General features: G+C 57.9%; 12 protein-coding genes, 2 long non-coding RNA genes and 1 other non-coding gene across 24 annotated transcripts; 3 read left to right on the top strand and 12 right to left on the bottom strand.

The window, feature by feature from the left end:
* Positions 1-8,957: 8,957 nt before the first annotated feature.
* LOC128850003 (uncharacterized) lies at positions 8,958-10,394 on the bottom strand. Of its 2 annotated transcripts, XR_008447523.1 has the most exons (4): positions 10,201-10,394; positions 9,893-10,090; positions 9,635-9,808; positions 8,958-9,528 (listed from the first exon to the last, which is right to left on the bottom strand). It is a non-coding gene; the product is annotated as an uncharacterized LOC128850003 (long non-coding RNA). The 2 variants fall into 2 exon arrangements; XR_008447522.1 differs by having other exon boundaries at positions 9,635-10,090.
* Positions 10,395-11,262: 868 nt separating this feature from the next.
* LOC128850002 (uncharacterized) lies at positions 11,263-12,863 on the bottom strand. 2 transcript variants are annotated; one of them, XR_008447521.1, is made up of 5 exons: positions 12,358-12,863; positions 11,999-12,081; positions 11,799-11,899; positions 11,523-11,645; positions 11,263-11,364 (listed from the first exon to the last, which is right to left on the bottom strand). It is a non-coding gene; the product is annotated as an uncharacterized LOC128850002 (long non-coding RNA). The 2 variants fall into 2 exon arrangements; XR_008447520.1 differs by having other exon boundaries at positions 11,999-12,863.
* Positions 12,864-20,595: 7,732 nt separating this feature from the next.
* Positions 20,596-26,400, bottom strand: LOC104063827 (2-acylglycerol O-acyltransferase 2-A-like). 5 transcript variants are annotated; one of them, XM_054052725.1, is made up of 6 exons: positions 26,251-26,400; positions 25,282-25,460; positions 23,621-23,825; positions 22,454-22,628; positions 21,406-21,571; positions 20,596-20,832 (listed from the first exon to the last, which is right to left on the bottom strand). In XM_054052725.1, the coding sequence occupies exons 1-6, from the start codon at positions 26,342-26,344 to the stop codon at positions 20,719-20,721; spliced, it is 933 nt and encodes a 310-aa protein (XP_053908700.1). In that variant the 5' UTR covers positions 26,345-26,400; the 3' UTR covers positions 20,596-20,718. The 5 variants fall into 5 exon arrangements, with proteins under 5 accessions (XP_053908700.1, XP_053908701.1, XP_053908698.1 ...); XM_054052726.1 differs by having other exon boundaries at positions 21,492-21,571; XM_054052723.1 differs by having other exon boundaries at positions 21,406-21,605; positions 26,251-26,399.
* Positions 26,401-26,787: 387 nt separating this feature from the next.
* On the bottom strand, positions 26,788-35,379 carry TAF6 (TATA-box binding protein associated factor 6). Its single transcript, XM_054052713.1, has 15 exons — positions 35,189-35,379; positions 34,555-34,641; positions 34,290-34,443; positions 34,148-34,204; positions 33,515-33,634; positions 33,109-33,251; positions 32,245-32,322; positions 31,555-31,656; positions 30,850-31,032; positions 30,445-30,519; positions 29,877-30,002; positions 29,043-29,216; positions 28,121-28,321; positions 27,637-27,860; positions 26,788-26,818 (listed from the first exon to the last, which is right to left on the bottom strand). Exons 1-15 carry the CDS (start codon positions 35,342-35,344, stop codon positions 26,788-26,790), a joined length of 1,911 nt encoding a protein of 636 aa, XP_053908688.1. The 5' UTR covers positions 35,345-35,379.
* Positions 35,380-38,071: 2,692 nt separating this feature from the next.
* On the top strand, positions 38,072-39,634 carry MBLAC1 (metallo-beta-lactamase domain containing 1). The gene has a single exon (XM_009566094.2). The coding sequence runs from the start codon at positions 38,102-38,104 to the stop codon at positions 38,900-38,902; it is 801 nt and encodes a 266-aa protein (XP_009564389.2). The 5' UTR covers positions 38,072-38,101; the 3' UTR covers positions 38,903-39,634.
* A 589-nt stretch (positions 39,635-40,223) lies between these two features.
* Positions 40,224-43,638, bottom strand: TRAPPC1 (trafficking protein particle complex subunit 1). Its single transcript, XM_054052719.1, has 5 exons — positions 43,581-43,638; positions 42,446-42,544; positions 42,279-42,349; positions 41,331-41,469; positions 40,224-40,478 (listed from the first exon to the last, which is right to left on the bottom strand). The coding sequence occupies exons 2-5, from the start codon at positions 42,542-42,544 to the stop codon at positions 40,350-40,352; spliced, it is 438 nt and encodes a 145-aa protein (XP_053908694.1). The 5' UTR covers positions 43,581-43,638; the 3' UTR covers positions 40,224-40,349.
* Positions 43,639-44,359: 721 nt separating this feature from the next.
* Positions 44,360-59,135, top strand: LOC104063831 (retinal guanylyl cyclase 1). 3 transcript variants are annotated; one of them, XM_054052714.1, is made up of 21 exons: positions 44,360-44,431; positions 45,857-47,789; positions 48,462-48,763; positions 49,181-49,535; positions 50,138-50,222; positions 50,311-50,407; positions 50,713-50,808; positions 51,521-51,604; positions 52,012-52,092; positions 52,394-52,570; positions 52,736-52,892; positions 53,244-53,393; positions 53,959-54,107; positions 54,910-55,073; positions 55,546-55,738; positions 56,244-56,418; positions 56,681-56,779; positions 57,181-57,275; positions 57,967-58,052; positions 58,321-58,418; positions 59,025-59,135. In XM_054052714.1, the coding sequence occupies exons 2-20, from the start codon at positions 45,992-45,994 to the stop codon at positions 58,409-58,411; spliced, it is 4,434 nt and encodes a 1,477-aa protein (XP_053908689.1). In that variant the 5' UTR covers positions 44,360-44,431; positions 45,857-45,991; the 3' UTR covers positions 58,412-58,418; positions 59,025-59,135. The 3 variants fall into 3 exon arrangements, with proteins under 3 accessions (XP_053908689.1, XP_053908690.1, XP_053908691.1); XM_054052715.1 differs by lacking the exon at positions 59,025-59,135 and adding an exon at positions 58,792-58,998; XM_054052716.1 differs by lacking the exon at positions 51,521-51,604.
* Positions 59,136-59,269: 134 nt separating this feature from the next.
* Positions 59,270-62,406, bottom strand: ZNHIT1 (zinc finger HIT-type containing 1). Its single transcript, XM_054052718.1, has 5 exons — positions 61,887-62,406; positions 61,645-61,815; positions 60,546-60,625; positions 59,686-59,855; positions 59,270-59,417 (listed from the first exon to the last, which is right to left on the bottom strand). Exons 1-5 carry the CDS (start codon positions 62,230-62,232, stop codon positions 59,396-59,398), a joined length of 789 nt encoding a protein of 262 aa, XP_053908693.1. The 5' UTR covers positions 62,233-62,406; the 3' UTR covers positions 59,270-59,395.
* A 135-nt stretch (positions 62,407-62,541) lies between these two features.
* On the top strand, positions 62,542-75,440 carry LOC128849970 (multifunctional procollagen lysine hydroxylase and glycosyltransferase LH3-like). Its single transcript, XM_054052717.1, has 19 exons — positions 62,542-62,657; positions 63,183-63,274; positions 63,765-63,901; positions 64,317-64,483; positions 65,109-65,221; positions 65,647-65,710; positions 66,117-66,214; positions 66,960-67,058; positions 67,620-67,751; positions 68,184-68,305; positions 69,022-69,126; positions 69,872-69,997; positions 70,581-70,722; positions 71,456-71,569; positions 71,836-71,901; positions 72,429-72,533; positions 72,920-73,036; positions 73,553-73,675; positions 74,279-75,440. The coding sequence occupies exons 1-19, from the start codon at positions 62,585-62,587 to the stop codon at positions 74,432-74,434; spliced, it is 2,151 nt and encodes a 716-aa protein (XP_053908692.1). The 5' UTR covers positions 62,542-62,584; the 3' UTR covers positions 74,435-75,440.
* A 1,923-nt stretch (positions 75,441-77,363) lies between these two features.
* VAMP2 (vesicle associated membrane protein 2) lies at positions 77,364-81,417 on the bottom strand. Its single transcript, XM_054052773.1, has 5 exons — positions 81,403-81,417; positions 79,532-79,646; positions 78,649-78,807; positions 77,790-77,841; positions 77,364-77,452 (listed from the first exon to the last, which is right to left on the bottom strand). Coding segments are annotated over exons 1-5 (345 nt in total). The 5' UTR covers positions 81,405-81,417; the 3' UTR covers positions 77,364-77,435.
* Positions 81,418-81,941: 524 nt separating this feature from the next.
* LOC128849974 (aurora kinase C-like) lies at positions 81,942-88,215 on the bottom strand. The gene is made up of 9 exons (XM_054052732.1): positions 88,193-88,215; positions 87,629-87,659; positions 87,336-87,420; positions 86,951-87,005; positions 86,070-86,261; positions 84,935-85,073; positions 84,197-84,345; positions 83,252-83,426; positions 81,942-82,262 (listed from the first exon to the last, which is right to left on the bottom strand). Exons 2-9 carry the CDS (start codon positions 87,656-87,658, stop codon positions 82,089-82,091), a joined length of 999 nt encoding a protein of 332 aa, XP_053908707.1. The 5' UTR covers position 87,659; positions 88,193-88,215; the 3' UTR covers positions 81,942-82,088.
* Positions 88,216-94,476: 6,261 nt separating this feature from the next.
* LOC128850007 (uncharacterized) lies at positions 94,477-98,200 on the bottom strand. The gene is made up of 2 exons (XM_054052797.1): positions 97,931-98,200; positions 94,477-95,935 (listed from the first exon to the last, which is right to left on the bottom strand). The coding sequence occupies exon 2, from the start codon at positions 95,925-95,927 to the stop codon at positions 95,010-95,012; it is 918 nt and encodes a 305-aa protein (XP_053908772.1). The 5' UTR covers positions 95,928-95,935; positions 97,931-98,200; the 3' UTR covers positions 94,477-95,009.
* A 105-nt stretch (positions 98,201-98,305) lies between these two features.
* Positions 98,306-98,442, bottom strand: LOC128850011 (U8 small nucleolar RNA). The gene has a single exon (XR_008447526.1). It is a non-coding gene; the product is annotated as a U8 small nucleolar RNA (small nucleolar RNA).
* Positions 98,443-98,726: 284 nt separating this feature from the next.
* On the bottom strand, positions 98,727-101,922 carry TMEM107 (transmembrane protein 107). Of its 2 annotated transcripts, XM_054052780.1 has the most exons (6): positions 101,824-101,922; positions 101,047-101,133; positions 100,858-100,925; positions 100,155-100,255; positions 99,516-99,612; positions 98,727-98,927 (listed from the first exon to the last, which is right to left on the bottom strand). In XM_054052780.1, the coding sequence occupies exons 2-6, from the start codon at positions 101,128-101,130 to the stop codon at positions 98,858-98,860; spliced, it is 420 nt and encodes a 139-aa protein (XP_053908755.1). In that variant the 5' UTR covers positions 101,131-101,133; positions 101,824-101,922; the 3' UTR covers positions 98,727-98,857. The 2 variants fall into 2 exon arrangements, with proteins under 2 accessions (XP_053908755.1, XP_053908754.1); XM_054052779.1 differs by lacking the exon at positions 101,824-101,922 and having other exon boundaries at positions 101,047-101,736.
* Positions 101,923-106,552: 4,630 nt separating this feature from the next.
* On the bottom strand, positions 106,553-113,125 carry MUC17 (mucin 17, cell surface associated). The gene is made up of 11 exons (XM_054052728.1): positions 108,968-113,125; positions 108,754-108,861; positions 108,537-108,664; positions 108,342-108,400; positions 108,102-108,250; positions 107,916-107,984; positions 107,514-107,676; positions 107,255-107,410; positions 107,021-107,127; positions 106,879-106,937; positions 106,553-106,785 (listed from the first exon to the last, which is right to left on the bottom strand). The coding sequence occupies exons 1-11, from the start codon at positions 113,022-113,024 to the stop codon at positions 106,747-106,749; spliced, it is 5,094 nt and encodes a 1,697-aa protein (XP_053908703.1). The 5' UTR covers positions 113,025-113,125; the 3' UTR covers positions 106,553-106,746.
* Between the last annotated feature and the right edge of the window lie 7,902 nt (positions 113,126-121,027).

Genomic DNA, 121,027 nt, shown 5'->3' with positions numbered 1-121,027 from the left:
GGGCGGGCGCGCGGCCAGGGGGCGGCGTGGGGGGGCTGTGCGCGCTGCGAGCGTCAGGGGTGCGGGGATGGTGTGCGTGGCAGGGGGAAGTGTGCGCGCGGGGGGGGGGGGGGGGGGGGGGGGGGGTGTCTCGGTTGTGGCCGCAGGTGTGCGCGCGCGACTGGGTGTTAATGTGTGGGGGAGGGGCTATAGTTATTAGAATGGTATAATAAAAAAGAAGAAAAATAATAAGAAAATATACTGGTGCAGCAGTAGAAAATGGCTCGGTCCTTGGGAGTAATTTTATTTATTTTTAAAATGATTTTAAAAATGAAAAATTTTTTTACTCCCAAGGAGTGAGCCATTTTCTACTGCTGCTCTGATTCAAAACAATGAATCAGAAAAATCTAAATAAATCTAAGAAAATTATAGACAACCATTGCTACAATAAAAATGACTGACACAAGACAACAAAGAGGCACCTATTAAAGTTTTCTGTCATGGAGGTGTGTGTGGGGTTTTTTTTTTCCTTTATTACTGAGTGTGGTGCTCTATTTTTTTTATTTACAAGACTGGAAAACAATACTACAAAGTTAGACACAAAAATTACAGCAGAATGCAAGAGAGTCTAAGGCACAAGGCACACTGTTACAGTTTAAGGCACAAGGCAACGCGTTACAGAGTTTAAGATGCAAGGCAAACTGTTACAGAGTCTAAGGTGCAAGGCAAACTGTTACAGAGTTTAAGGCGCAAGGCAACGCGTTACAGAGTCTAAGGCGCAAGGCAACGCGTTACAGAGTCTAAGGCGCAAGGCAACACGTTACAGAGCCTAAGGCGCAAGGCAACACGTTACAGAGTCTAAGACGCAAGGCAACATTACAGAGTCTAAGGCACAAGGCAACACATTACAGAGTCTAAGGCACAAGGCAACGCGTTACAGAGTCTAAGGCACAAGGCAACGCGTTACAAAGTCTAAGACGCAAGGCAATACATTACAGAGTCTAAGACGCAAGGCAACCTGTTACAGAGTCTAAGACGCAAGGCAACCTGTTACAGAGTCTAAGACGCAAGGCAACCTGTTACAGAGTTTAAGGCACAAGGCAACACATTACAGAGTCTAAGACGCAAGGCAACCTGTTACAGAGTTTAAGGCGCAAGGCAACACATTACAGAGTCTAAGGCACAAGGCAACCTGTTACGGAGTCTAAGGTGCAAGGCAACACATTACAGAGCCTAAGACGCAAGGCAACACGTTACAGAGCCTAAGACGCAAGGCAACACATTACAGAGTCTAAGGCACAAGGCAACACATTACAGAGTCTAAGGCACAAGGCAACACATTACAGAGTCTAAGGCACAAGGCAACCTGTTACAGAGTCTAATACGCAAGGCAACCTGTTACAGAGTTTAAGACGCAAGGCAACACGTTACAGAGTCTAAGGCGCAAGGCAACGCGTTACAGAGTTTAAGACGCAAGGCAAACTGTTACAGAGTTTAAGACGCAAGGCAACACGTTACAGAGTCTAAGGCGCAAGGCAACGCGTTACAGAGTCCAAGACACAAGGCAACGCGTTACAGAGTCTAAGACGCAAGGCAAACTGTTACAGGATCTAAGACGCAAGGCAACCTGTTACAGAGTCTAAGACGCAAGGCAACCTGTTACAGAGTCTAAGACACAAGGCAACCTGTTACAGAGTCTAAGACGCAAGGCAACGCGTTACAGAGTCTGAGGCGCAAGGCAACGCGTTACAGAGTCCAAGACGCAAGGCAACATATTACAGAGTCTAAGGCACAAGGCAACCTGTTACAGAGTCTAAGACGCAAGGCAACGTATTACAGAGTCTAAGGCGCAAGGCAACGTATTACAGAGTCTAAGGCGCAAGGCAACGCGTTACAGAGTCTAAGACGCAAGGCAACGCGTTACAGAGTCTAAGACGCAAGGCAACCTGTTACAGAGTCTAAGACGCAAGGCAACGCGTTACAGAGTCTAAGACGCAAGGCAACGCGTTACAGAGTCTAAGGCGCAAAGCAACGCGTTACAGAGTCCAAGGCGCAAGGCAATGGATTACAGAGTCTAAGACGCAAGGCAACATATTACAGAGTCTAAGGCACAAGGCAACCTGTTACAGAGTCTAAGACGCAAGGCAACGTATTACAGAGTCTAAGGCGCAAGGCAACCTGTTACAGAGTCTAAGGCGCAAGGCAACGCGTTACAGAGTCTAAGACGCAAGGCAACGCGTTACAAAGTCTAAGGCGCAAGGCAACCTGTTACAGAGCCTAAGGCGCAAGGTAACACGTTACAGAGTCTAAGACGCAAGGCAACCTGTTACAGAGTCTAAGACACAAGGCAACCTGTTACAGAGTCTAAGACGCAAGGCAACCTGTTACAGAGTCTAAGACGCAAGGCAACACATTACAGAGTCTAAGACGCAAGGCAACGCGTTACAGAGTCTAAGACGCAAGGCAACGCGTTACAAAGTCTAAGGCGCAAGGCAACGCGTTACAAAGTCTAAGGCACAAGGCAACGCATTACAAAGTCTAAGGCGCAAGGCAACCTGTTACAGAGCCTAAGGCGCAAGGCAACCTGTTACAGAGTCTAAGACACAAGGCAACGCGTTACAAAAGTCTAAGACGCAAGGCAATACATTACAGAGTCTAAGACGCAAGGCAAACTGTTACAGAGTTTAAGACGCAAGGCAAACTGTTACAGAGTCTAAGGCGCAAGGCAACGCGTTACAGAGTCTAAGGCGCAAGGCAAACCGTTACAGAGTTTAAGATACAAGGCAACCTGTTATAGAGTCTAAGGCACAAGGCAACGCGTTACAAAGTCTAAGACGCAAGGCAACGCGTTACAAAGCCTAAGGCGCAAGGCAACGCGTTACAGAGTCTAAGGCGCAAGGCAAACCGTTACAGAGTTTAAGATACAAGGCAACCTGTTATAGAGTCTAAGGCACAAGGCAACGCGTTACAAAGTCTAAGACGCAAGGCAACGCGTTACAGAGAATAAGGCGCAAGGCAACGCGTTACAGAGAATAAGGCGCAAGGCAACGCGTTACAGAGAATAAGGCGCAAGGCAACGCGTTACAGAGAATAAGGCGCAAGGCAACGCGTTACAGAGTCTAAGGCGCAAGGCAACGCGTTACAGAGTCCAAGATGCAAGGCAACGCGTTACAGAGCCCAAGGCGCAAGGCAACCTGTTACAGAGTCCAAGACGCAAGGCAACGCATTACAGAGTCCAAGACGCAAGGCAACCTGTTACAGAGTCAGGACGCAAGGCAACCGCTAACAGAGTCTAAAGGCACAAGGCAACGCGTTACAGAGTCCAAGACACAACAGTAGTCATATCCAGCACAACATTACAGAGTTAGAGGTGACACAACATTAGAGACAACACTACATCACAGAGATAGATACAATGCAACGTTAGAGTTGGATGCCACACAGAGCTAGACACAATGCAACAGTACAGTCAGACCAACACAGTGCAATATTACAGCGTTAGATGCAATGTTAGACACAACACAATGTTGCGGAGTTAGACACAATGCAACCTTAGGGTTGGATGACACGTGACAGAGTTAGACACGACGCAACCTTACAGAGTTAGACGCAACTGTAGAGTTAGACACAATACAACATTAGAGTTGGATGCCACACAACAGTTAGATGCAACCTTACAGAGTGAGATGGAACGGTACAGCCAGACCCGACGCAACATTCTTTAGATGCAATGTTAGTTGGACGCAACACTCCATTACAGACTTAGATACAATGCAACATCAGTGGGATGCCACACAGACACAACGCAGCCTTACAGAGTTAAACACAACAGTACAGTCAGACCCAACGCAACATTAGAGTTACATGTGATGCAATATTACAGTCCAATGCAAGACAACATTAGAGTTGGGCACAAAAGTTATAATTAGATGCAACAATAGTTAGATGTGATCCAATATTACATAGTTAAACATGATACAACATTAGTTAGACACAACACATTGCAACATTACTAAGTCAGACACAACATTAGACACAATACATCAGAGTTAGACCCAACACAAAATGACAGAGTTAGATGCCAAAGACTATACAGCAGAGTCAGACAGCTAGAGACTACAAAACACTACACACTAGTTTGCAGAGTGAGATACAACGCAAGAGAGTAAGACACAACTAAACACTATGCAAGACAGTACCGTTATTCAATACGACATAACACAATAGAGGTAGCCTCAACACAGACTGATTACAATAGCTAAATTCAAAATTGTACGCTCAATACAAATTCCACTCAAAACTGTGGAATACTATAAAATCACACACGGTACAAGTTAGACTCAATAGAGCTACTGTCCATACAAGTTATACTCAAAACACTTCTGTACAACTGTTACACTGAAAACTAGACACGGAATTTCAACTTCAACATTACTAGCTTTTTTACCAGGTAGGTACCTGGGAACCTCACAGGAAAGTACAGTGACTTAAAGTTGCACCAGCACTCTTAACTATACCTCTGAACAATGTTTGCTTTTAGGAAGTCCTCCGGCCGTCCCGAGGCGCGGCTCCACGGCGACTCCTCTGGCCGTCCCGAGGCGCGGCTCCACGGCGACTCCTCTGGCCGTCCCGAGGCGCGGCTCCACGGCGACTCCTCCGGCCGTCCCGAGGCGCGGCTCCACGGCGACGCCTCTGGCCGTCCCGAGGCGCAACTGCAAAGGAGTGAAAAAACCCAAAACCCCCTAGATGTACCTACTTTTCCTGTCCCAGCATTCTCAACACAGTAACTACAGCTTATTCCACATCTCTCACCCCAGCAGTACACATGATCAAGCTTCCATCATTGAGGCAACATCTTAGCCAGAACTGGTCTCTCAAGCCAGAAAGAGAGAAAGATATAGAGACCTCAGTGGGCCCTCAAAAGTCAGATCTGCTTTTTAAAAAAATATTATTTCATATAATTATACTATCAACTACAACCCCTCTCAAAGACATCAAATTTATATTTAACTTATTATAATCTAGTTGTCCTCAACAGTAGCCAGCAGGACAGACTCGCCTAACCCTTCAACTGCAACATACCACACAAACTCCATATCACCATGCACAAAACATACCTGCCCACCATAAACTATTACCACATTCCAGGGGAGCACACCCCGGGAACAGTGTTCCCAGGTGCTTCAAAAGTTGGCCCTGCCTCAAAAAAAAAAAAAACCCAGTCCCAGCTCGGCCTGCGCCCAAACCTTGGCAATGATCATCACCTTGCAGACCGGCCGGGACCAGGGAAAAAAAACCCAGCTGGGGGGAAAAAAAAAATCCCCCAGCTGGGTTTTTTTTATTCTTTTTTTTTTTTTTAAAAAAAACCCCAACTCAGTACCTGCAAAGCAAAACACTATACAAACAACCTCAGAAGCAACCCCACCTCCCCAACCACACAGGGAATCCCTGCCACATAAACCGCTCCTCCCTCCCAGCCCATGCATGCCACCCCCTGCCAGCCACAACAAGCCATCACCCCTGGGCTGCACGGCTCCCTAGGAACTGTGTTCCCAGGTGCCTCAAAATTTGGCCCTGCCTCAAGAAAACCCAGTCCCAGCTCAGCCTGCGCCCAAACCTTGGCGATGATCATCGCCTCGCAGACCGGCCGGGACCAGGGAAAAAAAACCCAGCTGGGGGAAAAAAAAAAATCCCCCAGCTGGGGTTTTTTTATTCTAATTTTTTTTTTTTTTTTTTTTAAAGCTAAGTACCTGCAAAGCAAAACACTACACAAACAACCTCAGAAGCAACCCCACCACCCCCCAACCACATAGGGAATCCCTGCCACATAAACTCCTCCTCCCTCCCAGCCCATGCATGCCACCACCTGCCAGCCCCAACATGCCATCACCCCTAGGCTGCATGGCTCCCTGGGAACTGTGTTCCCAGGCGCCTCAAAATTTGGCCCTGCCTCAAAAAAAACCCAGTCCCAGCTCGGCCTGCGCCCAAACCTTGGCGATGATCATCGCCTCGCAGACCGGCCGGGACCAGGGAAAAAAAAACCCAGCTGGGGGAAAAAAAAAAAATCCCCCAGCTGGGGTTTTTTTATTCTATTTTTTTTTTTTTAAAGCTAAGTACCTGCAAAGCAAAACAATACACAGACAACCTCAGAAGCAACCCCACCACCCCCCAACCACACAGGCAATCCCTGCCACATAAACCGCTCCTCCCTCCCAGCCCATGCGTGCCACTACCTGCCAGCCACAACAAGCCACCACCCCTAGGCTGCACGGCTCCCTGGGAACTGTGTTCCCAGGCGCCTCAAAATTTGGCCCTGCCTCAAAAAAAACCCAGTCCCAGCTCGGCCTGCGCCCAAACCTTGGCGATGATCATCGCCTCGCAGACCGGCCGGGACCAGGGAAAAAAAACCCAGCTGGGGGAAAAAAAAAAAATCCCCCAGCTGGGGTTTTTTTATTCTATTTTTTTTTTCTTAAAGTTAAGTACCTGCAAAGCAAAACACTACACAGACAACCTCCGAAACTACCCCACCACCCACCAACCACACAGGCAGTCCCTGCCACATAAACTCCTCCTCCCTCCCAGCCCATGCGTGCCATCACCCCTAGGCTTCATGGCTCCCTAGGAACTGTGTTCCCAGGTGCCTCAAAATTTGTCCCTGCCTCGAGAAAACCCAGTCCCAGCTCAGCCTGCGCCCAAACCTTGGCGACAATTATCGCCTCGCAGACTGGCCAGGACCCGGGGAAAAAAAAAGTTTAATTCTATGTTCAATTTCTTTGTGCCAACTGCCTGCATAGCAAGACATTCTACTTCACATACAACCTCAAAGAGCACAATAATAAACGACTCCCACCTCTACAGCCTCAGACACTGATCCACCTACACACACGCTCACATTCCCCCCTAGACGCATTCAGACACATCAAATGCTTGCACAGATGCAAAGTGCTTCCTTTGAGGCACCAAGGGCATTCTTGTTTCAAGTCACCAAGGGCATTCTTGCTTCAAGTCTTCACTTCCACCTGGAGCTGGCTTGCATGCATGCATCGAGGCTGTGCTTCAAGTCCTTGCTGGCACCTTGAGCTTGCATCAAGTTCTTCCATCACTATCTTGCTTGCATAAACACATCAAGGTCTTGCCTGCACAAGTGAAATAATTGATTGCATCCATGCTGGCAGGTATCAAGGCCATTCCTGCTTGCATGCATGCACTAAGGCCAGGCTTGCATCAAGTCCTTGCTTGCACCAACTTCTTCCATCACATCCTTGCCCACAGGTGAACACTGACTTGTTTGCATACATACAATTCATACATCACAGGCCAGGAGCCAAGTCCTCACTGCTTCAGGGGCATGCACCAAGGACAAGCTGGCAGGCGCGCAGGCATCAAGTGCATGCACCAAGTCCTCGCTGGCAGGTGGTCAGGCATCAAGTGCACGACCCAAGTCCTCGCTGGCAGGCGGTCAGGCGGGCAGGCATCAAGTGCACGACCCAAGTCCTCGCTGGCAGGCGGGCAGGCGGTCAGGCATCAAGTGCACGACCCAAGTCCTCGCTGGCAGGCGGTCAGGCGGTCAGGCACCAAGTGCACGCACCAAGTCCTCGCTGGCAGGCAGGCGTGCACCAAGGACTTGCACCAAGGGCTGTCTGGCATCCAGTCTTGGCAGCAACTGGTTGCTTGTCTGCACACACCAAGGGCTAGCTGACATCAAGTGCACCCACTGAAGGCTGGGTGGCTGCCCTGTTTACATGCCTGCATCAGCTTCTGGCTGGCAAGAGCTGGCATTGAGCTATTACATGGCTGCACTAAGCCCTTGCATCAAATCCTTGCTTTAAGCGTACGCACCAAGGGTTGGCTTGCTTGCACCAAATCCTTGTTTCAAGTGCATGCACCAAGGCCTAGCTTGCACACAAATGCTGGGTTCCTTGCACCGAGGGCTGGCTTGCCTGGACATATCAAGGGCTTGCATGCACCGAGGTCTGGCTTGCTTGCATACATTTGATGCTTGCATTCTCCTTGCCTAGCAATCACCATTCGGCACAGGTTGTCCTCCTGCGTCTGCAAAACAATACTGAATAAGTCATCTCAATACTCAGCAGTAGCTTAACAATTCCAGACATCTTGTTTCCATTAGAGATTAATAATCCTCTTTCACACTACAAGCGGGCAGAGAAAAAATAAGCAAAAAAAACCCCAACCAAACCCAAACGTTAAGTCCCACACATACCATAAATAACACCCTTGATTACGAACTGCTTTGCTACCGCTTCAATGGCTTATCGCACACAGCCTTGTTCATCCCCCCTGTAGCTGCAGAGCCAGGCAGAAACTACTTTCCTCAGTAGTTGCATCTATGGCTACTTGATGGGCAGTATACTGTATGACCCTAGGCTACAAGCACGGACCGTATCAGCACATTAACCATAGAACCTTACTAATACACTTCTGTTGACAATTATCACTTCCATGCCTCGGGCAGAGCGCCTCCAACCAGACAAACATATGGAACAACACTGCACATTAAAAAAAACAATGACACAAGAAGAGACAAAAGAAAACTCTGAGGAGAATGACCCCCAGACCAGAGATGCCACAGGGCAAGAATACCTAGGGGCTGCGAGGAAGTCTCAGTGGCAGCCCCAGAAAAGTGGAAGACCGTGGCCCCTTACTAAGGGATATGGACACAAGTGGGAGGATGAACGTGCAAGAAGTGGTGCCTAAAGACCTTAGAATATAGAGAATGCATAGAAGAAGCCCCAGAAGAGGGGACAGATGCAACGAAGTGCAAGCAAGCACTCGATCAGAAAAGTTGACATGGCCTGCAATGCCGCTGCAATAGACAACTGACCAGAAACTTCTTTGAAGAGTAGAATACTGGGGCCCTGTAAAGGCATATGGCTGCAACTGCAAGGATGCAAGTGCAAGAAGCCCTGCTTAAAGGCCTAAAAACAGAGGATGCGTGGAAGAAGTCCCAAAATGGGGATTTAAGAAAACGGACCAATAATCATTGAGGATGCTGACATGTCCTGCAATGTCTATGCAATAGACAACCGACCAGAAATTTCCAAAACAAAAGACCAATCCAAGCTTTAAGATGGCAATGCAAGAAGAGCCATGCCCACTTGGCACCTTACGACGAACAGACATTCAAGACCCTAGAGATGATGCCCGAGGCACATACCACGTGCCTTAAGCACCAAGATGGCATCAAGGCCTGTGGAAAACTTCATACATGGCAGACAGGCTACATAGACTAAACAACAACACAGATACAGGCTAGAACTACCCTCTCTGGTGCATGCTAGCTCTGAGCTGAGAATTGAACCCCTCCCTATACCTGCACAAAGGTTACTCTTCCAGCACAGCCCTCTACCATATGCTAAATCCCCTCCCTGCCGCTCTCAACATTCTGCCTTCTTCCCAACCCCAAACTGCAGCCCCCTCAACTTAACTTTCAGAGGGCCAAAGACCTGAAGCCATCCCTGGCAGAAAAATCTCAAACCGCATCAGCTAAGTGGGACAACCACACACGGCTAGGTTCCTCTTGATTATCATCTGCAAGAAAACCAAACAGAAAACAGCACTGATAGTCAGCATCGCACTGCTCAGTGCTAATACTTGTACTACACCCACAGCTATATTGCCAAGACATTCTGCTCACCTGTTCTGTCCCGATTCAAACATCCAACGCTGCAGCCATCATCACGTGGGGCACCTAAGATAGGCAGACAAAAATTACTGTTGTGCTTCTGAGAGATCAGTCCCATGCTCCTTCTCCCCACTACCCGGCTCGCCTCAACTGCTCTTCCCATTGAAAAGGCAGCCTGCACAGCACCTGCAAAATCAAAGATAAATGCTCAATGGAGTTACTGTGTGCTACATTGATCTTAGACACCAATTTGGACAGCCACCCCCTCACCTCTCAAACCATTTTTCAGCATGAAGCTCAACCCCTCTGAGGCTGTATGTGGCACCTGCAAAAGAAGAGAGGTACTTAAGATACTAACACAAAGCAAAGGCTGCCCCCAGCAATACCCATCTCCTGGTATGTTTCCTTGACCGCTCTCCTGCGCGGCATCCATCATCTCGGGCTGCCATGGTGAGGCTTGGTCTCCACCTGTAATATGCAGACAGCAAGGGATGCTTTTAAGATCAAACTGAAAATGTAGATTAGCTATTTATATTGCCACCAGCCACAACTTCCCAATGACACCACAGCTGACTCACCTCCCTATGGCACTCCACCTGCAACTCCATCAGCAGCTTTTGGTACACCAGTTGTCTCTCTGCATCTGAAAAACACAATATCAAAGTAGTCACTCAGACATTCAGTGACACCTTAACGGTTCCAGACCTCTCACTTCCATTTAGCAATACCGTGCCTACTGCACACTACAGCCAAGCACAAGTCAACAACCAAACCCAAACATTACGTCCCAATCCCTTTGAATTGAAACTGTTCCGTTACCACTCCACTGCATTCTCCCGCACACTTTTGGTCATCCTCTCTGTGGCTGCAGAGCCAAGCCGAAACTGCTCCCAAAACAAGACCGATCCACGCTTTAGGGTTGCGATGCAAGAGTAGCAGTGCCCAATCAAGACCGCATCGATGAGTACAAGCATTCGGGATCCTAGACAAGGTGCCCAAGGCATGTCCGGCATGCCTTGAGGGCAAAGAAGACATCAAGACCTGCAGAAAACTTAAGACATGCCACACAGACTACAGAACCTAGATGACAGACACGGGCAAGAAGCCTCGTTGAAAGACCTAGAGGTGCAGAGGATGCACGGAACAAGTCCCAGAACAGGGATCCAAGAAAACAGATGACTAATGAATGCGGATGCCGACACAGGCTGCAAGGCTGCAGCACAAGAGACATCTGACTGCAAACTTCCAAAACGCAAGACCGATCCATGCTTTAGGATTGCAATGCAAGAAGAGCAGTGCCCGATCGACACTGCATTGATGAGTACAAGCATTCAGAACCCTAGACATGGTGCCCAAGGCACATCTGGAGTGCCTTGAGTGCAAAGAGGACATCAAGACCTGCAGAAAACTTAAGATGTGGCACACAGACTGCAGAAACTAGACGACAACAGACACAGGCTAGAACTGCCCTGCCCGTGCTAGTTTTGGGCTGAGAAGCAGGCCCCTCTGCCTTTGCCTGCCCAAATGGGACTCTCTCTGCACAGCCCTCTCCCCTATGTTACCTTTAAAACCCCTCCCTGCCATCCCCAAACTTCTCCCCTCTTCCCAGATCCACCCCTGCCTTGGTCCCTCAACTTAACCTTCAGAAGGCCAAGAGTTATCCTCAGTAGGAAAAAAAAAACCCCTCCAACAGCATCAGCTATGTGGGATGATCCTGCAGTCACCAGGTTCCTCTTCGCCATCTGCAAAAAAATGAAATGGAAGACAAACAGTGCCAACAGTGGGTATTGCACTGTTCAAAGTCAGTGTCCTGCACGACAGCTTGCTCTGCCTAACTGCCACATTGTTCACTCATTTGCTATTTGCCATTTCTAGTGTCAGATGCTGTGGCCGTTATTACCTGGGACAAGTAACTCCAGAGAATTACTGTCGTTCTTGTGAGAAGTCTGTCTTGTGCTTCTTCTCTGTACTACTCCGCTGATCTGAAATGCTCTTCCCGTTCCCAAGGTGGCCCACACAGCACCTGCAAAACCAAGGGTAAATACTTAACCAAGTTGCCAAATAATACTTCGCTCTTCGAGACATATCTAAATTCCTCCTAACCGTCAGCCCCACAATGATGGCAATAAGCCTGACTACCTCACCGGTGCCACAGAATTCCATGCAGTCTGCTTACCTCTCCTCTTCACCACTCCCATTGTAGGAATGCAGTAGTGGCAATACCCAGGACGACAGAAAGATGAGCCACAGGGATCCAGATGTTTGCAGATTACCTAGCTATAGTCACAGGAATGAACAAAAAAACTTGCAAAAATATTCTAGTTGAAAACCAGTAAAGATGACAGACACATAAGACAAAAAACACAGGACACTCACCATGCAGCAATGGAGACAGGAATTACAGAGACCATCAGCCAATGGAAAAAACTCACAATGGTGGGATTCGACTACTCAAAGACCTAAATTGGAAACTCAATGACCATAAAAACCACAACTGATAACAAGGATGAGGTAACAACTACTGCAAATGATACTAGAGCAAGCCTCACTGGTAAGTTAAGGAAAAATCCAAGACTCTGGTAGTAAGGGAGGCTTGCGTGCCCACAGACTAGATGAAAAAGAGTTGCTCTGCTTCTAACTGTCACAAGCCAAGATAACATCCATCCTCTTCCCTGACAAACACAAAGGAAAGTAGGGACAGAATTCTGCATTGCAGAAAAGCACTGAGTCCATACCTTTAAGTAGTGAGGTCTCTGACATTCAGATGGATGGAGACATGACGCATCCAAAGAAGTCAGTGGGGGAACAAGGGAAGTAGAAGGCACAAGGAAGGAGAGATCTCAGAGCCCTAGAGATTACGTTTTGAGTGTAGTTGATGCTTTTCAAGATCAAACTCATCTGATGTTCAAACCAGATGATTGCTGCACAAAGGTCAAGATGATCCATACCTTGTGTCTCAACTTCATCATACCTCCCATCAGCTGCAGAGAGGGCAAACGTGGATGGCCCTCACATATGACTGCCAAACTAAACTGAGAAAGATCGATGAACCCATCTCACTTCCCTTAACCATCCCCCAAACCATTAAAGTACTTCTCCACTCCTGAATGGCCAAAGAAAGAACTCTGCTCCTTCCTAACAGCACCTACCCTCTTTTTGAGCCCTCTGACTCTTCACTGTTGCTGTTCCTTGGGAGCTGTGCTTCTGAGCCCTTCCCTGTGTTCTGCTGGCCACTCCTATCTTCTGCCAGCCCACGGATTCAAACTCTCACTCTAGCCTTGCAAACTGAATTCCAGATTATTATCACCTACAAGGTGCCCATTACAAACTGCAAAAGCTCTAGAGCCAAAGCACCATCCCACATGGAAAGAAGGACAGCAACAAGGTGTCCCATAACCAGAAATTCTAGGCAAATGCAAAGCCCACAGAATGAAATAAAAAGAAAGCAAACTATTGAAACATCTTGCCCCCTCCAACACACAATAAAAAATTACAGACGTTAAAAGAAAAGCACTCACCTCTATAAACAAAACAAATGTACTTACAGCTGTGTATGGTGCTTAGCCTACACTGGTCCCAAACTCTTATCTCAAACAGCAGCCTCTGCTTCTCTAAAAGAGACACAAAAAAAAAAAAAAACCACAAAAAAAACCACAAAAAACAACCAACCAAAAAACCTTACCAAAAAAGCTTAACCTACCCCAAAGCTGCAATGAGTTGAAAGAGTAGGAGAGCACTAATCTTAAGGAAGACCAGAAGCTGAATGACTCCCTAGTGGAAGGCCTGTGCCTTATATACCCCTGGGGCCTCCACACCCACCACCTGGGAATAGGGTGTGGCAAACCCCTCAAAGGCATAAATAGAGCCTGGGGAGCAGCTGTGTTTTATTAACTTAGCTTTACATTCACAACAAGAAAAGCACTGAATGCAAAAAAGGAACTTTACTGGAAATAAGAGTATTTGCTCTTTTACTTACTCTTTCACGTTTCCCCTCCCCCAGCTTCCCTGTACCTCTCTTCTTTTAATTCTCTCTTCTGTTTTCTCTCCCTTTTCAGCTTTCTGTCTCTGCCCTGTGGCCATAGTTCTTTTTTCTTTTTCCATCTTTGTCCCAATGTATAGCCTTCTCTTTTTCCCCACAATTTCACTGGCCTTATCCCTGGAGTACTTTCTTTTTCTGTGCCTGCAAGTGCCTTCCTTTCTCTCTTTCCATCCTTCTCTTTTTCTCCCTATCCCTTTGTATTCCTCAATATTGCTAATGTAGTTTTTTATTTCAATCTGTGTCTTGACAGTCCCTTTTCCTGCTCCTCTTTCTATTTCTGATGTCTTTTTGCTAATCACTGTGCTTTTTTATAATACTTTGTCTGCAGGGCTCCTAATTTCTCTCTTTTTCTTTAATACATTCCCTTGTGGTTCTCAAACAAGTCAGCTCTACTTTACGTATCCATGTGGCTTAATAAGATTCTTTTGCTGAAATTTTCTTCTAAGCTTCTACTCAGAAAAATATTGGTGAAAAAATCTGCTTTAGGGGATTCTGGAAGGCTCCTGGGGCTCTCTACAGGGCTCCCGGGATCACGGAGAGGCTCCTGGGTCTCTCTACAGGGCTCTTGGGATTACTGAGAAGCACCTGGTTCTCTCTACAGGACTCCATTGGATTCTGGGAGGCTCCTAGGTCTCTCTACAGGTATTCCGGGGATTCAGGGAGGCTCCTGGGGCTCTCCACAGGGCTCCCGGGGATTCTGGGAGGCTCATGGGGTCTCGAGAGGGCTCCCAGAATTACTGAGAATCTCCTGGGTCTCTCTACAGGGCTCCAAGAGATTCTGCGAGGCTCCTGGGTCTCTCTACAGGGCTCCCAGGGATTCTGAGAGGCTCCCGGGGCTTTCTACAGGGCTCCCGGGGGATTCTGAGAGGCTCCTGAGGCTCTCTACAGGGCTCCAAAAGATACTGAGAAGCTTATAGGGCTCTCTACAGTGCTCCCGGGGATTCTGGAAGGCTTCTGGGTCTCTCTACAGGGCTCCAGGGGATTCTGGGAGGCTCCTGGGGCTCTCTACAGGGCTCCCAGGATCACTGAGAGGCTCCTGGGGCTCTCTACAGGGCTCCCAGGATCACTGAGAGGCTCCTGGGGCTCTCTACAGGGCTCCAGGAGATTCTGCTGATCTCTACAGGGTTCCAGGGGATTATAGGAGGCTCCTGGGGCTCTCTACAGGGCTCCCGGAGATTCTGAGACGTTCTTGTGGCTCTCTACAGGGCTCCAGGGGATTCTGGGAGGCTCCTGGGGCTCTCTACAGGGATCCAGAGGATTCTGGGAGGCTCCTGGGGCTCTCTACAGGGCTCCTGGAGATTCTGAGACGTTCTTGTGGCTCTCTACAGGGCTCCCGGGGATACTGGGAGGCTCCTGGAGCTCTCTACAGAGCTCCCGGGGATTCTGGGAGGCTCCTAGAGCTCGATACAGTGCTCTAGGGAATTCTGGGAGGTTCCTGGGGCTCTCTACAGGGTTTCCGGAGATTCTGGGAGCCTTCTGGAGCTCTCTAGAGTGTTCTAGGGAATTCTGGGAGGTTTCTGGGGCTCTCTACAGGGATCCTGGGGATTCTGGGAGGCTCCTGGGTCTCTCTACAGGGTTCCAGAGGGTTGTGGGAGGCTCCTGGGGCTCTCTGCAGGGCTCCCGTGGATTCTGGAAGGCTCCTGGGGCTCTCTACTAGGTTCCCAGGCATTCTAGGAGGGCCCTGAGGCACTCTAGAGGGCTCCCGGGGATTCTGGGATACTCCTGGGGCTCTCTACAGGGCTCCCGGGGATTCTGGGAGGCTCCTGAGGCTGCCTACAGGGCCCCAGGGGATTCTGGGAGGCTCCTGGGGCTCTCTACAGTGCCCCAGGGGATTCTGGGAGGCTCCTGGGGCTCTCTACAGGGCTCCATCGGATTCTGGGAGGCTCCTGGGGCTCTCTACAGGGATCCAGGAGATTCTGGGAGCCTCCTCGTGCTCGCTACAGTGCCCCAGGGTATTCTGGGAGGCTCCTGGGGCTCTCTACAGTGCTGCAGGGGACTCTGTGAGGCTCCTGGGACTCTCTACAGGGCCCCAGGGGATTCTGGGAGGCTACTGGGGCTCTCCACAGAGCTCCATCGGATTCTGGGAGGCTCCTGGGTCTCTCTACAGGGCTCCCGGGGATTCTGGGAGGCTCCTGGGGCTCTCTACAGGGATCCAGGAGATTCTGGGAGCCTCCTCGTGCTCGCTACAGTGCCCCAGGGTATTCTGGGAGGCTCCTGGGGCTCTCTACAGGGAACCATCGGATTCTGGAAGGCTCCTGGGTCTCTCTACAGGGCTCCCGGAGATTCTGGGAGGCTCCTGGGGCTCTCTACAGGGACCCAGGGGATTCTGGGAGCCTCCTTGGGCTTTCTACAGGGATCCAGGGGATTGTGGGAGCCTCCTGGGGCTCTCTACAGTGCCCCAGGTGATTCAGGGAGGCTCCTGGGGCTCTCCACAGGGCTCCCAGGGATTCTGGGTGGCTCATGGGGTCTCGAGAGGGCTCCCAGAATTACTGAGAATCTCCTGGGTCTCTCTACAGGGCTCCCAGGGATTCTGGGAGGCTCCTGGGGCTTTCTACAGGGCTCCCGGGGGATTCTGAGAGGCTCCTGAGGCTCTCTACAGGGCTCCAAAAGATACTGAGAAGCTTATAGGGCTCTCTACAGTGCTCCCGGGGATTCTGGAAGGCTTCTGGGTCTCTCTACAGGGCTCCAGGGGATTCTGGGAGGCTCCTGGGGCTCTCTACAGGGCTCCCAGGATCACTGAGAGGCTCCTGGGGCTCTCTACAGGGCTCCAGGAGATTCTGCTGATCTCTACAGGGTTCCAGGGGATTATAGGAGGCTCCTGGGGCTCTCTACAGGGCTCCCGGAGATTCTGAGACATTCTTGTGGCTCTCTACAGGGCTCCAGGGGATTCTGGGAGGCTCCTGGGGCTCTCTACAGGGCTCCAGGAGATTCTGGTGATCTCTACAGGGTTCCAGGGGATTATAGGAGGCTCCTGGGGCTCTCTACAGGGCTCCCGGAGATTCTGAGACGTTCTTGTGGCTCTCTACAGGGCTTCAGGGGATTCTGCGAGGCTCCTGGGGCTCTCTACAGGGATCCAGAGGATTCTGGGAGGCTCCTGGGGCTCTCTACAGGGCTCCTGGAGATTCTGAGACGTTCTTGTGGCTCTCTACAGGGCTCCCGGGGATACTGGGAGGCTCCTGGAGCTCTCTACAGAGCTCCCGGGGATTCTGGGAGGCTCCTAGAGCTCGATACAGTGCTCTAGGGAATTCTGGGAGGTTCCTGGGGCTCTCTACAGGGTTTCCGGAGATTCTGGGAGCCTTCTGGAGCTCTCTAGAGTGTTCTAGGGAATTCTGGGAGGTTTCTGGGGCTCTCTACAGGGATCCTGGGGATTCTGGGAGGCTCCTGGGTCTCTCTACAGGGTTCCAGAGGGTTGTGGGAGGCTCCTGGGGCTCTCTGCAGGGCTCCCGCGGATTCTGGAAGGCTCCTGGGGCTCTCTACTAGGTTCCCAGGCATTCTAGGAGGGCCCTGAGGCACTCTAGAGGGCTCCCGGGGATTCTGGGATACTCCTGGGGCTCTCTACAGGGCTCCCGGGGATTCTGGGAGGCTCCTGAGGCTGCCTACAGGGCCCCAGGGGATTCTGGGAGGCTCCTGGGGCTCTCTACAGTGCCCCAGGGGATTCTGGGAGGCTCCTGGGGCTCTCTACAGTGCCCCAGGGGATTCTGGGAGGCTCCTGGGGCTCTCTACAGGGCTCCATCGGATTCTGGGAGGCTCCTGGGTCTCTCTACAGGGCACCATCGGATTCTGGGAGGCTCCTGGGGCTCTCTACAGGCATCCCGGGGATTCTGGAAGGCTCCTGGGGCCTTCTACAGGGCTCCAGGGGATTCTGGGAAGCTCCTGGGCCTCTCTACAGGGCCCCAGAGGACTCTGGGCGGCTCCTGGGGCTCTCTACAGGGCCCCAGGGGATTCTGGGAAGCTCCTGGGCCTCTCTACAGGGCCCCAGGGGATTCTGGGAGGCTCCTGGGGCCTTCTACAGGGCTCCAGGGGATTCTGGGAAGTTCCTGGGGCTCTCTACAGGGCCCCAGGGGATTCTGGGAAGCTCCTGGGGCTCTCTACAGGGCCCCATTGGATTCTGGGGGTCTCCTCGGGCTCTCTAAAGGGCCCTAGGGGATTCTGGGAGGCTCCAGGGTCTCTCTACAGGGCCCCAGGGGATTCTGGGAAATTCCTGGGGCTCTCTACAGGGCCCCAGGGAATTCTGGGAGGCTCCTGGGGCTCTCTACAGTGACCCAGGGGATTCTGGGAGGCTCCTGGGGCTCTCTACAGGGGTCCCGTGAATTCTGGGAGGTTCCTGGGGCTCTCTACAGGGCCCCAGGGGTTTCTGGGAGGCTCTTGGGGCTCTCTACAGGACTTCAGGGGATTCTGGGAGGCTCCTGGGGCTCTCTAAAGGGATCCAGGGGATTCTGGGAGGCTCCTGGGGCTCTCTACAGGGCTCCAGGGGATTCCGGGAGGCTCTTGGGGCTCTCTACAGGGCCCCAGGGGATTCTGGGAGGCTCCTGAGGCTCTCTGCAGGGCCCCAGGGGATTCTGGGAGGCTCCTGGGGCTCTCTACAGGGCCCCAGGGGATTCTGGGACGCTCCTGGGGCTCTCTACAGGGCCCCAGGGGTTTCTGGGAGGCTCTTCAGGCTCTCTACAGGGCCCCAGGGGATTCTGGGAGGCTCCTGGGGCTCTCTTCAGGGCTCCAGGGGATTCTGGGAGGCTCTTCGGGCTCTCTACAGGGCCCCAGGGGATTATGGGAGGCTCCTGGGGCTCTCTACAGGGTTCCCGGTGTTTCTGAGAGGCTCCTGGTTTTAGCGTAGAGGCAAACATATAACCATTCCAGGTAGGTTATATATGATTCTTTTTTTTCGAGGCGCCCGGAGCCAGGGGTATTTTAACCCAAATCAGGTTCCCAGAGCATCTCGGCGCGTCCGCATTTTAACCCTTAAGTTTTTTGCAATGCAGTGTATATTCAACAGATTACCTCATTTCTTCATACCTATGTATGCGAGGATTGTCTCATCATTTGTGTGGACACCTGCATTTCTTTATCTTCAGTTGACTGTCCTCGGTGTGCTTCTGGCCTTCACCAATGTAGACTGTGTTCAGATAAGGTTGTTAGTAAAAGCGTCGGCTCCGCTCGGATAAGGTTGTCAGTACATTCTTTCTAAGCACTCCGTAATATCATATATTTGTGGAGGTTATGTGTGGTCTGTGAGAGAACCATCACTGTCTACAGACACAAAATCTGCACAAACTCAACTATAAAGATCCACAAAATTAAATGCTAAACACAATAGATATCAAATTCTGAATACAATATACTTAACCTACAATTCTAATCTTATTGAATTGAGCCCTAATTCTTCAGGTAAATTAACATTTTTTTCCCAACACCTGCAGTGGGAGCCGAGTAATGATGTCGCAGCGGTGATCAAACAGGACGGAGCGATGGGCTGAGACCAATGGTATGAGGTTTAACGAGGCCAAACGCCGGGTCCTGCGCTTGGGGTGCAACAACCCTATGCAGCGCTACAGATCAGGAGAAGTCTGGCTGGAAAAGCTGCCTGGAAGAGAAGGACCTGGGGGTGCTGGTTGGCAGCCGACTGAACATGAGCCAGCAGTGTGCCCAGGTGGCCAAGAAGGCCAACGGCATCTTGGCTTGGATCAGAGACGGCGTGACCAGCAGGTCCAGGGAGGTTATTCTCCCTCTGTACTCAGCACTGGTGAGACCGCACCTTGAATACTGTGTTCAGTTCTGGGCCCCTCACCACAAGAAGGATGTTGAGGCTCTGGAGAGTGTCCAGAGAAGAGCAACGAATCTGGTGATGGGGGCTGGAGAACGAGTCTAATGAGGAGCGGCTGAGAGAGCTGGGGTTGTTTAGCCTGGAGAAGAGGAGGCTGAGGGGAGACCTTATTGCTCTCTACAACTGCCTGAAAGGAGGTTGTGGAGAGGAGGGAGCTGGCCTCTTCTCCCAAGTGACAGGGGACAGGACAAGGGGGAATGGCCTGAAGCTCCGTCAGGGGAGGGTCGGGATGGACATCAGAAAAAAATTCTTCACAGTAAGAGTCATTGGGCACTGGAACAGCTGCCCAGGGAGGGGGTGGAGTCCCCTTCCCTGGAGGTGTCTAAGGGATGGGTGGATGAAGTGCTGAGGGATACGGTTTAGGGAGTGTTGGGAATGGTTGGATTCGATGATCCCGTGGGTCCCTTCCAACCTATGACTCTGATTCTACAGAGCTCCTGGTGGTATCCACAGGAACCCCCCCGATCCTCAACGCCCCCCCCCTTTTCACCCTAAAACCTGCCCAAAGACCTTTCAGAACCCCAACGCCCCTCATTTCACCCCAAAACCTGCCCAAGGACCCCCCCCCCAACACCCCCCCCTTTGCACCCCAAAACCTGCGCAGAGACCCACCAGACCCCCAAAACTCCCCCTTTGCACCCCACAACCTGCACAGGGACCCCCCCAGAACCTCCAACCCCCCCTTTGCACCCCAAAGCCTGCCCAGAGACTCTCCCCACACCCCAATCCCCCCCCTTTGCACCCACAAACCTGCCCAGGAACCCCCCCCCCCAGAACCCCAAAACTCCCCCTTTGCACCCCAAAACCCACGCAGAGATCCCTCAGAACCCCAATCCCCCCCCTTTGCACCCACAAACCTGCCCAGGGACCCCCCCCCAGAACCCCAAAACTCCCCCTTTGCACTCCAAAACCCACCTAGGGATGCCCCAGAACCCCAACCCCCGCTTTGTACCCCAAAAACTGCCCAGAGACACACCCTCCCAGAACCTCTAAACCCAGGCTCCAAAGTGCCCCCCCCAAGACCTTGAGCCCCTCCCTTACACCCCAAAACCTTGTGGCACCCCAACCCCCCCCCCAGCACCTCAAAACCTGCCCCCCAAGACTCAGACTCTCCATCCAAGCTGCTTTATTGAAGTGGATTTGGGCCTCCTCCCCCAGATTTTGGGGGTGCAGGAGGTGGATTTTGGGGTGCCCCCACTCAGACGAAGCTGAGGTGTCGATTTGGGGGGACCCCGTACCTCAATTTATGCTCCTCGAAGAGATCAACCAGACTTTTGAGGTAACGGCGATGCCAAAGATCCACAGCCTCGGGTGGTGGATTTGGGGTGTGCGGCAGCTCCAGGGGGGATCCCACTTTTTGGGGGGGAGTCAAAAGAGGGGGTCAGGCACTCAGGGACCCCCCAAAAGTCAAATAAGGGGGGGCACAAGCCCCTCAAAAGCAGCCCCCCCCCTTCCTTTTGGTCCCTACCCCACTGCACCCCAAGATTTGAGCCCATACGGTGCCCCTCCATGTGGGATTTTTGAGGGGGCCATAATTTTGGGGGTGCCCTAAACCATTTTGGGGTCCCCTCATGCTTTTGGGGTGTCTGTCCTTCCCATGAGCCCCCCACCCCACATGATGGATTTGGGGTTCAGGACCCCCCAATTCCCACTTTGCCCCCTAAAACTTGAGCCCCCCCCATCCCTTATCTCTTCTTTCTGATGTGCTCCTCCCCTTAAGGATTTTGGGGCACCCCCCTCGATTTTTGGGGTTCCCCCCACCCCAAGCCACCCAGGAGCCCCCCCCGATGATGGATTTGGGGTTCAGGGGTTCCCCAATTCCCACTTTGCCCCCCAAAACCTGAGCCCCCCCATCCCTTCTTTTATGGGGTGCTCCCCTCCTCCCTTAAGGATTTAGGGGTACCCCCCTCGATTTTTGGGGCTCACCCACGGTGTGGATGGGGCGTCGGAAAGGTAAAAGCCCGAAACTGTACTGAAAAACCCCCCGAGCATGAAAAAGGGGGAGCGCGAACCCCAAAATCCGCTGGAGCCAAAGCTGGAGGCGTCGAAGCCCTGAACCGGGGGGGTTCGGAACTTGCTGGAATAATTCGTTCTCCCCAAAAGAAAAGACTGGAACTAGGGGGGCCCTGAAGGGGTGGGAAAGATTTTGGGGGGCCCCCAGGGTCACCCCAATATCTTTACCCCCCGCCTTAAAGCTCCCCGACATCCCAAAATGGGAAAGGATGGAGAGGAGAGGGTGGATTTGGAGGATCTGATTGGGTATCTAAAGGATTTGGGGGTCCCCTCCCTTGGATTTAGGGGTCCTCCCTCAATTTGGGGGAACCCCCCCAGACATCCCAAAATGTGAAGGGTTAGGTGGGACGCATCGGAGATTTGGGGGACCCGCTTTGGGTTTGGGGGCCTCCATGGGATTTGGGGGACAGCCCGCACCCCAAATCCCCCCCAGCCCCCCATATCTCCCCTTAGGCACCCCCAAATTCCCCCCAGCCCCCCATATCTCCCATTGGGGACCCTCAAATCCCCTCCGGTCCCTCAAATCTCCCCTTTGCCCCTCCCAGCACCCCAAATTTCCCCCCATCACCCCCAAATCTCCCCTTGAGGACCCCTAAATTCCCCCCAGCCCTCCAAATCTCCCATTGGGGACCCTCAAATCCCACCCCCAGCCCCCCAAATCCTTCCTTGGGGACCCTCAAATCCCCTCCAGTCCCCCAAATCTCCCCTTTGCCCCTCCCAGCACCCCAAATTTCCCCCCAGCCCCCCCAAATCTCCCCTTTGTGACCTCTAAACACCCCAAATTCCCACTCCCAACCTCCCAATTTCCCCCCCCAGCCCCCTAAATCTCCCCTTTGCCCCTCCCAGCACCCCAAATCTCACCCCTTGGGGACCCCCAACCCCCCCCCAGCCCCACAAATCTTTGCATAGCAACCACTAAGCACTCTCAAATCCAACCTCCAGCCCCCCCAAAATCCCTCACCCGTACTCCAGGGCGATGCGGACGAAGCCTTTGCGCCCCAAAAGTTGGAGGGTGAGGGCCCCAGGGTGCGCATCCAAGGATTCGGGGGGCCCCCCCAAAGCGATGATGGCTGCCTGCCCCCCACTTTCACGGCTCAGCAGATACTCCAGGCTCGACTTCTCCGAGGACACCAGCCCTAAAAAGCGGGGGACACCCCCGTACCCCCAAAATTAGGCTCCCCCAGCACCTAAATCTGGGTGCAGGAGAAGTTGGAAAAGGGCTGAACTCCTATATTTTGGGGGTTGGGGGGGTAAAAGGGGCTGGAACCCCCTATTTTGGAGGCTGTACCCCCATATTTTGGGGTGCAGGAGAGTTGATAGGGGCTGCAACACCTATTTTGAGGGGCTGAACCTCATATTTTGGGGGCTGGAGGGTTATTGGGGACTGTACTCCCATATTTGGGGGTGCAGGGAGGGTAATAGGGGCTGTACCCCCAAATTTTGGGGTGCAAGAGCAGTGATGGGGTCTGTACCTCCATATTTTGCGGGGCTGAACCCCAAATTGAGGGGTCCGGAAGGATTCTGGCGGTGCAATCCCAATATTTAGGGTGCTGGGGACCCCACATTTGACAGGCTGGAAGTGTGATTCAGATGCACCCCAATATTTAGGGGGGTCTTCAGCATCCTAAACATTTGGGTCCATCCCCAGGAGCTCCCAAATTTGGGGTGCACCCCCAAATAAAGGGGTCCCCTGCACCCTAAATATAGAGGTGCAATTTAGGGGACAACCTCCAAAATATGGGGGTACAGCCCCCCATTACATCTTCTGCACCCCAAAATATGGGGGTACAGCCCCCATAATCCCTCCTGCACCCCAAAACATGGCGGTAGAGCCCCCCATTATCCCTCCTGCACCCCAAAATATGGGGGTACAGCCCCCCATTACCCCTTCTGCACCCCAAAATACGGGAGTACAGCCCCCATTATGCACTCCAGTCCCCCAAGATATGGGGGTACAGTACCCATTCCCCCTCCTACAACTCAAAATAGGGGGGTACAGCCTCTATCACCCCTCCTGCCCCCCAAAATATGGGGTTCTGGTGGGTGCCCCCAAATTTAGGTGGCTTGGGGGTACTATGCGTGGCCCAACCCCTCCTCATTTTTGGGGTTCACCCTCCCCCAAACTCACCCCCAGCCAGCATGTAGTCACGGAAAAGGGGGAGTCGGAACCAGCAGGGGAGGGTGAGGAGATGGGGGTGAAGCCCCGGGAAGAGCTCCCCAAAACCGGTGGCTTCGGTGCAGAAGTTGGCAAAGGCGCCGGCAGCCAAAACGCCGTGAGGGTGGAACCCCAAAATGTAATTGCGATGGGGGTTCAGCTCCGCCGTGCGCACCAGCTGAGGTTTGGGGGGACCCCAAAGTTGGGGGGGGACACCCCAAAATGGGAAGAAGTGTGAATGGAAGAAGGGGATCCCCCCAAAATAAACAAGTTTGGTGGATAAAATCCACCCAAGAAGCCACCAAATCCAACCAAGAACCCCCAAAATCCACCTGAGAACCTCCAAAATCCACCCAAGTACCCCCAAAATCCACCTGAGAACCTCCAAAATCCACCCAAGTACCCCCAAAATCCACCTGAGAACCTCCAAAATCCACCCAAGTACCCCCAAAATTGACCCAGGAACCTCCAAAATCCACCCGAGAACCTCTAATATCTATCCAGGAACCTCCAAAATTGAACTAGGAACCCTCAAAATCCATCCAGGAACCCCCAAAAAGGACCCCCCCAGTCCCCCACAGATGCCCCCTCAGCCCCACAGCTCCCACTCAGCCCCCCAAAATCCATCGAAAAGCCCCCCAAGAGCCCCCTCAGAGCCCCTCAAAATCCCCCTTCAAGCCCCTCTAAACCCTTTAGGACTCCCCCCAAACCCCCCAGAACCCCCAAAACCCCTCAAAGAGCCCCATAAATGCCCTCCAGGGACCCTCAAGCCCTTTGAGACCCCTCAAAGGCCCCCAGAACCCCCCCCCTCTAAACCCTTTAGGATCCCACCAAGCCCCCCAAAATCCCCCCTCAAGCCCCCCCAAACCCTTTAGGACTCCCCCAAAACCACCCCAAACTATCTAGAACCCCCAAAACTCCTAAAAGAGTCCCATAAATGCCCTCTAAGGACCCCCAAACCCATTGGGACCCCTCACAGCCCCCCAAATATCCCCCGCAAACCCCCCCCCCAAGCCCTTTAGGGCCCCTCAAGCCCCCCTAAACCCTTTCGGACTCCCCCAATCCCCTCCCCTCAACCCACCTAGAACCCCCAAAACCCCTCAAAGAGCCCCATAAATACCCCCCAGGGACCCACAAATTCTTTGGAACCCTTCACAGCCTCCCAAAAATCCCCCCTCAAGGCCCTCTAAACCCTTTAGGACCCCTCAAATCCCCCTTCAAACCCCCCCTAAACCCTTTGGGAACCCCCAAATCCACCCCCCCAATCCCCCCCCCAAATTTCCCCCCCCACCATCTAGACTCCCGAAAACTACTCAAAGAGCCCCATAAATGCCTTCCCGGGACCCCCAAAACCTTTGGGACTCCTCACAGCCCCCCAGAATCCACCCTCAAGCCCCCCTAAACCCTTTGGGAACCCCCAAATTCTCTCCCCTCCCAAATCCCCCCCCCCCAATTCCCCCCCAACCATCTAGAGACCCCAAAGCCCATCAAAGAACCCCATAAATACCCTCCAGGGACCCTCCAAGGGACCCCTAAACCCTTTGGGACCCCCCAAGCCCCCTCTTCCCCCCCTTAAAACCCCTCCATCCCTCCCAAACCCCTCCCTTCTCCAGCCCCTCCCCTCCCCGGATCACCGAGATGGGAAAGTAATCCCGGAAGTGGTGCCAGAGCGTCCACCCTCGCACCCAGGCGCTCGAGCGCCCCCCACGGCGCGGCGTGTCCCGGTCCGCCAGCAGCCACAGCCCATAGAGCAGCGCCGGCAGCCAGAGCGAACCGCGCAGCGCCAGCGCGAACATCAGCGTGCACAGCTGGCCTGGGGGGGGGTTCAGACTTTTTTTTGGGGGGGGGGGTCTATAAATAGCCCCCCCTTAAAGCTCCCCACCCCCCCAGGAACCGTCTTTCTAGGTTTCTCCGTTTTGCAGCGGGAGCTCAAAAACCCTTGGAAGGGGGAGGGGGAGGTTGCGCGGGGAGAGAGGGGGTTCAGGAGGGGGAGGAAGGGGGGATGGAGACCCCCCCTCGGGGTCAGCCCCCCCCCAAAAAAACCCTCGTTTTTCGGGGTCTCCGTTCGCCCTCAGCACCCCAAAATTCAGCCCCGTGGAGCGGGGTCTGCAAGTACCGTTGCAAAGGGAAGGAGGCAGGAGTTTTGGGGGAGTGTCAGGGACCCTCCCCTTAGCGACCCCCCCTCTTAGGGACCCTCCCCTTTTAGGGTCAGCTCCCCCGGACACCCCATTTTTGGGGTTCTTATTTGCCCCCCCCCCCCCCCCCCAGCACCCAAAAACCCAGTGCGGGGGGAGCAGCATTACCTTAAGGGGACTGGGAAGGATGGGGGTACTGGGAGGACTGGGAGGGGTTGGGGGCTTTTGGGGACCCCCCCTTAGGGCCATCCCCCCACCCCATTTGCCCCCCCACCCCAGCACCCCAAAACCACTCTGGGGGGGGCAGCAGGGTCAGCATTGCCTTAAGGGACCCAGGGGACTGGGAAGGATAGTGAGGTACTGGGAGGGATTGGGAGGGAACTGGGAGGACTGGGGGGATACTGGGAGGACTGGGGGGGGGGGTTTGGGGACACCTCACCCCCCCCCCAGGGCCCCCCCTTTTCTCACCGAGGGCCAAGAAGGAGAAGACCCATTGCAGCACAGCCAAAGTTTGGAGGCGGCGGCGAAGGGGGAGGCGAAGGGGGGCAAATCGAAGGGGCATTATTGGAGGGGGGCAAACTGGGAGGTACTGGGAGCTGGGAAAGGGGCACTGGAAGCTACTGGTTTAAATGGGAATGGCCTCAGCCCCACCCCTGCCCCCTGTCCTACAGTGGGAGGGAGATTGGGTAATAGGGGGGGGGGGTACTGGGAGGTGCGAAAAGGGCACTGGGAGGTGGGGGGTGTACTGGGAGCTGGGGAAGGGGGGCACTGGGAGCTACTGGTTTAAATGGGAGCAGCCCCGGCCCCGCCCCTGCCCTCCACTGGGAGGGAGATTCGGCAATGGGGGGGTACTGGGAGCACTGGGGGCAGCACTGGGAGCTGGGAGGGGGGAACTGGAGGGGGTACTGGGAGCTGGAAGGGGGAACTGGGAGCTGGCGGGGGTTACTGGGAGCTATGGGGGTTACTGGGAGCTGGGAGGAGGGTACTGGGAGATGTGTGGGGGAGTTACTGGGAGCACTGGAGGGGGTACTGGGAGCTGCAAGGGGGGAACTGCAAGGGGCTACTGGGAGCTGTGGGGGGTTACTGGGAGCTGGGAGGGGGGTATTGGGAGATGTGGGGGGGGAGTTACTGGGAGCACTGGGAGGGTACTGGGAGCACTGGATGTGCAAGGGTGAGGGCTTGAGCAATGCCGGGGCTCGAGGGATGCTTGTGCAAGGGTTGGCACTGGGGCAACTGGGATGAACTGGGAGGTACTGGGGGGGGCACTAGGGAGGCACTGGGATGAACTGGGAGGTACTGGGATGAATTGGGAGACACTGGGATGAACTGGGAGGGCACTGGGATGAATTGAGGGGTGCAGGGAGGTACCGGGATGAACTGCGGAAAGCGCTAGGGAGTAATTAGGATGAACTGGGAGGCACTGGGATGAACTGGGCGGGCACTAGGGAGGCACTAGGATGAATTGGGAGGTGCTGGGATGAACTGGGAGGTACTGGGGGCGCTAGGGAGTCACTGGAATGAACTGGGAGGCACTGGGATGAACTGGGGGGCACCAGGGAAGCACTGAGACGGCTCTGCGGCTGCTGCCATAATGAACTGGGAGGCACTGGTTTGAACTGGGAGGTTGTTTATTTACAACGTGCGGGTCCAGGTACTTACAGGGGGGTCCACGGCACCCCGACCCCGGGGGGGGGACACGGGGACCCCTTTACTGGGCAGACTGGGGGGACTGGGGAACGGTGGCCCCGTTGGCTTTGGCCGGGGGGGGTTGGGGACTGTCCCCCCCCTCGGGTTTGGGGGTGCCGGGGAGGGGGGCGCTGGGGGGGGGGCGGTGCAGGGGACGCAGAAGGGGACAGTTGGGGGGCTGGGGGGGGCGGGGGGGTGGCACCGGGGCCACTTTTGTCCCCCGCAGAGGGCGGAAGGGACACTACGATGTACTTCTGGACACTGCCGGTGACAGTGGCACTGGGGACAGTGGGAGCCGCCGACACCAGTTTGACCACGGGTTGGACACTGGGAACACTGGTGGTGACTGGAGAGGTGGCGGTGGGGGCGGGGCTGGTGCTGAAGGTGAGAACCTAAAGGGGGGGGAACAGGAGAGTGAGGGGACACGGGGGGACACGGCACCCCCATATCCCCCCCTGCCCGTGTCCCCCCCCATGTCCCCCTGTGTCCCCCCATATCCCCTCATTTCCCCCTCATATCCCCCCTATATTCCCCCCATCTCCCCACAACCCCCATATCCCCATGTCCCCCCATATCCCCCATGTCCCCCCATATCCCCCCCATGTCCCCCCATATCCCCCCCCATATCCCCCCCCATGTCCCCCCCCCGTACCTGCTGAGTGGCTCCGGTGGCGGTCGCTGAGTTCATGACGATGAACTTTGGGGGGGGCGAGGGCTGCGTTGGGGTCCCGGGGCGCCCCCCCCCCCCCACCCCCGGCACCGGGAGGGCGATGGCACCGGGGACCTTAATGATGCTGGGGGGGCGCGGGGGGGGGCCCTGGGGCGCCTGCGACAGCGTCAGCGTGGGGCGCGGCTGGGGGACACCGGCGTCACGGGGGGGGTATGGGGTCATGGGGACCCCGCCATGGCCCCAGGACAGCCCCGGTGCCCCCCATCTCCTAATGACACCCCCCCATGTCCCCAAGACCCCCCCATCTCCTAATGACCCCCCCCTCATGTCCCCAAGATCCCCCCATCTCCTAATGACCCCCCCATGTCCCCATGAGGCATGGCTGGGGGACACCAGCTTCACCGGGGGGAACACACGGGGACCCCCCATGTTCTAATGATCCCCCCATGACCCCTCTCACGTCCCCCATGTACCCCCCCATGTCCTAATGACACCTCGATGTCCCCATCACCCCCCTCCAGTGTCCCCAGGTCACCCCACCTCCCCCAATCCCCTCCCAGTGCCCCTCAGTCCATCGAAGTCTCTCCCACTGCCTCCCAGTCTGTCTCAGTCCCCTCCCAGTGCCTCTCAGTGCCTCCCAGTCCCCTCCGATCCCCTCCCAGTGCCTCTCAGTCCCCTCCGATCCCCTCCCAGTTCCCCCAAATCCCCTCCCAGTGCCTCCCAGTCCCCTCCAATCCCCTCCCAGTTCCCCCAAATCCCCTCCCAGTGCCTCCCAGTCCCCTCCAATCCCCTCCCAGTTCCCCCAAATCCCCTCCCAGTGCCTCCCAGTCCCCTCCGATCCCCTCCCAGTCCCCTCCGATCCCCTCCCAGTTCCCCCCAATCCCCTCCCAGTGCCTCCCAGTACCTGGGTGATGGTGAGGGTTGTCCTGTTGACCTGCTGGGCCTGGAGGGCAGCCTGCGCTCGGGCTTTGCCAACGTGGGAGCAGAGGGCGGCGCCCACGAACCCAAACTCGGCCCGAAAGGCGTCCGCCTGGTCTGGGGGCGCCCGGAGCTTGGCCACCACGGGGGCACAGTGCTTCTGCGGGGACAGCGGGGACATTGAGGGGACGTGGGGGGCATTGGGGGGACATGGGGGGCATATGGGACATGGGGGGCATTGGGGGATATGGGAGACATTGGGGGATATGGGGGACATGGGGGACACTGAGGATATGGGGGTACGGGGATATGGCGGGATATGGGGGGACATTATGGGGGACATTGGGGGATATGGGGATATTGGGGGACATGGGGGGCAATGGGGATATGGGGGTACATTATGGGGGACATTGGGGGATATGGGGAGATATGGGGATATTGGGGGACATGGGAGGCATTGAGGATATGGAGACATCAGGGCAGAGGGGGACACGGGGAGATATGGGGGGCAATGGGGATATGGGGGACATTGGGGATATGGCGGGATATGGGGGGACATTATGGGGGACACTCGGGGATATGGGGAGATATGGGGATATTGGGGGGCAACGGGGATATGGGGGACATGGGGGGCAATGGGGATATGGGGACATCAGGGCAGGAGGGAACGTGGGGGGGATATGGGGGGACACACGTGACCCTAAAAAGGATGAGCTGGTGGCGCTTGGGGCCACCAGGAGGGGACACGGGGAACACATTTGGGGACACCAGGGGGACACAGAGGGGACATTGGGGACAGTTGTCCCCTGGGTATCCCCACCAGGAGTAGCGTCTGGACGTGGTCGGCGCCGATCTTGTCGATGTTGCTGACCACGGGGCCTTCCAAGATGGCTCGAATCCTCTCGCCCTCCAGCGGCAATCGGGGCAGGATCAACGTTTTGATGACCTGAAGACACCGAGGGGACATTAGGGACACCGAGGGGATATTGGGGACACCAAGGGGACATCACGGAGGGGCCGTCGGGGGAAGGTTTGGGGAGCTGGGAGTGACCTGGAGAGGGAGGAACGTCATGGAGACACCGTGAGGACATCATGAGAACATCATGAGGACTTCGCCGTGGGGCAGATGTGGAGCTGGGGTGGGGACAGGTGTGTCCCCAGGGGGTTGGGGACATGGTGGGGGGATCTTAGGGAGGTGACACGCGTGTCCCCAAGGGAGGGAGACATGAAAAGGGGAGGAGACATCATGAGGACACCATGAGGACATTGCTGTGGGGCAGCGTGTGGGGCAGATGTGGGGCTGGGGTGGGGACAGATGCGTCCCCAGGGGGTGGGGACACAGGAGGGGGACATTTGGGGGACACTTGAGGACATTTGGGGACACTCACATCATGGCCGAGCTCAGCAAGTCCTGCGATGGAGCCGTAGCGGGTGGTCCAGGGTGTCTTCTCGTCCACCCAGCTCTAGGGCAGAGGGAGCCTGACCCCCGGCTGCCCCATAGATTGACCCCCGGCTGCCCCATAGATTAGCCGGACCCACAGCCGGACCCACGGCCCCACCCCAGCCCAGCCTCACGGCTCCTGCCTGACCCATAGATTGACCCATAGATTGACCTATGGCCTCAAATCCCAGCCCCACAGCCTCATCCACATCCCCATCCCAAATCCCAGCCCCACATCTCCATCCAAGCCCCACATCTCAGTCCACCTCCCCACGTCTCCATCCCCACCCCACATCCAGCCCCACATCTCTCCATCCCAGCCCCACATCCTGCCCCACATCTCCATCCTCACCTTAGTGAAGGTCTTGGTGATGCGGGACTGGATGTTGTTGGTGGTGGTGCTGAAGTTCTTGCAGATTTGGGCCACCAAACGGGCAGCGAAGTCCCTCAGCGCCCAATGATTGTCCACGTCCGGGCGGAGGCAGAGCTGACGGCTCACAATGCACGTCATGACGGCCGGAATGAGCTCGTGGAGCTGCGGACAGGGAGGGGACACGCTGGGGACACCTTGGGGACACACTGGGGACATGGAGGACACAAGGGGGGATGGCCAAGATCAGCTCGTGGAAGTGGGGACAACGTGGGGACAATGAGACGTCATCGTGGGGACATGGAGGACACAAGGGGTGATGGACGGGATCAACTGGTGGAGATGGGGACAATGAGGGGACAACGAGGGGACAACGAGAGGACATGGAGGACACAAGGGGTGATGGACAGGATGAACTTGTGGAGGTGGGGACACCACAGGGACAACGAGGAGACAGATGGACATGTCAGGGATAGGGGGACATGTTAGAGACAAAGGAAGGACATGGGGACATGTTGGGGACGTGCTGGGGACATGGGAGGACGCGGGTGTCCGTAAGAGGGATCAGATGGTGGTGTTTGGGGCCACCAGGAGGGGACACAGGAGCCACATTGGAGACATCGGGGACATAGAGAGGACCTTGGGGACAACGAGGGGACATGGGGAGGTGACAGAGGGGACACTCACGTATTTCTCCAGGTAGAGCGTGGGGTTGTCCATCAGAGCCTTCACCATCCGCATGAGGTAGATGAGAAGAGCCAAATTGTTCTGCACGACGTTCACCCGCACCTGTGCCACCACGGCGGGAGGTGACACCGGGGCCACCGGACCTCGGGGACACTCCTGTCCCCACCCACGGTCCCAGAAGGGATGAAGGAAACACCTGCCTCACCCCCCCCCCCAAAAACAAGTGTCCCCCAACAACAACCAGGGACGACCCCCCCTTGTCACCAACGGGGATGTGGGGACACGGGGACCCCCCCTTCACTCCCTCAGGGACACCCTTGTCACCCTCTTGGGGACATCCCTGTCACCCCCTCAAGGACACATGGACCCCTCGTCACCCGTCAAGGGGGATGTGGAGACGCGGGGACCCCTGTCACCCCCTCAGGGACACAGGGACACCCTTGTCACCCTCTTGGGGACCCCCTGTCACCCCCTCAGGGACACAGGGACCCCCCCTGCCACCCCCCGAGAGGTTTGGGGACCCCCGTGTCACCCCCTCAAGGACACAGGGACCCTCTTGTAACCCTCTTGGGGACCTGGGGACCCCCGTCACCCCCCAAGGACACAGGGACCTCCTTGCCACCCCCCTGGGGACTCCCCTGTCACCCCTGAGGGGTTTGGGGACACTTTGGGGACACCGGTGTCACTCACCCCTTCGGAGATGAAGGTGCTGAACCGCGGCAGCATCTGATAGAGACCCGGATCAGTGGCGATGCTCTGGAGAGCCTCCTGGGGACATCGGGGACATCAGGGACACGGGGGACATTGGGGACCCCAAAGGGATGTTTGTGACCCCAAAAGGACGTTGATGTCCACCAAAAGGACACTGATGACCCCAAAAGGCCGTTGGTGTGCACCAAAAGGACGTTGGTGACACCAAAGAGACATTGATGTCCACCAAAAGGACGCTGCAGACACCAAAAGGACGTTGGTGTCCACCAAAAGGACGTTGGTGGCCCCAAAAGGACGTTGATGTCCACCAAAAAGGACATTGGTGACCCCAAAAGCAGGTTAATGTCCACCAAAAGGACACTGGTGGTCCCACAAGGACATTGGTGAGCACCAAGAGCACGTTGGTGACACCAAAAGGACATTGATGTCCACCAAAAAGACACTGGTGACCCCAAAAGGACATTGCTGGCCCCAAAAAGATGTTGATGACATTAAAAAGGACGGCGGCGGCCCCAAAAGAATGTTGGTGACCACCAAAAGGACGTTGGTGACCCCAAAAGGATATCCATGTCCACTAAAAGGACATTGGTGACCCTGAAAGGCTGTTGATGTCCACCAAAAGGATGTTGGTGACCCCAAAAGGCCGTTGGTGACCCCGCGGATGTCCCCGTCCCCCTGCCACGTCCCCGGTCCCCGCTGGGGTGACTCACAGAATCACAGAATCACAAGGTTGGAAAGGACCCATTGGATCATCGAGTCCAACCATTCCTAACACTCCCTAAACCATGTCCCTAAGCACTTCATCCACCCGTTCCTTAAACACCTCCAGGGAAGGTGACTCACGGCACGTTTGGCCTCACAGGAGCCCACACACGCCTCAGTGATCTCCTTGTAGTAGAGCTGCTGCTCCACCGAGAGCTCGTGGACACTGCGGGGCTTCAGCCGGAGAGGGGCCACCTCCAGCACCGGGCCCTTCTTCTCCTTCCCTGTGGAGATGCCACCACCAAGCAGATCAGGAGCCATCAAGGGACAACCTGGAGCTGCCCCAAACCCAACATGAGCCATTATGGAGCCACCAAGGAGCTCCAAAGCCCCTGGAGATGCCTCAAAGCCCGTCATGGAGCCACCAAGGAGCTCCAAACCCCCTGGAGATGCCTCAAAGCCCTTCATGGAGCCACCAAGGAGCTCCAAACCCCCTGGAGACACCCCCCCAAGCCATGGTGACCCCTCATCACCCCACGTGACCAACCTTTGGCATCGGCCGAGGTGACGCTCTGTCCTTTGCCCTTCAAGGTCCCATCATCCTCTTGGCCGGGTTTGGTGGACTTGAGGGGCTCTGTGGCCTCGGCCTTCTGCTGCTCCTTCGGGGCTGCGGGAAAGGGAGGGGTCAGAGCACCGGGACGAGGAGGAGGAGGAGGACGAAGAGAGAACAAGGAGGAGAATGAAGAGGATGAGGATGAAGAAGACAAGGACAAAAAGAGAAGGAGGAGGACGATGAAGAGGATGAGGACGACGACGAAGAGGAGGATGAAGAGAGAACAAGGAGGAGGACGAAGAGGACACAGAGGAGGAGGATGAAGAGGATGAGGAAGATGAAGAGAAGGACAAAGATGAAGAGAAGGACGAGGAGGATGAAAAGAAGGACGAGGAGGACGAAAAGAAGGACGAGGAGGATGAGGAAGACAAAGAGAAGGATGAAGAGCACGAAGAGAAGGACGAGGAGGACAAATAGAAGGACAAGGAGGACAAAGAGAAGGACGAGGAGGACAAAGAGAAGGACGAGGAGGACAAAGAGAAGTTCGAGGAGGATGAGAAGGACAAGGAGGATGAGGAGAAGGACGAGGAGGACGAAGAGAAGGACGAGGAGGACGAGGAGCCTGACCTGGCGGCGGGTTCTCCGGGATGGCCGGCTGCACCCCCTCAATGCTGAGCCAATGCGCTGCGAGGAGGAAAAGACCCATCAGAACCCCCCGAAAACCCCAAAATGGCCAGAATTGCCCCCAAAAGCGGCGCCCCCCCCCCACCCTTGAGGCAGACGTCGAGGGGCACTCGGGGCAGAGGTGTGTTGATGATGTCGCTGAGATCCACCTCCTTCTCCTCATAGAAGTAGAGTTCGCGGCCGCCACCGCTGGCGTAGCGGAAAGGGATGAATTCCTGCGCGTGGAAACCATAGAGGGGCTGCGGGGGGCAAAAAAAAAGGGAGGTGGGGGTTAAACGGGTTCGGGGGGTAAAAGCCCCCCCGAAAGAGTCCGGGGGGGGTCTCTGAAGCAGCAAAGGGGTTGGAGGTACCTCCACGTTTTTGAGCTTGAGGGCAAAGTCAACGTCGCCCGTGGTCAGTTTGCGGCGTTTGCCCATGTGCATAAACTTCAGTGCGTCCTGGGGGGGGGGAAAGGGGGGGAAAAAGAGGGGGAAAAAGGGGGGAAAGGGGGAAAAGGGGAGAAAAGGGGGGAAAAGGGGGGAGAGGAAAAAGGGGGGGGAAAAGGGGGAAAAAGGGGGGGAAAAAGGGGGGGGAAAAGGAGGAAAAAGGGGGGGAAAGGGGGGGAAAAGGGGGGAGAAGGGGGGGAAAAGAGGGAAAAAGGGGGAAAAGGGGGGTAAAAAAGGGAGGAAAAGGGGGAAAAAAGGGGGGGGAAAAGGGGTTTGGTGGGAAAAATTGGAGGAAAGAGGGGGGAGAAGGGGTTTAGGGCTTCCAGTCTCTCCCAGTGCTCCCAGTCCCTCCCAGTGCTCCCAGTCCCACCTGGGCCACCTCCTTGAGGCAGTAACTGGGCTTCCCAGTCCCTCCCAGTGCTCCCAGTCCCACCTGGGCCACCTCCTTGAGGCGGTAACTGGGCTTCCCAGTCCCTCCCAGTGCTCCCAGTCCCACCTGGGCCACCTCCTTGAGGCGGTAACTGGGCTTCCCAGTCCCTCCCAGTGCTCCCAGTCCCACCTGGGCCACCTCCTTGAGGCGGTAACTGGCTTCCTCGGACAGCAGCTGACACGTCTCCTCTCCCGCCTGCGCCACTCCCAGCGCTTCCGCCATCACCTTCAGCGACTCCGGCGGGAGCAGCGTTTGGCTCAGCTTCAGCTTCTTCTCCTCTGACATCCTCTTCCTCACTTGGGAGGGGACCCCAAAATATAGGGGGGTTTTGAGGTCCCTCCCCGAAATATGGGGGAGGGACCCTGAAATAGGGCTCGAAACCAAGACGGGAAAGCACCAAAAGAAGGGGAAAAGGGGAAAAGAAGGGGGGAAAAGAGGAAAAGAAGGGGAAAAGAGGAAAAGAAGGGGGAAAGAGGAAAAGAAGGGGGAAAAGAGGAAAAGAAGGGGGAAAAGAGGAAAAGAAGGGGGAAAGAGGAAAAGAAGAGGGAAAGAGGAAATGAAGGGGGAAAAGAGGAAAAGAAGGGGGAAAAGAGGAAAAGAAGGGGGAAAAGAGGAAAAGAAGGGGGAAAAGAGGAAAAGAAGGGGGAAAAGACAGGAATGGGAGGGGAAGATGGAAGGTGGGGGGGGAAGATGGAAACTGGGGGGAAAAGATCCAAATTGGGGGGAAAGACTCAAATTGGGGAGGGGAAGATACAAATTGGGGCAGAAAGATCAAAACTGGGGGGGGAAGACTCAAATTAGGGGGAAAGACGCAAACTGGGGGGAAAATGACCCAAATTGGGGAGGGGGGAAGATTCTAATTAGGGGGGGGAAAGACTCAAAATAAGGGGGGAAAAGACTCAAATTTGGGGAAAAATGACTCAAATTGGGAGGGAAAGACTTAAATTGGGGGGGGGGGAAGGCTTAAATTGGGGGGGAAAAGACTCAAATGAGGAGGGGTCTCAAATAAGGGGGGAAAAGACCCAAACTGGGGTGGGGGAAGACTTAAAATAAGGGGGGAAAAGACCTTAACTGAGAGGGAAAAGACTCAAATTAGGGGAAAATGACCCAAATTCGGGGGGAAAATGACCCAAATAAGAGGAAAAAAAAAAAGGGGGGGGGGAAGACACAAATAAGGGGGAAAGGACCCAAATAATGGGGGGAAAAATCCCTAAAGAAAGGGGAAAAGCCTCAAAATGAGGGGCAAAAAAAAAACAGTAAGGGGGGAAAAGACCTAAAACCACAAAAAAATGGGGGGAAAGCCCCAAAACAAAGGGGGAAAAGCCCCAAAACCAAGGCGTTGCCTAAAGAACGGGGGGAGCCCAAAATAAGGGATGAACCCCTAAAGTAAGGGGGAAACCTCAAAATATAGGGGGAACCCCCAAACCAAGGAGGAGACTCTAAGTAAGGGGGAGCCCCAAAACAAGGGGGGAGCCCCAAAAACAAGGGGGGAGCCCAAAATAGGAGGGGGAATCCTCAAAGCAAGGGGAGAACCCTAAAAGCAAAGAGGCGAGCCCCTAAATCAAAGTCAGAGCCCTCAAAAGAGGGGGGGGACGACTCCTAAGAGCAAGGAGGGAGCCCCAAAACCAAGGGGAGAACCTCAAAATAAGGGGGAACCCCAAAATAAGGGGGGAAACCCGAAACGAGAGGGTCCCCCTAAAGTAAGAGGGGACCCCAAAACCCGGGGGGAGCCCTCAAAGCAAGGGGGGAGCTTCTAAATCAAAGGGAGAGCCCTCAAAAGAAGGGGAGACCCCTAAAAGCAAAGGGCGAACCCCCAAACCCAACTCCCCCACCACCACCCCGCTTCCCGCCGCCATCTCTCCCCTCGCCTTCCCCTCCCCTTCCCCTCCCCGCGCCAGGTCCTGGCAGTGTGGAAATGGGGTTAAAGGAGCTCTATCGCGACAGTCCCGCGACGGAGGAAGATGGAGAGTTAGGGGTATTATGCTATCGCGATAGAAAAGGGCGATAGAAGCGGGGGTGTGGAGGGGATAAAGGAGTGGGGAGCGAGGGGAGATCACTATGGACCTGACAGGACCTGGCGGCCAGGAGTGGGCGTGGCCAGCGGATAATGGCGGTCACTGGGGAGGGGGCGTGGCCAGAGGCGAGCGGCGCTGACAGGAAGGGGCGTGGCCGGGGGGCGGAGCAATGGTAGATAGGGTCAAGGCGGGGGGAGTGGTCACGGCCAGCGGTGAATGAATGCCTATGGGGGCGTGGCCAGCTCCGTAGCGCCAAGGCGGAGGGGCGTGGCCAAGGCGGAGGGACGGGCGCGTGCGCGAGGCGGCGAGGAGCGGGGTACGGGGTGGGAGAGACCATTGGGGGGCAGCGGGGGGGGGGAAATGGAGGTTTAGGGGGAGTTAAAGGGGTTGGGGGAGACCATTGTGGGGGGGGTCAAAGGGGAGTTTAGGGGGGAAAAAGGGGGTTTGGGAGTAAAAAGGGGGGTTGAGGGTAAAAAAGGGGGTGAGAGAGACCATTGTGGGGATGGGGGGTATTGGAGGGTACCATTGTGGGGATGGGGAGTTCAGGGAGCCTTGGGGTCACCTTTGCCCTCTACCTTTTCCCCCCAAACAGGTGACCCCGAGCTGCACCCCCCCAGCGCCCCCTAAACCCCCTTTGTCCCCCCAAATCCCCCTTTTTGCCCTCAAACTCCCTCATTTCTCCCTCCCAACCCCATTTTTACCCCCTTCTGTTACCCCCACAGGATCCCCCAAACCCCTTTTTTACCCTCCAAACCCCCTTTGTTCCCCTTTTCACCTCCCAAATCCCGCTTCTTCCCCCCAAAATCCCCTTTGTCCCCCTCTTTACCCCAAACCCCCCTTTTTTACCCCCAACCCCCCCTTTTTACCCCCAAACCCCCCTCTTTACCCCCAAACCCCCCCTTTTTTACCCCCAAACCCACCTTTTTTCCCCCATAATCCCCCTTTGTCCCCCTTTTTTACCCCCAAACCCCCCTTTTTTACCCCCAAACCCCCCTTTTTTACCCCCCAAACCCCCTTTCCCCCCCATATGCGCCGTGGGGTGCGGACGTCCCCTCTTGGGGGGCAGGAGGTTGGGGGCCCCCTTTACAGCCTCCGGGTCCTCCAAGAAGGTTTCAACCACCCTCGAGCCGACGGTTCCTTCCACGCCGACGGCTCCATCACCTTAATCCGGGGGGGCCCCATCACCGCCGTAGTGGACACCGGGGGCCCTTGGGCCCGCAGCCACCTTCTCCGACTCTTGGCCCGTCAAGGCTTGTCCCCTGACCAGGTCACCCACGTCATTTGCACCCACGGTCACTCCGACCACGTGGGCAACGTCAACCTCTTCCCTGGCGCCGATTTGTTGGTGGGCTTCGATTTGAGTCGTGGTTATGGGTTCTACCAACCCAACCCGTTGGTGAATGGGGTTCCGTACGTTCTTCACCCCGGTCACCTCGAGGTGGTGCCCACGCCGGGTCACACCATGAACCACGTGAGTTTGGTGGTGAGAGAAACCACCGTAGGGACCGTGGTGGTGGCCGGAGATTTGTTTGAGAAAGAAGAAGACGAGGAAGAGTGGAGAGCGTTGAGCGAAGACCCAACGCGGCAAGAGAAGAGCCGTCGATGGGCCTTGGAGGTGGCCGATGTCATCGTGCCGGGCCATGGACCTCCTTTCCGGGTCTTCAGGGAGTGGGGACGCGGTGAAGCTCCTTGGGGTGATGGTGGTGATGATGATGATGAAGGTGGAGAAGGTCCCAAAGGACCTGGGGGTGTCCTTGGAGGAGGTGGAAGACCTGAACGGGGCCCCAAAGAGGAGCTGGAGGTGACACCGAGTGGGGACAGAGGATGAGATGGGACAACCTGGAGGAGGGAGGTGGAACATCTGGAGGTGGAGGAGGAGGAGGAGGGGGCTGGAGGCAACCCTGAGGTCTTGGAGACACCAGGAGGTGGTCCCGAGGGACAGAAAAACCCTCGAGGTGGCCCCAAAGCCCTTGAGGTGGCCCCAAAGCCCAGGAGGCAACTCCGGGGGACAGAAGAACCTCAAGGTGACGCCAAAGCCCTCGAGGTGACCCCGAGGGACAGAAGAACTCCAAGGTAGCCCCAAAGCCCTTGAGGTGGCCCTGGGGACAGAAGAACCTCAAAGTGGCCCTGCGGGACAGAAGAACCTCGAGGTGACCCCAAGGGATAGAAGAACCTCGAGGTGAATCCTGAGGGACAGGAGGTGGCTCTCAGGGACAGAACCTTGAGGTGACCCCGAGGCACAGAAGAACCTTGAGGTAACCCTGAGGGACAAAGAACCTCAAGATGACCCCAAAGCCCTCGAGGTGACCTTGAGAGACAGAAGAACCCCGAGGTGACCCCAAAGCCCTTGAGGTGACCTTGAGGGACAGAAGAACCTCGAGGTGACCCCAAAGCCCTCAAGATGACCTTGAGGGACAGCAGAACCACCCCCAGGTCTTTTAGACCCTTCCAGAAGTCTCAAAACCAAAGGATTTTGGGAAAAACCTTTCGGATCCCCTTATTTTTTGGGGGGGCAGCACTTTTGCGGGGGCTCTGGGACCCCCTTTTTTGGAAGGGGGAACTTTTGGGGGGGCTCCAGGACCCCTTTTTTGGAGGGGGGGCACTTTTGGGGGGCTCTGGGACCCCTTTTTTGGGGGGGAGTGCTTTTGGAGGGCTCTGGGACCCCCACTTTTGGCAGTGGAGACCCTTTCGAGGGGCTCCAGGACCCCTTTTTTGGGGGGCTCTCCCCCCCAAAACCATCTGAGAAACATTAGAAACTTTAATTCCATTCAGGGAAGGGGGTATGGGAACCCCAAAATGGGGGTTTGGGGGGACCCTGGGGGGGCGGGGGTGAAGGTGTTGGAGTAGGGGGGGAACCTGGTTTGGGGGGTATCCCTTCAATTTGGGGGTGTCGGGGTGGGTTTGGGAGAGGTTTTGGCAGGGGGTTGGGGTACAGGTTCTTTTGGGGGGGGGGGATTTTGGGTGCAGGGGGGATTTGGGGGTGCCCGGTGGGGGGAATTTGGGGGTACCCTCCCAAATTGGGGGAGAATGGGGGGGGTTGGGAGAGGTTTTGGGGGGGGAGTTGGGGTACAGGTTCTTTTAGGGTGGGATTTGGGGATTGGGGGGGTATTCTGGGGCGCAGGGGAGATTTTGGGGTGCAGGAGGGATTTTGGGGTGCCTGGTGGGGAGAATTTGGGGGTACCCTCCCAATTTGGGGGAGAATGGGGGGTTTGGGAGAGGTTTTGGGGGGGAGTTGGGGTACAGGTTCTTTTTTTGGGGGGGCAGTATTTGGGGGTTCAGGCGGGGCGGGGCCCGAAAAAGGGGAGCCCCCGGACGAAGGCGTCGAGGCGGGAGCGGAAGAGCTCACTCTGCACCGGCTGCCGGGGGGGGCACAGGGGGTTCTTCACCACGAGTTCCACGAACAACTGAGGAAAGGGGGGACACAAAAGGTCAGGGGACCCCCCCCGTACCCCAAAAATGACCCCGGTACCCCAAAACCCCAAATTTAGCCCCTCAGATTCCCAAAAGTGACCCCCCCCAATTCATCAGCCCCCCCCAGCACCCTGAACCCCGAAACTGACCCCCAGCACCCCAAAATTGGCTCCCTGCACCCCAAAAGTGACCCCCCCCAGCACCCCAATCCCGGCTCCTCAGAACCCCAAAAGTGAGCCAAAGCACCCCAAAAATAACCCCCAGCACCCCAAAAGTGACCCCCAATTCATCAGGACCTCCCCCAGCACCTTGAACCCCCCAAACTGATCCCTCAGCACCCCAAAAGTGACCCCCCCAGCACCCCAAAACTGACCCAAAGTACCCCAAAAATGACCCCCAACACCCTGAACCCCCAAATTGGCCCCCCAGTACCCCAAAAGTGACCCCCTCATTCATCAAGACCCCCTCCAGCATCCTGAACCCCCAAACTGACCCCCCAGCATCCCAAAAGTGACTCCCCCCCCAGCACCCCAAACTCCCCCAGGTAGCCACATACAGGGCATATTTTGGGGTGCAGGGTCAGGTTTAGGCGGTTTAGGGCAGGTTTTGGGGTCCAGGGTGGGTTTTTTAGGGTGCAGGGGGGTTGGGGTGCACCTTTTTGGGGTGCAGGTTTTTGGGGTATAGAAGGGTTTTTGGGGGGGCCCCGATGCCTGTAGCTGCTCCGCAGCGGCACTGGGTTAAATTTAAGGGGTTTGGGGTGAGTTTAAAGCAGGTTTTCGGGTGCAAAGTAGGGCTTTTGGGGTGCACGTTTTTGGGGTGCAGGGGGAGTTTGGGGGGGCCCTCACGTGGCTGTAGATGTGCTGAAGGGCTTCGCGGGCGCTGGTGACGCCGGGATCCGTGTTGAGCGCCAACCGCAGCCCCGTTGGCGTCTCATAGTAGTGGAGCCGATATTTGGAGGTGTGGAAGGAGATGAAGCCGTCCCGCCTGAGTGCTAAGGACCCCCCAACAATCCAAAGGGCCCCCCCAAAATCCCAGGCCCCCCCCCCAAAAATCCTTTGGATCCCCTCCTATCTCCCTGAACCCCCCAAGAGCCCCATCTGCCCCTCTTTGCTCTTCTTGGGGTCCCCCCACTAAATTCTGGGCTCCTCCCAAAATCAAGGGGAACCCCCCAAGCCCTCAAGGCACCCCCCAATACCTAAGGACCCCCCAAAATCCATGGGGACCCCCCAAAACCAAAAGGACTCCCCCAAATCCTTTGGATCCCCTCCTATCTCCCTCCATCCCCAGAGCCCCATCTGCCCCTCTCGCTCTTCTTGGGGTCCCCCCACTAAATTCTGGGCTCCTCCCAAAATCAAGGCACCCCTAATACCTAAGGGCCCCCCAAAATTCATGGGGAACCCCCCAAAACCAAAAGCCCCCCCCCCCCCAATCCTTTGGATCCTCTTCTATCTCTCTCCATCCCCAGAGCCCCATCTGCCCCTCTTTGCTCTTCTTGGGGTCCCCCCACTAAATTCTGGGCTCCCCCCAAAATCAAGGCACCCCCCAATACCTAAGGAACCCCCCAAAATCCATGGGGACCCCCCCCCAAAATCCCACACACCCCCAAATCCTTTGGATCCCCTCCTATCTCCCTCCATCCCCAGAACCCCATCTGCCCCTCTTGCTCTTCTTGGGGTGTCCCCTCGAATTCTGAGCCCCCCCCCCCCCAAAATCAAGGGGGGACCCCCCCCTCCCAAGCCCTCAGGGCACCCCCAAAATCCATGGCGACCCCCCGCCCAAGGTTTGGGGGATACATATCAGTGGGGCTCATTTTGGTGACGAAGGAGCGGAGGGAGAAGAGCATTCCGAACATCAGCTTAAACTCCTGGGGAGGGACATTGGGGGTCACATTGGCAGCGCCCCCCAAAACCCACCCCCCCCTCCAACTGTCCCCCCAAATCCCCCCCCCAGTGCCCCCCACCTCCTCGCGGGGGATCCCCGCCCCGCGGCGCCGGTGCCATTCGCTGTAGTGCAGACACGTCCCCCCCCGGTCGAAGATGTACAGGTTGTGCACCGTCATCTGGGAAGGAAACCAGTGCTCCCAGTAACCTCCCAGTAACCTTCCAGTAACCTCCCAGTCACCCCCCAGTCACCCCCCCCAGTAACCTCCCAGTCACCCCCCCAGTACCTCCCAGTGCTCCCCAGTACCTTCCAGTGCCCTTCAACATCTCCCAGTATCCCCCAATGCCTCCTAGAATTTCCCAGTACTTCCCAGTATCCCCCCCCATACCTCCCAGTATCCCCCAGTCCCTCCCAGTATCCCCCAGTGCCCAGCAGCCCTGCCAGTCTCTCTTGCCCCCAGTCTTTCCCAGTTGCTCCCAGTAGTCCCCAATCCCTCCCAGTACCTCCCAGTGCTCCAGTGCCCTTCAGCATCTCCCAGTATCCCCCCAACGCCTCCTAGAATTTCCCAGTACTTCCCAGTCACCCCCAGTACCACCCAGTATCCCCCAGTATCCCCCCCATACCTCCCAGTACCTCCCAGTGCCTGACAGCCCTGCCAGTCCTGATTGCCCCCAGTCCCTCCCAGTTGCTCCCAGTTGCCCCTCAGCCTCTCCCAGTCTTGCCCAGTTGCTCCGAGTAGCTCCCAATCCCTCCCAGTAGCCCCCAACCCCTCCCAGTAGCTCCCAACCCCTCCCAGTAGCTCCCAACCCCTCCCAGTAGCCCCCAATCCCTCCCAGTTGCTCCCAGTCCCTCCCAGTAGCTCCCAACCCCTCCCAGTAGCCCCCAACCCCTCCCAGTAGCCCCCAACCCCTCCCAGTAGCTCCCAATCCCTCCCAGTAGCCCCCAATCCCTCCCAGTTGCTCCCAGTCCCTCCCACTTGCTCCCAGCAGCCCCCCAATCCCCCCCAGTCCCTCCCAGTATCCCCAGTACTTCCCAGTGCCCGACAACCCCGCCAGTCCTGGTTGCTCCCAGTCACTCCCAGTCGCCTCCAATCCCTCCCAGTATCCCCAGTTTCTCCCCGTGCCCTCCAGCCCTGGTTGCCCCTAGCCCGTCCCAATCGCTCCCAGCTGCTCCCCAGTATCTCCCAGTACCCCCCTAGTCCCCACACCCCTCACCTCCTCCCCTCCGCCCGCACTTCCGCCCTTCCCCGGCGCCACCGCGGCTTCCGCTTCCGCCCGCACCCAAAATGGCGGCAGCGCGGAGGGGGGGAAGGGGGAGGAGGGGGTGTGGCCACAGTAGTGATGGACGTGAGGGGGCGTGGCCAACACTATACTGGAAACAACAGAAACCCCCCAGAGCCCTCCCCGAACCCCCAGAGCCCCCCCGAACCCCCAGAGCCCCCCCAGAGCCCCCCCAGCCCCATTTAACCCTCCCAGAGCCCCCCCAGAGCCCCCCCAGCCCCATTTAACCCTCCCAGAACACCCCCCGAGCCCCCCCAGAGCCCCCCCAGAACCCCCCCAGAGCCCCCTCAGCCCCATTTAACCCCCCAGAGCCCCCCCAGCGCCCTCCCAGCCCCATTTACCCCCCCAGAGCCCCCCCAGCCCCATTTAACCCCCCCCGAACCCTCCCAGAGCCACCCCAGCCCCATTTAACCCCCCCAGAACCCCCCCAGAGCCCCCCCAGAGCCACCCCAGCCCCATTTAACCCTCCCAGAACCCCCCCAGAGCCACCCCAGCCCCATTTAACCCCCCCAGAACCCTCCCAGAACCCCCCCAGAGCCACCCCAGCCCCATTTAACCCCCCCAGAACCCCCCCAGAGCCCCCCCAGCCCCATTTAACCCCCCCAGAGCCCCCCCTCCTGGCCCCCCCAGCCCCCCCCTAATTAAGCCGATTATGCCCGGGGGGGGGGGGGGGGTGGTGTCCGGGGGGGATTATTTTGCCCCCCCCCTCCCATTCCACTCTCAGCTCTCCCAGTTCGGGGGTTCCCGCTGCGAACCGCCCCCCCCCCTCCGGGCTTGGGGGGCAGGTAAGGACCCCCCTCCTCATAAATTACCCCCCCCCTTGATTTTGGGGTCCCCTCCCCCTTCCTAACCCCCCCCTTAGGATTTTCCACCCCCTCTTTAGCCTATTGACCCCCCCCAGGGGTATTAAGGTCGCCCCCCCAAAAAGAAGCCCTCTGCATTATATTGCCCCCCCAAATCTCTTGTGCCCCCCCTTATAAGGTGCCCCCCCAAACCCTTGTGACCCCCCCTTATATTACACCCCCCTTATATTGTGCCCCCCCAAACCCTTGTGACCCCCCCTTATATTACATCCCCCTTATATTGGCCCCCCCATTGTATTGGTGCCCCCCCATTCTACTGCCCCCCCAAACCCTTTGTGCCCCCATTATATTCTGCCCCCCCCAAAACCCCTGAGCTCCCCCATTATATTCCGCCCCCATTATATTCTGCCCCCCCTTTCTATTGGTGCCCCCCATTATATTGACACTCAAACCCCCCAGTGCCCCCCCATTCTACTGTGCCCCCCCAAAACCCTTTTGCCCCCCCCATATTGGTGCCCCCCAAGTCCCCTGTGCCCCTCCATTATAGTGTGCCCCCCCAAAACGCCCAAGCGCCCCCCGATTATATAGAGGCCACCATTATATAGACCCCCCCATTCTATTGCGCCCCCCCCATTCTATTGGGGCCCCCCATTATATAGGACCCCCCATTATATAGACCCCCCCATTCTATTGGGGCCCCCCCATTATATAGGACCCCCCATTATATAAACCCCCCATTATATAGACCCCCCCATTCTATTGCACCCCCCCATTCTATTGGGGACCCCCATTATATAGGACCCCCATTATATAGACCCCCATTATATAGACCCCCATTATATAGGACCCCCCATTCTATTGGGCCCCCCCCATTCTATTGGGCCCCCCCCATTATATAGGACCCCCCATTATATGGGGCCCCCCATTATATAGACCCCCCCATTCTATTCGTGCCCCCCATTATATTGCCCAGGTATTTGCCCCCCCCCCCCGCCGGTATTTGCCCCCTCCCCTCGGGTTTTTGCCCCCCCCAGGTGTGTGTGGGGGGGTGACTCCAGGTGCCCCCCCCGCCCCGCACGTGGCCTCGAGGGGGGTTTGGGGGGGGGGGCGGATAATCCGCTTTGGGGGAGGATTAAAGGAGCCGCGGGGGATGACGGGAAAAGGGGGGGGGGAAGCTCCCAGTAGCCCCCAGTCCCTCCCAGTAGCCCCCAATCCCTCCCAGTAGCCCCCAGTACCTCCCAGTATCCCCAGTACCTCCCACTGCCTGACAGCCCAGCTGGTCCTGGCAGTCTCTCCCAGTTGCTCCCAGTAGCCCCCAATCCCTCCCAGTACCTCCCAGTCCCTCCCAGTATCCCCCAGTCCCTCCCAGTTCTCCCAGTACCCGCCCCGCTCTCTGCTCTTCCCCAGGTGGTGGTCCTCCCCATCTCCACGTCCTCCCCACCATGGTGGCATTCGGATGCCCTTCGTGTCCCCCCCAGTGGGGACCCCCCCAACCCCCCCGGGCGTGAAGAGACACCCAACAACCACCCCCCCCCCCGGACCATGAGGCCCCACGGGGACCTCGCCCGTGGTGGCATCTCCCATGGCTTCAGCTGCAATGGTTTCATCTCCTCTGGTGGCATCTCCCATGGCTTCATCTCCAATGGCTTCATGTCCCATGGTGGCATCTTCTCCCATGGTGGCATCTCCTACACCTTCATCTCCCATCATGGCATCTCTGATGGGGACAACTCCCATGGTGGCATCTCCAATGGCTTCATCTCCAATGGCTTCATCTCCTCTGGTGACATCTCCCATTGTGGCATCTCCCATGGGGACAACTCCCGTGATGGCATCTCCGATGGCTTCATCTCCAATAGCTTCATCTCTCCTGGTGACATCTCCCATGGGGACATCTCCCATGGTGGCATCTCCAATGGCTTCATCTCCTGTGGTGACGTCTCCCTCCATGACAACTCATGTGGTGACATCTCCTATTGTGACATCTCCCCTGGTGGTGGCATCTCCGATGGTCACGTCGTCTCTGGTGGCATCTCCTCCCATGGTGACACCTCCCAGGACGGTGACATCTCCCCTGGTGGTGGCATCTCCTCCAGCGATGACATCTCCTATGGTGGTGGCATCTCCCATGACCTCATCTCCCACCATGGCGGCACCTCCCAAGGTGGTGGCACCTCCCATGATAGTGACTCCCATGGTGGTGGCATCTCCCACGGTGACATCGCCCATGATGGCACCTTCCATGGTGACATCGCCCATGATGATGTCCCATTCCATCATGACCCCTCCCAAGGTGGTGACACCTTCCATAGTGGCATCTCTCAAGGTGGTGGCACCTCTTTAGATGGTGGCACCTTCCACGATGGCACCTTCCACGGTGGCACCTCTGAAGGTGGTGATGCCCCCCATGACAGTGTCCCTCTCCACGATGACCCCTCCCAAGATGGTGACACCTTCCATGGGGACGTCCCTCAAGGTGGTGGCACCTCCCGAGGTCATGACGTCCGCCATGACGGTGTCGCCTTCCACGATGACCCCTCCCAAGGCGGTGGCACCTCTGAAGGTGGCGACGTCCCCCACGATGGTGCCCCCTTCCATGATGGTGCCCCCCGAGGTGGTGTCCCCTTCCCCTCTGTCCCCTCCCGCCCCCTCCGTCCCCTGCGTGGTGCCATCTCCGCCACCTTCCTCCTCCGCTTGTCCCACCACCCGCGGTGGCCTCCTCACCTCCTCGTTCTCCTCCTCGTCCTCCTCCACCCTTGTCCCACCCTGGAGGCCACCTTCAAGGTGGGCGTTTTGGGCCCTTGGACCTGCGATCCCATCTTGGCTTGGGCTCTCCCGGAGGTGGCCTCAAGGTTGGCCGTCGCCCGCCTCAACCGTGACCCGACCTTCAACCAAGGTTACTGGTGGGACGCCGTGGTCTTGACCGAAGCTTGTCAGAGCCCTCAAGCGGTGACGGGACTCCTCAACGTTGACCGTTACGCCACCGCTTTGGTGGGACCTCTCAACCCAGCGACTTGTAGAGCCGCCGGACTTCTGGCGGTGGTTTGGAACAAACCGTTGACCTCTTGGAGCTGTTTGGGTGATGGAGAAGCGTTGGAGACGTTGGTCAATCCGATGCCGGAAGCCGTTGGGGTCCTTCACGCCGTTCTTCGGTATTTCCGATGGGCTCACGTGGCCGTGGTGGCTGCCCCGCAGGACCTCTGGAGGGAGGTGGGACAGGGTTTGGCCCAAGAGCTGAGGGCCAAGGGGTTGCCCGTCACCGTGGTCACCACCGCCGGAGCAGACGAGGATCAGGCCCACGAAGCTCTGAAGAGGGTACAGAGGGCCGATGGCGTCCGAGGTACGGATGGGGGGAGGGGGACACGGGGGGGGAGGAGGGGTGGAGATGGTGGAGGTGGGAGAGGAAGGAGGGATGGAGAAGGTGGAGATGGAGATGGTGGAGGTGGGAGAGGAAGGAGGGATGGAGAAGGTGGAGATGGAGATGGTGGAGATTGGAGAGGAAGGAGGGATGGAGATGGTGGGGATGGAGATGGAGACGGTGGAGGTGGATGGAGATGGTGGAGATGGAAGGATGAAGGATAGATGGAGAAGGTGGAGATGGAGGGAAGGAGGAGGGATGGAGATGGTGGAGGTGGGAGAGGAAGGATGGAGATGGTGGGGATGGAGATGGAGATGGTGGAGGTGGATGGAGATGGTGGAGATGGGAGAGGAAGGAGGGATGGAGAAGGTGGAGATCAGAGAGGAAGGATGAAAGATGGATGGAGAAGATGGACATGGATGGAGATGGTGGGCACAGAGGGATGGAGGTGGGAAGGGCCAATGGTGGGAGAGATGGAGACGAGGGAGGACAGTCAGACGGAGGTGGAGAAGGAGCCGAGGTGCTGGGCTGGAAGATGGAGCAGCCGGGCCTGGCCGAGAACCTCCTGCCTTCCTGTTGAGGAGCTCCGGAGGTGGGTTTGGGGGTGGCCGAGATGTCCCCCCCCTCTTCGCTGACCCCTGGTTGTCCCCACAGTGGTGGTGATGTGTATGCACTCGGTTCTTCTGGGCGGTGAGGAGCAACGGGTCCTCCTGGAGAAGGCCGAGGACTTGGGTATGACCGACGGCACCTACGTCTTCATCCCCTACGACGCCCTCACCTTCCCGTTGCCGTACCGCCGGCGGCCATACCCCATCCTGGGCAACAACACCAAACTACGCTTGGCCTACGACGCCGTCCTCACCATCACCATCGACTCGCCCGAGGTGGCCTTCCACGAGGCCTTGGACCAGGCCAAGGAAGCCTATGAGATCCCCAACCACATTGACCCCATGCAGGTAGGCTTGGAGGCATCTCCGGGGGCGTTGAGGGCTTCTAAAGGGGGTTGGAGAGCATCTAAAGGGGTTGAGAGCATCTAAAGGGGGTTGGAGGGCATCTAAAGGGGGTTTGAGGGCATCTGAAGGGGTTGAGAGCATCTAAAGGGGGTTGGAGGGCATCTAAAGGGGGTTGAAGGCATCTAAAGAGGGTTGGAGGGCATCTAAAGGGGGTTGGAGGGCATCTAAAGGGGGTTGAAGGCATCTAAAGGGGGGTTCAGGGTATATAAAGGGGGTTGGAGGGCATCTAATGGAGGTTGAGGGCAAGCATTGGGTCAAGACAACCCCACCCAACCACCTCAGCTGGAGATCACCATGACCAACGTCCCCCTTTGAGTCCCCCCCTGGTGACCCTTCCACCTCTTCTCCTCCCTCTCGCAGGTCCACCCTCTCTTTGCCACCATCTACAACTCCATCTTCTTCTTGGCCAAAGCGGTGGAGAGCACCCGGCAGAGCGGCCGATGGGTGATGGGCACCACCGTGGCCGAGAACGTCCGTGATTTCCACCTGGATGGTTTCTGCCAGAGCTTCTCGGTCAACGAAGATGGAGATGTCAACGTCCCTTACGTGGTCTTGGACACCGATGGGAAGGGCAACCACTTGTGGCCGGTTTATGGCCTCGAACCGGGGACACGAGGTCTCGGCTACCGAGGTCACAGCGTCCATTGGCCCCACAGCTCCAGCCCGGCCACCGACGCCGGTTGTTGGTTTGACTCAGGCTCCATCTGCAACGGAGGTGAGGAGCTCTGTGGTGGGAATCCATCACCACGTCCATCCGGGGCCATAAAGAGGCAAAGAGGGCCATGGAGAGGTCCAGGAGTGGCCAAGGTTGGGCGTGGTGGGTGTCCACGGGCACATATATATATGGCCGTCATCAACCATGGTGGACCTCCATGACCATGAGTAGTCATTGGTGGCCATGATTGACCCTAAGTGGCCACCATTGACCGTGGTGGACCTCCATGACCATGAGCAGCCATTGGTGGCCATCACTGCCCATCGGTGGCCATGATTGACCCTAAGTGGCCGTCATTGACCATGGTGGACCTCCATGACCATGAGCAGCCATTGGTGGCCATCACTGCCCATCGGTGGCCATGATTGACCCTAAGTGGTCACCATTGACCATGGTGGACCTCCATGACCATGAGCAGTCATTGGTGGCCATCACTGCCCATCGGTGGCCATGACTGACCACGATGAACCTCCATTGCCACCATCGGTGGCATTGCAGCCATCGGTGGCCACAGCTTCCCAGATGCCCACGTGGTCCTTAGGTGGTCCTTAGGTGGTCCCTCCAGGCCACAGCCCTTCCTCCACCTCCTCTCCTTCCTCCAGGGGTGGACGCCACCTTCGTCCTCTTGATCTTCCTCCTCATCTCCGCGCTGGTGGCCGCCGGCGCCGCTCTGGCCTGTTTCATCCGGTGGGTGTCACCATGGCCCTGTGGGCGCCGTGGGGCTCAGGTGGGACCTCAAGGTCACCTCAAGGCCTTCTGTGTCTCCTGCCACCAGGCGGCGTCTCCAGGAGGCTCAGATGATGAAGGGTCCCAACAAGATCATCCTCACCATGGAGGACCTCACCTTCATCAACACCCAGAGCAGCAAAAAGGTGAAGGACGAAGGACCTTCTGGGGCGGCCACAGGGCGGGGCTGGGGGACCAGAGAAGACCTGGAGGCTTCAAGCCCACCCTGTGGGCAGCGGTGGCCTTGGAAGGAGAACCATGGGTTGGTGGGACCTCGTGGGCTGGTGGGACCTCATGGGCTGGTGGGACCCCATGGGTGACATCCCCCACTGGCAACTGGATCTCCATGACCTAAGGTCTCTCTCAGGGTCAGGTTTGACCCTGGGAGAAGATCCCTGGGCTGGTGGGACCCCATAAGTGACATCCCCTCCTGGCTGTCCTGCCCCCCCAGGTGGACGGCAGCCGGACCAGCTTGGCCGGTCGCAGCGGTGGTGACACCAAGAGCGTGACAGCAGGTCCCGACAACACCAACGTGGCCATCGTCGAGGTCAGAAACGCTCCCGAGGTGTCCTCCAACATGTCCCCAACCCACCTTCTCCTCCTTCCAGCCCCACCACCCCCTGTTCCCTCAACCTTCGGGGGCGACAAGGCCAAGGGCCACCTCAGGCAGGATCTCCAAGGGGTTCCGGTTGGTCTCCAAGCTCCAATTGAGGCTCCAAAACTGGGCTGAAGGATCTCCAAGGGGTTCCGGTTGGTCTCCAAGGGGTTCTAGTTGGTCTCCAAGGTCCAATTGGGGCTCCAAAACTGGGTTGAAGGATCTCCAAGGGGTTCCGGTTGGTCTCCGAGCTCCAATTTGTGCTCCAAAGATGGGCTGAAGGATCTTCAAGGGGTTCTTCTTGGTCTCCAAGGGGTTCTGGTTGGTCTCCAAGGTCCAATTGGGGCTCCAAAACTGGGTTGAAGGATCTCCAAGAGGTTCTGGTTGGTCTCCAAGGGATTCTCCTTGGTCTCCAAGCTCCAATTGGGGCTCCAAAGATGGGCTGAAGGATCTCCATGGGGTTCTGGTTGGTCTCCAAGCTCCAATTTGGGCTCCAAAACTGGGTTGAAGGATCTCCAAGGGGTTCTGTCGACCTCGTGATCTCCAAGCTCCATCTGGAGCTTCAAAGCTGGGTTGAAGGCTCTCCATCCTTGTCCCTCAGCCCCACCCCTGGGGGGAAGGAGAGGACCTGGTCACCTCCCGCCCCTCGTGCCCTTCCTCGCAGGGCGCCGATAACGCCAAGGGCGATGGGCAGCTGCCCCTCCTGCTCCTCTTGTTTAACCAGCAGGGCCTTGTCGCCTCCGTGCAGGTAAGTGGAGACACCAAAGCCCCATCTGTCCACCCCAAACCTTTGGTCCTCCAACCTCCTCCCATCTCCAACCACCACCTGATGGGCCCCGAGCTCCAAAAAGCTGTGCGGAAGGATCTCCGAGGGGTTCTGGTTGGTCTCCGAGCTCCAATTTGGGGCTTCAAAGATGGGCTGAAAGATCTCCAAGGGGTTCTCCTTGGTCTTCAAGATCTAATTTGGGCTCCAAAGATGGGTTGAAGGATCTCCGAGGGGTTCTGGTTGGTCTCCAAGGTCTGATTTGGGCTCCAAAGCTGAATTGAAGGATCTCCGAGGGGTTCTGGTTGGGTTGAGGAGGGCCGTTGGGTGGGATTAAGGAGGTGGAGGTCGGGGTAAAGGTGCTGAGATGCCTTCTGCTTGGGGTCCTCCAGGGGGACTGGGTCTGGTTGAAGAAGTTCCCAGGAGATCAGCACAGTGAGGTGAAACCGGCCACCAAGTTGGCCTTCTGCAAGGTGAGGGGACAACACCGGGCAGGGGGAGAGGGTTGGGCCATGGAGAAGGTTGGGCCATGGAGAAGGTTGGGCCATGGAGGAGAAGGTTGGGCCATGGAGGAGAAGGTTGGGCCATGGAGAAGGTTGGGTCATGGAGAAGGTTGGGCCATGGAGGAGAAGATTGAGCCATAGAGGACATGGTTGGGTCAGGAGGAGAGGGTGGGGCCATGGAGAAGGTTGGGTCAGGAGGACACAGTTGGGCCATAGAGGAGAAGATTGGACCATGGAGGTCTGAGGAGGTCCCCCTGTGCCTCTGGGGCAGCTCCGGGACCTTCGTCACGAGAATGTCAACCTCTTCCTGGGCTTCTTCCACGACTGCGGGATCTTCGCGGTGGTGTCGGAGCACGGAGCCCGCGGCAGTCTGGAGGACCTCCTGCGCAACCAGGACATGAAGCTTGACTGGATGTTCAAGTCCTCCCTCCTCATCGACCTCATCAAGGTCAGCCATGGACCTTCTGGGGGTTCTGGTGGTCATGGGGTGGTAGATAAGGACATTCTGGAGGTTCTGGTGGCTGTGGGGTGGTGGATATGGACCTTCTGGGGGTTCTGGTGGATGTTGGTGGCCATGTTGGTGGCCCTGGTGATGAGTGGGTGTCCCCCTCAGGGCGTTCGGTACCTCCACCACCGCGGTGTTGTCCACGGGCGCCTCAAGTCCCGCAACTGCGTGGTGGACGGACGCTTTGTGCTGAAGGTCACCGACCACGGCTACAACGAACTCCTGGAGGCCCAACGGCTGCCGGCGCCACCACCACAGCCCCACGGTGAGCACCGGAGGGTCCTGGGACAACCGGGGCTTCTCCATGGGGTTGGTTGGTGTTCTCCATGGTTGGTTGGACGTTCTCCATGGTTTTTTGGTCCTTCTCCATGGTCGGTTGGTGTTCTCCATGGTTGGTTGATGTTCTCCATGGTTGATGTTCCCCATGGTCGGTTGATGTTCTCCATGGTTGGTCGATGTTCTCCATGGTTGGCTGATGTTCCCCATGGTTGATGTTCTCCATGGTCGGTTGGTGTTCCCCATGGTTGATGTTCCCCATGGTCGGTTGATGTTCTCCATGGTTGGTCGATGTTCCCCATGGTTCCCCACACCCCTGACGGGCGGTGGTGTCTCTCAGAGCGCCTCTGGACGGCTCCGGAGCTGCTGCGCGACGCGGGGTTGGAGCGACGCGGCTCCCAACGCGGAGACGTCTTCGGCATTGGGATCATCATGCAGGAGGTCGTGTGCCGCAGCGCCCCCTACTGCATGCTCGGCCTCCCGCCCCACGGTAACCAACGCCCCCCAGGAGCACCGGGGACCTCCCGGGAACCTCCCAGTGACCTCCCAGTGACCTCAACACCCCCTCAATTGCCCCCAAACCCCTCTAATTGCCCCCAAACCCCCTCAGTTGCCCCCAAACCCCCTCTAATTGCCCCCAAACCCCCTCAATTGCCCCCCAAACACCTGTAATTGCCCCCAAACACCCTCAGTTGTCCCCAAACCCCCTCTAATTGCCCCCAAACCCCTCTAATTGCCCCCAAACCCCCTCAGTTGCCCCCAAACCCCCTCTAATTGCCCCCCAAACCCCCTCAATTGCCGCCAAACCCCTCTAATTGCCCCCAAACCCCTCAGTTGCCCCCAAACCCCCTCAATTGCCCCCCAAACCCCTCTAATTGCCCCCAACCCCTCTAATTGCCCCCAAACCCCCTCTAATTGCCCCCAAACCCCCTCAATTGCCCCCCAAACCCCTCTAATTGCCCCCCAAACCCCCTCAGTTGCCCCCAAACCCCCTCAATTGCCCCCCAAACCCCTCTAATTGCCCCCCAAGACCCCATTAACCCCTTCCCCCCCAGAGATCATCGAGAAGGTGGCGCGCCCCCCCCCGCTGTGCCGCCCGGCGGTGTCGGCGGATCAGGCGCCGCTCGAGTGTATCCATCTCATGAAGCAGTGTTGGGCTGAACAGCCCGAGAAGCGCCCCACCATCGACCAAGTGTTCGATCAGGTCAGTCCGGGGCCACTACGGGGGCCGTACGGACCAGTATGGGGCCAATAGGGGGGTGTATGGACCAGTAGGAGGGGATACAGGACCATTAAGGGGGGAAAACATGGGAGGCAGAGGAGGGTATATGGACTGGTAGGGGGTGATCCAGGATGGAGATGGGACTGGTATGGGTGGATATGGACCAGTATGGGGACATATGGGACCGGTATGGGGTGATTCAGGGCGGAGATAGGACCAGTATGGGTGTATATGGACCAGTACAGGGGTGTATGGGACCAGCATGGGGGTATACGGACTAGTATGGGGAGGTATGAGACCAGTATGGGAGATTACAAGACCAGTATAAGGGCATATGGAGCCAGTATGGGGGCATATGGACCAGTATGGGGTGATAAGGGAAGAGTATGAGGTGATACAGGACCAGTATGGGGCCTTATGGACCAGTATGGAGTGATACAGGGTGGACATGGGACCAGTATGGAGTCACAAGGACCAGTATGGGCTGATACAGGATAGACATGGGACCAGTATGAAGTGATATGGACCAGCATGAGGTGATCCAGGATGGAGATAGGACCAGTATGGGGTGATATGGGACCAGTATGGGGGCATATGGACCAGTACCGGGCTATGGGTCTGAGCCTCATCTATGGGGCTGCCCCTGTCCGCGGTGCTGCCCCTGTCCGTGGTGCTGAAGCTCCAGCCCTGGCTCTGACCTCTGGGAGTGTGGTAGGACGCCATCTCCACCTCTAACTCCCCCATCTATGGGTCTGAGCCTCCCATCTATGGGTCTGCCCCACAGTTCAAGGGCATCAACAAAGGCCGGAAGACCAACATCATCGACTCGATGCTGCGGATGTTGGAGCAATATTCCAGTAATTTGGAGGACCTCATCCGTGAGAGAACTGAAGAGTTGGAGATCGAGAAGCAGAAAACCGACCGCCTCCTCACCCAGATGCTGCCGCCGTGGGTCGATGTGGGGCAGGGAGGGGCAGGATGTGGGGCAGAGGAGGCCACGGCCCCATAGGATCCACTTGGAGTCAAGGGAAAAGGGTTCCTCAGGGTTGGGGTTGGCCAAGATCCATTGGTCCCACCAGGATCTGTGGGGCTGGAGGGGTCAATGTGGGGCTGGAGAAGACTATGACGAAGAGGTTGAGGTTGGCCACGACCCATTGATCCCCCATGAATCTATGGGGCTAGACTTATAGGGCAAGAAATCCTTGACCCATACTCCCCCCCCCCCATGGGTCGATGTGGGGCAGAACCAGGTCCCCCTTTGCCCCACACCCCCTTTGAGGACCTCACGGTTTCTCTTGGTGGTGGTCACTATCCTTCCTCGAGGAAGACTCGGAGGTCCCGATGACAACCCCCAACCTCTCCGAGTGCCGTGGGGCGGCCTCTGCCAGCGGTGCCCCACGGCGTCTCTGCCCCACGGCAGGTCGGTGGCCAAGGCCTTGAAGATGGGGACACCGGTGGAGCCCGAGTACTTCGAGGAGGTCACCCTCTACTTCAGCGACATCGTGGGCTTCACCACCATCTCGGCCATGAGTGAACCCATCGAGGTGGTCGATCTCCTCAACGACCTCTACACTCTCTTCGATGCCATCATCGGCTCCCACGACGTCTACAAGGTGAATGTGGGGGACGACGGAGGCCACCGGGGGCCAAAAGGGGCCACCAGGAGCCATCAGGAATCACCAAGGGCCAAAAGGACCATCAGGGGCCCAAAGGGGCTGGAGATGACCATGGCGAATGGGTTGGGTTTGGTCTTGACCCATGGATCCCACCTGGATTCTATGGGGCAGGAGAAGGTGGAGATGACCATGGCGAAGAGCTTGGGTTGACCTTAACCCATGGACCTCGACCAATATCCTCGGCCACCAACGGGGGAGTCACGGCCCCCAACTTAGGGGGGCGGTTGTGGCCACCAACTGGGAGGTCGTGGCCATCAGCCCAAGGGTCCCTGAGATCCTCGGTGAGGCCTCGAGGTGGCGGTGACCTCCTTGGCCCAACCTCCAGGTGGTCAACGTAAGGAAGGTGGCTTAGAAGCGGCCACCACGTCACCGCGGCGGAGGTCAGGAGGGGGTTCCTCAGTCGGTGGCCACTGGGCTGAGGGGTTTGGTGGCCACTCTGCAGGTGGAGACCATCGGGGACGCCTACATGGTGGCCTCGGGGCTGCCCAAACGCAACGGGAACCGTCACGCCGGAGAGATCGCCAATATGTCCCTCGACATCCTCAGCTCCGTCGGCACCTTCAAGATGCGCCACATGCCCGAAGTGCCCGTCCGCATCCGCATCGGCCTCCACTCCGGTGAGGACCACCCCACCACGGCCCCACATTGACCCCCCTGCCCCACATTTTTCCCCCCTCGTGACCCCAAGTGCCCCCCCCAACCTCTTGACTCTCGGCCAACTCAACATATCCATCGCCGTTGGCCAAGACCCAATGGCTTCCTCTTCCCGCCGTGATGTCAGAGCAAGGCCACGCCCCCTCGTGTGACACCCCCCCCCCCCAATCCCACGTGACCCAAGTGCCCCCCAAGTGCCCCCCAGGTGACCCTCGTGCCCCACAGGGCCCTGCGTGGCAGGAGTTGTGGGGCTGACGATGCCGCGTTATTGCCTCTTCGGGGACACAGTGAACACGGCCTCCAGGATGGAATCCACGGGGCTGCGTGAGTGACCCACGAGTGACCCACAAGTGACCCACAAGTGACCCCATAGCGACCCCCAGCGACCCACAGATGGGACCCGTAGCACGACCTATAGCACGAGATCCACACACTGACCCATAGCATGACCCATAGTGGGACCCACACATCCCACCACGGCACCAGAGGGTTCGATGTGGGGTGATGTGGGGCGGGGGGGGGACAAGGGAGATGGGGTGAGGATGTGGGGAGATGTGGGGCCCATGGGGGGGGCAGAGGGTTGGGGGCAATGTGGGCGCAGGTGGACAATGGGAGGGTGGGAAAGGAATGTGGGGTGATGTGGGGCGCTATGGGGCAGTGGGGGGGCGGTTCTCTGGGTCCCTATGGGGCGCTGTGGGTCAGGCTGCCCCACGGCTGCCCCATAGCATACCGGATCCACGTCAACGCGCGCACGGTGGCCATTTTGCTGGCGCTGCAGGAGGGCTTCAAGCTCGACATCAGGGGCAAAACCGAGCTCAAGGTGACCCACAGCGCCCCATAGCGCGCCCCATAGCACCCCATAGCGATCCCGAGTGCCCTGAAGTCAGTTAGAATGACCTATAGCCACCTACAATGAGCCATAGCGACCCCCATAGCGCCCTATGGTGCCCCATATTGAGCCATAATGACCTAGAGTGACCCATAGCACCCCATAGTGCCCTAGAGTGACCCATAGTGTGACCCATAGCGCCCTAGAGTGACCCATAGCGCCCTAGAGTGACCCATATTGAGCCATAATGACCTAGAGTGACCCATAGCGCCCCATAGTGACCCCTAACGACCTAAAGTGACCCGTAGAGACCCATAGCGTGCCCCATAGCGAGCTATAGTGGCCCATAGCACGACCCATAGTGACCCACAGAGACCCCCATAGCAGCCCCTAATGACCTAAAATGACTCAGAGACCCACAGTGTGCCCCATAGCGACCCCCAATGACATAGTGACTCACAGAGCCCCATAGCGTGACCCATAGTGACCCCACAGTGACCTATAGTGCCCCATTGTGACCTCTAATGACCCACAGCGCCCCATAGATCCCTCTAGCAACCCACGGCAACTCCTATAACTCCCTCACCCCATAGCAAGGCCCCCAGTGCCCTCCCAGTGCTCCCACTTCCTCCCAGTGCCCTCCAGTGTCTTCCCAGTGCTCCCAGTATGCCCCATTCTGCAGGGCAAAGGCGTGGAGGACACGTACTGGTTGGTGGGACGCGAGGGCTTCACCAAACCCATCCCCACCCCCCCCGACCTCCTGCCGGGGTGAGTAACTGGGAGCACTGGGCAAACTGGGAGGGAGGCGGAACTGGGAGGGTTAAACGGGGGAAACTGAGGCAGCAACTGGGAGGGTCAAAGATGGGGAAACTGAAGCAACTGGAGCAATGTGGGGGAACTGGGTGGAGGAATGGGGCTACTGGGGGGCAACTGGGGGAACTGGAGGGGCGGAATGAGGTGGTGGTGGGGGAACTGGGAGGGTTACTGGGGCAACTGGAAGGCAGAACTGGGGCAACTGGGGCCACTGGTCGCCCAGGGCGAGCAACCACGGGATAAGCCTGGATGAGATCCCGCTGGAGCGGAGGAAGAAATTGGAAAAGGCGCGGCCGGGGATGGTCCTCAAGTAGCCTCAGGGTGAGCCCCGCCCTCATTTGCATCTCATTTGCAGCCAGCAGCGCCTACAGGGGCGCCTGGAGGACCCCGGGGGGGGATGGGGGGCAGCAAACCATGGAGAAGGAGGCAGAAAGACCCTGTGAGAACACTCTAGGCAGGCATGGGGAACTCGATGGTCCTGTGGCCGCTCTGTGCCTCCATGCTGGCTTCTCTATGGTCAGAGTCATCCAAACCATAGAGATCTGTGCCCAGGCAGCCAGTCTGTGCCCCTCTCTATGGTCACAGAGCCCCACACGCTTCTCTGTGGCTCCATGCAGCCCTCCTCTATGGTCTCCCAAGTCCTCCAGAGCATAGAAACGTCCCCAAGCAGCCACTCTGCATCCTCTCTCTACAGTCACTGAGTCCCCCCGCCTCTCTGTGCCTCCATGCTGCCTTTCTCTATGGTCAGAGTCCTCCAGACCACAGAGAACTGCTCCCATGCCCCTCCTCTATGGTCACAGAACCCTCCAAGCCCCTCTGTGCCACCACGCCGCCCCTCTCTATGGTCACCGAGTCCTCCAAGACCATAGAGAGGGGTCTCCTGTCTCTATGGTCACCGACATCCCCTTCCCCCCACCCCACCCCCAGCCCCGGTGCATGCTGGGACGGAGCCAGTGGCTGAAGCCCCGCCCCCCAGCCGATGACGTCACCAGGAAGCAGCGAATGGAGGGGTCACGTGCCCCCCCCCCCCCCCCCCCCCCGTGGATTTGGATGTAGATAAACACGATTTGGGGGCAAAACGGGCCTCGGAGGCTCCTTTTGTTGGGGGGACACTTGGGGGGCACAGAAAGGGTGGGAGGGCAGCTGTGGGGCAGTTGTGTGTGGGGGGGCACTTGGGGGGGCTGTTAAGGAGTACAAAGGGGGTTGGGGGCATTTGGGGGGTAGTTGGGGGGCACAGAAGGGGTGAGGGGGCACTTGGGGGGCGCAAAGGGGGCACTTGTGGGGGAGCCGGGGGTCGCTCACACCGTCCACTTGAGGCACCTGTGGGGAGAGGGAGAAGGTGTGTGTGTGTGTGGGGGGAATCCCAGTATCCCCCAGTGTCCGTACTGGGAGGCCCAGTGCCCCCCCCCATCCCATTAACCCCATTCCCAGTATCCATAGTGGGAGGCCCAGCGCTCCCAGTGCCCCAGTGACCATTCCCAGTGCTCCCAGTGCTCCATCGTCTCCCTCTCCCAATGCCCCCAACGTCCACTCTCATTGCTCCCAATGCTCATTGCCTCTATCCCAGTGCTCCCAGTGCTCCCAGTACCGGGTGTCGTGGTGGGTGCCGAGGCAGCGGGCGCTGCAGAATCGGGCCCCGCAGGCAGCGCAGGCGTAGCCGCAGGGGAACCCGCAGACGGCGCAGAAGTGCCGCGCCGGGAGCCGCGAAGGCGCCGCGCACGCCGTCACGTAGTTGGGTCCCTCCGAGGCGCTCAGGTTCTGAGGGGGCAAAACCAAAAGGGGTGAAGGAGAGGGCCAGGGTACCCCAAAACTGCCCCACCGCCCCCCCCCACCCCAGAGAAAGAATTGCCCCCTCTGAGGTCCAAAACTGCCCTAAAAGTGCCCTCTCGGGAGGCAAAAATCGACATCTGAAGAGGAAAAAGGAACCAATGGGAGCAAAACGGAGACAAAATGCCCCAAAAGTGCCCCCCCTGCCCCAAAACTGCCCCTTCCCAACTCAAAACTGCCCCTTTTCACCCCAAAACTGCCCCTTCCCACCCCAATTCTGCGCCTTCTCACCCCAAAACTGCCCCTTCGTGCCCTAAAAGTGCCCTTTTCACCCAGACTACTCCAGAACTTCCCTTTCTCACCCCCAAACTGCCCACTGCACCCCAAAACTGCCCCAAAACTTCCTCTTCTTACCCCAAAACTGCCCCCTGCACCCCAACACTGCCCCCCCCCCCGCACCATAAACCCTCTCTGCATCCCCAAAGCTTTTGGGGTCCCCCCCCCCAGTTTCAACGCCTCCCCATTCTCAGAGGTTTGGGGTCCCCCCTCAAGTCTCAGGGTGTCCCCCCCCCAACCCAGTTTGGGGGTCTCTGGGGTCCTCCCAGTATCGGGACCCCCATTTTTGGGTCCCTCCCACTAGTTTTGGGGTGTGTGTCCCCAGTTTTGGGGTGTCCCCCCCACCTGCTCCTCCAGCAGTGCCTGAAAGTTCTTGCGAAAGCGCACTTTGAAGTGGTCACCACGCGTCTTCTTCTTCTTTTTCCCTGGGGGGGACCCCAAACGTCACCCCCAAAATCCCCAAAACTGATCCCCTGCCCCAAAAGTGACCCCCCTGAACCCCAAAAGTGACAGCCAGCACCCCAAAAGCTGACCCCAGAGCCCCAAAAACATCCCCAGCACACCAGAAGTGACCTCCAGCACCCCAAAAACACCCCCAGCACCCCAAAAACTGATCCCCTGCCCCGAAAGTCAAACTTAGCGCCCCATAAGGGCCCAATACAGACCCACAGCGCCCCATAGGGACCCAATAGAGATCCATAGCGCCCCACAGCACCCCATAAGGACCCCAATATAACCCTATTGCCCACAATAAAGACTGCTAGAGACTCCTATCACCCCAATACAGACCCTTAGTACCCCACAGGTATCCAATATAGACCCTTAGCACCCCAATAGAGACCCACAGCGCCCCATAAGGGCCCAATACAGACCCATAGCACCCCATAGGGACCCAATAGAGATCCATAGCGCCCCACAGCACCCCATAAGTACCCCAATAAAATCCTATTGCCCACAATAAAGACCACTAGAGACTCCTATCGCCCCAATACAGACCCTTAGTACCCCACAGGTATCCAATATGGACCCTTAGCGCCCCACAGCGCCCCATAAGGACCCAATACAAACCCTTAGCACTCCACAGGGACCCAATACAGACCCATAGCACCCCATAGGGACCCAACAGAAACCCATAGTGCCCCACAGCACCCCATAAGTACCCCAATATTACCCTATTGCCCTAAACAGTAACACTTAGAGATCCCTAGTGCCCCAATACACACCCTTAGGGCCCCACAAACACCCAATGCAGACCCACGGCGCCCCATAGGGACTCAATACAGACCCACAGCGCCCCAATAGAGACCTACAGGGGCCCCTAGTACCCCACGGCGCCCCAAAGGGACTCAATGGAGACCCATAGCGCCCCATAAAGACGCCTATATCTCCCTATTGCCCCCAATAACGGCCACTATCGCCCCCAGGGTCCCCCCCCGCCCCGCACCGGTCTCGGCGGTGTCTGCGAAGTGCGGGAGGCGCTTCCCGGGCCGCGGCAGCCCCGCTTGGGGGTCGTCGCCGAAGTTGTCGTTCTCGAGGGCCTCGAGCTGGCGGCTGAGGCGGCGCTGCCGGGCCGCGCGGTCCAAGACCCGCCGCTGCGCTGCCTCCGGGACGCGGCCTGAGCGGGGAAAGAGGCGTTAAAGCGGCCCCAAAAGCGTCCCCGGCGCCCCCCGAACCGCCCCGCCATACCCGACGCCTTCTTCTCGCCCATCTTGGCCGCCGCTTCCGCCCGCAGCGGGCTCACTTCCGCCCGAAGGGACGCTACTTCCGCCCTTAGGCATAGCGACTTCCGTCCGCGCTGCCTACTGCCATCTTGGGAGGGGCGCGAAAAGGAGGGGGAAGGAGCCGCCGTGTTGAGTGAGTCCCCGCCATCTTGGGGGACCCGCCGGCACCTGGTGAGCGGCGCCAAAGATGGAGGGAGGCTCCGCCATGTAGTCGCAGGCATAGTGGGTGTCCCGCCGCCATCTTGGGAGTGGCGCCAAGAAGAAAGGGAAGCGCAGCCTTTTCCGCACGGAGCCGGCGTTACGGGAGACATTGGATTCTTGCGAGAGGCGGCGGCGCCACCGCCTTGGGTGAAGCGCCGGCATTTTGAGCCGGGCAGAGCACCGCGTGGCTATAGGCGCCGCCGCCATGTTGAGTGTGGCTCTAACCGACCTGCCGCCATCTTGAGCGGGGAGACGCCACTTTGAGTGCGTTGCCGCCATGTTGCTCTGACCCTGCCACGTCGCCGCGCCGAGGGCGGGGCGGGGCGAGGGGCGGCTCGTCTGCCGCCATTGGCCCCTATTGCTTCCCGTAAGCTGCCATTGGCTCCCATTGGCTCCCATTCACCCCATTGGCCGCCATTACCCCCCTGGACCCCCCCTCCCCCGGGCCACGCCCCCCCCGCGATGGCGCCGCTGCCGCTGCTGCTGCTGCTGCTGCTTCTGGGGCTGCTGCCGCCTCGCCCCGCGCTGCGGCCCGGTGAGGGGTCACGTGAGGGGGTCACGGGGTCACGTAGGGGGTCACGGGGTCACGTGGGGGAGAGGAGTCCTGTGGGGGAGGGAGGGGAGGGGAGGGGAGGGGGTGAGAGGCAATGAGAGGGGAGAGTCACGTGGGGAGGGGTCACGGGGTCAGGGGTCGCGTGGGGAGTGGGTCATAGGGGTCACGTGGGGTCACGGGGAGGGGTCAGAGGAGGTAAGTGGGGTAAAGGGTCACGTGTGGTCGAGGGGGTCACGCGGCGGTTACATGGGGTCATGAGGTCACATGGGGAGGGGGTCACGTGGACGGGCGTGGAGTCCTGGGTCACGTGGGGCGGGAGTCACGTGGGGTCGTGGGGTGAGGGAGGGGTCCCAGGTCTGGGGTCACGTGGGGTCAAGGGGTCACGGGGCGGAGGGGGCCCCATGTTTGGAGTCACGGAGGGGTCAGAGGTCACGCGGGGTCACAGCTGTGGGTCGCGGCTCTGGGGTGCAGTTGGGGGTCACGGCCGTGGGTCGCTGTGGGTCGCAGAGCAGCTGCGGGTGCTGACGGTGGCGACGGAGCCCACGGAGGGCTACGAGAGGTTCCTGCGCTCCGCACGGCGCTTCAACTACACCGTCCAGGTGGGGGCACTTGGGGGGCAGGGAGAGGCACTTAGGGGGCAGGGGAGGCAGTTGGGGGGCAGGAGGGGCTCAAAAGAGGGGGCAGAGATGGGGATGGAGGGTGAGAGGGGGCGCTTGGGGGGCAGAGGGGGCACTTGGGGGGCAGAGGGGGCGCTTGGGGGGCAAGGGAGGCACTTAGGGGGCAGAGAGAGGCACTTGGGGGGGACGGGGGGGGCACTTGGGGTCAAGAGAGACCGGAAAGGGGGGGCAGAGGTGGGGCTGAGGGGATGAGAGGGGACACTTGGGGGGCAGAGACGGGGCTGGGGGGGACATCTTCCCCCATCTCCCCTTATCTCCCCCCTCTCTCTGCCCCCCATCTCCTCCCGTGTCCCCCCTTTCTCTGCCCCCCATCTCCCCCCGTGTCCCCCCTCTCTCTGCCCCCCATCTCCCCCCATGGTGTCCCCCCTTTCTCTGCCCCCCCATGGTCCCCCCCCCCTCTGTGCCCCCCCAGACGCTGGGCCTGGGGCAGCGCTGGCGGGGGGGCGATGTGGCGCACACGGTGGGGGGAGGACAGAAGGTTCGATGGCTGAAGGAGGCGCTGGGGGGGCTGCGGGGGGACCCCCACCTCGTCCTCCTCTTCGTCGATAGGTGAGGGGGGGCGGGGGGGGAGGGCAGTTCTTGGGGGTACCGGGGGGTACTGGGGGGGGTCTGTAACCATGTTCCCCCACCACAGCTATGATGTGATTGGGGGGGGGGGGGGGCAGTTAGTGGAGGTATTGGAGGGGGTACTGAGGATACTGGGGGATACTGGGAGGATACTGGGGGGCACTGGGGATACTGGGAGGATACTGGGGGGGCACTGGGGATACTGGGGGGGTACTGGGGGATACTGGGAGGATACTGGGGGGCACTGGGGATACTGGGAGGATACTGGGGGGGTACTCAGGGTACTGGGGATACTGGGGGGGGCACTGGGGATACTGGGGGATACTGGGAGGATACTGGGGGGCCACTGGGGGTACTGGGGGGGGGTTCTAACCATATGTGTGTCCCCCCTTTCTAGCTACGATGTGATCTTCGCGGGGGGACCCCAGGAGCTGTTGGCCAAGTTCGAGGCGGGGGGGGCGCGGGTGCTCTTCTCGGCGGAGGCGTTCTGCTGGCCCGACGGGGGGCTGGCGGGAGCGTACCCCCCCCCAGCGGCGGGGGGCAAGGCCTTCCTCAACTCGGGGGGTGAGGGGGGAAATGGGGGGGATCGGGGGGAAATGGGGGCAATGGGGGGGAAATGGGGGCGATTGGGGGGGGAAATGGGGGCGATCGGGGGGAAATGGGGGGTAATGGGGGGGATTGGGGGGAAAATAGGGGCTGGGGGGCAATTGGGAGGGGCAAATGGGGGTGAGGGGGGAAATGGGGGTGATCAGGGGGAAAATGGGGGGCAATGGGGGGGAAATGGGGGCGATCAGGGGGGCAATGGGGGGGTTGGGGGCAGTCTGGGGGGGAAATGGGGGGAAAATAGGGGCTGGGGGGGCAATTGGGAGGGGCAAATGGGGCTGGGGGGGCAATGGGGGGGGTCCTGGTGAATTGGGGGGGGTCGTTTTTGGGGTGCAGGTGTTCGTTTGGGGGTGTTTGGGGTGCGTTTTGGAGTGTTTTGGGTCCCTTTTGGGGTTCTGGCTGCTGCGGGGGAGTTATTTTTGAGGTGCTCTGGGGCATTTTGGGAGGGGTCCTATTTTTTTTGGGGGGGTTGTGGGGGGTGTGGGCTGAGATTTTTGAGGTGCTCTGGGGCATTTTGGGAGGGGTCCTATTTTTTTTGGGGGGGTTGTGGGGGGTGTGGGCTGAGATTTTTGGGGTCCCCCTTCAGGCTTTATGGGTTTCGCCCCCGACATTTGGCGCTTGGTTGAGCGCTGGCGCTTCCGCGACGATGATGACGATCAGCTCTTCTACACCCGCCTCTACCTCGATCCCCAGCTCAGGGTGAGCCCCAAAACTTGGGGGGGACCCCGAAAAAGTGGGGGAGACCCTAAATTAAGGGGGGGACCTCAACCCCCCCCCCCCCATTTTCCCTCTCTCAAACCCCCCTGAACCCCTTAAACCCTCAGCTCTTCTCCACCCGCTTTTACCTCGAGCCTGCGCTGAAGAAGACCCCAAAATTGGAGGAGACCCCAAAATTGGAGGAGACCCCAAAAAAATTGGGGAACCTCAAAAAAATGGGGGGACCCAAAAAAAAACCCATTCCCCCCGCCCCAAAATCAAAATCCCTTAATCCCTCAAACCCACAGCTTTTCTACACGCACTTCTACCTTGATCTGCTAAAGAGGGACCCCAAAACTTGTCCCCCTGACCCCTAGGACCCCTCCCCCAAGATTTGGGGTCCCCCTGACCCCCCATTTCCCCCCTAGGAGGAGCTGGGTATGGCGCTCGACCATCACTCCCGCATCTTCCAGAACCTCAACGGCGCCATCGGTGAGGGGGGGGGGAAAGTGGGGTTCAGGGGTTATAAAAGTGGGGTTCAGGGAAAAAAAATGGGGTTTGGGGGTGTGGAAAATGGAGGTGAAGGAGCAAAATACGCTTTTATCTCCTTCAAAACCCCCTTTTTGCCTCTGAACCCCACTTTTTGCCTCTCAATCTCCCTTTTTCCCCCCAAACACCCATTTTCACCTCTGAACCCCCTTTCCTCCCTCAAACCCCCATTCCCCGCAAAACCCCCCTTTCCCCCCCAAACCCTACTTCCCCCCTCAAACCCCCATTTTCTCCCCCCAAAACCCCCATTTTCTCCCCCGAAAACCCCCATTTTTTCCCCCCAAAACCCCCATTTTCCCCCCAAGGACACCCCTTTTCCGCCCCAACACCCCCTTTTTTTGCCCCCCAGATGAGGTGGTGCTCAAGTTCGAGCCGGGAAGGGTTCGGGTTCGAAACGTCGCCTACGACTCTCTCCCTGTCATCATCCACGGCAATGGCCCCACCAAGGTACAGGGGGGGTCCCCAAAACCCCCAGGGCCCCCCCAAACCCCTCCAGGGACCCCCAGGACCCCCCCCAACCCCCCCCTCAGGACCCCCAAAACCCTCCTAGAACCCCCTAATCTTTTGCCCTTAGGTGTAGGTTTACCCTGGTATGGGTGGGGGGGGTCCCCCCAAAATCCTCAGGGCCCTCCAGGACCCCTTAGGGCCCCCCAAAACCCCCAGAGACCACCCAACCTCCCCCCAGGGATCCCCGGGAACCCCCAAAACTTCCCCCTGGACCCCAAAAACCCCTTCTAGAACCCCTTAATATTTTGCCCATTGGGGTGACTTTATCTTGGTACAAAGGGGTCCCCCAAACCCCTCAAGGCCCCCCCTAAACCCCCCCAAGGTCCCCCAAAACCCATTAGGACACCCCAAAACCCCCTAGGGAACCCCAAGACCCCTCCAGGGCCCTCCAAACTCTCTGGGACCCCTCCAGCCCCCCCTCCCCCAACGCTCCCAGTTTTGGGGGTCCCTGGGGGGTTTGGGGTTCAGGGGGAGATTTTGGGGTGCAGGGGGGGATCCCTGGGGGGATTTTGGGGTCCCTGGGGGGGAAGGGGTTGGTCTTTGAGGGGGGAATTTGTGGTGCAGGGAGGTCCCTTGGAGGGGGCTGCGGTTCGGGGGGGGTCCTGAGGCTGGTTTTGGGGTCCCTGGGGGGGGTGTTGGGGTGCAGGGGGTCCCCCAATTTCCTGCCTTCTCCCCCCTTCCCCAGTTGCATCTTAATTATCTCGGTAATTATGTACCGGGGGGTTGGAACGAGGGCGGCTGCGACGACTGCGACGTCGACCTTCGTCCTCTCGACGGCGTCCCGGTACGGGGGGGTCTGGGGCTTCTATGGGGCGCCCCCTAACTTGTGGGGGTGCCCCCTGAGTTATGGGGTGCCGTATTGGTTCTGGGGTTGCCCCTTAAGTTGTGGGGCACCCAATAGAACAAGAACGTCCTGTGGGTACGCGGGGGGGTTATGTGTTGTACGAGGAGCAGTTGTGGGGCGCTGGGGGGGGTTATGGGGTGCCCCACAGGTTCTGGGCTGCCCCCTAAGTGGTGGGGCTGCCCCCTAAGTTGGGTGCCCCATAGAATGGGGATCTCCCGTGGGTGCTATGGGGGGTTCTGGGTTATACGGGGGGGGGCGGTTATGGGGCATTGGGAGGGTTATGGGGTGTCCCCCAGGTTCTGGGCTGCCCCCTAAGTTGTGGGGCTGCCCCCTAAGCTGTGGGGCTGCCCCATAGGACGGGACTCACTCATGGGTGCTGCTGTGTTTGAGGACACTGAGAATGGTTGTGAGGTGCCGCGGGGGTTATGGGGCACAGGAGGGGACACGGGGCTGCCCCCTAAGCTGTGGGGCTGCCCCCTAAGTTGTGGGGCTGCCCCATAGGACGAGGAGCTGCCGTGGGTGCTGGTTGGGGTGTTTGTGGAGCAGCCGACGCCGTTTTTGTCGCGGTTCCTGCAGCGGCTGCTGACCCTGCGCTACCCCCGCGCCCGCTTGGGGCTCTTCCTGCACAACCGAGTAAGGGAGGGACACCCCAAAAACACCCCGGATCCCCAAAACTGACCCTCCCGAACCCCCAACTCCCCCTGTACCCCCAGCCCTGACCCCTCCGAACCCCCAAAATTTCACCCCCAAAAACCTGCCACCCCTCAACCTGCCCCTCACCTGCCTGGGGCTGTTCCTGCACAACTGGCTGAGAGGGGGGACCCCAAAAACACCCTGAACCCCAAAACCTGAACCCCAAAACCCCAGTGAACCCCAAAACCCCCCTGTACACCCAGTCTTGACCCCCCCCTCAACCCCCAAACTTGCCTCCGAAAATCACCCTTGTGCCTGCCTGGGGCTCTTCCTGCACAACTGGGTGAGGGGGGGACCCCAAAACTGACCCTCCTCTGCCCCACATCGCTGCCCCATAGCCCTGCCCCATAGCGCTGCCCCTCTGCCCCACAGGAGGTGATCCACGAGCCCCACATTGCTGCGCTGTGGCCGCAACTTCGTTCCTGTTTCGCCTCCGCGCGACTTGTGGGGCCCGAGGAGGCGCTGGAGCCCGCGGCTGCGCGGGACATGGGCATGTATGGGGCGGGATGTGGGGCGGGATGTGGGGCAGGGGGATATGGGCATGTATGGGGCGGGATGTGGGGCAGGCTGTGGGGCAGGGGGATATGGGCATGGATGGGGTGGGATGTGGGGCGGGCTGTGGGGCAGGGGATATGGGCATGTATGGGGCGGGATGTGGGGCGGGATGTGGGGCAGGGGATATGGGCATGGATGGGGCGGGATGTGGGGCGGGATGTGGGGCAGGGGGATATGGGCATGGATGGGGCGGGATGTGGGGCGGGCTGTGGGGCAGGGGGATATGGGCATGGATGGGGCGGGATGTGGGGCGGGCTGTGGGGCAGGGGATATGGGCATGGATGGGGCGGGATGTGGGGCGGGCTGTGGGGCAGGGGGATATGGGCATGTATGGGGCGGGATGTGGGGCGGGATGTGGGGCAGGGGGATATGGGCATGGATGGGGCGGGATGTGGGGCGGGATGTGGGGCAGGGGGATATGGGCATGGATGGGGCGGGATGTGGGGCAGGCTGTGGGGCAGGGGGATATGGGCATGGATGGGGCGGGATGTGGGAGATGTGGGGCAGAAGGACACGGGGGAGATGTGGGTCAGGGGAAGCGGGATGGATGGGGCGGGATATGGGGAGTTGTGGGGCAGGGGGACATGGTGGCCTCGGGTAGACCTGGTGGCCGTGGTGGCCCCGGTAGCCACGCGGGGCTGTCTGGTGGCCACAGGGAGCTGTGCCGGCGCGACCCCCACTGCGAGCACTACCTCAGCCTGGACGCCGACGTCGTCCTGACCCACAACGACACCCTGAGGGCCCTCCTCACCCAGAACAGGTGGGGCTGCCCCACGGCGACCCATAGAGACCCACTGAGACAATAGCTGCCCCATAGGAACTCCCCCTGTGACCCCCAACCACCGCCATAGGGACCCATAGAGACCCATAGGGACCAATAGGAACTCCCCCTGTGACCCCCAACCACCCCCATTGAGACCCATAGAGACCCATAGCAACCTCCCCCCATATTCCCCGTTTGCCCCATATCCCCCCATTCCCCCCCCGTCCCCCCTTTTTCTGCCCCATATCCCCCCATTTCCCCCCCGTCCCCCCTTTTTCTGCCCCATATCCCCCCATTTCCCCCCCCGTTCCCCCTTTTTCTGCCCCATATCCCCCCATTTCCTCCCGTCCCCCCTTTTTCTGCCCCATATCCCCCCATTTCCCCCCCCGTCCCCCCTTTTTCTGCCCCATATCCCCCCATTTCCCCCCTGTCCCCCCTTTTTCTGCCCCATATCCTCCCCCATTTCCCCCCGTCCCCCCATATTCTGCCCCATATCCCCCCATCCCCCCATTTTCTGCCCCATATCCCCCCATTTCCCCCCCCCGTCCCCCCTTTTTCTGCCCCATATCCCCCCATTTCCCCCCTGTCCCCCCTTTTTCTGCCCCATATCCTCCCCCATTTCCCCCCGTCCCCCCATATTCTGCCCCATATCCCCCCATCCCCCCATTTTCTGCCCCATATCCCCCCATTTGTCCCCCCTGTCCCCCCATTTTCTGCCCCCCGTTAACCCCCGCTGTGCCAGGCGGGTGTTGGCGCCCCTCCTCTCGCGTCCCGGACGCCTTTGGTCCAACTTTTGGGGGGCCCTCAGCCCCGATGGGTTCTACGCCCGAAGCCCCGACTACGTCGACATCGTCCAGGGCCGGCGGAGGTGGGAACTGGGAGCACTGGGAGGCACTGGGAGGCACTGGGGAGGGTGGGGGGGGAGCGAGGAGATTGAGCACTGGGGAGTGGGAGGGACTGGGAGGGACTGGGAAAGCAATAGGAGCACTGGGAGGGCACTACGGCTAACTGGGGGTTACTGGGGGTTACTGGGAGACACTGGGGAGTCACTCAGTCTAACTGAGAGGCACTGGGAGGTCACTAAGTCTAACTGGGGTTTACTGGGAGGCACTGGGAGGGCACTACAGCTAACTGGGTGTCACTGGGGTGTTACTGGGAGACACTGGGGAGTCACCAGGTCTAACTGGGGGTTACTGGGAGGCACTGGGAGGTCACTAAGTCTAACTGGGGATTACTGGGAGGACACTATTTCTCACTGGGGGTTACTGGGAGGCACTGGGAGGGCACTATTTCTAACTGGGGGTTACTGGGAGGCACTGGGAGGGCACTATTTCTAACTGGAGGTTACTGGGAGGGCACTATTTCTCACTGGGGGTTACTGGGGGGGTCCCCCGGGGCAGGTGAGCGGTGTCAGCGGTCTGTACTGGTGTTAACTGGTCCGTACTGGTCAGGGCGGTGTGGAATGTGCCCCACGTGGCCGGGGCGTACCTGGTGGGGGGAGGGGCGCTGCGGGGGCCCTTCGGGGCGGGGCGAGTGTTCGCCCCTCCCCCCCCTGACCCCGACCTGGCGCTGTGCCAACGGGCGCGGGAACAGGTGAGACCCCCCCAGTGCTCCTAGTAGCCTCCCAGTAACCCCCCAGTGCTCCCAGTAACCTCCCAGTAACCCCCCAGTAACCCTCCAGTGCTCCCAGTAACCTCCCAGTAACCCCCCAGTGCTCCCAGTTACCTCCCAGTAACCCCCCAGTAACCCTCCAGTGCTCCCAGTAACCTCCCAGGAACCCCCCCAGTGCTCCCAGTAAACCCCCAGGAACCTCCCACTGCTCCCAGTAACCTCCCAGTAACCCCCCAGTGCTCCCAGTAACCTCCCACTGCTCCCAAGAATACCGAGTAACCCCCACACCACCCCTCCCAGTGCTCCCAGTAACTCCCCCAGTAATTGAGTGGGTTTTCAGGGTCCCCTTTGGGTTTTGGGGACCCTGTGGGGGGTGGGTTGGGGTCCCCTTGGACGTTGAGGTTCTCTTTGAGGTCCCCCTTGAGGTTTTGAGGTCCCCTGTGGGGGGAATTGGGTGGGTTTTTGGGGTTCCCCCTTGGGTTTTGGGGTCTCTATGGGGGTTGTGGGGTCCCTCGGGTGAGTTTTGGGGTCCCCTCGGACATTGAAGTTCTCCTGGAGGTCCTCCTTGATGTTCTTCTTGATGTTTTGGGGTCCCCTTTTGGGGGGAATTGGTGGGGGTTTTGGGGTCCCCTTTGGGTTTTGGGGTCTGTATGGGGGTTGTGGGGTCCTCTTTGTGGTTTTTGGGGTCCCCCCCAACTCTTGGGGTTCCCCCCAGGGGCTGTTCCTCCACGTCACCAACCGCCAGGACTTCGGGCGCCTCCTGCACCCGGGCGGCTTCAACGCCTCCCTGAGACACCCGGATGTGGCGCAGCTGCCCCACAACCCCCTGGTGAGACCCATAGATTGACCCACGGCGACCCATAGAGACCCATAGAGGCCCATAGAGACCCATAGAGACCCATAGAGACCCATAGATCACCCATAGAGACCCACAGATCACCCCATAGAGACCCACAGAGACCCATAGAGACCCACAGAGAACATAGGAACCTGTAGAGAACATAAGAGACCCATAGATCACCCCATAGAGACCCATAGATCACCCCATAGAGACCCAGTGTTCCCAGTCCCTCCCAGTAAGCCCAGTTCCCACAGGACTGGGAAGAGCAGTACCTGCATGAGAACTACAGCCGCATCTTCGAGGAGAACCTCATCCAGGAGGTGTGGGGGGGGATTTGGAGCCATTCTGGGGGGTTTTGGGGCCCCTGAGGGGGATTTGGGGCCATTTTGGGGGGTTTTGGGGTCCCTGAGGGGGATTTGGGGCCATTCTGGGGGGGTTTTGGGGTCTCTGAGGAGGATTTGGGGCCATTTTGGGGGATTTTTGGGTCCCTGAGGGGGATTTGGGGCCATTTTGGGGGATTTTTGGGTCCCTGAGGGGGATTTGGGGCCATTTTGGGGGATTTTTGGGTCCCTGAGGGGGATTTGGGGCCATTTTGGGGGGGTTTTGGGGTCCCTGAGGGGGATTTGGGGCCATTTTGGGGGCTTTTGGGGTCCCTGAGGAGGATTTGGGGCCATTTGCGGGGGGGGTTGGGGTCCCTGAGGGGGTTTTGGGGCCATTTTGGGGGTGTTTTGGGGTATTTTGTGGTGTTTTGTGGTGTTTTGGGGTATTTTGGACTATTTTGGGATATTTTGGGCTATTTTGGGGGTGTTTTTGGGGTGTTTCGGGGTGTTCTGACCGCCCCCCCCAGCCCTGCCCGGACGTTTTCCTCTTCCCGCTCTTCTCGGAGCTCTTCGCCCACCACATCCTCGAGGAGGCCCTCGGCTATGGCCGCTGGAGCAGCGACCACCACGAGGTCAGCCGCGGTGGCCACCGGGGGCTGCGTGGTAGCCACGGGGGGTTGTGTGGTGGCCACGGGGTTGGGGTGGCCCGGGGGGGGGCGGTGTCAGTAGCCCCTGGTGGGCGGTTGGTGGCCCCAGGGTGGTGGTAGCCACAGGGTCTGGATGGTAGCCACAGGGTCTGGGTGGCCCCAAGGCGGGGGTTTGGTGGCCCCAGGGTGGTGGTAGCCACAGGGTCTGGATGGTAGCCACAGGGTCTGGGTGGTAGCCACAGGGTCTGGGTGGCCCCAAGGGGGGGTTTGGTGGCCCCAGGGTGGTGGTAGCCACGGATGGGAGTTGGTGGCCCCAGGGCAGGGTGTGGTGGCCCGGTGCGGGTCGGTAGCCCGGTGGCCACCTGCGGCAGGGCGGGGCCGAGGCGGTGGCCCTGGGCTCGCTGGGGTTGGAGCCGTCCTGGCTGGGGGCACTGCGGCAGTTCCTGCCCCCCATCGCCCGCAGGCTCTTCCCCGGCTACCACTGCAAGGTGGGGGCTACTGGGGGGACTGGGGGGGACTGGGAGGGACTGGGAGAACTGGGAGGGATTGGGAGAACTGGGAGGGACTGGGAGAGATTGGGAGAACTGGGAGGGACTGGGAAGGACTGGGAGAACTGGGAGGGATTGGGAGAACTGGGAGAGATTGGGAGAACTGGGAGGGACTGGGAGAGATTGGGAGAACTGGGAGGGACTGGGAAGGACTGGGAGAACTGGGAGGGATTGGGAGAACTGGGAGAGATTGGGAGAACTGCGAGGGACTGGGAGAACTGCGAGGGACTGGGAGAGATTGGGAGAACTGGGAGGGACTGGGAGGCACTGGGAGGGATTGGGAGAGACTGGGAGAACTGGGAGGGAGAGTGGGAACTGGGAGGCACTGGGCAGGACTGGGGGGGGGACCGGAGAAGAGGGGGAGCAGTGGGCGTGGCTCGAGGCCGGTCCCGCGCTCTGATTGGCGGGCGGCGCGCGGTGGGCGTGGCTCTGAGCGGCCCCGCCCCCTCTCCGCAGGGCCGCGCGGTGCTGAGCGCTGTGGTTCGGTACCGCCCCTCCCCCCCCGCGCGGCCCCGGACGGATCCGCCCCTCCCCCCTCCCGCCACCATCAGCCTCAGCGTCGGCCTCGGGCCCGCGCGGGTACTGGGAGCACTGGGAGGGACTGGGAGGCACTGGGAGGGACTGGGAGGGGATGGGGGGCACTGGGAGCGCTGGGGAGGGGGACTGGGAGGCACTGGGAGGGGATGGGGGGCACTGGGAGCACTGGAGAGGGGGACTGACGGGGACTGGGAGGGACTGGGAGGCACTGGGAGGGGACTGGGGGCACTGGAAGAGCTGGGAAGGGGACTGGGCGGCACTGGGAGGGACCTGGGGGGGCACTGGGAGCACTGGAGGGGCTGGGGAGGGGACTGGGAGGGGAACTGGGGGCACTGGGAGGGACTGGGAGTGGGTGGCTGTTCCCTAACTGGTGTCACTGGTCTACTAACTGGTCTTTACTGGTGTGGGGCGGTGGGTGGCTGTTCCCTGGGGGTCCCCAACTGGTGTCACTGGTGCTAAGTAGTCTACTAACTGGTGTTACTGGTCTCTAACTGGCCTTTACTGGTGCAGGGCGGTGGGTGGCAGTTCCCTGGGTGTCACTGGTCTCTAACAGGTCCCGTACTGGTCTGTACTGGTCTCAGGGCAGTGGGTGGCAACTCCCTAGGGGGGCGTCGCTGGTCCCTAACTGGTTCTTACTGGTCTCAGGGCGGCGGGTGGCTGTTCCCGCGCTACGGGTGTCGCGCGAGCGCCCCCGGGCCGGGATGGGCTCTGCTGCACCCCGGGCGCCTCACGCACCGCACCGAGACCGAACCGCCCCGCGGGGACGTCCGCTACAGCCTCCTCACCCTGCTCGACCCCTGAGAGCGCGATAGGAGCCTCCATATCGCGATAGGAGCCTCGATGTCACAATAGGGGCCCTGATACCACAATAGGAGCCTCGATATCATTATAGAGGCCCCGGGCATCGACCCCAACATCACGATAGGGGCCTCGATATCGTGACCAGGAGCCCTGATATCACAACAGGCACCTCGAGATCACAATAGGGACCCGGATATCAATCCCAACACCACAACAAGGACCCCAGCGTCAACCCTAATGTTGCGATAAGAGACCCTGATATCGCAATAGGGAGTTGATATCATGATAAGGACCTCAAGATTGCAACAGGGACCCCAACGAAACAGCAAGGACCCGACATCGCAATATGGACCCTGATATTGTGATAGGGACCTCAATATCGTGATGGGGACCCCAATATCGACTCCCGACATTGTGACAAGGACCTCAACATTGATCCCGGCATCACCATAGGGACCCCGGTACCACGATATGGCCCTCAACATCAACCCCTATATCACAACAAGGACCCCCGACATGATGATGGGGACCCAGATATCATGATATGGATCCCTTGATATTGCAAGATGGGCCCCAACGTTGTCCCTGACATCACAATAAGAACCTTGATATCACGACTGGGACCCCAGCATCGACCCCAATGTCGCAACAGGGACTTCAGTATCATGATAGGGACTTGGAACATCGACCCTGATATCATGACAGGGACCTTGATATTGCAATATCGAGCTGTCCCCCCCTCATCGCAACAGGGCCCCCAATACAGGCCCTGATATTGCAACAGGGACTTCGATATCACAATAGAGACCTGGCTATCCCGACAAGGACCTCGACAGCGCGATATTTGGGGCTGCGATGGCGCGGAGGCACCAGGCGGGGGCGCCCGAGGCCGCGATATCGGAGGGCGGGGAGCCTCGATATCGCGATAGAGGGACGCAGGGAGGGGGGAATTTGGGTTCCCCCATTCAAGTACATTAAATCAGTGGTGTCGCTCCCACTGACTTCATTTCTTCCCCCCCCAATTTTTGGGGTTCCCCCCCCCCTCCATTTTGGTCCCTCCTCCCCCCTCCCTTTATGTCCCCCCTTTTTACCCCCCCCTCATTTTGGGGACCCCCATTTTCATGCCCCCCATAGATCCCCCCCTTTTAGGGCCCCCCACCCCCATTTCTGACGTTCCCCCACATTCCCCCCCTTAATTTTGGGGGTCCCCACCGTGTGTGTGTGTCCGTCCCTTTGCATCCCCCATTTTGGGGCTCCCCCCCCCATTTCAGACCCCCCCTCACAGACACCACTTTATTGTTCACACTCAGGGGTTTTCGGGGCCCCCCCAAACCCGAGCCCCCCCCCCTTTATTTTTGGGGGGGTCCTTTGGGGTGGGGGGGGGAGGCGGCAGTGACACCCGCCCCCCCCCCCCCCATATCCCCCCCCCGGACACCCCCAAATCTGGGGGGGGCGGGAACCCCAAGATCCTCAGCGTCTTCGCCCACGGGGGGGGCTCAGCAGCTCCGGGGGGGGGACAGGGGGGGACCCCAAGTTTGGGGGGGGGAAGAAAGAGAGGGGTTGGGGAGGAAGGGGGGGACCTCCCCCTATTGTGGGGTGAAAACCAGAGATTTGGGGCCCACCCCCCATTTTGGTGGTGAAAAAGGGGAGGTTGGGGGGGAAGGGGGATTTTGGGGGTCCCCCCTATTTTGGGGGAGAAAAGGGGAGGGGTTGGGGGGGAACGGGAGATTTTGGGGGTGAAAAGGGGGGGTTTGAGGGGGCAAAAAGGGGATTTGGGGGTGAAAAAGGTGGATTTTGGGGTGTCCCCCCCTTTTGGGGGTGAAATGGGGGGTGTTTGGAGGGGGATTTGGGGGTGAGAAAGGGGGGTTTTGGGGACACCAAGTTTGAAGGGGGGCGGAGGACACCTCAATTCGGGGGAAAAAAGGGGGGTTTTGGGGACCCCAAAAATGGAAGGGGGGGGATTTGGGGGTCCTAAGTTCGGGGGGGGGGTCAAGAACTTGGGAACAACCCATTTTGGGGGGGGGGGCCTATTTTGGGGTGAAAAAGGGCGATTTGGGGAACCCTAAGTTTGGGGGGGGGGGTCAAGGGTTTGGGGACCCCCATCTTCTTGGGTGGGAATTTGGGAGTGAAAAGGGGGGTTTTGGGGTCCCCCCAATATTTTGGGAACCCTCCTCAGTTTTGGGACCCCCCCTTTGCTTTCACACCCCTCTCTTGTGGCCCCACCTTCATTTCTGGGGTTCCCCCCCGGGCAGTGATGATTTTGGGGTGTCCCCCCCTTCTCCTGTGCTGCCCCCCCCCTCTTCTGCACCCCAAAATCAGTGACTTGGGGGGGGGGGCTGGAATGTTTTGGGGGGGGCTAATAAATACGGAGGGCGCAATAAATAAAGGGGACACCCCCCTTTTTTGGGGGGGCTGGAATGTGGTGGGTACCCCAAAATGGGGGGACACACCCCAAAATGAAAGGGGGGCCCTAAAGTAAGGGGGGGAACCCCAAGTTTGAGGAGGGTCCTATGGGCAGTGGTTTGAGGGGGGGGTCCCCATTGTGCTCAGGCTTTGGGGGGGGCCCTAATTTGGGGGGTGTCCCCTCTCTGGGGGAGCCCAGGGGGACCCCAAGTTCCCTCCGTGGGGGTGGGGGGGGCAGCCCCCCCTACTCCCCACTTTTGGGGTGCTCTGGGCTGCAGACACCCCCAAAATAGGTGGGGAAAGGTGGTTTATTTGGGGGGGACCCCCCAGTTTTGGGGGGGAGTTGGGGGAGACACCCCAATTTTAGGCGCTTTGGGGGGGTGGGGGGGCAGCAGCGGTTTTGGGGTGCATTGGGGGGGGTGGCAGTTCTGGGGGGACCCCAAATCTTGGGGGAAAAGGGTGGGAACCCCCAAATTGAAGGAAGGGGGATTTGGGGGGGGGGGGGGTGTAAAAGGGTGGGTTTGGGGGGGGGACTGGGGGGGGTTTTGGGGTTCGGGGAGGGGTCCCTGAGGGGGGGGAGGGGCTGGGGGGGGCGCCGTTAGGTGGTGAGGTACACTGGGGGGGGAGGGGGGGAAGAGGCGGTTAGGCCACGCCCCTCCTCTTAAACCACGCCCCCACCAACCCCTACTCGAATTGATAAGCCACGCCCCCTCTGAGCCACGCCCCCATATTAAGCCTAATCCCGCAATAAGCCACACCCCTTCCCTAAGCCACACCCCTTCCCTAAGACACCGCCACCCCCAAACTTAAGCCACGCCCCCAAAAGCCACACCTCAACCCAAAGCCACGCCCCCTCTAAACCACGCCTTTCTACTCCAACCCATCCTATAAGCCCCGCCCCCTCTCATTTGCATATCCCAACCTCCCTCATTTGCATGCCCCCTCCCCTCACCGATGATGATGATGAGGACGATGGCGCAGATCACCCCCAGAATGATCATCATCTGTGGGGACAGGGGTCACGTGGGGGTCACCGAGAGGTCACATGGGGTCACAAGGGGTCATAGGGTCACGAGGTCACTTGGGGGGGTCACAGGGTCAACTGCAGTCATAGGAGTCACTCAGGGATCAAAAAAGGTGTCCCTTGGGGGTCACACGGGAACGGCTTTGGGGGCGTTTGGTCCATTTTGGGGCTGTTTTGGTCCATTTAGGGCTCTTTGAGGGCAGTTTTGGTTGGTTTGGGGCTGTTTGAGGGCAGTTTCAGTCCACTTTGGGGCTGTTTTGGTCGATTTGGGGCTGTTTTGGTCGATTTGGGGCTCTTTGAGGGCAGTTTTGGTCCATTTTGGGGCTGTTTTGGTCGATTTGGGGCTCTTTGAGGGCAGTTTTGGTTGATTTGGGGCTCTTTGAGGGCAGTTTTGGTCCATTTTGGGGCCGTTTTGGTCGGTTTGGGGCTGTTTTGGTCGATTTGGGGCTCTTTGAGGGCAGTTTTGGTCCATTTTGGGGCTGTTTTGGTCGATTTGGGGCTCTTTGAGGGCAGTTTTGGTTGATTTGGGGCTCTTTGAGGGCAGTTTTGGTCCATTTTGGGGCTGTTTTGGTCGATTTGGGGCTCTTTGAGGGCAGTTTTGGTCGATTTGGGGCAGTTTGGGTGCAGTTTTAGTCCATTTTGGGGCAGTTTTGGTCAGTTTGGGGCTGACCCAAAGCTGTCCAAAGCCAATTCTGCCTCATTTAAGGACAGTTTTGGGCAGTTTCGGTCCATTTGGGGCCGGGTTTGGGGCGCTTTTGGCCTCTTTGGGGGCCGTTTCGGGGCTGACCTTGAGGTTCTTCCACCAGTACTTGCGCTTGAGTTTGGCGGCGCTGGTCTCGAACTGGGAGGCGCCGGCCTGGAGCGCGTCAGCCCGGTCGTCCAACTCCGACAGCTTCTGGTCTCGCTCCAGCACCTTATCCACGTTCACCCGCATGATGTCCACCACCTGCGGGGGGACAAAAACGGGACAAGGGGGGAAATACGGCTCATAGGAAGGGGACAGGGAGGACAAGGAGGGGACAAAGGTCATAGGAAGGGGACAGGGAGGACAAGGAGGGGACAAAGGTCATAGGAAGGGGACAGGGAGGACAAGGAGGGGACAAAGGTCATAGGAAGGGGACGGGGAGGACAAGGAGAGGATCACAGTCATAGGAAGGGGACAAAAAGTGACAAAAAAAGGAGGATGGCGGAAATGACATAGGGAGAGGACGAAGTGACAATGAGGGGACAAAAGGGACAGGAAAAAGTCACAAGGAGGGGAGAGAAGGGACAAGAAAGGGACAAGAGCTATAGACAAGGAACCGCCCATCTAAACTCCGCCCCCTCCCTTTAAGCCCCGCCCCTTCCTCACAGCCAATCGGGCTATGTTCGTTTAAGCCCCGCCCCCTCTCCTTAAGCCCCGCCCCACCACTTAAGCCCCACCCCCTCCCCTTAAGCCCCCCCACCAACCAGGCTCTGCCCCTTTAAGCCCGCCCCCACCACTTAAGCCCCGCCCCTTCCTCACAGCCAATCGGGCTCTGTTCGTTTAAGCCCCGCCCCCTCCCCTTAAGCCCCCCACCAACCAGGCTCTGCCCCTTTAAGCCCGTCCCCACCACTTAGGCCCCGCCCCCGCCACTTAAGCCCCGCCCCATCACTTAAGCCCCGCCCCTCCCTTTAGACCCCGCCCTCACCTCATCGACTTGCGCCTGGGTCTGCTGCAGCCGCCGGTTGCTGGTGAGGTTGGGGGGGGGCGCAGGGGGGCCGCCCTCTGCCGAGGGGGGGGGCGCGGGGGCCGAGGGCGCCGACCTGCCGGGCACCAGTGACACCAGTGACACCAGTACAGCAACCGGGACCGCCGGGACAGAGAGACAAAGGCGAGAGACGCGCCCTCCCGGCGCCCCCACAGGGACCACAGGGACCATAGAGACCCATAGAAACACATAGAGACCCATAGAGACCCATAGAAACACATAGAGACCCATAGAGACACGACCTCCCAGTGCTCCCATAGAGAACCACAAGCTCCCAGTGCTCCCATGGACCCCACAGGGACCCATAGGGACCCACAGAAACCATAGGGACCCATAGAAACCCATAGGGACCCACAGAAACCATAGGGACCCATAGAAACCCATACAAATCATGGAGCCCCAGTCCCTCCCAGTGCTCCCAGTGCCCTCCCAGTGCCCCCACAGAGACCATAAGGACCCACAGAGACCCATAAAGACCATAAACACCCACTACCTCCCAGTGCTCCCAGTGACCCCCCCAGAGATTCCATAGAGACCCATAAAGACCCACTACCTCCCAGTGCCACCCAGTGCTCCCAGGGCCCCTCTCGTGCCCACCCCAGTGCCCTCCCAGGGCTCCCCCAGTGCTCCCAGTGCCCCCCCCGTGCCCCCCCAGAGACCCATAAGGACCCATACAGGAGACCCACAGAGACTCATAGAGATCATAGAGAGCCAGTGCCCCCCCAGTGCCCCCCCAGTGCCCCCCCAGGGCTCCCAGTGCCCTCCCAGTGCCCTCATAGAGACCAGTATGGACCCAGAACTCCCAGTGCTCCCATAGTGACCCACAGGGACACATCGACCTCCAGTCCCTCCCAGTGCTCCCATAGAGCCCATAAGGACCATAAAGCCCCAGTGCCTCCCAGTGCCCCCCCAGTGCTCCCAGTGCCCCCCCAGTGCCCTCCCAGTGCTCCCATAGAGCCCATAAGGACCATAAAGCCCCAGTCCCTCCCAGTGTCCCCAGTTCTCCCAGTCCCCTTCTCCCAGTATTCCCCATGCCCTCTCTCTCCTTCCCAGTGCCCTCCCCCCATTGCCTCCCAGTACTCCCAGCATCCTCCCAGTGTCCCCAGTTCTCCCAGTGCCCCCGGGGTCCAATATGCTCCCAGTTCTCCCAGTACCCCCCCCCAGTGCTCCCAGTATCCAACACACCACTCCCAGTTCTCACAGTGCTCCCCCCAGTGCCCCCCCCATTCCCTCCCAGTTTCCCCACTCCCAAGAGGTTTGGGGGTGCAGGGGGAGTCCCGGGGGGGGGGGTTGGGGTGCGGGGGAGCTCAGGGGGTTCAGATTTTGGGGTGGGGGGGGTCCAAAGGGGGAGCGAGGGTTGGGGGTGGGGGGGGCTGACAGTGGGATTTTGGGGTGCAAAGGGGAGATTTGGGGGTCCGAGGTGTGGGGGGAGGGTTTGGGGGTGCAAAAAGGGGGGGGTTGGGGGGGTCCTGAGGGGCAGATTTTGGGGTGAAAGAGGGGGATTTGGGGGGCCCAAAGGGGGAGGGAGGGTTGGGGGGGCTGACAGTGGGATTTTGGGGTTCAGAGGAGGGGTTTGGGGGTCCCGGGGGGGTTTGGGGGGCGGAGGGGGCTCAGGGGGGGCAGATTTTGGGGCGCAAAGGAGGGATTTTGGGGTCCGGGGTGGGGGGGACACAGGTTTGGGGTCGCTGTCAACGGGGTTTGGGGTTTCGCGGGGGGGGATTTGGGGTGCGGGGGGTCTCGGGGGGGGTCCGTGGGGGCTGTTTTGGGGGTTCGGGGGGGGGGCTGGGGGGGTTCGGTTCCCGCTCACGCACATCCCGGAGCGATCGCGGCTGCGGCGGCGACAAAATGGCGGCGGGGGAGGAGCGGGGGGAGGGGCGGAGGGGGGGGAGAGATGTGGGGAGAGAGCTGTGGGGAGAGAGCTGTGGGGCAGGGAGATGTGGGGCAGTGAGTGATCTATGGCCTGGGGATGTGGGGCAGGGGGAGCTATGGGGCTGGAGGTGTGGGGTAAGGGGAATCTGTGGGGCACAACACAGCTCCTACAGGGTACAGGCGGATCTATGGGGCACAGAATGATTCCTATGGGGCACAGGGGGATCTGTGGGGCACAGAACATCTTCTATGGGGCACAGGGGGATCTGTGGGGCACTGAATGATTCCTATGGGGCACAGAACATCTTCTATGGGGCACAGAGGGATCTGTGGGGCACAGAATGATTCCTATGGGGCACAGGAGGGATCTATGGGGCGCAAGGGGCTCCTATGGGGCACAGCACAGGCCCTGTGGGGCGCTGCCCCACAACCACAGACACTGAATGAACAACAACCATCTTTATTGAGGGGCTCCGGGGGCACTTGGGGGGCACAGTACCCATGGGTGCTACAGGCAATGGGTGAGAGGAGAGCGCTTTGGGGGGTCCCTTCGCTTTTCGGGGGGTATCTTCGCTTTCGGGGGGTCCCTTTGCTTTTGGGGGGGTACCCCGGTTTTTTTTGGGGTGTCTCAGGGCTGCGGGGGGACGTAGGTGGGGGGCAGCACCCGTCGGGAGTGGGCGCGCACCCATGGGTGCTGCAGGACGTCGGCGAGCGGGAGGCGCTCAGAGGGGCTGCGGCGAAGGAGGCGCGAGATGAGATCGCGGGCGCCGTCCGGCACGAAGGGGGGGAAATGGAGATCGACCTGGGGGGCAGAAAAAAGGGGGGTCAGAGAGGGGGGCACCCCCAAAAAAGTGGGGGGAATGGAACGGAGGAGGACCCCAAAAATGGAGGGGAAAGAGGGCCCTAAACTGGCAGGAGAAGAGGGAGATGGGGAATGGAGATCGACCTGGGGGGGGGGGGGCAAAAAAAAGGGGGGACGGGGGGGTCAGAGAGGGGGAGGAGAAAGGGGGGAGTAGGGGGGGGCACCCCAAAAAGAATGGGGGGGGTGGAATGGAGGGGAACCCCAAAAATGGAAGGGAAAGAGGGCCTAAAATGGCGGGAAAAGAGGGAGATGGGGAATGGAGATCGACCTGGGGGGGCAAAAAAAGGGGGGGCGGGGGGGTCAGAGAGGGGGAGGTGAGGGGGGGCACCCCCAAAAAAGTGGGGGGGTGGAATGGAGGGGGACCCCAAAAATGGAGGGGGAAGGGGGTGAGGTGGGAAAAGGTGAAGCAAAATTGGGGGTGGTCAAAAGGGAGGGGGGGGGATTTTGGGGTGGGGGGGTGCGAAGGTTTTGGGGTGCAACAAGAGGGGGGGCTGGGGGGGGGCATGGGGGTGGAGGGCTCAAAGGGGAGACAATTTGGGGGGCTCCAGGGCTTTGAGCAAAGTTTTTGGGGTGCAAAAGGGAGAATCCTATAGTTGGGGGGGGGTCAGAGGGTTTTGGGGTGCAATGGGGGAGTCCTGGGAGGGCGTTTGGTGTGACTGGGGGGGGGGCAGGGTTTTTGGGGTGTCTGGGGGGGTTTGGGGTTCAGGGGGGTGTGAAGGTTTTGGGGTGCAAAAGGGAGAATCCTATAGTTGGGGGGGTCAGAGGGTTTTGGGGTGCAATGGGGGGGGTCCTGGGGGGGGGGCTGGGAAGGCGTTTGGGGTGACTGTGTGTGTGTGGGGGTGGTTTTTGGGGTGTCCGGGGGGGTGGTGGGGTTTGGGGTGCAGGGGGGGTGGATTTTGGGGTACGGGGAGGGTTTTGGGGGGCCCCACCTTGGTGATGCGCTGATAGGTCTCGGCGTGGGAGGGGCTCTCGAACGGGGGGTGTCCCACGAGGAGCTCAAAGCACAACACCCCCACGCACCACAGATCCACCTTCTCGTCGTGCGCCATTCCCTCCACCATCTCGGGGGGCAAATAATCCAACGTCCCACACAGTGTCCGGCGCCTGGGGGGCAGCGCAGACCCACAGCTGACCCACAGCGGACCCACAGCGGCCCCACAGCTGCCCCATAGCGGCCCCACGGCTGCCCCATAGCGGCCCCACGGCTGCCCCCAGACCCATAGAGGAGATGGGGAGTGTGCACCGAACAACCGAAGTCAGCGTCTTCAGCTCCCGGCACAGCCCCATAGCAGCCCCTCAGCCCCATAGCAGCCCCTCTGACCCATAGCGGACCCATAGAGACTCTGCCAGCCCCATAGCGAGCCCTCAGCCCCATAGCTGCCCCATAGCGACCCCACGGCCGCCCCCAGACCCATAGAGGAGATAAGGAGAGTGCACCGAGCAACCAAAGTCGGCGTCTTCAGCTCTTGGCACAGCCCCATAGCGGCCCCTCAGACCCATAGCGGCCCCATAGCTGCCCCATAGCAGCCCCACGGCCGCCCCCAGACCCATAGAGGAGATAAGGAGAGTGCACCGAACAACCGAAGTCAGCGTCTTCAGCTCCTGGCACAGCCCCATAGCGGCCCCTCAGCCCCATAGTGGACCCACAGGGACTCTGCCAGCCCCATAGCGAGCCCTCAGCCCCATAGGTGCCCCATAGCTGCCCCACAGCGCAATAAGGGAGACAGGGAGCATGCACGGAGCACCCAAAGGTCAGTCTTCAGCTCCCAGCTCAGCCCCATAGCGTCTCCCACAGCCCCATAGCGGCCCCCTAGCTGTGCCCCCAGGTCCCCCCAGCCCCACAGCTGCCCCACAGCTGCCCCACAGCTCCTCACCGCAGGGAGGGGGCGTGCACGGACCACCCGAAGTCGGCGATTTTCAGCTCTCCCTTAAAGCCCAACAGGAGGTTCTCGGGTTTGATGTCGCGATGGATGACTTTGCGCTCGTGGCAATAGAGCAAAGCGTCCGCCAGCTCCTCCATCAGCTGCGGGGGGGGCCAAAACCGGGGGGTCAGGGCCCCCCAAAACCGAGGGGGGACCCCAAACTCTCCCTCGGGGGCCCCCCAAGTGCCCCCAAACCCCTCAAGTCCCCCTATGTTGCTCCATTGCACAAAGGGTGCCGAGGTGGGGCAGCAGCTCCTCCATCACTTGCGGAGCAAAAAAGGGGGTCTCAGGGTACCCCAAAAGTGATGGGGGACCCCACCCCCCCCAGGGTACTCCTCAAACCCCAGGGGTCCCCCCAAAACCCCAAGGGTCCCCCCATATCCCCACATTGCACAAGGGAAGACTCATTTTTGGTGTTCTCTTTTTTCGGGGGGTACGGGGTTCAGAGTCCCCCATTTTTGGGGGTTTGGGATGCCCCATTTTAAGGGTTCAGGGGGGTTTTGGGGTGCATACTTTGGGGTTCCAGGCTGCCAACCATGGTGTGTCATGGGGGGGGGGGGGGGTCAGGGTGTTTGGGTGCCTGTTTTGGGGTCCCCTTTTTTGAGGGGTACAGGGCGGTTTGGGGGTTCGGGGTGGGGGTGGGGGGCAAACCCCCTATTTTGGGGGTGGAGGGGGTTTTGGGGTGCTCACCGTGGCGGTTCGGGGGGTATCGAGGCGGCGGCAGCGCTGCAGCTCTTTGTAAAGCTCCCCCCGAGGCGCGAACTCGAGGATGAGGAAAACGCGGCGGCGGTCGTGGAAGTAATTGTAGAGGCGGAGGATGTTGGGGTGCCTGAGGGGGGGGGGGGAAGGGGTGAGAGACACCCCCACTGTGACCCCCCCACCCGTGGGACCCCCCCAGTGCCATCCCAGTATCCCCAGTGCTACCCACTGGGCTCCAGGACACCCCTATTGTCACCTATGGGGGTTACTGGGACCCCCCCAGTGTCACCCATTGGGATCTGGGACCCTCCCAGTATCCCCAGTACACCCTAAGAGGGTTACTGGGACCCCCCCAGTGTCACCCATTGGGATCTGGGACCCTCCCATTATCCCCAGTATCCCCTATGGGGGTTACTGGGACCCCCCCAGTGTCACCCATTGGGATCTGGGACCCTCCCAGTATCCCCAGTATCCCCTAAGGGGGTTACTGGGACCCCCCCAGTGTCACCCAGGGGGTTACTGGGAACCCCCTCCCATCATCCCAGTCCCTCCCAGTAACTCCAGTGCCACTATGGGGTCATCAAGGACCTCTCCCAGTGCCCTCCCCATCGTTCCCAGTGCTCCCAGTGCCCGTTCCCAGTGCCCGTTCCCAGTGCTCCCAGTGCCCCCTAACTCCCTCCCAGTGCTCCCTAACTCCCTCCCAGTGCCCCCTAACTCCCTCCCAGTGCTCCCAGTGCCCGTTCCCAGTGCTCCCAGTGCTCCCAGTACGGGAGGTGGGCCTGGATCTCGATCTCGCGCCGCAGCTGTTGCCCTCCCAGTGCTCCCAGTGCCCCCTAACTCCCTCCCAGTGCTCCCAGTGCCCCCTAACTCCCTCCCAGTGCTCCCAGTGCCCCCTAACTCCCTCCCAGTGCTCCCAGTGCCCCCTAACTCCCTCCCAGTGCTCCCAGTGCCCATTCCCAGTGCTCCCAGTGCTCCCAGTACCGGAGGTGGGCCTGGATCTCGATCTCGCGCCGCAGCTGTTGCCCTCCCAGTGCTCCCAGTGCCCCCTAACTCCCTCCCAGTGCTCCCAGTGCCCATTCCCAGTGCTCCCAGTGCCCATTCCCAGTGCTCCCAGTGCTCCCAGTACCGGAGGTGGGCCTGGATCTCGATCTCGCGCCGCAGCTGGTGCTCCACTCCCTCCTTCTCCACTTGGCTCTTGAAGAGCACCTTGAGGGCCACCAGGAACTTGGTGCTGCGCTCCCGCGCCAGGTACACATTCCCGAATTTGCCCTTCCCCAGCGGCCGCCCCACCTCGAAATCCTCCAGCGAGAAAGTGCGCCTGCGGGGGGAGAATGGGGGGGATGGGGACCCCCCCATTGTCACCAGGGCCCCCCCCCGTCACCTATAGGGGCCCGGGGCCCCCCCTTGTCCTCTATAGGGTCCCAGACCCCCCCTTGTCACGTATAGGGTCCCAGACCCCCCCCCCTTGTCACCTATAGGGTCCCAGAACCCCCCTTGTCCTCTATAGGGTCCCAGACCCCCCCCCCTTGTCATCTATAGGGTCCCAGAACCCCCCTTGTCCTCTATAGGGTCCCAGACCCCCCCCCCTTGTCCTCTATAGGGTCCCAGACCCCCCCCCCTTGTCATCTATAGGGTCCCAGAACCCCCCTTGTCCTCTATAGGGTCCCAGACCCCCCCCCCTTGTCATCTATAGGGTCCCAGAACCCCCCTTGTCCCCTATAGGGTCCCAGAACCCCCCTTGTCCTCTATAGGGTCCCAGACCCCCCCCCCCTTGTCATCTATAGGGTCCCAGAACCCCCCTTGTCCTCTATAGGGTCCCAGACCCCCCCCCCCTTGTCCTCTATAGGGTCCCAGACCCCCCCCCTTGTCATCTATAGGGTCCCAGAACCCCCCTTGTCCTCTATAGGGTCCCAGGACCCCCCTTGTCACCTATAGGGTCCCAGATGCCCCCTTGTCACCTATAGGGTCCCAGACCCCCCCTTGTCACCCCCGTGTCCCCCCACTCACGGCTGCAGGGGAGGGGCGGGGGGGGCGCAGCTCTCCAGGGGGACACGGCCCGTACCTGGGGGGGGGGGAAGAGAGGGTATGGGGGGGGCAGCACCCCAAAAACACTCCGGGGGGGGGGGAGGACCCCATTTGCCCCTCCCACCCCCTCCCCTTGCCCCCCATTTGCCCTCTCCCTCCTCCTTTTAGCCCCCCCTTTTGCCCCTTCATCGACTTCCCCCCCCCCTCCCCGGGACCCCTCCTCACACCCCCTTTTACCCTGCACCCCCTTTTACCCCCCACCCCCATTTGCCCCCTCCCATCCCCTTTTGCCCCCCATTTTGCGCCCACCCCCATTTCACACACACACCCGGAACCCCCTCATTGACTTTTGCCCCCCCCCCCCCACCTGGCAGGGTCACGGCTCCCCCTTTCGGGGGGCTCTCTGATTTGGGGGGGTCCTTACGGTGCCCCGGGGGGGTCAGCGCCCCACACTGCCAGAGGAGAGGGGAGGGGTGTCACCCATGGAGGCCCCCCCTCCAGAAATTGGGGGGAGGGGGTACCCCCAAAGCACCCCAATTCCCTCCTCCCTCAGGACAAGGACCCCCCAAAAAATGAGGGAGTTTCCCCCCCCACCCAAGGATGGGGACCCCCTCAAAAGGGGACGGTCCCCCCCCCGACAAAGCCCCCCCAGCCTCACACCTTGGGGTTCACGTTCTCTTTCTGTGACATCCTGAGGGGGGAAAAGAGGGTGAAAGGGGGGTCCAGCCCCCCCAAACCCCCCCTATTCCACTCTATGTGCCTCCCCTTCATCCTTGCCCCCCCCAAACTGCTCTGCGACCCCCCAATACCCCCCCTATTCCACTCTATGTGCCTCCCCTTCATCCTTGCCCGCCCAAAACCGCTCTGGGACCCCTCAATACCCCCCCAAACCCCCCCTATTCCACTCCATGCCCCCCAACCTCCCCCCCGCCCCCCTAAACCCCCCCTCGGTCCCCCCAACCCCCCCAATCCTCCCCCCCAAACCACTCCAGGCCCCCCAAACCCCCACAAACCCTTTCTGACCCCCTCTAAACCTCCCTCATTCCATCCTATGCCCCCAACCCCCCTCCAAACCACTCCAGAACCCCCAAACCCCTCCTAGACACCCCCAAATCTTCCCTATTCAACCCTATACCCCCACAAAGACACTCAAACCCCCCCAAAGCTCCGCTATTCCACCCTATGCCCCCCTCAGCCCCTCCAGGACCCCCCCAATCCTCCCACCCTCCTCGGGCCGCTCTCCTCTCTGCCCCCTCCCCCCGCCCGCTCTCTCTTCAAACCTCGGCCCCGCCCCCTTCCTTCTCGCTCCCATTGGGCCGCGCCGCGATAGGCCACGCCCCCCTCGCCCCGCGCGCGAATGGAGCGCGCAGCTGATTGGCTGCGGGGGTGTGTGGGCGTGGCTCATGCGCCTTATATGGAGAGGGGCGTGACCTCGGCGATGATTGACTGCGGCGCACGGACGGGGCGCGGCCTGATCACCTCATATGGAAGGTGCGTGGCCTGGGGGCGGGGCGGGTACCAGTTTGCCCCAGTATGGACCAGTGGCATACCAGTATACAACAATAGGGCACCGCATGGCACCAGTTGAGCCAGTATGGAGGAGAAAGGCACCAGTATGGCACCAGTTTGCACCAGTATGCAGGAGAGAGGCACCAGTTTGCACCAGTAGGGCACCAGTTCGCACCAGTATGCAGGAGAGAGGCACCAGTTTGCACCAGTAGGGCACCAGTTTACATCAGTAGGGAGGAGAGAGGCACCAGTTTGCACCAGTAGTGTTAGCGTAGAGACAGACACATAACCATTCCAGGTAGGTTATATGTGGTGCTTTATTTCGAGGCCCCGGGAACCTGGGGTATACCCAAATCAGGTTCCAATTTAATCCTAAAGTGTTTCATAATCCAATGTATATTCAACAGATTACATCATTTTTCATGCATATGCATTCGAAAATTGTCTCATCATTTGTGGACACCTGCATTTCTTTATCTTCAGTTGACTGCCCTTGGTGTGCTTCTGGCCTTCACAAATGTAGACTGTGTTCAGATAAGGTTGTTGGTGAAAGCGTAGGCTCTGCTCGGATAAGGTTGTCAGTACATTCTTTCTAAGCACTCCCTAATCCCACACTTGTGAAGGTTATGTGTGGTCTGTGAGAAAACTGTCGCTGTCTACAGAAACAAACGAAGTCTGCACAAACTTAACTATAAAGATCAACGAAGTTAACGGCTAAATACAATACATATCAATTGCCAAATACAATCTACATAACCTATAATTCCAGTCTTACTTAATTAAACTCTAATTCTTCAGCTAAATTAACATTTTTCCAACATTTCCCCCCTTTTGAAAATACTTCACTTTCTGCAAGTATTTTCATTTACACAGCTGTTTCTTGGTAAACCGGCGGGGGTGTTGGGTGTTGTGGGTATTCTCGTGTGATGGCTCCGATGATTCTATGTGTCCAATTGCTTCTACGAACAATTTCTTTTCGGATACACAGATATACTAAACAAATTGCGAGAAAGATAATCAGGAGGGTAAATAGTGTTTCAGCCAGGGATTGAATCCAGCCAGTAAGGTGAATTCCTAATCCATTGAACAGTTCCCCGATCCAGTTATGACTAATTACCTCCTTTTCTCTTTCAGCCTCCTTTTCTACTTTCCCGAGTTGTGAGATATCATATTCTATGTCTGCAGTTACATTTGGTATATGTACACAGCAATGATCAGTCCGGCCCTTGAGGTACCCGCATACTCCATGTTCTTTTAGTAGCAATATATCTAATGCCATTCTGTTCTGCAAGGTCATTTTGGTTGTGGCCTGCAACTGCAAATTTAGATCTCTGAATCCCTTCTTGGTTACTCTAGCTAACCTTTCAGTTTGTCCAATTAAATCATAAATCATTTCCCTATTACGATAAGCAGCTCCCTGAGCAAAAAGAGATTCCAGCGCCCAGCCTACTTTAACCCCAGTTGAAGGTTCTTGCCAAATGTCATCTATATCTTCAATATCATTGTTTATGTCTCTTTTAGTTCGAATCTGTAAGGTTTCTAATCCACCTTTAAAAGGGAATTGCTTCCAAATCGGGCATAGGGTAGGTAAGCCCAAAGTTATTTCCCGTACTGGTCCTGTCACTGGGAGGTGGGTGGTCCAGGTTCCATCGTTAGCTGCCCATACAAAGTTACCCATACTATGTATTGTCGAGTATCTGCAATCTGTTTCTGGGATCGGTATTACTTTTCCGTTAATTTTCAGATCTCGACATGAACATCCTGTTATTAAAGCTATTCTTACAGGAGGGATTGCGATTTGTTTAGGGTCTGTGTCACAATCAAAAGTCTTAGAGCAGTTCCACCATGAAACACTCTCAATGATATCCCGACTGACCTTGTTAGTCGCCAGTAATGCTAAATCATTTGTGACACTCTGTTTCCCTGTCCATCTGAAACACCAAGGTGTGTCACCTCCATATTGGAATTTGTGTAAGATGCTGGTTGACCAGACAGAATCCCATTTTGTGTTTACCTCATCCTTTTCTCGGCATACCCACTCCTTCCTCTCCTGAGGGGCTATGATTTCTTTAACCACATCATATGTACACCATCCCACGTCTCCAAAACTAAACATTGAACTACTTTGGACAAATTGATGGTTTGGTAATTTGTAACAATCCTCTCGCCTTCCTGGCAATTTCCATTGCTGCTTTACATACTGCTTTTGTTTCACCTGTAACACTCTCGTTTCTTGTTTGCATACTGTATTGTTCCCTACATTCTTTGGGAATGGAAAAGTCATTATTCCCCATTTTATTGGTTCCCCTGCTGTTTTCGGCAAGGGTAAACATGCTGTAATTCTACTAGTATTCTGTATTTTTGCAAAATCTTTGATTAAGCCAATTATCAGGTTTTCTTCAGGATCACCCCGAGGTATATTCATTACCTGGGGCAGTTGGGTTGATTCTATTGCTCGTTTTACTCTAATTCCAGTGATGTTTATTTCACTGTATCCAGAAGCAGTTTCATTTTGGTATTGGCATCTATATGCCCCCATATCTGATTCATCTACTTGTTTAATAGTCTGAACTAACATTCCTCCTGATCTTAATTCTCTTAAATGCCTGTTATCATTAGGGACTTTCTTCCCTTTCCTTGTCCATCCAAACTCCCTACGTAGTGGATCATCCAATAGGCAATAGATAAGTATATCACTGTCCAGAGGAATCTGATAGTATGAATGCCCTGCCTTTATCCCATGATCCTGAAGGGGGTCACGTAAACAGAATTTATTTGATACCTTGCCTCTAGATTTCTGTTTTCCCTTTAATTTCCATCCATACCTGTCTAATTCTAAATTCCTCGGGACAGTGTTTCTGAACTTGCAAAACAGAGTGGCATTTTGTCCAGTGACAGATTTCATCATTTCCTTTTTCTGCGGAACCTTTACAAAAGTGATAACCATTAGGGGTGTCAAAGACCAGGTTACAATTAAGGTACTATACACAAAACACGACATTTATCTGCTTTTCAGTCTCAGTTTTGTTGGTCCAAGAGTTTCTACTTCCCAATTTCTAGGAACCTTTTTCACTCGGGTATAATGAATCCAAGAGTCTATTCCTTTTACTTTTACCGCAGTAAATGTTGTTAGTAGTACCAAGTATGGTCCATTCCACCGTTCTTTCAGTGGTTCTTCATTCCAATCTCGAATGTAGACCTGGTCTCCTGGTTCAATTTCGTGTACTGGATTTTCTAATGATAACGGACGGTTCCAGATCAGGGCACTTCGTAGTCGTGTCAGAGTTCTACTGAGAGACAGTACATAGTTATATACATCTTGATTCCCTTTTATATGCACATTTGGATTTGGTAGCGGCGCCTCATATGGTTTCCCAAAAAGGATTTCATAAGGGCTTACTGTCATCCCACTCCTTGGCTTAATTCTTATCCTTAGGAGTGCTATTGGTAACGCCTGTGGCCATTGAATTTTAGCCTCCTGACATATTTTACTGATCTGCCACTTAATTGTCTGATTCATCTTTTCTACTTGTCCGCTTGACTGTGGTCTCCACGGTGTGTGGAGATTCCAAGAGATTCCTAGCATTCTGCTTACCTCTTGAACTATAGTTGCTACGAAGTGCGGTCCCCTATCTGACGATAGGCCTCGGGGCACCCCAAATCTTGGAATAATCTCCCGCAGCAGCCATTTCACTGTCTCCTTAGCTTGGTTGGTGCGACAAGGACAGGCTTCCGGCCATCCGGAAAAGGTGTCAACCCCAACTAACAAATATCTGTATCCTTGACTTTTAGGTAATTCTACAAAATCAATTTGCCAATAATCACCCGGTTCCATACCCACTCTGATATGTCCCATTTCTATTCCTTTCCTAACCACCGGATTGTTCCTCAAACAGATTTCACATTTCGAATTTATTGACCTTGCCATTGTTAACATCCGTGTCGAGATTATGCTGCGCTTTAGATACGCCACTAAAGCTTCTGCTCCCCAGTGACATTTCTGATGTTCCGTTTGCAAAACTGTCCGCATAATAGTTGTTGGTACAATCACTTGTCCGGTTGCAGTTAGGTACCATCCATCTGAACCCAACTGGGCCTTCAGCAATCTGGCTAATTTCTCGTCCTCCTCCGAGTACTTCGGCTTCTGTGTTAAATAATTTTGTAAAGGGCTTACCTTCGTGGGTATTAAGGCCATCATATTTGATACCTGTCGTGCAATCCGTCGAGCTGTCCGGTCCGCTAACGCATTCCCTTCAGCTATTTTGGAATCTCCTCCTTGATGTGCCTTACAGTGCATGATCGCCACCTGTTTGGGTAACTGTACAGCAGTTATCAAATCCAGAATTTCTTTTTGGTATTTTATATTCGTACCTTGTGAAGATAGGAGTCCTCGTTCTTTCCATAGTGCTCCGTGTATATGAACCACTCCAAATGCATATTTTGAGTCCGTCCATATATTTACTCGTTGATCCCTGCTCAATTCCAAGGCTCTCGTGAGAGCTATTATTTCTGCTCGCTGTGCTGAAGTTCCCACAGGAAGAGCCTCTGCTTTTATTACCCTATTTTGTGTGGTTACCGCATACCCGGCATATCGTGTCCCGTTTTCTACATAACTACTTCCATCTGTAAAAAGTTCTTGATCAGGCCGTTCAAGTGGGGTATCCTTTAAGTCAGCCCTTGTTGCATGAGTGTGTTCGATAACTTCCACACAGTCATGTTCCAAAGGGCCGTCTTCCATAGGTACTCCTAAGAAGGCTGCTGGATTTAACAAATTAGTTGTTTTTAAACTTACATCATCTTGTTCAGTCAGTACTGCCTGGTATTTCATCATCCTGCTAGGGGAAAGCCAATACCCCCCTTTTTGTTCTAGGACAGTTAACACCATATGAGGCACATATACCTCAATACGCTTCCCCAAAGTCAGTTTTCTGGCTTCTTGTATCAGGGTCACCGTTGCTGCTACCGCTCTCAAACATGATGGCCAGCCAGCACTCACAGGGTCTAACTGTTTAGAAAAGTACCCTACTGGTCGTTTCCAGCTTCCTAACTTCTGTGTCAAGACCCCTAGTGCCAGCCGTTGCCTTTCATGGACAAACAACTGGAAGTCCTTAGTTAAATCCGGCAGGGCTAATGCCGGTGCCTTAGTCAGGGCTTCTTTTAATTTCTTAAAGGCCTCCCTCTGAGGTCCTTCCCAGATGAAAGTTGGTGACTTCTGTGCCTCATATAGAGGTTTTGCTATGAGTCCATAATCCAGTATCCATAACCTACACCAGCCTGCCATACCCAAGAATGTCCTTAATTCATGTAAGTTTTGAGGCTCTGGAATCGCACGGATTGCTCTAATACGATCCATTCCTAGTCGTCGTTGTCCCTGTGTTATTTCGCAACCCAAATATAATACGGTTGTTCAGGCAATTTGAGCTTTCTCTTTTGAGACTTTGTACCCGTTAAGGCCTAATTGGTTTAAAATTCCAATTGTCACCTGGATACATACTGATTTGTGTTCTGTTGCAATTAAAATATCATCCACATATTGTAGCAGAAGATATTGTGATCGCGGTACCTGAACTTTCTCCTGCATTGTCCATGATTCCAATTCTTTTGCCAGCTGGTTCCCAAAAAGCGTTGGACTGTTCTTGAATCCCTGTGGAAGCCTTGTCCATGTTAACTGCATTTTTCGTCCATTGTGCGGGTTCTCCCATTCAAAAGCGAAGAGTTTCCTACTATCTTTGTCGAGAGGAATACAGAAGAAGGCATCTTTTAAATCAATTACTGTAAACCATTTGTATTTCTCCTTCACAGATGTTAACAATGTGTATGGGTTAGCTACTACTGGGTGTATATCTTTCGTGATTTCATTAATAGCCCTTAAGTCCTGTACCAATCTATATTCTCCATTTGGTTTCTTTACTGGGAAAATTGGGGTATTATATTCTGATTCACATTCTTCTAATATTCCAAATCTTAAAAATTTTCCAATAATTTTCACTATTCCATATCGGGCCTCTAATTTGATGGGATATTGTTTTATTCGCACTGGTTTCTTTCCTTCCTTCAATTCTACTACTATCGGTTGAGCCATTTTCAATTTCCCTGGTATATCAGTTTCCCATACTGTAGGGATCACTGCCTCTTCTACTTCTCTGGGTATTTGAACTTTTGGATTTTCCTTTAACACGAGTATCTGTCCTGACTTTGATTCTGGAACTTGCATAATCAATTCTCCATTCTCAAAGACAATTCTCGCATTTAATTTAGATAACAAATCCCGTCCCAGCAGGGAGATTGGACAATCAGGCATATACAAGAATTCATGCCATATTTCCTTTCCCCCAAATCGTAATTCCAGGGGTTGCATGAATGGCCGGGTTTCCTCTTTCCCTGTGGCTCCCACTATTGTAGTTGTCTTTTTCCCTATCTGTCCACATAAATCATTTAAAACCGAGTATGTTGCACCAGTATCTATTAAAAATTGCACTCCTTTCCCCCCTAGTCTTACTTTCACTAGGGGTTCATCCTTTCCTGATCCTAGTCAGCTCTGATTCTCATAGTCTCCCAAAACCATTGCCTTGGCTACTTCGGTGTTTCCAAATGGGTTTCCCGGCTGCAAACTCTGCCTCATTCTGTACGGGCACGCATTCTTCCAATGTCCCTCCTGCTTGCAATATGCACATTGGTTAATGCCTAATCTATTCAGCCTTGGTCCTAAGTCATTAGGCAAGCAATTAAATCCAGCCCCCCTTCCCCGTCCGCGCACCGAGCCTCTTCCTCTACCTCGACCGGCAGGGTTGTGCTGGCCTCTGCCCTGCATCACCGCCAGCAGATGTCGCTGTTGCCTTTGAGAACTCTCCCTCTCGCGGTCATTGTACACTTTCCAAGCAGTCTCTAAGAGCCCATTCGGATCACGCAGCTCCGCGCCCTCCCGTTTCTGCAGTTTCTTTCTGATATCATCCTGCGACTGCCCTAAGAAAATCAGGGCCAGCTGCACCTTAGCTTGCTCTGTTTCTGCGTCTAAATCTGTGTATTTCCTCGCCACCTCTTTAAGCCGCTCCAAAAACGCAGACGGGGATTCTGTTTTCTCTTGCCTGACATTATACACTTTTGACCAATTGATTGGTTTTGGCATAGCATTTTGTACTCCAACAACTATCCACTCCTGGTATCTCCTCAGATTTCCCATTCCTCTCGCGGTATTATAATCCCACATGGGATCTTCAGTCGGAAAATTCTGATCAACTGTCCCTGTGACAATCCCCTGCCTACTGTCTTCTCTAAGTCGCTCGCGGGCAGTTCTCAACACCATTTCCTTCTCTGTGCAGTCCATTAGGGTGTCCAGTAACACCAGTATATCATCCCAATCAGGATTCGGGGTTTTCAGAATCATCTTTAGAACTCGTGCCACTTTACTCGGGTTCTCCCGATAAGTTCCAGCAGATTGTTTCCAGAGCATCAGATCTCCTGGAGTGAAAGGTACTTTAACATACACTGGTCCTTCTGCCCCAACCCCCTGCCGAAGCGGTGCTAATATAGCACTGGGTGCCTGCTGTCTAACTTGAATATCCCGTTGCCGTGTTCGGTGGGATACTGGGGTAGTGGAATACTCCCGTTCCTCTATTTCTACCTCATCCTCCCCATCACCTTCTACTCCAGTATCTCTGGGGGCTGGTGGGGCCGACGGAGCCACTAATGAATCAAAATCATCATCCTCCTTATGCTGCAAAACATTTTCCACTGCCAGACATTTCATACATTTCTTCTCAGTCACACATCCCTTACACTGCTCATCCCATTTTGTACTAACGACCATTATCCCACACGCCTTCTTCCACTCCTCTTTCCCTCTCAAAATGAGGAACAGTTCTACATATGGTATCTCATCCCATTTGCCCTCATACCTACAAAACTGCATCAATTGTAGGATGGTACTATAGTCTAAAGTTCCATTTTCTGGCCAACGAACCTGACCCTCTAAATCATACTGTGTCCACCATACATTACAATACTCAACCAATTTCCTTTTTCGCATTTCTTGCCCAAACTGCCCCTCTTTCCAATGCATCAGAATACACCCTAACGGTGATGACTTAGGTATCGGTGACATTTTATAACAATCCAGACCAGTACCAAACAACAAACTAAACGAACTTCCACGTAACAAATAATACAGATTACTGAAAAATACAAGATCAGAACACTGTTGCCGAACCTGCAAAACAAATAATACAGAGTAGGAATGATACGGGTAACAAATAATACAGATTACTGAAAAATACAGAACAGATCACTAATACTGAGAATGCAGAACAGATCACTGATGCCGAACCTGCAGAGCTTTCGCTGCTGTCTTACGGACGGCGCCTAGGCTTTCCTCTGGAGCTCCCTAGCCCAACCAAGCGTAGCTTTCGCCGCGTCTAACAGGCAGGCTTTTACCAGACAGATTCAGAAAATATGGTACCTTTCCGATTGGGCACAGGACCCGTAGGAAAATTTAGCACTATTCCCAATTAGGCAGAAGACCCGACAAAGTTGGTACCATTCCCGATAAAGCACTGTGTCTTACCGATAGCCCAGGTCCGTCGGGGGCAGCGGAGGTCGGCTGCAGTCGATGGAGCTCCCCGAGAATCACTCGGTGCCGGCTGGAGCGAGATCGATGCGGGCCGCCTCAGCAATGCCCGCGAGGTCCCATCTGGGTCGCCAAAACTGTTAGCGTAGAGACAGACACATAACCATTCCAGGTAGGTTATATGTGGTGCTTTATTTTGAGGCCCCGGGAACCTGGGGTATACCCAAATCAGGTTCCGAGACCATCCCGGCGCGTCCACAATTTAATCCTAAAGTGTTTCATAATCTAATGTATATTCAACAGATTACATCATTTTTCATGCATATGCATTCGAAAATTGTCTCATCATTTGTGGACACCTGCATTTCTTTATCTTCAGTTGACTGCCCTTGGTGTGCTTCTGGCCTTCACAAATGTAGACTGTGTTCAGATAAGGTTGTTGGTGAAAGCGTAGGCTCTGCTCGGATAAGGTTGTCAGTACATTCTTTCTAAGCACTCCCTAATCCCACACTTGTGAAGGTTATGTGTGGTCTGTGAGAAAACCGTCGCTGTCTACAGAAACAAACGAAGTCTGCACAAACTTAACTATAAAGATCAACAAAGTTAAAGGCTAAATACAATACATATCAATTGCCAAATACAATCTACATAACCTATAATTCCAGTCTTACTTAATTAAACTCTAATTCTTCAGCTAAATTAACATTTTTCCAACAGTAGGGCACCAGTTTACATCAGTAGGGAGGAGACAGGCACCAGTTTGCACCAGTATGATCCGGTAGAACACCAGTATACAATGGTAAGGCACCACTAGGCACCAGTTTGTACCAGTATGAACCACTAGGGCCCCAGTTTGGGCCAGCGGAACACCAGTTTACACCAGTTTGTACCCGTACGGAGGAGACAGGCACCAGTAGCCACCAGTTTGCACCAGTAGGAACCCTCTGCACACGGCCCTTCTTTCCCACGCTCGCTTCCGCTTGTTACCACGTGACCACTGACGAGAACGAGCGGGCGTGGCTTTCGACCATGTGACCTCACGCCTCCGCCACTCCCACGTGACTCCGTTCACCACCACCACGAGATAGCCTAAACCACGTGACCCCACCGCTCCCCTTCCCGCGTGACTCCGCCCCTCACGCGCCCGCAGCCACGTGAGCCCCATTCACGGCTTTTCTCTCACGAAAGCTGCACGGAAGAAAACTGTTCTTAAGTCACGTTCCCTCCTTTCACCCCCTCCACCCCACGTGACCTGGCGGGCAGCAGTCAGAGCGAGCCAGGGACAGCGGGCGTTGCTTTTCCCGCGCCCCCCCTTGGTGACGTAATCACGCACTCATCACGCTCTCCTCATCACGTGCTGCCCGCCCAGAGGCGGCCAGGTCAGGATATACCTCACTGACGATACCATTCGCCGCCCCTCCGTGGGGACCTCACCCCGCGCCACCGCCTTCTATGTCACAGCGACCCCCCTCACCCCCCCCAATCACCCCTTTGCGCCCCCTCATCTCCCTCCCACCCCCCGCACCCCCTCCTCCCTTTCTCCCCCTCCCCACTTTCCCCCTCGCCGCGTTTTCTCCTCCCAGAACACCCCGCGGCGCTCATTTGCATACGGGGCGGTGCCCCGCCCCTCACCCACTAGGCGGGAAAGCGTTTTGGCGCCAAAAGCTTTATTGGGGGGAGGGGGGGAGCGGGGAAATTGGGGTGAAAAAGGGGGGAATTGGGGTGAAAAAGGGGGAATTTGGGGCGAAGGGAGGAGGGGGGCGTTGGGGGACCCGCAGGTTGGGGGCTGGGGGACCCGGATTTCCCCCCACGGGGGCTCAGAGGCCTTTTCGCTTCCAGCAGAGCAGAGAGACCATGAGCAGCGCCTCGGTGAGGGCGGGGGGGAGGCTGCGGGGGGGGGGGGGGGCACCAGTTCAGACCAGTATAAACCAGTACGGACCAGTTTAGACAAGGCGGGGCCGGGAGGCACCAGTTGGAGCCGGACCCCAGTTTGTACCCGTAAGAACACCAGTATAGGGCCTCACTAGGCACCAGTTTGTACCAGTATGAACCGGTAGGACACCAGTATACAACAGCATGGCACCAGTTTGTACCAGTATGAGCCAGCAGGCACCAGTAAGACACCAGTATGGCACCAATAGGCACCAGTAGTGCACCAGTATGAGCCAGCAGGCACCAGTTTACACCAGTATGGCAACAGTAGGCTCCAGTTTGTCCCAGTAGGGAGGCAAAAGGCCTCAGTTTCCCCCAGTCTGGTCCCAGTTTCCCCCAGTCTGGTCCCAGTTTCCTCCAGTCTGCTCCCAGTTTCCTCCAGTTTGGTCCCAGTTTCCCCCAGTTTGGTCCCAGTTTCCTCCAGTCTGGTCCCAGTTTCCCCCAGCAGGGAGGCGAAAGGCCCCAGTGTGCCCCAGTCTGCCCCAGTCCGCCCCAGTTTGGCCCCAGTGTGCCCCAGTCTGTCCCAGTTTGCCCAGTGCTCACCTGCCCAGCCCCAGGACGGCGGTGCTCCCCCGCAGCCCCCCCCCCTCGCTCCAGGCCAGGCTCAGGCTCAGAGCCGCCCCCGTGTGACACAGCACCGCTGGGGGGGGGTCAAGGGGGACATCGAACAGAGGGGACCCCAAAACCCACACACCCACCCGGGACCCCCCCAAAACCCACAGACTCCCCCTTATTAAGGGGTTCCCCCCCAATTTTAGTCCCCCCCCTTTTTCCCCCTTCCTCCCTTTTTCCCCCTTTTTCCCCCTTTTTCCCCCTTCCCCCCCTTCCTCCCCCTTTTTACCCCTTTTTCCCCCATTTTTACCCCCTTCCCCCCTTTTTACCCTTTTCCCCTTTTTCACCCCCTCCCCTTTTACCCCTTTTTCCCCCTTTTTTACCCCCTTCCCCCCTTTTTCCCCCTTTTTTACCCCCCTTTCCCCCCTTTTTACCCCCTTCCCTCCTTTTTACCTCTTTCCCCCCTTTTTTCCCCCCTTTTTTCCCCCCTTTTTTCCCCCCTTTTTTACCCCCTTTTTTACCCCCTTTTTCCCACTTTTTTACCCCTTTCCCCCCTTCTTTACTCCCCTTTCCCCCCCACTTCCCCCCCCCTTTCCCCTCCTTTTCCCCCCCTTTTCCCCCATAGGATACAGAGCAGCCCCTGCCCCACATGGAACGTGGAGACCCCCCCGAAGAAGCCGATCAGTTCGACCCCCAGCAGCCCCACGGCGACCCCCAGCGCGACCCACAGCCTGGGGGAGGAGGGGGGGGCACTTGTGGGGCAGGGGGACCCCTCAAGGACACCCCCCCCACCCCGTGGGGTTTGGGGGGCACTTATGGGGCACAGAGGGACATGGGAGGCACTTATGGGGCAGAGGGATGGGGGCACAGGGGGATGTGGGGGACACTTGTGGGGTAGAAGAGGGGTCACTTATGGGGCAGAGGGTTGGGAGCAGAGGGGCACTTAGGGGGCAGCTATGGGGCAGAGGGATGGGGGCACTTAGGCGACATGAGGGGACTTAGGGGGCACTTAGGGGGCAGCTATGGGGCAGAGGGATGGGGGCACAGGGTGACATGAGGGCACTTAGGGGGCACTTAGGGGGCAGCTATGGGGCAGAGGTATGGGGGCACTTAGGCGACATGAGGGCACTTAGGGGGCAGCTATGGGGCAGAGGGATGGGGGCACAGGGCGACATGAGGGCACTTAGGGGGCACTCAGGAGGCACTTAGGGGGCAGCTATGGGGCAGAGGGATGGGGGGCCCAGGGGGACACAGGTGGCACCTCTGGGGCAGAAGGATGGGGGGCAATTAGGGGGCACTTAGGGGGCAGAGGGGGCACTTGTGGGTCACTCACAGGCGCTGCGCATGGGCGAACTCCTCGGGCGTGAAGTCGGGGGGCAGCGACGCTCGGACGTGGGGGTCCTGGAACACGCGGGTGGGTCGACACGTGTGAACACGCGTGTGGGGGAGGACGGGGGGCCCAGCGAACACACGTGTGAACACACACACACACACGCGCGCGTGTGTCAGCGCTGTCTCTCACCGCCGCCACCGCCGCCGCGAGCAGCAACACCAAATGCGCCGTCAGAGCCAAGAACCGCAGCGGCACCAGCGAGGGGGGGGGCATCGCCTGCGGGAGAGGGGGCACAGACCCAGAGAGACCCATGGAGGGACCCATAGGGGGCCAGAGGGACCCATAGAGGGACCCATAGGGACCCATAGAGACCCATAGGGACCCATAGAGACTCATAGGGACCCACAGAGGGCCATAGAGGGACCCATAGGGACCCATAGGGACACAGAGGGACCCATAGAGGGACACATAGGGACCCATAGGGACCCATAGAGGGCCATAGAGACACAGAGGGACCCATAGGGACCCATAGAGGGCCATAGGGACCCATAGAGACCCAGAGGGACACAGAGGGACCCATAGAGGGCCATAGAGGGCCATAGGGACCCATAGGGACCCATAGAGGGCCACAGAGGTCCATAGAGGTCCATAGAGAGCCATAGAGACCAATAGGGACCCATAGGGACACAGAGGGACACATAGAGAGCCATAGGGACCCATAGAGACACAGAGGGACCCACAGAGAGCCACAGAGGGCCATAGGGACCCATAGGGACACAGAGGGACCCATAGTGACCCATAGAGACCCATAGGGACCCATAGAGGGCCTCAGTGACCCATAGAGACCCACAGGGACCCACCCAAGGAAATCCCCCCTCAGAGCCGCCCCTCCACCACCCAAGGACCCCTCCAATGCCCCCAAATGCCCCTCCCCCACCCTCGGTGCCCCCCCCCGCCCCCGTTTACCCCTTTTTTTGTCCCCCTCAGGCTTCACGCCCCGCGCTGGGCCTCACGTTGCCGTGGCAACCGCGCGCCGGCGCCTCTGGACACGCCCCTTCCCGCCTCTGGACACGCCCCTTCCCGCCTCTGGACACGCCCCTTCCAATAGACTTGTGTTGTCAGACCACGCCCCCTCCCTATGACCACGCCCCTTCTGATCTAGCCACGCCCCCTTCAACCGGCCCCTCTGTATCTATAAAGACCCCATAGAGACACATAGAGACCCACAGAGACCCATAGAACCCCCATAGAGACACACAAAGACCCCATAGAGACCCATAGAGACCCCATAAAGACCTATAAAGCCCTATAGACCCCCACAGAGACCCATAGAACCCCCATAGAGACCCATAGAGACCCCATAGAGCCTCCATAAAGCCCCATAGACCCTCACAGAGACCCATAGAACCCCCATAGAGACCCCATAGAGACCCACAGAGACCCATAGAGCCTCATAGAGACCCATAGAGCCCCATAAAGCCCTATAGAGACCCACAGAGACCCATAGAACCCCCATAGAGACCCCATAGAGACCCATAAAGCCCTATAAAGCCCCATAGAGACCCCCCCATGATGATGTCCATCGCGTCCCCACAACCCCATCATGGCCACCACGACCCCCATTGACCCCCATGTCCCCCCACGTGGTGGGACGTAGGAGAAGGGTGGAGGAGACGTGGTGGGACGCGACCCAGGCCCCACCCAGGCGTGGAGAACATTCCAGAAGAGTTAGCGGTTGGGTGAGGAGCCCCAAAGTCCAAAGGGTGACGCGGACGTTCTCCTCGTTCCCACCCTTGAGGGTAAACATCAACCTGGAGGTTCCACCACACCTTCTCCAGGGAACGGGACAAAGGGCGGCATCTAAGGGGGCTTCAGGAGGGGTCCCTTGGTGGCACCCATGGGTGGTGGGAACATCAAGGGGGTCCCGCGGTGGTTCTTTCCACCTTACGTGGTGGCAGGAGAGGACAATGCCCAAGTGGTGTCACCTTGAAGGTGTGGCAGAGGGTTCTGAGGGATCTAAGAGGGGTTCTGAGGGGTCTAAAGGGGCGTTGGTGGGATCTAAAGGGGTTCTGAAGGGTCTAAAGGGGAGTTGGTGGGATCTCAAGGGGTTCTGAGGGGTCTAAAGGGGCGTTGGTGGGATCTCAAGGGGTTCTGAGTGATCTCAGGGGGGTCTGAGGGATCTCAGGGAGGTTTGGTATGATCTAAAGGGGGTCTGAGGGAACCTTCAGGCTGGACCTTCCCCAACTGCTTTGAAGTGGTTGAAGCTCCAGAAACCCCACCTTCCAAATGCCGAAACTCATCTGAGAAACCACCTCAAGGTCATCAAGTGCCCCCCTTCCCCCCCCCGATGGTTCCAGAAGCTCCATCTTTCCTCTCCATTAGCCCTTAATTGAGGTTCTCCAGCTGAGGCTCCTTCATCAGAGGCTCTGAGGTAATCAGCAGCTCCGCGGCTCTTAACGAGGCTGAAGAGCTCTTGAGGGAACCCATGGGGGAGGAGGAGATGGGGATGGGGGTGGATGGCGGTGGAGATGCAGGAGGAGAAGGTGGGGGTGGGAAAGATAGAGGAGATGGAGGATGAGGAGGAGATGGAGGAGGAGAAGGAGGAGAAGGAGATGGAGGAGATGGAGGAGGAGGAGGAGATGGAGGAGAAGGAGGAGATGGAGGAGGAGAAGGAGATGGAGGAGATGGAGGAGGAGGAGGAGATGGAGGAGGAGAAGGAGATGGAGGAGGAGGAGGAGATGGAGGATTGGGCCAACGCCAAATGCCACGTTGAGGGCCTTCCAAACTGGACGCCACCGTCCCCCCAGTGCCACCGCTGCCACCACTGAGGGGGGGACAACTGGGACCTCCTGTGCCCCTTCACCCTAAAAGAGAGACCTCGAAGCTTTGGGTCCCCCTTCTCCTGCTCTTCCCGCCCCAACGAGGGCTCCACGGTGACCAAGAAGGACCTTCTGCCGCCCAGAAAAGAACCATCTCTGATAGCTCTGGGAGGAGCGAGAAGATGACAACGGGGTGGTGGCCAAGGGGTGATTGTGGTGGGGCCGAAGGTCGGATGGAGTTTCGGGAGGTGGAGGTGGAACCACCCGAGGTGCAAACAAAGGGTTTGGAGGAAGTTCTTCCTCTTGGTTGGACCTTCTCGGGGCATTTCCAGCTGGGTGGTGGCTCCGTCCTTGGGGATCCTCCTTCCAACCCAACCCTTGTCCTCCAAAAGCCCAACCTGGACCTTCCAAGACCTCCAGCGCAACTTCTAAAAGCCCCAATCGTGACCACCAAGACCCCAACCAGGACCTCCAAACCCCTAATGGTGACCCCCAAAGCCCCAACCGTGACTCCCACACCCTTATCTCAACCACCAAAACCCCAACTGTGACCTCTAAGACCCTTCTCTTGACCACCGACCCCCAACCGTGACCCCCAAAGCCCCAACCTCAACTCCCAACCCTTTATCTCCCCCTCCAAGACCCCAACCAGGACCTCCAAACCCCTGATGATGACCCTCAGCCCCAAATCTTGACCCACTGAGTGCCTCCGGAGGCGAAATCAATACAGGAATAAATATTTCCAGAAGATCAGGAGGTCCATCCGACTCCTCGGAAGCTTCATGAGGTGGATTGAACCCAACCACACGCAGGGATGTCCTCTCCAGTGAGGAACCACAGGGAGACCCCTCTTCTTTCATAGAGGAACCGCATCTCGATGGCTTTTTGCCCCCATAGAATGAGAGCGGAAGGGGCGGATGGACCTTCGCCACCTCCTCTCTCCAAAGGGACCCAAGATCTTCACGTCGTGGCCCCACCAAACCATGGGTTGTGCCCTCTGGAGGCCACCAAGGAAGCTCTGGGTCGCCCTCCACCGGTTGTTTATGGAGAGGTGACGTTAGAAGGACACCGAACCCTCTTCCAGGACCTTCAAAGAGGGGGAGAAGGAGTGAGGATGGGGTCGTTCCACCTCGGGGCCTCTGCAGTGGTGGTGGCACCTACGGGCATGGGCGGAGCGGCCACCTCGGCGGTGGGTTTGGAGGAGTTGGATCCAGAGGGACCTGGAGGAGGAGGAGGAGGAGGGGCTGGAGAGGGACCCGGGGGTCCTCACGGAGAGCTTCGGCAACGATGGGGCTCACCTTGGCCTCCAAACCCAACCTTTGAGGTCAGCGCCTCAGGTCTTGACCTCCAAACCCACCCCTTGACCTCCAAACCCAACTCTTGACCTCCAAACCCAACCCTTGGCCTCCAAACCCACCCCTTGACCTCCAAACCCACCCCTTGACCTCCAAACCCAACCCTGGGACAATCTCCAACCCCAACCTGAGTCATTTTGTCCCGAGACCGAAATAGAAAGGGTGGGAGAAGGTCCCAACGTCCCCATGGAATCCCACCTCTGCCGAGAGTTGAGGATTGACCACAATGGGCCCAACCCTTGGGAGGAGAACCTCGAACCTCTTGATAAGAGGAAGGAGGGTCCTCTCGGCTCCACCTCAGGGCGTTGTCTTCTCCTCCCACGGTGGACGGAGAAGGAGAAGGTCAACAGTTTGGGTCGTGCTGAGTCACCTCCGATGACCAAAGCCAAGATGGGAGTTGGCCAACAGCGTCACGGCCGCATCTCCTCACCTCCACACCCACGACCATGGCTGAAGGTCCTTTGGGGGCTGCTGAGGGGGTGTCCCCCACCCTGGGGGGTCACCAGTCCGGATTGGAGGTCCCACCCTCACCAGAGGTGGCACTGAGGGGGGGAGGGGACCCCCCGAGGAGGAAAGAGTGGGAGAAGGTCCGGACGTCCCCATGGAGTCCCACCTTCAGGGAGGGTCTCCAGGTGCCTCCTCCCCTCCCCCCCCTCAGACCCCCATTGGTGCCCCTCCCCCCTCCTCAGACCCCCATTGGTGCCCCTCCCCCCCCTCAGACCCCCATTGGTGCCCCTCCCCCCCCAAGACCCCCATTGGTGCCCCTCCCCCCCCTCAGACCCCCATTGGTGCCCCTCCCCCCTCCTCAGACCCCCATTGGTGCCCCTCCCCCCCTCAGACCCCCATTGGTGCCCCTCCCCCCTCCTCAGACCCCCATTGGTGCCCCTCCCCCCTCCTCAGACCCCCATTGGTGCCCCTCCCCCCCCTCAGACCCTCATTGGTACCCCTCCCCCCTCCTCAGACCCCCATTGGTGCCCCTCCCCCCCTCAGACCCCCATTGGTGCCCCCATGGCCGCTGTCCGTGGTGCTGAAGGGCCGGAACTGTCCGTGGTGCTGAAGGCTCTGCTGCCCTCCGCCGCATGGATCCATCTCCAAGTCCTTCTGCAGACCCTTCCACCCCATAGATCCCTCTCCCCACAGTCCGATGTCCTCTCCAAACTCATCACTGAAGGACCCTTTGACCTCTCCATCCTTCTCCTGGATGAAGCCCTCAGGCCAGTCTGGTCCCACCACGAAGCCCCGGAGATCCCTCTTTGTCCCCTCCCACTCCAAAGGAGAACCGCTTCGTTCAGCAATAACGATAATAACTTTATTACCGGCGTGAACGGAGGAGGATAAGTGGGTGAAGGTCCCCCGTGGTGGCCTTCCTGCGGCTTCACCACCCCTTCACCGCAGTTGGAGTCCCGCGACCTCCTTGAAGTGAGGTCATCATCCTGGTCTGGGGGCGCTCAGCCCCTCCTCGTGGCCGGGGGGGGACCGCGCGGCGCCCGGCGCCATCACAGCCCCCCCCCCCCCCCCAATAAATAATAAATACCGCCGCTCGTCCACCTCGGTGGATCTCGGCCGACGGTTGACGCCGTCCGTGAGCCAAGAGGACGGCGGCGTCGGGCGGATTCGAGTCCGCTCACGGGGAGAGAAGATCCGTTGCATTGAGGTTCTTCTGCTCTTCAGCCCAGTTTGCGTCTGTCGGCGTCTGAGGTGATCCCGGTGGACAATCATAGCCTCGTGGTCACCTGTGGCCTTGAGATCTTCATCTGTGGAGGGAGAGAAGGAGAAGGAAGGGATTCTGTGGGGCGTGGAGGCCTCTCTTGGTCCAAGAAAGGTGGTGGAGAAGAAGGACAACGTACCGGTATGGACGTATCCACCAGTTCCAAGGAAGGTGTGAAGGTGCGTAGACTTTCGCCACCTACGGAGAGAAGATGAGGGGTGGTTGACCATCTCCAGGGTCTTCTCCACGGGTTGGTGTCCCACTAGATGGGTGGGACTTACCAGTAGAGTTGGTGACCCCCAGCTTCTGGTAGACGAAGCTGTCGGGTGACTGCCAGGTCAAGCCATCGTCCTCGTACCAGTTGCCCATCGCGTAGGGTTGAAGGTCACTGGGTGGACATCAAGAGGGGCTTTCAGAGGGGAGAAGTGGGGAGGAGGAGGAGAAGAGAGGTCCTACCTCTCCTCCCAACTGGAAGACCTCAATGAAGAACATTGGTGGAGGTTCTCCTCCTCTACCTCTCATTCCTCCTTCGCTCTCTGGCCACGATGACGGCGAGAACGACGCAGACGATGAGCAAGATGGTGGCCACCAAGCCAAGACCCATCCCCAGCTTGCTGACGCGCCCGGAGCACTGGGAGCCCGCGTACCAATACATGGCCTCATCCTGGCAGCTGGTGGGAGGAGAAGACACCGGGAGGTCCACCACCATCTCCTTCTGCCACGGGAGCAGAAGACGGAGATCCAAGAGGTGAGGACAACCCTGGTGGCACTCACAAGCACTGAGGACCGTTCTTGGTGATGTGGCATTGGCCGTGGTGGCAGTCCATGGTGGACGGAGTGTTGGGAGTGCAGTTGGAGATGCACCGGATGGCGTCGCCCATGGGCCACGCGAAGTAGTAGTAACGGTAGAGGTTGAAGACGTTCTGCCAGCAGAGAGCTGAGGGGACAACACGGCGGTGGAGGTGGCGGTGGGAGGGGCGAGGAGGCGGTGGGAGGGGTGAGGAGGCGGTGGGAGGGGCGAGGAGGCGGTGGAGATCATGGCAGGATGGTGGGATGGGTGTGGAGATGGTGGTGGGATGGACGAGGAGGTGGTGGGATGGGTGTGGAGATGGTGGGATGGCCGAGGAGACGGTGGGATGGAGAGGAGCAGTGGAGGCTCTCCAGAAGAGGACTCACCATCCAGAGAAGGCGCCTCCGTCATGTTCCTGACGATGGGGTTGGGCGACAGCTTGAGGCAGAGGATGGCTGCGGTGGGGAGGAAGAGGAGAAGACATCAAATCCCCACCCTCGGGCGCTCCAGGTGGGACCCGGGAGCCCAAGAGAGGACTCGGACCTCCCCGGGACGGGCGGGAGGACACCCACAGGTGGTGTCTTGGCAGTCGCTTTGGTTGTTCTTCGTTTCTTGTAAGGAGTCCACCAGGTCCTTCGTTATGGCCTCAAACGTCTCGGCCAAATCGGTGCTGTTCTTTAAGGCGAAGAAGACCTTATGGTCCACCACGACGCTGCCGGAGCTTCGGAGAAGGACGATGGGGAGGTTGGAAAGAGGCGAACGGAGACATCAGCCCCAAGGTTTGGGTTCTCCGTCGGTTGGGGATCTCCTACCTGAGGCCCAAGATCTTCACGCCTTGGTAGCCCGGGAGGTGCCCATAGATCTTCTGGATCTGAAGGGTTGGAGGAGACACCACTGAGAGGACGAGGGAGGAGGTGGTGGGAGGGACGAGGGAGGAGGTGGTGGGAGGGACGAGGGAGGAGGTGGTGGGACGGCCACTAAGGGACAACTTAGGTCCTCTCCTTTACCTCCGTGTGGAAGTGCTTCTCGAACTCGAGGTATGCGTTGGACTGAGTGTCCCTCAGCTCATCGGTGAAGTTGAAGTTGGTGACGGTCACTTCAACCTCCACTTCTGCTACGATGGCATCCGGGACAGCTGGAGGGGGGACACCAAGAGGAGAAGGAGCTCAGGTTGGTGGCCCAGAAGAAGGAGGAGAGGACCTTCCAGGGGTGGGTGACACTCACGAAGGGTCGTCTGGAAAGAGTCGACGGCGAACTCGCATGAAGGACCGTAGAAGAAGGAGGTGCAGAGACACTTCACACCATCGTAGGTGCCACCGTTCTCACACACAACTGCAAGAGAGGAGAAGAGGAGATCAACCTCAGAGGGGACAACCAGGGCCATGGGGACCCCCACAGGAGAGCCATCGGGCACGAGAGGGGCAGGAGAAGGACTCACCCAGAGGCTGCGCGGCCGTCGCCGTGGGGGTGGAGGTCATTGGGGTGGAGTTGGTGGAGGTCATTGGGGTGGAGTTGGTGGAGGTCATTGGGGTGGAGGCGGTGGAGGTCATTGGGGTGGAGTTGGTGGAGGTCATGACAGTGGTAGTGGTGGATGGGGACGAGGAGGTCTCCTGAGTGGAAGTCTCAGGAGTGGAGGTTCCTCCAGGGGTGGAGAAGGTGGTGGAGGTCTCAAAATAGGTGGAGGAGGAGGAGGTGGAGGTCTCCTGAGTGGAGTTCTCAGCATGGGAGGGACCTCCAGAAGTGGAGAAGATGGTGGAGGACTCTGTGGATGTGGTGGAGGATGGTCTGGAGGTCTCCTGTGTGGTGGTGAGAGATGGAGAGGTGTCTCCAGAGGTGGAGAACGTGGTAGACAACTCAGCTGAGGTGGTGAAGAATGGTGTGAAGGCCTCCGGTGTAGAGGTGAGAGCGGTGGAGGTGTCTCCTGGGGAGGAGAAGGTGGTGGAGGACTCAGCTGAGGTCGAGGAGGAGGACGTGGAGGTCTCCTGAGTGGAACTGAGAGCAGAGGAGGTGTCTGCAGAGGTGGAGAAGGTGGTGGAGGACTCAAAGGAGGTGGTGAGGAACGGTGTGGAGGTCTCTGGTGTGGAAGTGAGAGATGGAGAGGTGTCTCCAGGGGTGGAGAAGGTGGTGGAGGAGTCAACAGAGGTGGTGAAGGACAGTGTGGAAGTCTCCGGTGTGGAGGTCTCTGCAGGGGAGGTGTCTCCAGGGGTGGAGAAGGTGGTGGAGGACCTGAGGGACGCGGTGGAGAATGATGTTGGGGTCTCTTGTGTTGAGGTAAAAGATGGAGTGGTGTCTGCAGAGGTGGAGAAGGTGGGGAAGGACTCAACTGAGGTGGTGGAGGATGGTCTGGAGCTCTCCTGTGTGGACATTAGAGATGGAGAGGTGACTCCAGGGGTGGAGAAGGTGGTGGAGGACTCAGAAGATGTGGTGAGGAACGGTGTGGAGGTCTCTGGTGTGGAGCTGAGAGATGGAGAGGTGTCTTCAGTGGTGGAGAAGGTGGTGGAGGAGTCAACAGAGGTGGTGAAGGACGGTGTGGAGGTCTCCGGTGTGGAGGTCTCCGGTGTGGAGGTGTCAGCAGAGGAGGTGACTCCAGGGCTGGAGAAGGTGGTGGAGGACTCGGCTGAGGTGGTGGAGGACGGTGTGGAGGTCTCTGGTGTGGAAGTGAGAGATGGAGAGGTGTCTCCAGGGGTGGAGAAGGTGGTGGAGGGCTCAGAGGCTGTGATGGAGGATGGTGTGAAGGTCTCCTGTGTGGTGGTCTCAGCAGTGGTGGTGTCTGCAGAGGTGGAGAAGGTGGTGGAGGACTCAACTGAGGTGGTGGACAACAGTGTGGAGGTCTCTGGTGTGGAGCTGAGAGATGGAGAGGTGTCTTCAGTGGTGGAGAAGGTGGTGGAGGAGTCAACAGAGGTGGTGAGGGACAGTGTGGAGGTCTCCTGTGTGGAGGTCTCAGCAGGGGAGGCGTCTCCAAGGGTGGGGAAGGTGGTGGAGGACTCAGCTGAGGTGGAGAAGGACACTGTGGACGTCTCCTGAGTGGAGGTGAGAGATGGAGTGGTGTCTTCAGGGGTAGAGAAGGTAGTGGAGAACTCAACTGAGGTGGTGGAGGTCTCCTGAGTGGAGGTTTCAGCAGAGGAAGTGTCTCCACGGGTTGAGATGGTGGTGGACGACTCAACTGAGGTGGTGTAGGATGGGGTGGAGGACTCCTCTGTCGGGGTGAGAGATGGAGAGGTGTCTCCTGGGGTGGAGAACATGGTGGACAACTCGGTTGTGATGGTGAAGGACAGTGTGGAGATCTCTGGTGTGGAGGTGAGAGATGGAGCGGTGACTCCAGGGGTGGAGAAGGTGGTGGAGGACTCGGCTGAGGTGGTGAAAGATGGTCTGGAAGTCCCTGGTGTGGAGGTCTCAGCAGAGGAGGTGTCTCCTGGGGAGGAGAAGGTGTTGGAGGACTCAGAGGAGATGGTGGAGGAGGACATGGAGGTCTCCTGTGTGGAGGTGAGAGATGGAGAGGTGACTTCAGAGGTGGAGAAGGTGGTGGAGGACTCAGCTGAGGTGGTGGAGGATGGTGTGGAGGTCAGAGTGGTGGAGGTGTCTCCTGGGGAGGAGAAGGTGGTGGAGGACTCAGGGGAGGTGGTGGAGGACAGTGTGGAGGTCTCCTGTGTGGAGGTGACAGCAGAGGAGGTGACTCCAGGGCTGGAGAAGGTGGTGGAGGACTCGGCTGAGGTGGTGGAGGATGGTGTGGAGGTCTCTGGTGTGGAGGTGAGAGTGGTGGAGGTGTCTCCAGGGGTCGAGATGGTGCTGGAGGCCTCAGATGAGGTCGAGGAGGAGGACGTGGAGGTCTCTGGTGTGGAACCGAGAGCAGAGGAGGTGTCTGCAGAGGTTGAGAAGGTGGTGGAGGACTCAACAGAGGTGGTGAGGAATGTTGTAGAGGTCTCCTGTGTGGAGGTCTCAGCTGTAGAGGTGCCTCCAGGGGTGGAGAAGGTGGTGGAGAACTGAACTGAGGTGCTGGAGGATGGGGTGGAGGTCTCCTGTGTGGAGGTGAGAGATGGAGAGGTGTCTCCTGGGGTGGAGAACGTGGTGGGCAACACGGCTGAGGTGGTGAAGAATGGTGTGGAGGTCTCCGGTGTGAAGGTGAGAGATGGGGAAGTGCCTCCAGGGGTGGAGAAGGTGGTGGAGGACCCGGAGGAGCTGCTGGAGGACGGTGTGGAGGTCTCCTGTGTGGAGTTCTCAGCAGAGGAGGTGTCTGCAGAGGTGGAGAAGGTAGTGGAGGACTCAGCTGATGTAGAGGACGAGGATGTGGAGGTCTCCTGTGTGGAGGTGAGAGATGGAGAGGTGTCTCCAGAGGTTGAGATGGTGGTGGACGACTCAGCTGAGGTGATGAGGAATGTTGTGGAGGTCTCCTGTGTGGAGGTCTCAGCAGAGGAGGTGACTCCAGGGCTGGAGAAGGCGCTGGAGGACTCGGCTGAGGTGGTCAACGATGGTGTGGAGGTCTCTGGTGTGGAGGTGACAGTGGTGGAGGTGTCCCCTGAGGAGGAGAAGGTGGTGGAGAACTCAACTGAGGTGGTGAGGAACAATGTGGAGGTCTCCTGTGTGGAGGTCTCAGCAGAGGAGGTGTCTGCAGAGGTGGAGAAGGTGGTGGAGGACTCAGGGGAGGTCGAGGAGGAGGATGTGGAGGTCTCCTGTGTGGAACTGAGAGCAGAAGAGGTGTCTCCTGGAGGGGAGAAGGTGCTGGAGGCCTCAGAGGAGGTGCTGGAGGGTGGTGTGGAGGTCTCCAGTGTGGAGGTCTCAGCAGGGGAGGTGTCTCCTGGGGAGGAGAAGGTGGTGGAGGACTCGGCTGAGGTAGAGGAGGGGGACGTGGAGGTCTCCTGTGTGGAGGTGAGAGATGGAGAGGTGTCCCCTGGGCTGGAGAAGGCGGTGGACGACTCAGGGGAGGTGGTGGAGGAAGTCGTGGAGGTCTCCTGTGTAGATGTGAGAGATGGGGAAGTGCCTCCAGGGGTGGAGAAGATGGTGGAGGACTCAGGGGAAGTGGTGGAGGAGGACGTGGAGGTCTCCTGAGTGGAGGTGAGAGATGGAGAGGTGACTCCAGGGCTGGAGAAGGTGGTGGAGGACTCGGCTGACGTAGAGGAGGAGGACGCGGAAGTCTCCTGTGTGGTGGTGAGAGATGGAGAGGTGTCCGCTGGGGTGGAGAACACAGTGGATGACTCAACTGAGGTGGTGAAGAATGGTGTGGAGGTCTCTGGTGTGGAGGCAAAGGATGGGGTGGTATCACCAGGGGTGGAGAAGGTGCTGGAGGTGACAACAGAGGTGGTGAAGGACAGTGTGGAGGTCTCCTGTGTGGATGTCCCAGCAGAGGAGGTGCCTTCAGGGGTGGAGAAGGTGCTGGAGGACCCAGAGGAGGTACTGGAGGTCAGCGTGGAGGTCTCTGGTGTGGAACTGAGAGCAGGGGAGGTGCCTTCTGCGGTGGAGAAGATGGTGGAGGACTCGGCGGAGGTGGTAGAGGAAGTCATGGAGGTCTCCTGTGTGGAGGTGAGAGATGGAGAGGTGTCTCCAGAGGTTGAGATGGTGGTGGACGACTCAGCTGAGGTGGTGAGGAATGTTGTGGAGGTCTCTGCAGAGGAGGTGACTCCAGGGCTGGAGAAGGCGCTGGAGGACTCGGCTGAGGTGGTCAAAGACGGTGTGGAGGTCTCTGGTGTGGAGGTGAGAGTGGTGGAGGTGTCCCTTGGGCTGGAGAAGGTGGTGGAGAACTCAGCTGAGGTGGTGAGGAACAATGTGGAGGTCTCCTGTGTGGAGGTCTCAGCAGAGGAGGTGTCTGCAGAGGTGGAGAAGGTGGTGGAGGACTCAGGGGAGGTCGAGGAGGAGGACGTGGAGGTCTCCTGTGTGGAACTGAGAGCAGAGGAGGTGTCTCCTGGAGTGGAGAAGGTGGTGGAGGCCTCAGAGGAGGTGCTGGAGGGTGGTGTGGAGGTCTCCTGTGTGGAGGTGAGAGATGGAGAGGTGTCTCCAGGGCTGGAGAAGGTGGTGGAGGACTCAACAGAGGTGGTGAGGAACGGTGTGGAGGTCTCCAGTGTAGAGGTCTCAGCAGGGGAGGTGTCTCCTGGGGAGGAGAAGGTGGTGGAGGACTCAACTAAGGTAGAGGAGGGGGACGTGGAGGTCTCCTGTGTGGAGGTGAGAGATGGAGAGGTGTCCCCTGGGCTGGAGAAGGTGGTGGAGGACTCAGGGGAGGTGGTGGAGGAAGTCGTGGAGGTCTCCTGTGTAGATGTGAGAGATGGGGAAGTGCCTCCGGGGGTGGAGAAGATGGTGGAGGACCCGGAGGAGCTGCTGGAGGAAGGTGTGGAGGTCTCAGCAGAGGAGGTGTCTGCAGAGGTGGAGAAGGTGGTGGAGGACTCAGGGGAAGTGGTGGAGGAGGACGTGGAGGTCCACTGAGTGGAGGTGAGAGATGGAGAGGTGACTCCAGGGCTGGAGAAGGTGGCGGAGGACTCGGCTGAGGTAGAGGAGGAGGACGCGGAAGTCTCCTGTGTGGTGGTGAGAGATGGAGAGGTGTCCGCTGGGGTGGAGAACACAGTGGACGACTCAACTGAGGTGGTGAAGAATGGTGTGGAGGTCTCTGGTGTGGAGGCAAAGGATGGGGTGGTATCACCAGGGGTGGAGAAGGTGCTGGAGGTGACAACAGAGGTGGTGAGGAACGGTGTGGAGGTCTCCTGTGTGGAGGTGAGAGATGGAGAGGTGTCTCCAGAGGTTGAGATGGTGGTGGACGGCTCAGCTGAGGTGGTGAGGAATGTTGTGGAGGTCTCCTGTGTGGAGGTCTCTGCAGAGGAGGTGACTCCAGGGCTGGAGAAGGCGCTGGAGGACTCAGCTGAGGTGGTCAAAGATGGTGTGGAGGTCTCTGGTGTGGAGGTGAGAGTGGTGGAGGTGTCCCTTGGGCTGGAGAAGGTGGTGGAGAACTCAACTGAGGTGGTGAGGAACAATGTGGAGGTCTCCTGTGTGGAGGTCTCAGCAGAGGAGGTGTCTGCAAAGGTGGAGAAGATGGTGGAGGACTCAGGGGAGGTCGAGGAGGAGGACGTGGAGGTCTCCTGTGTGGAACTGAGAGCAGAGGAGGTGTCTCCTGGAGGGGAGAAGGTGGTGGAGGCCTCAGAGGAGGTGCTGGAGGGTGGTGTGGAGGTCTCCTGTGTGGAGGTGAGAGATGGAGAGGTGTCTCCAGGGCTGGAGAAGGTGGTGGAGGACTCAACAGAGGTGGTGAGGAACGGTGTGGAGGTCTCCAGTGTAGAGGTCTCAGCAGGGGAGGTGTCTCCTGGGGAGGAGAAGGTGGTGGAGGACTCAACTAAGGTAGAGGAGGGGGACGTGGAGGTCTCCTGTGTGGAGGTGAGAGATGGAGAGGTGTCCCCTGGGCTGGAGAAGGTGGTGGAGGACTCAGGGGAGGTGGTGGAGGAAGTCGTGGAGGTCTCCTGTGTAGATGTGAGAGATGGGGAAGTGCCTCCAGGGGTGGAGAAGATGGTGGAGGACCCGGAGGAGCTGCTGGAGGACGGTGTGGAGGTCTCCTGTGTGGAGTTCTCAGCAGAGGAGGTGTCTGCAGAGGTGGAGAAGGTGGTGGAGGACTCAACAGAGGTGGTGAGGAACGGTGTGGAGGTCTCCTGTGTGGATGTCCCAGCAGAGGAGGTGCCTTCAGGGGTGGAGAAGGTGGTGGAGGACTCAGAGGAGGTACTGGAGGTCAGCGTGGAGGTCTCTGGTGTGGAAATAAGAGCAGAGGAGGTGCCTTCTGCGGTGGAGAAGATGGTGGAGGACCCGGAGGAGCTGATGGAGGATGGTGTGGAGGTCTCCTGTGTGGAGGTCTCAGCAGAGGAGGTGTCTGCAGAGGTTGAGATGGTGGTGGACGACTCAGCTGAGGTGGTGAGGAATGTTGTGGAGGTCTCAGCAGAGGAGGTGACTCCAGGGCTGGAGAAGGCACTGGAGGACTCGGCTGAGGTGGTGAAGGAGGGTGCGGAGGTCTGTGGTGTGGAGGTGAGAGTGGTGGAGGTGTCTCCTGAGGAGGAGAAGGTGGTGGAGAACTCAGGGGAGGTGGTGGAGGAAGTCGTGGAGGTCTCCTGTGTAGATGTGAGAGATGGGGAAGTGCCTCCAGGGGTGGAGAAGGTGGTGGAGGACCCGGAGGAGCTGCTGGAGGACGGTGTGGAGGTCTCCTGTGTGGAGGTCTCAGCAGAGGAGGTGTCTGCAGAGGTGGAGAAGGTGGTGGAGGACTCAGGGGAAGTGGTGGAGGAAGACGTGGAGGTCCACTGAGTGGAGGTGAGAGATGGAGAGGTGACTCCAGGGGTGGAGAAGGTGGTGGAGGACTCGGCTGAGGTAGAGGATGAGGACGCGGAAGTCCCCTGTGTGGTGGTGAGAGATGGAGAGGTGTCCGCTGGGGTGGAGAACACAGTGGACGACTCAACTGAGGTGGTGAAGAATGGTGTGGAGGTCTCTGGTGTGGGGGTTTGAGCAGAGGAGGCGTCTGCAGGGGTGGAGAAGGGGGTGGAGGACTCAACAGAGGTGGTGAGGAACGGTGTGGAGGTCTCCTGTGTGGATGTCCCAGCAGAGGAGGTGCCTTCAGGGGTGGAGAAGGTGGTGGAGGACTCAGAGGAGGTACTGGAGGTCAGCGTGGAGGTCTCTGGTGTGGAACTGAGAGCAGGGGAGGTGCCTTCTGCGGTGGAGAAGATGGTGGAGGATTCAGCAGAGGTGGTAGAGGAAGTCATGGAGGTCTCCTGTGTGGAGGTGAGAGATGGAGAGGTGTCTCCAGAGGTTGAGATGGTGGTGGACGACTCAGCTGAGGTGGTGAGGAATGTTGTGGAGGTCTCAGCAGAGGAGGTGACTCCAGGGCTGGAGAAGGCGCTGGAGGACTCAGCTGAGGTGGTCAAAGACGGTGTGGAGGTCTCTGGTGTGGAGGTGAGAGTGGTGGAGGTGTCCCCTGGGCTGGAGAAGGTGGTGGAGAACTCAACTGAGGTGGTGAGGAACAATGTGGAGGTCTCCTGTGTGGAGGTCTCAGCAGAGGAGGTGTCTGCAGAGGTGGAGAAGGGGGTGGAGGACTCAGGGGAGGTCGAGGAGGAGGATGTGGAGGTCTCCTGTGTGGAACTGAGAGCAGAGGAGGTGTCTCCTGGAGGGGAGAAGGTGCTGGAGGCCTCAGAGGAGGTACTGGAGGTCAGCGTGGAGGTCAGCGTGGAGGTCTCTGGTGTGGAAATAAGAGCAGGGGAGGTGCCTTCTGCGGTGGAGAAGATGGTGGAAGACCCAGAGGAGCTGCTGGAGGATGGTGTGGAGGTCTCCTGTGTGTAGGTCTCAGCAGAGGAGGTGTCTGCAGAGGTTGAGATGGTGGTGGACAACTCAACTGAGGTGGTGAGGAATGTTGTGGAGGTCTCGTGTGCGGAGGTCTCAGCAAAGGAGGTGACTCCAGGGCTGGAGAAGGCGCTGGAGGACTCGGCTGAGGTGGTGAAGGAGGGTGCGGAGGTCTGTGGTGTGGAGGTGAGAGTGGTGGAGGTGTCTCCTGAGGAGGAGAAGGTGGTGGAGAACTCAGGGGAGGTGGTGGAGGAAGTCGTAGAGGTCTCCTGTGTGGAGGTGAGAGATGGAGAGGTGTCTCCAGGGCTGGAGAAGGTGGTGGAGGATTCAACAGAGGTGGTGAGGAACGGTGTGGAGGTCTCCAGTGTAGAGGTCTCAGTAGGGGAGGTGCCTTCAGGGCTGGAGAAGGTGGTGGAGGACTCCGCTGAGGTAGAGGAGAGGGACGTGGAGGTCTCCTGTGTGGAGGTGAGAGATGAAGAGGTGTCCCCTGGGCTGGAGAAGGCGGTGGACGACTCAGGGGAGGTGGTGGAGGAAGTCGTGGAGGTCTCCTGTGTAGATGTGAGAGATGGGGAAGTGCCTCCGGGGGTGGAGAAGGTGGTGGAGGACCCGGAGGAGCTGCTGGAGGACGGTGTGGAGGTCTCCTGTGTGGAGGTCTCAGCAGAGGAGGTGTCTGCAGAGGTGGAGAAGGTGGTGGAGGACTCAGGGGAGGTCGAGGAGGAGGACGTGGAGGTCTCCTGTGTGGAACTGAGAGCAGGGGAGGTGTCTCCTGGAGGGGAGAAGGTGCTGGAGGCCTCAGAGGAGGTGCGGGATGCCGGCGTGGAGGTCTCTGGTGTGGAGCTGAGAGATGGAGAGGTGACTTCAGAGGTGGGGAAGGTGGTGGAGGACTCAACAGAGGCGTTGAGGAACAGTGTGGAGGTCTCCTCTGGGGGGGTCTCAGCAGGGGAGGACCCATTTGAGCTGTTGGAGGGTGTTGCGGAGCGGACATCGATGGACGGTGGCTCCATGGGCTCTGGTGATTTGTCCTTCACCACTGAGCTGCTGGAACTCCCAAAGGTGATGTCTGTGGTGGTGATGACTATGGCTCCTGCAGCAGAAGTTCAGGCGTGAGCAGAGCCCTCAACCCTCTCCCCACCACATCCCTCAACCCCCTCCCCGTGGAGGAGACCACAACCTTCTCAGTCCTTCCTCCTCCTCAGACCATCATTGAGGCTTCCGGGTGGATCTTCTCCACCCTTTGCCCTACATCTCCACTCTTTCACCTCTTTTTCCAGCTTCTCCATTTCCTGGTGGGGCTCCAAACTCACTTTCCATCACCCAGGCTTCAGCATGGACCCTCTCCACCTTCTCCTTCCTCTCCCCCTTCTCCTTCCTCTCCCCCTTCCCTTCTCCTGGTGGGCCTCCAAACTCACGTACCACCATCCCGGCTCATAGGTGGACCCTCTCCCATCTTCTCCACCTTTTCCCATCCTGGTGGGCCTCCAAACTCACCTGCCATCACGGAGACGAGGAGGACGACCACCCACCTCCGCGTCCTCCCCGCCATGGTGGTGGCCGTGGCTGTGTCCTTCCTCCTCCTCTGGTTGCCAGAAGCCGATTGAACCTCGTGGCCGGACAGGTGGCAGGAGAAGTATGAGGATGGAGGAGTGGCTTAGACCTTTGTCCCCACCGTCTCGGTTGTGGCATTCCAGTAAGAGGGAGGGGAAGAATGAGACATCCTCACCCAGTGGTGGTGGGACTTCCCCCATGGTTGGGTTGGGTCATAAATGGGTGGCAGTGACTTAGGGGTGGTGGAGACGTGGGGATGGGGGACACAGAGATGTCCTGGTGGGTCCATGGGGGTGAGGGTGTCCTGGTTCTTGGTGGGGACGTGGGGATGGGGGACACGGAGATGTCCTGGTGGGTCCACGGGGGTGAGGGTGTCCTGGTTCCTGGTGGGGACGTGGGGATGGGGGACACGGAGATGTCCTGGTGGGTCCATGGGGGTGAGGGTGTCCTGGTTCTTGGTGGGGACGTGAGGATGGGTCTGTCCTGCTTCTGGGTGGCCTTGGCAGGAGAAGGAGGTGCAGGGACAGACTGAGGGTCCCACCAGTGTCTCCCAGCTCCTCCCAGTGCCCCACCAGCTTCTCCCAGTGCCCCACCAGCTCCTCCCAGTGCCCCACCAGCTTCTCCCAGTGCCCCACTGGATCCTCCCAGTGCCTCCCAGTGCCCCCCCAGCTCCTCCCAGTGCCTCCCAGTCCATTCCCAGCCCAAGGTGGGGCCGCCCAAAGGTCCCGGGGTGGGGGCGCCCTTTGCCCGTGTCGTCGGGGCCACGCCCGGAACACGTGACCGTTGCGAGGAACACACGTGTGTGCACACATGAGGGTCCTTCCACAGCCCCCCCAAAATGAGACCTTCACCCCAAATCCTTTCACAAATACCCCAAACCCACCGTTTTTCACCCCAAATCTCCCCCCAAAACCATGACCTTCGCCTCGAATTTCCTCTCAAACTGCCCCAAAATCTCAATTTACCCCAAATCCCCTTAGAAAGCCCCAAAAACTGAGACTTTCACCCCAAATTCCTTCACAAATGCCAAAAAACCTTTTTCACCCCAAATCTCCTCACAGTTCCCCCAAACTCCCCAAAACCACGACTTTCACCTCAAATTTCCCCTCAAACTGCCCCAAAATGCCTTTTTTCGCCCCAAAATCCCCTCACAACCCCCCCTAAAAGGTGGGGTTTACCTCAAAACTACATTTTCACCCCGAGTCTCTTCACAAATACTCCCAAAACACCATTTTTCACCTCAAATCTTCTCAAAGCTCCCCCAAACCACAACTTTCACTCATATTTCCTCTCAAATCGCCCCAAAAATCTCAATTTACCCCAAATCCCCTTAGAAAGCCCCAAAAACTGAGACTTTCACCCCAAATCCCTTCACAAATACCCCCAAAACCTGAGTTTTCACCCAAATCTCCTCACAGTTCCCCCAAACCCCTCAAAACCACGACTTTCACCTCAAATCTTCTCAAATTTCCCCTCAAACTGCCAAAAAATCTCATTTTTCGCCCCAAATCCCCTCACAAAGTGCCCAAAAATGAGACTTTCACCCCAAATCCCTTCACAAATGCCAAAACCCATCATTTTTCACCCCAAATCCACCATTTTTCACCCCAAATCTCCCCCCAAACCCCCCAAAACCACGACTTTCGCCTCAAATTTCCTCTCAAACTGCCCCCAAAATCTCATTTTACCCCAAATCCCCTTAGAAACCCCCCAAAACTGAGACTTTCACCCCAAATCCCTTCACAAATGCCAAAAAACCTGATTTTTCACCCCAAATCTCCTCACAGTTCCCCCAAACCCCCCAAAACCATGACTTTCACCTCAAATTTCCCCTCAAACCGCCCCAAAATGCCTTTTCTCACCCCAAAATCCCCTCACAACCCCCCTAAAAGGTGGGGTTTACCTCAAAACTACAACTTTCACCCCGAGTCTCTTCACAAATACCCCCAAAACCACCATTTTTCACCTCAAATCTTCTCAAAGCTCCCCCAAACCACAACTTTCACTCAAATTTCCTCTCAAATCGCCCCAAAAATCTCAATTTACCCCAAATCCCCTTAGAAAGCCCCAAAAACTGAGACTTTCACCCCAAATCCCTTCACAAATACCCCCAAAGCCTGAGTTTTCACCCAAATCTCCTCACAGCCCTCCCCAAACCCCCCAAAACCACGACTTTCACCTCAAATCTTCTCAAATTTCCCCTCAAACTGCCAAAAAATCTCATTTTTCGCCCCAAATCCCCTCACAAAGTGCCCAAAAATGAGACTTTCACCCCAAATCCCTTCACAAATGCCAAAACCCATCATTTTTCACCCCAAATCCACCATTTTTCACCCCAAATCTCCCCCCCCAACCCCCCAAAACCACGACTTTCGCCTCAAATTTCCTCTCAAACTGCCCCAAAATCTCATTTTACCCCAAATCCCCTTAGAAACCCCCCAAAACTGAGACTTTCACCCCAAATCCCTTCACAAATGCCAAAAAACGTGATTTTTCACCCCAAATCTCCTCACAGTTCCCCCAAACCCCCCAAAACCACGACTTTCACCTCAAATTTCCCCTCAAACCGCCCCAAAATGCCTTTTTTCGCCTCAAAATCCCCTCACAACCCCTCCTAAAAGGTGGTTTTTACCTCAAAACTACAACTTTCACCCCGAGTCTCTTCACAAATACC

The sequence above is a fragment of the Cuculus canorus genome, chromosome 36 (genome assembly GCF_017976375.1).
Source record: "Cuculus canorus isolate bCucCan1 chromosome 36, bCucCan1.pri, whole genome shotgun sequence".
Taxonomy (NCBI): Eukaryota; Metazoa; Chordata; class Aves; order Cuculiformes; family Cuculidae; genus Cuculus; species Cuculus canorus.
This window is presented reverse-complemented; position numbering and strand designations above follow the sequence as displayed.

Coding starts and splice junctions, on each gene's coding strand:
- LOC104063827 (XM_054052723.1), bottom strand. CDS start 26,344: ATGCCCCTTCGATTTGCCCCCCTTCGCCTCCCCCTTCGCCGCCGCCTC. Junction 25,461..26,250: donor CTTCTCCTTCTTGGCCCTCG/GTGAGAAAAGGG, acceptor ACCCCCCCCCAG/GCCAGCTGTGCACGCTGATG. Junction 22,629..23,620: donor TGACTACATGCTGGCTGGGG/GTGAGTTTGGGG, acceptor CCCGCTTTTTAG/GGCTGGTGTCCTCGGAGAAG.
- TAF6 (XM_054052713.1), bottom strand. CDS start 35,344: ATGTCAGAGGAGAAGAAGCTGAAGCTGAGCCAAACGCTGCTCCCGCCG. Junction 34,444..34,554: donor TCAAGCTCAAAAACGTGGAG/GTACCTCCAACC, acceptor TGCCCCCCGCAG/CCCCTCTATGGTTTCCACGC. Junction 31,033..31,554: donor CGCTCTACCTGGAGAAATAC/GTGAGTGTCCCC, acceptor CCCTGTCCGCAG/CTCCACGAGCTCATTCCGGC.
- MBLAC1 (XM_009566094.2), top strand. CDS start 38,102: ATGCGCCGTGGGGTGCGGACGTCCCCTCTTGGGGGGCAGGAGGTTGGG.
- TRAPPC1 (XM_054052719.1), bottom strand. CDS start 42,544: ATGACGGTGCACAACCTGTACATCTTCGACCGGGGGGGGACGTGTCTG. Junction 42,350..42,445: donor CGGGGATCCCCCGCGAGGAG/GTGGGGGGCACT, acceptor GTCCCTCCCCAG/GAGTTTAAGCTGATGTTCGG. Junction 41,470..42,278: donor AAAATGAGCCCCACTGATAT/GTATCCCCCAAA, acceptor CTTAGCACTCAG/GCGGGACGGCTTCATCTCCT.
- LOC104063831 (XM_054052714.1), top strand. CDS start 45,992: ATGAGGCCCCACGGGGACCTCGCCCGTGGTGGCATCTCCCATGGCTTC. Junction 50,408..50,712: donor ACACCCAGAGCAGCAAAAAG/GTGAAGGACGAA, acceptor CTGCCCCCCCAG/GTGGACGGCAGCCGGACCAG. Junction 57,276..57,966: donor GGGGCAAAACCGAGCTCAAG/GTGACCCACAGC, acceptor CCCATTCTGCAG/GGCAAAGGCGTGGAGGACAC.
- ZNHIT1 (XM_054052718.1), bottom strand. CDS start 62,232: ATGTCTCCCGTAACGCCGGCTCCGTGCGGAAAAGGCTGCGCTTCCCTT. Junction 61,816..61,886: donor GGGCGAGAAGAAGGCGTCGG/GTATGGCGGGGC, acceptor TTCCCCGCTCAG/GCCGCGTCCCGGAGGCAGCG. Junction 60,626..61,644: donor CGCAGACACCGCCGAGACCG/GTGCGGGGCGGG, acceptor GGTCCCCCCCAG/GGAAAAAGAAGAAGAAGACG.
- LOC128849970 (XM_054052717.1), top strand. CDS start 62,585: ATGGCGCCGCTGCCGCTGCTGCTGCTGCTGCTGCTTCTGGGGCTGCTG. Junction 65,711..66,116: donor GAACCTCAACGGCGCCATCG/GTGAGGGGGGGG, acceptor TTTGCCCCCCAG/ATGAGGTGGTGCTCAAGTTC. Junction 69,998..70,580: donor ATCGTCCAGGGCCGGCGGAG/GTGGGAACTGGG, acceptor CGTACTGGTCAG/GGCGGTGTGGAATGTGCCCC.
- VAMP2 (XM_054052773.1), bottom strand. Junction 78,808..79,531: donor CCCAGGCGCAAGTCGATGAG/GTGAGGGCGGGG, acceptor GTCCCCCCGCAG/GTGGTGGACATCATGCGGGT. Junction 77,842..78,648: donor ACTGGTGGAAGAACCTCAAG/GTCAGCCCCGAA, acceptor CTGTCCCCACAG/ATGATGATCATTCTGGGGGT.
- LOC128849974 (XM_054052732.1), bottom strand. CDS start 87,658: ATGTCACAGAAAGAGAACGTGAACCCCAAG. Junction 86,262..86,950: donor CCCGCCCCTCCCCTGCAGCC/GTGAGTGGGGGG, acceptor CTCCCCCCGCAG/GCGCACTTTCTCGCTGGAGG. Junction 85,074..86,069: donor GAGATCCAGGCCCACCTCCG/GTACTGGGAGCA, acceptor CCCCCCCCTCAG/GCACCCCAACATCCTCCGCC.
- LOC128850007 (XM_054052797.1), bottom strand. CDS start 95,927: ATGCTCTGGAAACAATCTGCTGGAACTTATCGGGAGAACCCGAGTAAA.
- TMEM107 (XM_054052779.1), bottom strand. CDS start 101,667: ATGGGTCTCTATGGGTCACTATGGGTCCCTCTGTGTCCCTATGGGTCC. Junction 100,926..101,046: donor TCGCGGCGGCGGTGGCGGCG/GTGAGAGACAGC, acceptor CGCGTGTTCCAG/GACCCCCACGTCCGAGCGTC. Junction 98,928..99,515: donor GCCGTCCTGGGGCTGGGCAG/GTGAGCACTGGG, acceptor CCCCCCCCGCAG/CCTCCCCCCCGCCCTCACCG.
- MUC17 (XM_054052728.1), bottom strand. CDS start 113,024: ATGACTTCCTCTACCACCTCCGCCGAGTCCTCCACCATCTTCTCCACC. Junction 108,665..108,753: donor CTCTTTCCAGACGACCCTTC/GTGAGTGTCACC, acceptor TCCCCCCTCCAG/CTGTCCCGGATGCCATCGTA. Junction 106,786..106,878: donor TGGTGGATACGTCCATACCG/GTACGTTGTCCT, acceptor CTCCCTCCACAG/ATGAAGATCTCAAGGCCACA.